This window comes from Gouania willdenowi, chromosome 4, assembly GCF_900634775.1.
Source record: "Gouania willdenowi chromosome 4, fGouWil2.1, whole genome shotgun sequence".
NCBI classification, from domain to species: Eukaryota; Metazoa; Chordata; class Actinopteri; order Blenniiformes; family Gobiesocidae; genus Gouania; species Gouania willdenowi.
The window spans coordinates 39,405,409-39,549,587 of NC_041047.1; the positions used below are offsets into that span (position 1 = coordinate 39,405,409).

Sequence of the window (144,179 nt, forward strand, 5' to 3'; positions counted from 1 at the left end):
TAGCACACAACAGGAAACACCACTGTTTATTTATATATGTATTTAACTCTTTATATCACATAGCCCGGCACAGTTAGCATTATTAGGCTAAGATGTTGACTTCTGGAAGAAAGCATGAAAATGTGTACATGGGGATGCTGAATCCGATTTTAATGTGATCCACGCGGTGAAACCAACGGTTCGCACTCAAAATCAAAAAATCCAAGATAGTTACATCTGTATTGCCAATTTTGATATTTTGTCATAACTTTGGTTCTTTTTTACATAAAAGCATGATATCAGTGACGAATTATAGGTTTTCAGGGTCAAGGAACTCAATAGTATATCTTAAAAATATCTTAAATTAACAGAGAATATGTTGAATTTTGTCAAACAGATGGAGGCCATATTGGTTCTTGCTCTTTATGCAAGATATATTATTTTAAGCCATTTCATCACATTCCTTGTCCCCAAAAATCTACATTTTGCCAGAAAAATCATGTTTCTACATCTAACGGAACCAAAGTTATGGTAAAATTTAAATTTAAAATACAGATGGCGGCCATCTTGGATCTTGCTATGAACACAATTTACTGTATGTTTGTCCGATGACAAAACCAGCTTTATTTAAATACTGGAGTGATTTATATTTCTGTATTCTTATCAAATGCATACAATTAGGAAGACACACTACCAGACGAGGCCAGGGAACAATATAAGGCCAAGTAAACGTTGCTAGGGATATCTGAGTGCCCATACAAAGTCCCAGCCAACACTTGGATGAACAATCCAAAACATTTTATGAAATATCATGCGGTAAAATACTTATACACCATTAATCACAGCATACTTCACAATAGAGCTACAATGGATATAAATACAACTTACAAAACAAAAACTAAAGCCACCAAGATGCCCCTAACATCCTCATTTCAGATCTTAACTGTTACAGGTTATGAAATGTAGAGTACACGTAAGAACAAGACGTTTTTGGAGACCAGTTTTTAACCTTGTACATCCAACCAGAACTCAGCATTTTCGAATGTCCTATTAAGAAAAGCCAGCGTTTTCAGCAATTCATCTCTTTTGGAATTATAAAAAATGGTGAAACCTCTTCTGTTACAACGGGAGTCAATACGTTGTTATAACCCAAACAAATATAGTGACTGGCGTTGCTAGGCAGAAATGTCACTACTTGCCCGGATGCTCGACTTCCTGAATAGTCCACACACACAGACAATCTGTTTTCACAGCTTCAGCTGTCGCTTTTTTTTTTTTTTGGCCGCAGTTAGCAGCAGTGTCTCCACTTGAGCTAACGAGGTGATTGCGGCCCTGGTCAGTGTTTCACAGCTTTGGCTGTCACTTATATTATTGTCCTACATGGGGTTAGTCCTCAGCTAGCAGCAGTGCTCTCACTCGAGCTAACAAGGCGATTATGGCTCTGGTTGTCGACCAAGCTGGGTCAGATGAGAGATCTTCTGAAGGCTCTCCAGCCTGGAGCCGCCGCACTGGCACCTCCAGGGATGGGGACGCAGTTCGCAGATTCTGTGGTGGACTCCCCGTCACATGCCTCTGAGTTGCTCTCCCATTCCTCAGGGCAAAGCCTGTTGCGGGGGGCTGAGGACACCCCTATGGAGTCTATAATCCGTGGGGGCTTGGCTCAACTGCAGCTCGATGCCCCACAGGAAAACCCGGTTGCCGTGAGCGTTTTTTTCAGACGACAACAGGCACCGAGCGTCTTTTCAGTCCCACCATCGGAGGACTATGTCAGGGAGCTTCCTGCCTGCTGGAGAGACACCAAGGTGTTCTCACACTCCAACTCGGACGCCAGGGCCCTAGCAGCTATGAAGGACGCCACCAAGTATGGTTTGGGCCAAATACCTGCTTAAGAGCCGGCTATCGCATCTCTGATAGTGTCCCTGGATGAGTCCTTAAGGCCCGACGCTAAGTGTCCTCGACCCCAGTGCAGGATAATAAACCGCTCTCAATGCCTTGGAGCACTCTGCCCAGGCAGGGGTAACCCGGCAGCAGCTGGTGGGCCTCCAGAGGTCCAGAGCAGCCCCTCACATATCCAGGGCCTCTACACCCGCTCCTCGTCAACATCGAGTAGCCATCAGCATTACAAATAGCTAGCAGAGCAGGTTGGATGGGGCGTCTGATGTTGACACTGGTGCAGGAGCGGCGCCAGGTGTGACTGGCGCAATCACTCCTGACAGACGCGTGCAAAAGAGTTCTCCGCTCTCTTTCAGCAGAGAGGGAGCTGTTTGGGTCAGCCGCTCTCCACGCCTTGGAGCACTCTGCCCAGGCAGGGGATGACCCGGCAGCAGCTGGTGGGCCTCCAGAGGCCCAGAGCAGCCCCTCACAGATCCAGGGCCTCTACAGCCGCCCCCCTCTACAGTCGCCCCCCTACACCCCCGCCTACACGGCAGCCTAGGAGTGCAGTACCAGGCCCCTGCCCCTCTCGGTCCGTGGCCACAGGCACTGACTGCACGGGGGCCGGTTGTTGGCTGTTTTTCCCGGCAGCAGCTCAGCTACTGGGCTGCATGCACGCCGGATGCCTGGGTGCCGTCGACTCTCACCCAGGGCTACACCTTGAAGTTTCGATGCCGGCCCTTATTAACCGGCCGGGTCAGGAAGACCATCATCCACCACCCGGCAAAAGCCCTGGCTCTGAGCCAGGATTTGTCCACATTCCTGGCCAAGGGTGCCATCGAGCCCGTAGACTCCCTGCTGCACTGAAATCATTTGCTGCTTCCAAAGAAGGATGGTAGCCTTCGACCAGTATTGGACCTGAGGAGACTCAGCAGGTTCCTAAAACTCCTGCCGTTTCACATGCTCACTGCAGAAGAGGTCCTGCGTGCAATCGGATGCGTATTTCCATGTGCCACACCACAGGCAGTGTCTGTGATTTGCCTTCTTGGGACACCACTATCAGTTCAGGGTACTGCCCTTGCTCTTCTGCAAGCAAACGGGCTAAAGGTTTTACCTTACCTTGATGATTGGCTTGTCTGTGCGTCCTCTCGTGCTCAGGCAGCACATAAATGTGCTGGAGCTGCGGGCAATTCACCTAGCTCTGGAACACTTTATGCCCTGCATGGATGGAGCACATGTCCCGGTCCGGTCAGACAACATGTCAGCAGTGGCGCAAATAAACCACCAGGGTGGCACCAGGTCACTGCAGTTACTACGAGTGACAGAGTGTCTCTTACGCTGGGTTGTTCCCCAGCTGGCCACCCTGAGAGCAATAGAATGGGACTCCCGCCTGGTGAATGGAAGCTTCACCCCGAGGTGGTAGAAAACCTCTGGGAACTTTTTGGGGAGGCAGAGATAGACCTCTTTGCTTCGGAGAAGGCAACCCACTGCCCCCTCTGGTTTTCTTGGACAGAGACCTCCAGCCCACTCAAGATGCCCTTGCACACGATTGGCCACGGGGGTTGCTCGACACTTTCCCACCTCTGCCCTTGATCCTGCCAACACTACACAGGTTCACCGAGCAGGGCCACCACCTGCTGTTGGTGGCTCTTTGATGGCCGAGGAGGACCTGGTTTTCTCTGCTGTGCAGACTCTGTTGCCGTCAGCGGTGGCGCCTGCCCAACAGCAGAGATCTCCTCTTGCAGTTGGGGGGGTCAGATTTGGCACCCAGACCTGGGGCGTCTCAAACTATGGGCCTAGCCATTGCTGGGGCCGACCCACTGCTGAATGACTGTAACAATGCTGTAAGAGCCACCATTCTGAACGTGCTGGCACCATCCACCCGAATGCAATATGAGAACAAGTTCAAGAGGTTCTCCATCTGGTGTGGAGACAAGCAGCTAGACCCAGTCTACTGCCCAATGACTGTTGTCCTGGATTTTATCCAGGACAACAGTCATTGGGCAGCACCTTTAACAGATTCTACAGGGTCAAAGTGGCCACGCCTCCTCCTCTGGGAGCATTTTGGCCATTAATTCCTCAGCATCCAGTGTGTGAGGTAGGTGTCTGGATTTCTCATATACACTGTTGACATTGCTCATCCAGCGCTAAAGCACCGCCTCTGGCGGTCAGTAGGGATGAAATAGAACAAAAGTTACGTACGTAGCTACGGTTCTATCAATCAGGGATGATTGTCAGTGCGTTCAGGCCCTAGGAATCACCATGGTTTCGCGAGAAGATTCCTGAGGAAAAGATCCACCGGTGACACCTATAGGTCACTCAGTTATACTTGTTATATGCCCAGTCCTCTTCTTCCATTTTAACTAATCAAGAAAAGTCGGCCCCCTTTCCGTTACACTGTGGTACACGGCAGGGCTGTCCACTCCGCCCCTTGTTGTTTGCAATTGCAATTGAACCTCTTGCCATCAGTATTAGACACCACACTCTTCTTAGACTCATTCACCTGCCATGGGAATATAGATCATCACCTTTCTTTGTACGTGGACGACGTTGTAATTTTCCTCTCACAGCCCCAACAGTCTATCCCTGTTTTACTTGACCTCATAAAATCTTTTGGCATGGTCTCAGGATACACGATTAATTGGCAAAACTCTGAATTCATGGCCATTGATGCAGAACTTGACCCTGAGTTTTTACATAATCTTCCATTTAAAGTTACGGATAAATTAAAGTATCTTGGAGTACTCCTTCCAAGAGATCCTATATTAATATTTAAATACAATTTCCTTGAGGCAGTAGAGAAATTAAAAATCAATATTGAAAAATGACGTAGCCTTCTTTCTATGGTGGGCCGCATAAACGCAGTCAAAATGGTCTCTCTTCGGAGGTTTTTATATCTTTTTCAAAATCTCCCAATTTTTTTGACAAATCATTAGATTCAATAATTATGCCTTTTATTTGGAACTCCAAAGCACATAGAATTTCCAAAATTCATGTTCAGAAGTCAAGAGTGAGAGGTGGGTTAGGACTACCATGTTTCCTCCACTATTACTGGGCTGCTATTCACAGGGCCATTGCTTACTGGCAGGAAGGTTATAAAAAAGAAGTCTCAGCAGATACTCCTGCATGGGTCGCCATTGAAAAGTTTAGTGTTGAAAACAGTTCTCTTCCAGCTCGTCTTTTCTCATCACCTGGCCCTCCTACAATATTGAAAGTGAATAATCGTATAGTCCTGTGGGAGCAAATAAGGAAGAGCAGCAAACTTCCAAACACCTCTGTGCATGCCCCGGTGTCTCGTAACCATGTGTTTCTTCCGTCCCTGTTGGATATGACATTTGAGACTTGGAGACTAAAGGGTTTAGTCATGTTGAAGGATTTGTACATTGGTGAACAATTAGCCTCATTTACTCAGCTCCGGGACTAATTCCCTCTTCCCTCTTCTCACTTTTTCCGATATTTACAAATAAGAAACTACATCCGCCAATCTATGCCTAATTTTCAGACTCTTGCTGAGGAAAATAAGATTTACAGTCTTCTGCGGCGCCCGCCTGCCTCAAAAAAATGTATTTCAGGCTTTGTAAAAGTGTTCTCTAAACAAGTGAATTTGAGGGGTCCTGGGAGGAGGATCTGGGCATCAGTTAATTTATTTTAAAGTACTACATAGACGTCATTATTCTAAATCTAAACTTCATAGGATTTCTCCTTTATGTGATTGTTGTAAGTCTGCTGAGGGCTCCTTGGCACACCTTTTTTGGGCGTGTCCATGGCTATATCATTTTTGGTGTGAGATATTCAACTGGTTTTCTGGAGTGTATGATTGTGTTTTCAAACCTAACCCAGAGACAGCATTGTTTGGGTATTCCTCATCTCTACAAAGTCACGGTCTCTCTGTACAGTGTACAATAATGTGTGGGATGATCATTGCCAAGAAAGCAATATTCAACCTTTGGAAATTGGACACTACCTCAGTTTAAAACCTGGCATGCCGACCTCATCAATGTACTGCACATGGAGAGGATCCAATATGGCATGATGGGCTGTCCTGATAAATTTTTCAACATCTGGCAACCTTTCTTGGACTATCTTGCCTGAGCTGATAACATTTCTGGACAGTGAGACACGTGTGCCGCTTACCTTTTTTCTTTTAAATGCTTGTTGGGACATAAAGTACTAGCGGTGCAGAGTTCTATCATCTTGACTGTTAGCCCTTGTGTTTTTTTTTTGTTTCTGTTTTATTGGCTTCTTGTCTGTTGTATGTACTAAAACATTTGGAAAAATTCAATAACGATACTGTATGTAACACAAAAAAGTTTTAGCTAACACATTTTCATTATTTATCTCACTTTACTCATATTTAGCACATTTTCCTACATTTAACACAACATTTAACCACATATATAGAGGTAAAAAAAATCATTAAATCTACATATTTAAATCTAAATTCAAATGGTATATGTTATATCTAAATTTTAAATCTATATCTAAATTTTAAATCTAAGTCTAAATGTTAAATCTTATATATAAATGTTAAATCTAAATGTTTAAATCTAAATTTAAATGTTATACATCATATCTAAATGCTTTATCTTATATCTAAATGTTAAATCTAAATCTAAATGTTATATATCATATCTAAATGCTTAATCATACATCTAAATGTTAAATCTAAATCTAAATGTTGAACTTAAATGTTTTGCACATATAGCTAATTGACCCCGCCCCTTGTAACCTCAACCAATACACAAGCAGAGACACACACAGCCGCTCCCACCCACCTCTTCACCGATGCCTGCCTGGGTGATATGTATGGCTGGTTCTCTCCGTGTGGCGGAGATTGAGCGCGCGGTCATGACAGGTGTATGAGCTGCACTTCACACTACACTCCCAACACAACAGCGCAACACAGTTAATAAAATGTATTTTTAATGCTGTAGTTTGTCGATGTGTGTTAATTTGATGCTGAGATCTCCTGGTTCACATGAGGTTACGGTAGCTGAATAGATAAGGAGGTGAGCCTGAAAGCCTAAGGTCCTTGGATCGAGCCCATCACGGACCACCTTTCTAATTTTGTCTTTTTGGGGATGTCTAGAAAGTTGTAAAAATGTTCATTCTGCACCCAGCAGAGACGTCGTCTCAACTTCAGGCCATCACGTCATTTAAACGTTGGTCTGCTCAGCAGACGTATTCCTGACATCCCAAAAAAGACGAAATAAAAAAGTTGACCGTGGTGGGCTCGAAATCTAGATCTTTCGCTTTCAAGCACAGTGCCTTATCTAACCGCATATAATATCCACCTGCCATGACTGCGCGCTCAATCTCCGCCACACAGAGAGAACCAGCCATACATATCACCCAGACAGGCATCGGTGAAGAGGTGGGTGGGAGCAGTTTTGTGTGTCTCTGTTTGTGTATTGGTTGAGGTTACAAGGGGCGGGGTCAATTATCATATGTGCGAAACATTTAAGTTCAACATTTAGATTTAACATTTAAATATGATATATAACATTTAGATTTAACATTTATATATAAGATTTAACATTTAGACTTTGATTTAACATTTAGATTTAAAATATATAACATATACCATTTAGATTTAGATTTAATGCTTTTTTTTTTTTTACCTCTATATATGTGGTTAAATGTTGTGTTAAATGTAGGAAAATGTGCTAAATATGAGAAAAGTGAGATAAACCATGAAAATGTGTTAGCTAAAACTTTCATACTAAATTTTTACACTTGGCACCCCATATAGATCTATGGACACAGGTCAGATAGTGGAGCCCAGAGCTCACAGTGAACATGGTGATGCTGTGTTTAGTTGTTATGCTGCAAAGAAGTGGAACAAACTGTAGCAGAGCTGAAGTCAATGTGAACATTTTGAACTCACAGTTAAAGGCACTTTTTCTCTACTGCGTATGATTGAGAGGGAGATCTTTGGTCTTATTGAGGATTGTTGATGATTTTAAATGTTTTTGCTACTGATTTTATTGTCCTTGTGGATTTGAAGCTGTTGAATGTTTTCTGTTGCACTTTTTGATCATGTAAAGCACATTGAGTTGCCTTGTGTATGAAATGTATGACTCCTAAAACACAGAAAATGACAGAAAATACCAAAAAAAAAAAAAAAACAACAGATACACAAAATAACTCAAAAAATGCAATAAATTCCTATAACAAATGATTGTGCTCTAGGTTTTAATGTTTTAATCATTACTTCTACTTTTCTTTCTTTTTTCGTATTAGGCTCAGACAGATTGATGTGAAAATCTCATGATCATCAGAACAAAGCAGGAATTAAATGATGGCACCAGTCTGCTTTCAGTCACACTCTGAACGAAGCTCGTGGGAAAATGTTTTCAGTATCAGTGATTCATTCTGACGGCAGAAAAAACCTAGAACTTTTCTTTAATTCATCTGCTCGTCCACTTTAGAACGACATTCAAGCGAGTCTGTTGTTCTTTTTATGTTAGATGTAGTTACATTTTCAGTAGAACCAGCTATTGTTTTTCCAAATCAATTATTAATCCTGGTGTAATCTTTAGATCCGAAGGATATCACTTTTGGAATGAATGATTTTTTTCTGCTCGTGCCCAAACGTCTCAGCCCAGCTTGATGTTTTCAGCTGCTTCCTGATTGGCTGTTAGTTTGTTTAAAGGTCTAGGAGGGGTTTGAGCAGATTTATTACTCAATAATAATAATTGCATTATCTGAAATCTTTTGTCATCAAAAAGTAGGAAGTCAACACTTTGAGTAATAAAGCTCAAGTATGAGTAAAGTCACTAGTCATTTGTTTCTAAGTCGAGTTGAAAATCATTTTGTAAAGTCTAAAGCCATTAAATAAGTGACTCGAGTACAAACCTGTGCTTTTTGTAACTCAAAGACTAATTCAAACTTTTTATTTTCCTCACTGATTGTTTTCTCTGTATTTTGTGTCTTGTACTATGTGTTCATCAGTATTTTGTCATTTTACAATAATCATCCCCGACCTGAGCCAAGCCTAATGTCCCATTTTTAATAATCAGAACCCTTTCTTTTGTATTGTTTGAGTATTTTTACTGTAATTATAGACAGAAGTGACGTACAGTGGATGTTTCAGGTGAACACGAAACACTTTCTGCAGTAAAAAATGTGAAAAGGTGACGCAGGCAGGTGGAGAGCAGAAAACACTGCGACAGTCGCTACCATGTGACCTTCATGTGGTTACATCCACATACTGTGACTTTGAGAACATCCTTTATTTTGAAATACGCAAGAAAACAATTACATCCTCACAAACCTTATTATTCCTCCAATTTTACGTCACCTTCTTCGCTGTGTCAGAATAAAGCAACGCAGCGCTCACAGAGGGTCGTTATTGGCCCGTCAGCTGCTAATAGTCACTCAGTGTTTGGCTTTGTTTCATGGATGCAGACACAATAAAGGCACAGACTGATGAAAATAGCGAGGGACGGCCGTTCCTGCAGGAAGTGTCTGTGATCACACCTCCACTGAACGTCATGATCGGAGTTCAACGGGCTTCTAAAAATGTAAAAAAGAAAAAGGATGAGATGGAATGTCCAGTCTGTCCATCTCTTCCTGCTCTGAGGATCCTTTCCTCCTCCAGTCGCTCCTCTCCATCCGCCCTGGGACAGACGAGGAGGGTGCGTGCGATTGTATGCAGCAGAAACGTAGCACCGTTAGCGTGAGCAACTCCTCCGTCACTTCCTCTAAGCTCGCTCTTTGCGCTTCATTTTGGAGGATTTCTTAACGGTGCCATTCTTATTGAGCAGCTTGAGAACTTTCTCCTTGTGGTCGAGCACTTTCATCATGGTGTCCCTCGCCTCGGTCACCTGGTCCATCACCAGCTTAGAGCGCTGCATGTTACCCTGGCAACAGACAACTAATGAGATCAGATGTGGAAAACAATGACAGTGTGTTCTACCAGTGAGCAGATCTCACACACACACCTGTATGAGCTCGTTGATCCGGTGAAGGTCGTCGTCGGCTCCCGCCCTCTTCTTAGGGATCAACCCCTCTTGGAGGGAGGAGAGGCGGCTGTACACGTCATGCTCTAAACCCGACTACAAGAGCAGTGACAAAGGAAACAAAATTACTACAAAAATACACAAAATGATTAGAAAAATATGTATTACTCAAAAAATACATACAATGACAAAAAATGTAATACAATTACAGAAAAATACACAAAATGACTCCAAAAAAAACACAAATTTAATCAAAAATTCACAAAATTCCTTCAGAAATGAAGAAAAGGACTCCAAATATACATAAAATGACTCCAAAAAAACACAATATGACAGAAAAACACAAAATTAATCCAGAAAGACAAACCTTCAAAAACATGTAAAATAAAAGAAAAAATATTCAAAATTCCTGTTTTAATGCTCATATTGTTCATCATTCTAAATGCTGAAATCAATACATTTAAGATTTTTTTTAAAAACCTTTCAAAAAAATATAAGACCTTGTCGCCACTTTAAGCTGTTGTTAGCAACACATCTTTAACAGTTGTAGTTCACAATTTAACTCATTCAGTGCCAGCCATTTTCAGAATTTCTCCCCCCTCAATGTCAGCTGTTTTTGAGCATTTTGACTGATTTTTAAAGACTCCTAGGAACTGCGTATGCTTATATATGCGGTTCCCTGGCCCCCTAATAATTCATCAATTGTATATAACGCTTTTGTATATATTATTATCCAGCGAAAACAATCTATACCTGGTGGATTAAAATAGAGCTGATATTCCTGCAGGAAATTAAAGAGACAAAGATAATATAATAAAGAGTTAAAGCAAACAAATCCATTTGTATTATTTCATTCTCTCACCCAGTGAGAATCGATAAGCAGTATCCATAATGAAATCGGAATCTCTAAATTCCGAAACGTCAAATGATGACGTTTCTTTGGCGCCCGCTGTGATCAAAGTTACTCTGTTTGAGCCTTAAATGACTTTAGGGTTTGTCGTCACCTGTAGCAGGAGGTCTTTTCTACAATTGTATCATTGCACTCACCAGTTGTCTGAGCTGAGCTGCACACAGGTGGAGTTTCCAGCCCTGGGCTCTGCAGGCCACGCCCCTCTGATTGGCCATTTCCTGTAGCGTGCCCTTCTTCTCCTCTGTGGGAGAGAACCATGTGAGGAACAAATATTCGTCTTCATTCAGAGGTAGATGGAGCTGACCTTTGACCCTGATGTCGCTGTATCTTTGGAAGTGATGGTACGCTGCCTTCCAGGGGTTACGGTAGTGTCTCAGCAGTGTGACAGGAGGACGAGGTTTAACTGGCACGTAGCGCACGCCTTCTTCATCTTCAACACAAAAACAACAATTGGCCATACACATCACATGATCACATGATCACTCTAAAGCTGAATAACGGTCTTTGGAGACATTTACATCAACTTTTATGCCTACATATGTGCCAATCAGCGTTCACATATGTTGTGGTCACATCAGGATTACTCCTGTGCATTTACGGTCCTACAATTTCTATGGTTAAATAACATTTCAATTTGACATTTTAGTGCTTTTTTTTTTTTTTTACACGTCATCACTTCCTTTAGCCAGGGTTGGGGTCAATTGTAATTGGTAATTAATTACAATTATGACATAATTATAATGGAAATCATATTTGAAAAAAATCTGTTGCTGTTGTAATCGTAATTGAGTGACTTTGTAATTCTAATTGGCATGGACATTCTATAAAAACTGTCATTATTAATTCATCCGACCATTTAGTGATTTGCAGAATTTTCAATTTGATTAAAACAAAATGACTGCCATCATGTGACATAAGCATGGGAAATGTGTACATTTGTATCTGTGTGTATTTAGAAAGACTGAGATTTCTACAACTGAATTATATTGTCATTTACACAATGATACACATTTTTACCTTCTAATGAATTCGATGCTCTAAAGCAGGAGTTCTCACACTTTTTTTGCTCACGTACCACATTCTCTTATTAGTGAATCCATGTCCCCCCTTTTGTCCGACTACAGCATTTTGCTCAGAACACTATGAAAAAACAACTATAGATCATAATAATGGAACGAATGATGCATTTTAAAAAATCTCATTTTATAAATAAGTGGTGTGTTGTGTGTCTTTCGCTCCAACTACTGAGTTAAATTCCTTGTACTGTTTTTAAAAATTCTGAAACAAAATTTAGTGGCTCCTGAATAGATTTATTTCTATAGTTTTATTTTCATCTTCCAATCAAGATCATTTCCCTCATCATTAGTATCATTAGTATTTTTTTTACAAACCCCCTTATTTTTAATGCTTAAGTTTGATTATTCCCCTGTAGCGCTAATGTGTACCTTCATTTGAGAAACACTGATCTAAAGGGCCGGATTTGGCCCCCGGGCCTTGAGTTGAACACGTGATCTAGTTCATTTATGCACTCACAAGCTTTCTCTGTGTGTTCCTTTAAGCATGTGGATGTGGATGTACAAAGCCTGAGCGTTGGTTGACGTACCCACGTACTCCCTGGGTGGCGACTCGCGCCTCTCGGCCCGGCCTGTGATTGGTCGTCCAGGGATCTTCTCCTCGTCGGTGCTGTTGGTCTCCACCATCTCGCTCTCCTCAGTAGAGATGATGTGCTGCTGCTTGCGGGGTTTCTTCCTCGGGGACGCTCCAGGGATCAGATCTCCAGGAGGAGCGCTCAGCGTGGAGGCCTGGGGAGCGAGGGCTGAAGGGAGGTTGACGTTGGGATCTAAACAACACACATTTCACTTTAGAGGAAAATTTCCACAACACTCACACTCACTATCATGTTGTTTTGACAATAAGACGCACTTCCTCTAGGTGACGTAATAATCCGACGGCGGTGAAGGTTAGTGACGTCTGCTGTAGTGAAAAAGACTAGAAATTTCCTAAAACATTTCTACCACTTTCCCCTGTGCCTCTCACTGCTCATATATTCTCAAATATCACAAGGTTGAAATGTAAATCAAAGGCAAACGAGAAACAAAAGTGAAACTAACAGAACGTCACATTGATAATGGCTGCTCACACTCATTTTTCACTCACTAATCAACATTAATCCAAAAAAATATAGATTTTTATTTATTTATGCAAAATATAGACCTACATAACATTGTAGGCAGAATGTACAACAGCACAAAGCATTCCTAGGTGAATTATGGCCATATGAAATCAGTTTTTTTTTTCTTCCAAATTCCGTTTTTTTCCCCCCAAATTCCGTGTTTTCCACTTGAATTTTTTAAATTCTGTTTTTTTTAAAGGAAATATTTATAATTTTTTAAAGGAAATATTAGTTTTTAACTCCTATGAGGAAACAAAATAAATACTAATAAATTTAAAAAAAAACTCAATTAAACAAAAATGTTTGTCAAAATACAATTAAAAGGTAGATATAAGTGGGTAGTGACATGGATTACACTGACTGCTCCTTCTTAATTATTTATATGTCATATAAAGATGTATGAGAACTGTATTGATTAATCTGAGCATGGTTTAATGATGAAGTTTTGATCAACTTAATTTAAATTAAACTAATTTGAATTATCATATCTTCTGTAGCAATGATGAGATGATGTTAGAATGTAACATTCAAATGATGTTGCTCCAACAAACTTTTATTTTATAAACTGGAAGTTCCCACTGAATCGGTTGTACTTGAGGTAGCTAGCTGACTGTGAATGTCTACCTACGAGGCACGAACATAAGGCTGAAATTTAAAAAAAACTAAAGAACAACACAAAGAGCTATTCTTAGTTAGCCAAGCACAACAGTTTGAACACTGAGCAGGTGAAGATGATTAAAGCTGATCACGTTCTCACGGAGCACCGCTGCGCTACACAAAAAACGGGCGGAGATTTACAGGCACAGCAAAGTTAAACGAGCACAGGCGGCTCTGCATTTAGGAGTCAGTGATGATTTGCCTTGTTTTTAGACAGTGTTATGGAGGTTTAGGCGGAGTTTAATGCAGCCAGGACAGGAGGAGGGAGGACCTAATAAGCGATCCTCGGAAACAATTCCCCATAAAAAAATGTTTCTTGCCCCACGGTGATGGCGTTTCATGCTGATTTTGACCATTTCTGCATTTAACTGTTTTCATTGGTCGATTCCGTGATTCTGTACGAAATTCCGTTAACACGGAGTTTATAGGGCCCTAGTGAATCAAATATGTTGAATAAAACTTTATGTGGCTAAAAATGTCTCTGATCCCTTCTTTGTGAGTTTCCATGAACACTAGGATGAGCGGGTCCCTTTGAATGTTGTTGCTGCAAGGGATCGTGGGTTAACATTATGTGGTCTCCTTAGGTAAAGGATGCATCACTGTTTCCTAGGCTAAAGGAGGTTATCAAGGAAGTATTGAGCGTCCTTTCCTTAGCTTAAAGAGAATTGGAGGGTGGGGTTAAGGAAAAGTGGATAGGAAAAGAGATAGGAGAGAATATTCGGACGCAGCCTCAAACGCCTCACCTGGCTGAGACGTGTCCATCGACTCCACTTCTTGTTTAATTTTCAGCTCTGGACAGGAAGCGTTGGCGGCGCAGGCAGCCGTGCTGCTGGCTGCAGGCTGAGTGGGCGAGGCCACGGTGTTAGCCATAGACGCAGGAACAGGAGGAGTGACAGCTATGGCGCCGGGCAGGGAGGTGAGAACAGTGGAGGCCTGGGAGGGAGGGACGGCGCCCGGCGTGGTGAGCATGGTGGGGATGGCCTGGGCGATGTGCTGGATGCTGGAGGACATGGCCTGCTGCTCTCCTCCCTGAGTGGGCAGAGCTTCTATGGTGGCGTGGACGGGAGGAGCCACGGCCATGTGCACCTCCGCCTTAGGCTTCACACTGAGAGAGAGAGAGAGGGTGTTGGTGGATGAACTGTGTGGACGTAAGGGCAGCGTTTTAAACTCACCCTGCAGGGCGTGGAGAGCCCGCCCCCCTCACACCAGACTCAAGGCGTCCCCCGCTGGGTTCACTGCTCTGAGCAGGAATCAAGTTTTTCCGAACGCACCTAAATCATAAAACAGGAGAGAAAAACATTCAATATTTCCAAGGAAGGAAATATTTAATAACTGTCAAAGTTAATGCATGAATTCATTATCTTATTAATGCCGATAATTATTTTAAAGAGCATTAATCGCAATTTACTTTTTTTTAATGGCGTCCATGGTTCATCAAAGGTTAGATTGTACTGTTACGGGCTTGGTACCACCTTAAATAATGATGCAATATGGGACGTTGAGGCTTTGAACGAATATCGAATCGGCCGATATTTAGCATTTTATGCAGTTACTGTGATCGGCTCTAATGTCTTAATTCGCCGATCAGATCAATGACGTCATTGTTGTGATGAAATTTCTGTAGATGCTCCCGTTGCATTGTTTTATCGTCTTATTTACTCAGAACATGTTCCACACCACCCACATGTTTGTTCTACGTGACACGGCTCTATAGTATTTCACTCTCATCTGTCGTTCAGAGCGGAGCTCTGGGCTCGGTCTGTATCTTGGCTCTGAAAGCAGAGTCAGTGACTGTGTGTGTGTGTGTGTGTGTGTGTGTGTGTGTGTGTGTGTGTGTGTGTCGAAGCTAGCCAGTGCAGCTGTGGGGTGAAGGGAGAATCTGATTAAAGAACAGACAGCAGAGCTCCCTCATACTTTTACTTTAATACTGGACATTTGTGTCTGTTCAGGGGGTTGGTGGACACAGGTGTATGCTATGCACCTGTGAAGAGGAAAATCACCTGCTCCTCCACACCCTCACAGTCACAAGGATGCGTCTATAGGTACCAAAACCATTTGATTGATAGAGTTTAATTTTTACGTTAAACAGTACCAGGTAGTACATAGGAATTTGGTTGGTACCTGATAAGGTAGCAAATTTGGTACCCATCCCTCCTCATGTGATCGGATCTGTAATCTTTTTTCTTTTTTTTTTTTTTTAACTCACTGATCATTGATCTGCCTACTTTTAAAGAATGGATGTGATGGACATGGTAGATGAGAAGAACAGGAATGGCAACATCAATTTTCAGCTGAAATGTGTTTGTATCAAAGTCATCGCAAAAAACACAAAACACTTTCACAGCCACGTTGGATTTCTTCAGACATTGTCCAAGTATTCAAGTGATCTTGTTGCACTTTGTCGCATTTTTTTACCTCACACTTTTGTCGGTTTCTCGTTCTAAAGACTGCTGATCTTTCCTTAAAAAAACTCACATTCATGGGGCATTGCCGCCTTGCCCCATGAATTTCAAATGCTATGAGCATTCTTATCGGTCAAAATCGTTTCATTATTATCATCGAGTTGATCTGTTGACAAACACGCTAAGATTCTTGTTGTTAGCAAAAAAGACATTGCAAGATTGATTTGACCCAAGTCAACAGATTTAGACGATTTACAAAAATGCTCAAAGGAACTCGACAGAAATCTACAGAAAATGTGCCATCTATGAAGGACAGAGTCTAGCAGTGGTCGACTCACCCTTCGGTTGTCGGCTTCTTGCGCAGGATGCTAGGTCTGGGGGAGGAGACCAGTGTGGGAGCTCCTCCCACTCCTCCCTGTGTGTGAGCCTGCACCATGGTGGCCACGGGCTGAGACGTGCTGAACGCGCTGCTGATTGGACTCGCTACAAAACCATCAGCCAAAACCACTCCTGAGTGAAAAACAGAGCAGAACAAAATCATTGACACGTCGTCTCAGCACTTGGTCTTTAGTGGTGACAGCATGTGTATGAATGTGTACCAGGTTTAGCCTCGGCCTGGGACTGCTGCTGCTGATTGGCTGATGGTGCCTGCTGCAGTCCCTGAGTGGCCATGGATGCAGGCGTGTGAAGACCCTGGACTCCCAGGGGTGCAGGTTGGATGCCCTGCGCAGTGATGGGCGCAGGCTGGATGTTCTGGGTGCTGATTTGGGCCGAGGGCAAACCAATGCGATCCACCGCCATCAGCTGCATGTGGTTTAAGTGGACAGTGGTGGCCACGCCCACTCCAGCCTGAGTAGGCAGCGCTGAGCTCGGAGCCTGAGGAGTAACTTTATAAAGGAAAAACAAAGTTAGACAAAGAGGGTCAAACTTATCACATATTCACAGGGATCACCCTCAACATATTCTGTCACATTCACTAGTTTTCATTTTCCATTCATGTCCTAAATATGACCTTTGCAGCAACAGCCTTAAAATAGCATCACACATACATTCACTCCTTTTAAAACCTAGCATCACATGCAGCTTTCAGACCTTCGTCAACATGATTTGTTTCAATACTTTAACAGCTATTGGGTAATTTCAACAAATGATCCATGCACTTCAATCTAAAAAAATTCTGAAAGTTTTTACAATTTGTTCCTTAATTATTCAATAGGCACAATGTCCATTTTGTGTTTGTTTGGATGAATACTTTGAGGTATGGACAATTTATTGATGGGGGTATGCGTTGATTTTGTTGTGTCCTTATTTTTCTTACATTTTCAGCTTCCAATATCTTAAACTACATCACATAAGAAAGGTAAATAGTAATACAGCTCCACCTACTCTTAGAATGTAGAAAAATATCTACTAAACATCCTATCTGGTGGACATACGAGCCCCTAAAAATTGGAAAAAAGGGAGTGTGTGTTTGGGTCTGGAACATGTTTGGGCCTTCGGTAAACTACTTTGCATATGTCTCAGCTCCCTGTAATTTGATCAGCTTAGAGCTATGAACATAGACTGTTCACATCACTAATGATAGGTTACATATATGCTTTGGTTCTTGGATGACACGCTCTGGAAATATAAAATTACTTTTACCATTTTCATTGGCCCATAACTACATAACTACCACTTGCAAATATTGAAAATCCTTTACATGAAGCCATTGTAGCTTGTCTCTGTGTCATGTAATCGTTTATTGTAGTTTTAACTAGTAACATAAAAATTATAATAACCATTAAACCATTATTATGAACAAATTTTTTTATGTTCTACATTTTGTCTTTTTGGGGTGTTTTTCCTTCAAAATACATTAACATACAGTGCCTTGCGAAAGCATTCGGCCCCCTTGAACTTTTCAACCTTTTGCCACATTTCAGGCTTCAAACATAAAGATATAAAACTGTAATTTTTGTGAAGAATCAACAACAAGTGGGACACAATCATGAAGTGAAATAAAATTTATTGGATATTTCAAACATTTTTAACAAATAAAAAACTGAAAAATTGAGCGTGCAAAATTATTCAGCCCCCTTAAGTTAATACTTTGTAGCGCCACCTTTTGCTGCGATAACTGCTGTAGGTCGCTTGGGGTTTGTCTCTATCAGTTTTGCACATTGAGAGACTGGAATATTAGCCCATTCCTCCTTGCAAAACAGCTCGAGCTCAGTGACGTTGGATGGACAGCGTTTGTGAACAGCAGTTTTCGGTTGTTTCCACAGATTCTCGATTGGATTCAGGTCTGGACTTTGACTTGGCCGTTCTAACACCTGGGTATGTTTATTTGTGAACCACTCCATTGTATATTTTGCTTAATGTTTTGGATCATTGTCTTGTTGGAAGACAAATCTCCGTCCCAGTCTCAGGTGTTTTGCAGACTCCATCAGGTTTTCTTCCAGAATGGTCCTGTATTTGGCTCCATCCATCTTCCCATCAATTTTAACCATCTTCGCTGTCCCTGCTGAAGAAAAGCAGGCCCAAACCATGATGCTGCCACCACCATGTTTGACAGTGGGGATGGTGTGTTCAGGGTAATGAGCTGTGTTGCATTTACACCAAACATAACGTTTCGCATTGTTGCCAAAACGTTCTATTTTGGTTTCGTCCGACCAGAGCACCTTCTTCCACATGTTTGGTGTGTCTCCCAGGTGGCTTGTGGCAAACTTTAAACGACACTTTTTATGGATATTTTTAAGAAATGGCTTTCTTCTTGCCACTCTTCCATAAAGGCCAGAGTTGTGCAGTATACGACTGATTGTTGTCCTGTGGACAGAGTCTCCCACTTCAGCTGTACATTTCTGCAGTTCATCCAGAGTGATCATGGGCCTCTTGGCAACATCTCTGATCAGTTTTCTCCTTGTATGAGCTGAAAGTTTAGAGGGACGGCCGGGTCTTTGTAGATTTGCAGTGGTCTGATACTCCTTCCATTTCAATATTATCGCTTGCACAGTGCTTCTTGGGATGTTTAAAGCTTGGGAAATCTTTTTGTATCCAAATCCGGCTTTAAACTTCTCCACAACAGTATCTCGGACCTGCCTGGTGTGTTCCTTGGTCTTCATGATGCTCTCTGCGCTTTAAACTGACCTCTGAGACTATCACAGAGCAGGTGCATTTATACGGAGACTTGATTACACACAGGTGGATTCTATTTATCATCATTAGTCATTTAGGTCAACATTGGATCATTCAGAGATCCTCACTGAACTTTTGGAGAGAGTTTGCTGCACTGAAAGTAAAGGGGCTGAATCATTTTGCACGCCCAAGTTTCGATTTTTTTTTTGTTAAAAATGTTTGAAATATCCAATAAATTTCGTTTTACTTCATGATTGTGTCCCACTTGTTGTTGATTCTTCACAAAAAATTACAGTTTTATCTTTATGTTTGAAGGCTGAAATGTGGCAAAAGGTTGAAAAGTTCAAGGGGGTCGAATACTTTCGCAAGGCACTGTATATCTTCCATCATTGTCATCAGTGTGTGGGATGTCCTAAAAAAATGATAAATGACATGGAATGACTCTATTCTTATGTACAGTCTGGCACTGAGTTTGACCTATGTAATCTAAGCGTTTGGACCAGGAGACCTGAATGATCAGAGCTTACCAGGATACTGACGGATGGTGGACACAGAGCTGCTGATGGGGGTATAGTTGTGTGTTAGTGGGTATGAAGTGGAGTACGTTGGCAGGAAATACTGGAACTGAACAGGAACAGAGGGCCTATAAAAGTGCAAGAAATACAAGATTAGCATCTGATCATACCATGGGCATCGCAGGAAAAATATCTCCTTTTTTAAGGTAGCCCCGCCTCTCTGAGAGAACACACCTCAGCCTCTGGCTGCTCCTTGTGGACTGCACTACCGGTACTTTAAACCATTGTAATAAAAGCAGAAAAACTCATAGCTGATCATACCCAGATGTCTCTCACTTTCCCAAAAATAAGCTTAGTTTAGAGACATATCATTGCATGCTGAATAAAGAATATTTCATTTGTGTCAAAGGAAGTTCAAAATCGTTCCATATTAATATTTGTCGTAAATTAACGAGTAAAAAAGAAATTAAAACCTGCCTCCCAATCCTTTGCATTTTGCATCATGGTTTTGTGTGAGTTTGTGCATTAGAAGTATCGGTACTCAGGATATATTCAGATCGAAGTATACGGTATTGTATCATGTGTTTGGAGTGTTATCAGTGCCTTCCTCCTGATGAAATAATTACAAACAAGTTAAGCAGTGTTAATAGAGTCGACTGCTGTCAACTGACTAATTTTATACGCTTCAGATGATTTACAGAAACATTGCAATTCTATAAATTAATAAAAAAATGCTTTAAAGAATAAATCAAATAAAAATGTGAAAATATCTGTTTAGCAGTGACATTCCAACAATGCACAATATAAAATTAAAATAAATAAAAAAATTTTTACTTGATCCCACTCATACATTAAATCATATTTTACAGGCATTTAACTGACTGAGATGCGAAAAGAGAGTCACATTAAATATGTTCTCTCAGTAAAACACAAAGTGCATTAAAGTTGTTGATGAAAAGCAGCCTCTCTGCTTTATTACAGTGAAATCTGTGTTAAACGCTGTGCACGTCTCCGCAGGTTCTCCACATTCAATGTGACGTGCATCATTTCTTATACACGCTGCTTTAATCCCAACCAAGTAATGATCTTTAGAACGCAGACCAAGTACAGTTGTGATGAAGTGCAGAGGATCTCTGTGAAACGTGCGCTGAAAGACTGAAGATGATTTCAATGTTTGGTGCTTCACTAAAAGAAAAAAGAACATGAAAATGCATGACAATGTCCTAAAACAAAGAAAAAACTACCTGACCACCACCAAGAGACTTATTGCATGTAGATGAACCCCCCCCCATATATTATCTGTGCAAAAATGGTTGCTGGATTTTATTGATATTGCAAACGTGGAATGTTGCACCATGCTCAACTTATTAATATATCATTTTGGTCTAACACCATAAGAACTCTTAAAGCCTAACTATGAACAGCTTTACTACTTCCTATTCTCTTCTTCCATTATTTGTTTATTTTTTTTAGTTTTGGGTCCATCCCAGTGGTCCTCAGGATGGGGTGGGTGGGTATGGGTTTGGGTTGGATTGAGTGTATTTTACTTCACTTTTCTTCCATGCATACTTGTGTTGTAATTACTGAGAACAGAGGGACAGACTTATCTTAATTTTGCATGCCTTATTTTGACCTGTCACCTATTTGTTCAATATTACTGTATGTATAAGCAAGTCATCTTCCCTCTCTGTATACAACCTTCTAAGATCACACAACGCTATGAACTATTCTGAAAGTATTAAAAAAAAAAACAAAAAAACAAAGAAACAAAAAACCAACCATGGTAAAAAAAAAAAAAAAGGCAGCTTCCCCATGTGTATGTCAGGGTTTGGGTTAATTATAATTGGAATTGTGTAATTGATCATTAATTACAATTATGGCAGAATTATAATTTAAAAATTCTGTTACTGTCATAATCTTAATAAAATTGTAATTGAGTTTCGATAATTAATTTTGATTGCCCTGAAAATTCCATAAACATTGTTTTATTTATATATATACATATATAGATACACTACTGGTCAAAAGTTTTAGAACACCAAACTTTTTCCAGTTTTTTACTGTATTGCACTCTGAAATGAAGGCATAAAACAAATAAGGAATTTGAGTTGAAAAAGAAATGATGGAATCCATGAACAATACTGTTCAGCTGATGCTCATGAGGGTCTGGTACCACAGTGTGTTCCATCACTGCTTTATGTAGATAGAGGGGATTGTACAGGAAGTAACTAAGAACAGTTGGGAAACCTGTAGGAATTAATAGCACCAGCTTTCAAGGCTGATTCAACCTTCGTTGCTGCAGAACAGTTTAAAATTGTGAACCCACCTTGTGTTCCCTGAAAAAGGCCTAGTTGTATAATTCTGAAAAGTACATAATTTTTCAGTTTTGGATAACCTAACTTTTTTTTTTTTTTTTTTACCTCTGGCTGTTCAGTACTTACCTTTGTACCATTTCAAGCTATTCATTGGACTTGCATGACTTGAATTGCAATAAATAACTGGAAAAATTGGGAGTGAGGTCGTTATTGTCGACTGAGTGGAGGTGGGGTGGGTTGGTGGTGTTGTTGAGAACGTAATTGACTTTCTGAGGATGAAAAATAATTGTAATTGAACATGGGAAATTAAAAAAGTAATTTTGACTGAAAAATGTAACCGACCCTAACCCTGGTGTGTGCGCGCACGCGTGTAAAATCATGACAGCCACGTTCAGTGCACCTGTTGTCGTTTCTGGTCTCCATGGTGACAGGGTTAGGGGATGAGCGGTGGCCTGGGATGGGGATGAGGTTGGTTCTGTCCCCAGTGTAATCAGGCTGGACACGTGATGAAGAGTGGGCGATGGGCTGAGGCACAACCTTAGCTGCAGGAGAACAACAACAGGCCACATGAGACACTGCAAAGTGCTCAGCGAGAAGGAAAAGGGGGTGGAGTCTTCTTACCAACAGGTATAGCAGAGGTGGTCACAGCTGTAGCATGAGAGGAGTGGGATGCCATCGTCATGGTGACAATTGTGTTACTGCTCATTTGTGTGTGTGGCACTGAGCCTAAAGACGAGCAGAAGAAGAGACACTTAGACTCCAACAGCACAGTGATCATGGCTGTTATCTTCACACTAACACGTACCTATGGTGCCTATGGCGGTGGTTGATGGCACCGTGTTGGTGGCTACGATCGGTGCCACAGTTGCAGCAGCTACAGGAGTCACAGTACTGAATATTGGCTTCTGTGGACAAAAAGCAGCCATTTCATATTTTATTAACACAATTCTGGACAACAATGCTTTAGGGCAGGGGTGTCAAACTCATTTTAGTTCAGGGGCCAAACACAGACAAGTTGGACCTGAAGTGGGCCACAGAGGTGGGGAATCAAACAATTTCAACATTTGTGCTACTTTGCATTTCCATATTTAAATTAAATAAAGGCACAGATTTAGAGCATAAGGCACAGACAATATCCAAGCAATAGGTGACAAGTAGTGAAAAATTAAATATTTATTAAATTAGAGAAATTTCTTTCAACAATTTATTCAAATTTTTTTCTACTTCCAAATAAATCTGTTGAAATGTTGTATTTTTTTTTTACAAGTGTATAATTTTGCATATGATATGATAGAGTGATTTCAAATTACTCCCAATTTTTGGTTAATTTCAATAAATTATTTCCATGCAGAGTTTCTAATTGTTTTGAACATTGCCAAAATTCCCAAACTTAAGTTCCCATGGAAATTTGCCACATATTTTACGCCCCTTTGCAACCATACTGAGATATCCACAACTAAAGTATTTGGTCATTTACACAATGATTCATTCATTTCTACTTTCCCCTGCGGGCCGATTTGGATGTTTTAAACGGTCGGCTTCGGTCCATGGGCCTTGAGTTTGACACGTGCTTTAGGGTGTATTATTTGAGAGTGCTGACCTGAGCCATAGTGTGAGGAGGCTGAGGCTTTTGCGCTCCGATGGCCGGGTGTGAAGGCAGGGTGATGCGTGTGGCCGTGTCCCGGGACACCTGAGGCCTCTGGATGCTGACGGTGGGCGGGGGGTGGATGGTCAGCGCTGGGCGGCTAAAACAATGAGCATCACAGTGAGTGCACCAAACCTGTCACACATTTCTGCTCCTGATTCTTTAAATCATGTTTGTTAAGTACACAACACCAGAAAAATCCAACTGGTGGGACTGGGTGCATTGGCCTAAAATAAAATCTGACTCTCTCACCAAAAATGTTCCTTACTTTTTAAAGAAAACAAAAAGTACAAATGACAGATGTCTTAAAACAAGTTTTGATTTGATTTTATCAAACTTGAGCCCTATTCACTTCTTGGAATTAAAGGGCCAGCTGTTCTTTTGTTAATAAATACATAATATTTTGCAGTTTGAATGGAGACCAAATTGTTCACATTCACATTAATAGCTGCACCATTTTCAAACACATTAACAAAGAATTATCTCAATACTTAATGTAAAAATAATGGCATTTTTTAAACAACGTCACAACTCACAGAGCAATATGGCATGAACGTGCAGTGCATCTTTTCATAGCAAAACTCAAAAACTTTATAGTTGTCTAATAGCTATATATTGCACTTTGTTTAAAATACATTTTCAAAAACATAAATGAAGAAAATATCCTCAGGGAGGCAAACACTTCTTTCTTGAATATAATACTTCTGTAAACCAAAAGGTAGCATAGCACATTGTAAGCAAATAAATAATAAATCAACTCCCAACACAGAGACTGATAAAGTGCAAACTTAAGACTTTTGTTAAACTGTGTTTTAAAAGACTGATGTGGTCTTTTATGTAAAAAGTTCTCCCTGGTTCCACGTCAGTGATCGCTCTCCATCGGTTCCTTTCTTATCATATCGTGGTAGTTTGGGCCAATTCCATACAACCAGGGTTGGGGTCAATTACATTTTTCCAATAAAATTACGTCTTCAATTATCTATGTTCAATTATAACTCAATTAGGATTATGGTGACGTACATTTTTTCTAATTACAATTAAAATTATTATTTTTCTCCTGGAAGTCAATCAGAATTATGTTCTTAATTACTAAAGTTCAATTACAATTAATCACAATTACTGAGCCTTTAATATATAAGCCCATGAAAGTTAACCTTCCTCTTGTGTTAGCTTTCTGTTAGCATCTCTTGTGATAACGGGTCAGTTATGTGTCTGACTCATGTCTAAACTCAGCTGTAAAACACACTAAAAAAAATATTATCAATCATCTAATTTGTTTTTCATCTTTTGGTTTCTAATCAATGAAATGTTTTTCATATTTGTGGTGTGGGCGTCTGAGCCTTTTTGGTCAGTATAACCCTACATTTATATTTCTTTTAAAATGGTTGCGGGAAAACTTGATATGAAACATAATTTTAGATTAATTGACTACATATGTGTAAGCCATAGACTATAACATGGTTCCCCAGTTTTTTGTTTAATTGAATTGTAATTGAAAGTTTTTAATTTTGAAATTTCCATGCCAATTACAATTACAAAGTCAGTTATGTGAACTAATTTACAATTTCATTATGATTAACGGTTTTTCAATTAAAATCATAAATATAATTGACCCCAACACTGATTACAACTGACGATACTTTTCCCTTTCTCGCTGTTCTCTGTCTGTCTCGTTCGCGACAGCCGTGTTGTTACTGTGTGTATTTGAGAGAAACAAGAGGGAGGGGGGAGCTACGGAAGCCCGTGGGGACAAAAAATGCTTATGAGCAAAAATAAAAAAATTTAAATTATCCACAACAAAAAAAAAACTTTAATGTAAAAAAAAAAAAAATGTAAACATCGCTTAGGTCTACGAACTGGTCATTACTGAGTCCTAGTGGAAACACTCACACAATGTAAACAACTGTAGATACATGACTGCTCTGTTTTTTTTACCAAATTATTTAGACTTTATCTAGCAGGAAGGATTTGACCAATGGACCTGGATTTTGACATTTTTGCCTCAAAGGGGACATATTGCATTTGCAGTTTTTTGAGGTATGAGGTAACTTGAATGTCCACCGGCACACAAAATATTAAATAAATCCATCCAGTCATTTGCATCCTCAATAGGGAGGCCCAGACTTCCCTCTCCCCGGCCACTTCCTCCAGCTCTTCCGGGGGGACCCCGAGACGTTCCCAGGCCAGCCGAGAGACATAGTCTCTCCAGCGTGTTTTGGGTCTTCCCCGGGGCCTCCTTCCGGAGGGACGTGCCCTGAACGCCTCACTAGGGAGGCGTTCAGGGGGCATCCTAATTAGGTGCCCGAGCCACCTCATCTGGCTCTTCTCGATGCGGAGGAGCAGCGACTCTACTTTGAGCCCCTCCCGAATGACTGAGCTTCTCACCCTATCTCTAAGGGAGAGCCCAGCCACCCTACGGAGGAAACTCATTTCGGCCGCTTGTACCCGTGATCTTGTTCTTTCGGTCATGACCCAAAGTTCATGGCCGGGGAGAGGGAAGTCTGGGCCTCCCTATTGAGGATGCTGCCCCCGCGACCCGGAAACGGCTAAGCGGGAGAAGATAGATGGATGGATGGATCCAGTCATTTGTTTGTGGTCTGTGTAAGTCTTACCACACAGAGAAAAGTGCTCCTTTTCAAATTAGCTACATTTGTGATGTCACAAGTCAAATCGGGAAAGAAAATTTGTGACAATGCGACGCAGCGGTTGGACAAAACAAATGATTATCACATTAAATGCACTAATTCCTGTAGTTAGAAGAGCAGAGGAGGATGAGAAAGTAACTTAGCAGCTTCACACTCTGGTGAGAATTTCAATGACTGCTGCTGAGATAAACACGGATCCTGAAGCGCTGATTCGGATTCACAATAACAATAGCCACTTAAATATCCATATGTTTTACTGCAATGTGCAGTTTCTTGGCTGAAAACAATAACAACAATGTGTGGACAGCAAAAATAAAATTGCTTTGGTGAACATTGATCACCCTGTAAAAGAGCGAGACATGAAGTGAGTGAGTGTCTACAGACACGCCCACTCATGAATATGCATAAGTAGGCCCCAAAACAGCCAGATTTCAGAACTGCTTAGAAAGTGACTTTTCAGAAGTTAAAACTCTGGAAAACAGGCGAGTTTGGGAAAATAAACCTCAAATACTGTGTTTCTGGAGTTCTTAGAACAAATGGAGATGGATGAAAAATTGCATAATATGTGCCCTTTAAATATTTAAATAAGAGCACTATTTACCCATGAGCCACTTCTGCTGAGTGTGTAACTGATGGACTGATGATTGGAGACTGGGTTCTGGTTGCTGAGATGGGAGCGACGACTGTGGGCAGCACGGCTGTGGAGGTGGTGACAGCAGGACGGGACTGCAGACGGAACAGCAGAGATAAGGTAAGACAACAGCCTACACCGTCAGACGCAACGCTCACACTGCATGATGGGAAGCACCTGAATGGTCTGGTGGATGATGTGCTGCACTGTGGGTTGGCCGGGCCCTGCGCTCGCTCCAGTGGCTGGTCGTAGGACCGTCTTAGAGCTGGACATCACAGCTGCAGCAGCAGCCCCTGCAGGACAAAACACAAAAGACGAAACACAGGCCCATGAAGCAGACGTAGACCCAGACCTCACTTTGATGTCATCCCAGGGACCTATAAAACCCTTTTTTTTTTTGTATTTATCATTTTTTTCAGAAAATATTAGTTTTCAACTTCTGTGAGGAAACAAAATAAATATACATTTTTGTTTATGCATGTTTTCTTTAAATTATTTATGTCAAATATAAAAGCTTAATTTAAAACCATGTTTAAACTACAATTAAAAGGCAGTTGTACTGTCATGGATTATTCTGATTATTTATAATATGTATCAGAGCAGCATTAATGTCACCCAATTCCCCCTTTTTGACCAATACCCTCGTAAACAATCTGTACCTTACCCTTTTGAAGCTGCTTGCGACAGACAGCCTAGTTCAACATTTATTGTTTTCATTTTGCGCGCCTCCTCCTTACCGCGTCGGACTGTCTTGCCGGCCCAAAGCCACTGGACAGGAGGGGGGGTACCAAATTTTTCCTGAGAAAACTGTCCCATTAGTTGCTACGAGTACATAGGCAATTACTTTTCAAACAAGAAGTCCTGGTTTAATCTACAGAAAAAAAGGATAAACCTTGCTAGGGGAAGCGCTCTTTGGGGGGGGTCTTTCTTTTCTGACAGACGGAACAATTCCTGGGGAATGCTTCACTCTCCTGGACACCATCTTTGACTCGCTGAACATGCGTCATACTGTCTTGCCAGGGTTAGCGGTCCACCTGATTTGATACATGCTTGGTAACCGAATATCATTCTGAACAAATTTCTGTCTGCGATATTAATATTGTACGTTCCCTTAGAGTGAGGGTTGTTAGAGGCTGGCTCCAATAACAATATAGTGCCCAGGGTCCTGGCAGTATGTTATTAACGAAGGTTCCCCTTTTGTTTAGACGATTGGGTAGAACATGGCTTATTTGAGCAGTGTGTATGGTTCCCCTTTTATTACGATTGGGTAGAACGTGGCTTATTTGAGCAGTGTGTGTGGTTCCCCTTTTTATTACGATTGGGTAGAACGTGGCTTATTTGAGCAGTGCGTGTAGTTCCACTTTTATTACGATTGGGTTGAACGTGGCTTATTTGAGCAGTGTTTATGGTTCCCCTTTTATTACGATTGGGTAGAACGTGGCTTATTTGAGCATGTGTCAAAGGGTGGTATGGTATCTGCTGTTCAGACAGTGTGGTACACAAAGGAATTTTCTTCCTTTGCAGCCGAGTTTCGTCAGAAATGTCTGATCTGTGCTAAAAACAACCCAGGCAGAAAGAAACCATTGACTAGCCAGACAGCCCATCCTCAGCCATCCATGCCTTTTCATCACCTGCAGATGGATTTTGTTGAGCTAACACCAAGTGAGGGAAAGAAGCACTGTTTGGTCATCATAGACATGTTCTCTAAATGGATTGAGGCCTTTCCAACCAAACACCAGACAGCCACGGCAGTAGCCAAAGCACTGCTAACAGACATCATTCCTAGGTGGGGCATTCCATACAAAATCTCTTCTGATAACGGCACACATTTTGTCAGCCAGGTGATAACAGAGTTAGGGCTCAGATTAGACATGGATCTTAGAAAACACTGCAGCTATCACCCTGAGTCCGCTGGGCCCGTAGAAAGAGCTAACGGTACTCTGAAAAACAGGGTTGAACTGAATCAAAGCTTTACCGCTTGTCCTCCTTCAGATGAGACAACAGGTCCATCCGAAATCTAAACTTTCACCCTTTGAAATCCTTTTTGGGCGGCCACCCAATGTGGGTCTACCCCCCTCTGTTTCGTCCTGGGCTGAGACAGCTCTCCGGGATGACAGTTTGATAAAATACTGTGCACAACTCTCCACGATTCTTACTCTCAACAGGTCCAGAGTACGAGCGGCCCTCCCACTGACTACCACCGAGAACCTCCATGACATTCTTCCAGGTGACTTTGTGATCGTGCACAACGCGAGATGGAAAAGGTCGCAGAGCGAGCCACGTGGATTCACGCATCACACTGCAGGAAGGTGCCAACACCAGCCGACCCTGATCTTGAGGCGACTGGCCCAACGGAGGAAGAACCGACATCACCACCGATCGAGGAACCGCAGTAAAGAGGTGCGCTTTCGAGAGCTGTTTCTTCTCTTCGGGAGCAGTGCCAGGGAGCATTTCCTTTCCTCCGGATCGGGAGCAGTGCTTTGAGGAGCCTTTTGTTTGCTTTGAAAGTTGTAATTGAAAGAAAAAGGAAAAGACCTCAGGGGGTCACAAAGCTGACCTTTCTTACGAGGCATATGGTCTGTTGAAACATTGAAATCCAACCTTGAGGACGTTGTGGGAGAAATACCGATTGCAAGCCTTTCCCGGTCACCATTGTTTGTCCAATGGACTACGAGGGGTTGAGCTAAAGTTACACTAACTTTGTTTAATTAAGTTTTATGAGTTTGGACTGTGCTTTGCTAAGGTTAAACATTTTACTAATTAATTTTGCTTCTTTTTTTTGTGTTGGACTTTGTCCAAAAAGGGTGGATTGTGGTGGCAAAATTGATTAATTATGTATACTCATATATTTGCTTTTTGATCTCATTCAACTTAATACCCCAATTAGTAACTTTCCACGCCTGTCTGATGTCTTTTCCTCTTCCTGCAAAGTCAGCGGGCCCATACTCCCATAATACAGCTTCTCTAAAGGAATGTCAGTTGGCCTCAGTTTAATCTCGAAGGCCAGAGCACGTCCAAACCCACCCCAGACATCACATACACACACACATCATATACACATACACACATACATACACACACACACACTCACTCACACACCCACACACATCTAACTTTCACCCCGACATCGGAAGTGTCACCTCCGGCAGACTGACCTTCCCCCCCTGGTCTCTTCTTTGCTGTCTGTGGAAGGGGGGAGGTGGGACAGTGGGGTACAAATGTGTGTGAAAGGAACATTTGGGCCTTCTTCGCGCCTCTCCTCTGGCCAGAGGAGACCACTTCTTTGTCTATCCCGCTTTGTACCTTTTTATTTAGTTTAGATTAAATCATTTTTTCATTACTTCATCATCTCTCCTGTCTGGTCTTCATCATTTATCACCAGAGTGTGTTTTCAAGTCAAAGACGAGGTAACCGTAAATTTCACCGTAACACACACAGAGGCATCAATTATTTCACCACTAGGGGCCAGAATATTGTATTGGAAGCTATTAAGTGATTATGAACCTACGATGTTTCAGACTCTACAATCCCTGGCATCAGTGTCTCGTCCAAAACAACAGAACAATTTTTCCCTACAGATCTTCTGTAGCACTGATGAGATGTTTGAGCAGGTGAAGCTGATGCAGGCTGCTCAGCCCCTCCCTCCCTGTTTGTAGCGCTTCATGAGAAACAGGTGAAGCTAAGTTCACAGACACATTAAAGTTATGCAGCAACTGGTGGGCTCTCCATTTATGAGTAAGTGATGAGTTGGGTAGTTTTTTGGCAGTTTAGATGGTGTTTCAGGTGGCAGCTTCCACGGGAGCAAGGGGTACACTACATGGTCACTGGAAACATTTCTCTAATGCTGGGCGGTAATGACGATACATATCGTGGGGACGATAGAAAAGTGTCATTCATGCTATTTCTCTTCTGTAGTTTCAAGCCTAATTTATCAATCATTAAAGCTAATATTTCATTAAATAGCCTACGACAAATGTGTGAGTGCTGTCTTTCACTAAGGGTGTAACAATACATGTATTTGTATTGAACAGTTTCGGTACAGGACTTTCGATTCGGGTACGGAACGAAAGTTGCGTGTGTTTACTCCGTACGTCATGGCTAACGCTAGCGAGAAACCAGAGCTGGCGGACCCTCCCCTGTCGCTAAAGTCTCCTGCTTGGGAACACTTCGGCTTCTGGATGAAATACTGCAACGGAGAAAAACCAGTGGATAAAACGAGGGCAGTGTGCAGATATTGTTCAGCTGAGATCGGGTATGTTTCCGGGAACATGACGAACATGCTAACTCACTTGAAACGACACCACCCGAGTGAGAAAATCACTGAGACAAGAAAAAAAACATCCTTAGCGCAAACGCAGCTGACTGACCAAAGCTATAACAACTGCCATCGAGTTTTTATAGCAGCGGATAAAAGCTGTTAAGCTGTGAGGAGCTTATTTCTTTTAAATAATATTGTATGTATTTTTGTTTGAGATTATTATTAATACCAGGCAGCACTTTACAACAGTATAGTATTTATTTATTTTTTTTAACTTTATTCTCATATTCTGTATATGTTAAATACATTGTTGGTTTACTAAAGATTTGAATGAACAAGCACATTTCTGTTTTGCATTTGTAACTGTCAGCAGATCTGCACTTACTGCAGACAATGTGTACAAGTACGTTTTCATGAAGGTCTAAACCAAGGTCTACATGCTGGAACTGTGCTGTACTTTTTGTTTGTTAAAAGCTGTTAACAAGCTGTGAGCTTATTTCTATAATATTTAATGTATTTTTTGTTTGATAATATTATTACCAGGCAGCACTTTACAAGTATTGTATTTTTTTTAACTTTATTTTCATATTCTGTATAATGTTAAATACATTGTTGGTTTACTAAAGTTTCGATTAAACAATAAGCAAATTTTATGTTTTGCATTTTGTTCCAGACTGTGCCGAAAATGAACTGAACCGTGACCTCAATACCGAGGTACGTATCGAACCGTGATGTTTGTGTATCGTTACACCCCTACTTGTCACTACGCAATGCATACTCTAAGTTTATTCATAAATAAATTAATCAAAAACAAAAAACAGATGTTACAAAAAGCATGCACATGATATGTGATTAAAGGAACCAGAGGTGGTGTAATGAATCTACTGCTGCTCCTCGTTTCTTGTGATCAACTTCTGTGTTGACGGCTGCCGTTAGTGGCTCACGGTATTAAAACATGCAAAATAAATATTTTCTACTGCACTCAAAAAAGCTGTGTAATTGTTTTTGCAAAAGTGTCAAATCGTAGAAAATCTAACATCTATTGTTCCTCACACCAGCCTCAGATTCACAATGACCGTGTTTCATTCACATTATGTAACTTTCCGCATTCAACAGTGGATTCCGTGATTCCGTTAACGTGTAAACCATAGTGTCCTATGATCCATACCTCGAGGTAAATGAGACGTGAATGTCTGTGAAGGGACTGCAGGAGTCCCAATCTGCAGCGCTGGAGCACTGCCCCTGATGATCTGGATGTTGGCAGACATTAGATGGTGTAAATTGCTGGAGTGACCCTGCAACAACATGAAAACCAAAAAAATCACTAATCCGACATCATTAACCAAACCTTAAACTTGGAGCGTCTGTGTCTCACCTGCTGACCACTGATAGTGGCCACAGGAATAGAAGAGGTGGGGGCGATGCTGCTTTCTATGGTGACAGTGATGTGACCCGGCACCTTGGGAGGGATGGGGATGTGGGCTTGGTTGGAGGCGGGAGCTGGAGCGATGAGCCGACTCGGCATGGGTGACTTCAATACAGCCTGGACACAAAATAACCGACAAATATAATCTGTGATAAAAGCCAAACTTATACTTCTGCATATGATTATAGTTTTAAAAAACTCAATGTTACGACAAAACAGAAAATTCTGAAAATAAAATACTACGAACAACATTTGGACTTATTTTTTATCTTCAGCTGATTTTAGACAACTGTTGTTTTAAAATCATGACCTTGTTGATAAAAATGGCCCTACTTTTCTTGGTCTGTAATCATATATTTCATTTGTGCTGCACCACTGAACATTTTAAAGTGACATTTAAAATTTACATTTTATATTTATTTAAAGTTTAAATAAATCTGAAATTGTTTACTATGAAACATATTGATTTATTGTTTGTGTTCATAGAAAAATACATGACAAGACGTCCATGAAAAAATAATTGCATATTAAATCACAATATTGAGAAAAAAAAATCGTTATCACATTTTCCAAAACCGTTCAGCCCTAGTTGAGTCAATTACATTGTTCAATTGCAATTCCATCTTTAGTTATCCATGTTTAATTACAAGTCAATTATGATTACTGTGATCGGCATGTTCTTCAATTACAACTAAAATTAAAATTTGTATTTTTCCCTGAATGTCAATTACAATTACTAAAGTTCAATTCAATTAATCACATCCTGAAATAAATAAGCCATAAAACATAACCTTCGTCTTGTGTTAGCTTTCTGTTAGCATCTCTAATGATAACGCGTCAGTTTGACCCATGTCTTAAATCAGCTGTAAAATACACTAATAATATTATCTTTCATCTAATTTGTTTTTCATCTCTTGTTTACATTGTTCGGCTTCTTAATCAATGAAATTATTGGTATTAATAATTTTTGTGTGGGCGTCTGAGCCTTTTTCCTGTCAGTGTAACCCTGGTTTTATATTTTCTTAAATGGTAAAATAATCCTAAAGAGAACTGAGACATAGTGGGAAAGCTTAATATGAAACTTATAGAATATTTGTGCAAATTACAATTACAAAGTAAATGATCTGAACTCAATTACAATTAAAACAGCAACAGAATTTTCATAATTGTAATTAATAATGACCAACTACACAATTACAATTATAATTGATCCCAACCCTGGTTGTCTGACGACAAACCTTCATCTGGCCCTCAGTGAGCACGGCAGGCTGCCCGTGGGGGAGGTGCACGGGCGGGGCCGTCACAGTCACAGGCGTGCCCGCTGGAAGGGGAAGTGCCTGAGGAGCGAGCTGCGTTTGGCCGTGTGCCTGTATCTGTGGGTACGGTCGGACCACCATAGTCTCCTGTTTGTCATCTCTGAAAGCTATGGTTCCACCAACAGCAGCAGGGGGAGGAGGAAGAGGAGGAGGATGAAGATGATCCTGCTGGATGTGCTCAGCATCTCTGCCACTGTCTGCGTCTCCACCACCACCTGCATCAATCAATTCAAGGGTTGATTACTTTACGCATCCTGTCATCAGCTGCTTGTGTACATGTCGTAAGCCAGGGATTCTCAACCTTGGGGTCAGGACCCCATTTGGGATTGCGAGACACTGGGAGGGGGTAACCAGATGCCTTCAAGAAACTAGGAATTTTTTTTAAACAATTTGAGCCCATTTTTGTTTATTTTTAACCTTTTTTTTTTGCAAACAAACATGCAATATTTTAACCTATTCTCATAACCGTTTCTTGCCATATATTTGCTCCTTTTAACACATTTTTGCTATATTACTCCCATTTCAGACTTTTTGCCATTAAATTTCAATGCTTTTTCTGCACATTTTTTCAACTTCCAAGACATTTTCAGCACTTATAAGAACTGAATCATAATAAAACCTAAACACTAGAGCGGACATGGGCTCGTCCGTGAACAGTCGCATTTAGAGACCTTGGAGTCGCTGTTAGCTTACCAATAAACGGGAAGGAATTGGTCACCTTTAGTGCTGACTAGTCCACTGGGAGTGAGGTCCAAGGCCAAGGCAGGCTGACTTGATAATAATGTATCATGTTTTTCTGCAGTCAGTGTCTTCTCCTCGTCCTTCTCTCTCTGCTCTATTTCAGGTGTCGTGAAGCTGATGATGGCAGTTCCTGATCTGTGGTTCACAACTCAACTAGTCTGGGACTCTGATGTTCTAGTTCTCTATCCTGTTCCGTTCTTCCTTCTGTCCACTAACTCCAACCAGTCGACGCAGATGGCTGCCACCTCTGAACCTGGTTCTAACGGAGATTTCTTCCTGTTAAAAGGGAGTTGTTTCTTCCCACTGTCGCTAAATGATTGTTCATGTGGATCTTATTGTTTTTTTTTATTATTAGTTTTATATTTGATAAGTGCATTGAGATGACAAATAACGTGGAATTTAATTGAATTATAAACCCTTTTCCACAACTTTTCGCACCTAATGTCGCATAAGTTGACCAATTATTGTCACTTTTAACCTCTTTTCACCATATTTCATGCTTATTTTTGCCAATTCAACCACATTCAGGATTTGTCATGCCCTTTATTTGCCAGTTTAATCTAATTGTTCCAATATTGACACTTTGAACCCACTTTCACCACTTTTTCTGTCCGTTTTTGGTCACTCTAATTTGCAACATTTAATCAATTTCTGTGGTTTTTAAAATCTTTTTTGGTCACTTTTAACCCATTTAGTTTCTGATTAAATCAAGGATTTCCATCTTTAAGATGTCTATATTAATAATAAACTTCCTGTATACCAGTGAATATTATTCAGATGAATAAATAAATGGGGTTATCACAGATTCATAGAACAATTGACCATCATTTTGCTGTGTCCAAGGGTTTGGAGGAAGACGGGTGAGGAACAGAACCCAAGCTGCTTGAGGACATTGCACCTCATTGGACCTCAAGCATCTTGGGTTCTGTTCCTCACCCGTCTTCCTCCAAACCCTTTGACCTTGATTCCAGAATGAAAGGCACACTTTACTTTCATCAGAAAAGAGGACCATGGACCACTGTCCAACAGTCCAGTCCTTCTTCTCCTCTTTTTTTTCTGCAAAAACTGAGTAGTGAATGGTGATTGCTTCACAGTATTCTTAATTTTTTGAAATCCTGCTTTCATGCATTTTATGAGCTGGAAGCCCAAGTTATGTAAAAATAAACAAATAAATACTTAAAATCATTTAAATTGTGGGCCCTGAATCTATGAAAGTTTAACTTTTTGAATGAATGAATGAAACAACTTTTCCATGATATTCTAATTTTTTGGAAAAAGTCAGTACATTTCACTTAATTTCAAAATAATTTGTATACTGTTCATAGTTTGTATTCTCAACTTTATTAATGGAAATTATGCTTCTAAACTTTTGTCTTTTTTTTGCCAAGTGGTATCAAACATAGTATCACGCATCAAGTTTTTTTTTTTCCTCGTGAGAATCGATATTGGGTTTGAAATTTTAGTATCGTGACAACCCTACCTAGAACTGTCTTTCTGATCAGACTTCATGAATATGAATTAAAATGATAGATATTAACATCGTATATCGCCATTTTGAGGAATAAATATCAAGATATGAGTTTCGCTCCATATCGCCCAGCCTTCAGGAACAGTGGGGGTCCCCCGGTGTCTGGCACCTGTATTTTGGGGGTCGCGGGGCTGTAAAGGTTGAGAACCACTGTGGTGTGTTACCTGGGGGTGCAGGGGGCTGAGTGACAGACACCAGAGTTCCAGCTGCAGTGATCTGAGCTGGTCCCCCACTGGAAACAGGCAGTCCGTGTCGGGGGAACTGCTGGGAGCTCATTGTTGAAGATTTAAAAGACCTGCTAAAAAAAAAAAAAAAAAAAAACACACACGAACGCAGTGAAAAAGAGCTGAACAAATGTACCATAAACCACCAATAAATGTAATATTCACCTGGGCTTTACTAGCGGATATGCCAGCACTACATTTATAAGTGGAATAAAATATCACCCAACGCTGTGTTTGACGTGTAATAGTAAAAATCAGCTCGCTATCTGCTGAATGATTAGCTAACAAACACTAAGTTAAACATGTACGTTTGTTCACAGTTTCAATCGTAGTTTATCGGTTGTGTCAAACAGTATTAATGCAGACACAGAAAGTCCCTGTGCGACGCACTTTGCAGCTATTTCTCTCACAATTACGGAAAAAAAACAACCATGTCAGCTAGCCGCCTCAGCTAGCAGGAGGCTAACCTTACTACGATGGCTAACTGCTGCTCCTGCAGCAGCTTTACACAATAAACTACTACGTTCCTCACTGCATTGCTGAAATAATCTACTGCTTGCTGTAAATCAATAGCCTTGATGTGTACAACTCTCACCTTATATATAAAGTATTAGACACCGGTCCTTTTGTGGATTACAATTTTTTCCATTCGTCTTTTCTTTCTTTTTTTTTTCCGGAATAACACTCAGAGAAGACAAGGACCGCCCACCTGCGTTCATCCAATCAGAAGAAGACTTTAACAAGGCTGGCCAATCAGAAGCCAGGACAGGTTTTAACCAACCACACAGCATCCACCCACAGAGGAGGGAAGAAAAGCGAACTACAACTCCCATCTATCTATCTATCTATCTATCTATCTATCTATCTATCTATCTATCTATCTATCTATCTATTTATCTATAGTAAAACCTGCTTTAAAGAGTTGAAAATGTCTCCCATAGAAGCACTAATAACCGTATGTTAATAACACCTTTGAATTAATGTGACAGTGTGTCTATGATTCTATGATTTCCTGTAAAATGTTGCCCTGTGGATATAAAAACGTGCCTTTAACTAAAAGCAGCTCGATTTAAAACTGATAAATTGAACCAATGATCAATTTAATGATCCCCTGGTAATGGAAATCAACCAATAACTCAAACTGTAAGTAACAGTACTTCTACTTGAGTAGGATATATCAGTATTCTCTACATCTCTCGTAATTTCTTAACTGGCGTTTGTTTGGTACTTGGAAATTTTCATAATGTTTGTTAACTCATCTTTTAAAGGACAAATATGAAATTTAAAAAAAATTAAAGGTGATTTACAACAACATCAATATAATCTTTATATTAATTAATTGTCACTACAGTGTCAGTGTTGTGGTTTTACAGTTTTAAAACTTCATTTTCTTCTTGTAGTTCTAAAATAAGTTATTAAATTGGAGACAAGTAGTTTAGTATGTTTAGTAGAAGCCATGTACCCCCTACCGCTGCACACTTAAACATAATAATGCAGTGTTTGTAAACCTTGAGGTCGTGACCCCATGTGCGGTCACCTGGAATTCAAATGGGGTCCCCTGAAATGTCTAATAATTTATTATAATAAAAAAACACTGATTAAAAATTAATTTTTTTAAAATGTTTGAATTATTGTTCTTTTTTAAATTAAAACACCACACACTAAAAACTATCTTAAACAATATTCTATACTTTCACTTTCTGAAATATAAATCTAGTTCAAATTAAATGCAGAAAAAAGTCTCTGGAGACGCCAAAAATGTGTGTTATTAAAATGGAGTCACAACCCAAAAAAGTTGGGAATTACTGATGTGATGTCACAAAAAAATAGATAATACAGTGAAATTTGTCTCTGAATCTTACCTATCCTGTTAAGGAACAATATAATTATAATATAGTGCTTTTTTGGACACTCAGTCGTTTTACAGAATTAAGGGATTATTCTTTCACTCCACACTTCATGGTGGTAAGCTACTGTTGTAGCCACAGCTGCCCTGGGGCAGACTGACTGAAGCGAGGCAGCCAAAGTGTGCCATCGGCCCCTCCGACCACCATCAACACTCACACACTACATTCATACTAGGAAATGTGGGTGAAGTGCCTTGCCCAAGGACACACACCCCACAGTGGTCCCCCATCCACCTACTAACCAGGCCCAGACCTGCTTAGCTTCCGAGATCTAACAGGATCAGGCAATGACAGGCTGGTGTGTATGTGTAATTTGTGGAAATGCATGGAGGCTCCTGACTGCTGGTCCATTTATATTCTAGTTTCCAATTTGTATTTTTTATTCATGTACCCCCAATGACAATCTACGTACCCGTACCCCACTTTGAGAATCCAGGATTCTCAAACTGTGGGACTTCATCTAGTGGTACGCCAAATTAATTTTATTTAATTCATCATTGAAGTACAGGGTTTTATTTTCTTATATTTAAACAGTGTTACTGTTCAAACTGTGTAATGTTACAGTGGCCAATAATATTAAATATACTTGTTAAATAAAACCTTGTTTTTAATGAATACTTAGGCCTACTACGTTACTGTATTTTAATGCTGGTCATTATGATGGTACTTGGAGAGACAAGCATTTTCTGAGGTGGTACTTGGTGGAAAAGTTGGAGAACCACTGATATAAAGAATATGTTATACATTTCTTGAGTTCTCTGTTTGTTGTTAATTATTTTGTATTTGTTTTCTGCTCATTTGGTTTTATATTTATAATGTCTAAATAAGGCATTTAAGTCTTTGTCTTCCATGGTTTACCTGGTAGATTATTTTTGGGGTTTTTTTGTACAATAATTTGGTAAAATTGTTATTTTAGTATTTTAGGCCTTCTTTACATAAGTTCTGTAGATCTTTTATACATTTCAGTGTTAAATGCAGTTGACATTATCGACTTACATACGTACTTATATTTACAACATACTTGTTAGTTAGAAGTACTAACTTTACAGCTGTAAGTTGACAAACTTATTTCATGTTAATTAATGCTTCATTTATTTTTATCTTAAACTTTAAAAATGTCTTAAATAGCTCCTTAGAATACAGATTTTATTATTTCTATTGTTAGTTTAACATTAAAATAACTTTGAAGGAAAACAAAATTGAACTCACAATATTGAGGGAAAAGAAACATTTAGACTTTACAAAATAGTTTAACTATCTTGCTCAACATAAGGATTTAAGTTTTATTTAAAACCTTAATTCATTTATTTAAAATAAACATGGTACTAAAGTGATATTAAATAAATACTGTTTGTTGGCTGAATTTCTTAATCCAGGATTAATAGGTTAAATGTAAGAATAACAAAATTCTGTTTTGTTTGCGGGGATATAAAAACATGCTGGGCTTGGAGCAAACATCAGCTTTTGCTGATTGCAGATAATGTCCAACACTTGTTTTTTTAAATTAAAAGACAGAGGTGGGGGTTTGAAGTATGAAATACAATGTATTAATTTTTTTACAATCAGAATGTTTTATTGCCATTGTTGATGAACAGAATTCACAACTAGGAATTTGCTTGGTTTACAAGTGCTTAAAAAAAGTCCAATAGCAAACAATAAAATAAATAATAAAAAATAAATAAAAATAAGGCATAGAAGTTGGTACGACGGGTTCCACTGCCAGGTTCCATCGTGGGAGAGTCACCAGACGGGTTCTTCTGCATCTGTAAATGTGCAGATTACAAATATTACGTTAGAGTAAGGCGTTGCACATCTTTAATCTACTTTGTTGAAGCGGTAAAGAACTCACCCTGAGCTTGGGTTTGACTCCTTAAACTGGAAGCCATCTTGCAGAGTCTAGGGTGAGTCGCCAGAAGCACTAGTAGAATTCAAACCAGCACTAAAATTGTCAGGACTTCCTCCTGAAGTAATATACGAAGTCACATGATTGTCGTCATGTAGGAAGGAATCAACCTTTGAGCATGTATCACCTTGGACTTCAGTGTCGCATCAAAATGGTGCAAAAATGGACTTAGCTAGACATCAGAAAGAAAGACCTGGGGGGTATTTCATCAAAGTGTTCTCAGTAGAGCCAGGCTTATGGTTTAAACCTGGTTTAGCCAAGCTGTCCATGACCATGCTGGCTTTTCCCATTCCATCAAACTCTTCTCAGCTTGGAGCTCCCTGGCTGAGCCAATCAGCTGACAGAGTTCCTCCTAAGTGCACGTCTTCATTAGACCAACGAGATCAATCACAGATTTAATGATTAGAGACGTGAGGGCGCATGCTCGCCAGCATTTACTGATTAAACAACCAATAGAAACCAATGCCGACACCAACGGGACGAGACATCATCTGTTACTGAGCAGTGAGAATAAAGTTGAAGTTTCTGAGCTTTGAACATCTTAAATGTAGTAAAGGGTTAAAGATGGTGTTGATTAGTCAATTTATCATAGAAAATTGAAGCATATGATCACACACTGATCATGTGAGTTTGATAAGTTTTTAACGCCTGTCAGTGTTTAATAAAAGACAATGCTGTAACTCACAATAAAATAATCTGTACTGTAATTTATGAGACTTGATTGTTTTGATCAATAATTTCTAGGAATTCAGCACTAAACATTACATTCAAATGAACAAAAAGAGCAGCTCAACTGTGTGCGCAGATGGCTGTCGCATCCAACACTGCTCCCGGTGCAGGTAGCAGCACACATGGGAGATGTGCACACTGATCATCTCCCGAAAAGCAATACTGTTCATGAAGTTTCTCAACGAGGAGCCTTATGTTCTGTCCTGTGACTGTCCCTGAACAGCCCCTCCCTCTCTGTGTATTTAGAGCTCTCTTGTTTTCAATCTCTGGATCCTCAATGAATATGGACATATACCGTGCAGTATATGCATGATGCACATATCCCTATAGGCCATATTATATTACTGATGGTTTAAACCAGGGGTGTCCAATTCCGGTCCTCGAGGGCCACTATCCAGCATGTTTTAGATGTTTCCCTCTTCATGATTCAGCTCTGCAGAAGCCCGATAACGATCCTAATCATTTGAATCAGGTGTGTTGGAAGAGGGAAGCATCTAAAACATGCTGGATAGTGGCCCTCGAGGACCGGAATTGGACACCCCTGGTTTAAACGCATGAAGACTGATTAAAATCAAACTCATTAAAAATACGGCATACGTTAAAACTATGATTCTATAGTCATTTGTATCAATTTAAAATCTCAATTAAGCATTTACCATGATATTCTGTTTCATTTCCTTTTAAAATACTGCATTAAAGTCTGACAAAAAGTCTTTTGTACTTGTTTTTCCTTTTGTAGAACTTTGTTGAGAGTTTTACAGCATCACTAAATGACTTCTTTAATAATGATAATGTGGTTTCATGAGTGCGTCTGCAGCTTTTTCACCTAAAGATTTGACCCAAAGTTATTTAAAATGATTCCTCAGGCCAATAAACAGCACTTGACAGCATCAATGCTTCAAGTGGGGCTTCCCTCTTGAAATATAGACTATGTAAATTTGAAGAGATCTTTAGCCTGGTCATGTGACCTGGAGAACATATCCCTTTACAGCAATCGCGTGACCACGGGCTTAGATATACATAGTTCCCACATGACGTCACAACATGCGGACATTTCCCGACCCGACACTGTTGCTGTGGGCAGCCTCTGTTCACAGCCAAAAGAGCACAATATGGTAGTTTGGTGTTGGGTTGATGGTGCACTAATCGCAGTGATAGAGTTAAATGTAGATTCTTTAGTCAGGGAAGTGGGCAAGTCAGATCTGTAACTTCGAGATAAGGATTGGCTCTCAGGGCTGGGTTGATTGGGCTAAAGTGCGAAGCAGGGCTGGGCTTGCGCCGCGGCTGAGGAGCCGCTGCTGCCGCTGCCCCCTACTCCCTGGCCTCGCCGCCATTGTCAACCCCCTTCGAGGTCGAGAGCAACCTCGTCGCTCAACGTTGAAAAATCTGAACTCTTTAAGTGACTTCAAGCGACAAATCCCTCATCCTTCACGTCTGTAGACAGCGCCGCCTTTGATGCACTGTCTCAAGTTCATACAAGACAAGAATTTTATACGATCAATGCATTATTATTGATTTGTTTAGACAGAAATGTACTGTCATATTTATTGTTGTACTAACATATCAGAGAACAATACTGGAGTTGTAGTTGTAGTAATAGTAGCTCCAGGAGGAGTGTGTTAAAGTTTGATCTGACAATTTTCAAGATTTGGCCAATTTCCTATTAACACAAAATGGACAGCATCTCGGTACAAAACATAAAAAATAAAGCATGCATATCATTGACTTTTGATCGAGAAGCTAAAACAGAAGTTTGTGAAAAATTCCAAACATTTGATTTTTTTTCCCCCCCATATTAAATTGTCTTCACTCTGTAGGGGGTGCGAACGTGCCAATACTGAAACCATATGGTTGAACTGAAACAGTGATTCTTGACTGATGTTGGTCAAGCTGTGATAGTCAAACATTAACAGATTGTGGTGGTTACACCACCAGTCAAAATAACTAAGTCAATAATTTTGTGCTGTTCCTGACTTGAGAGGAACTCCTCTTTTCTGGATGGTGTTTCCTAGACTTTACTCAAAGAACCAGACCTTCAATTACTTATTTTTATTTAAAGAATTGTCTGTAGGTTGATGCATCAGCTTAGGTGAAAAACCTCAAAAGGAAAATACATAGTACAAGCATTTTTAAACAATGTAAATAATTTTTTTAACTACTTATTGTTATTATTCTGTCTGACATCAAACAGCCTCAGGATACTGTAGATATGAACTATCTGAGAAGTTCTTCATACATCCATCATCTCCTGAGGCTGATACAGCAAAACATCATGATTGGATTGTAAACTTGTAAGATTGATTAATTTGAAAGACTGCACTGTGATTTGATTTAATGTTTAGGATGAGGATGTTTTAAAGTTAAATGGAAGATCATTTATTTATTATTACAGTAGCACTAGGCAATATAAATAATAGGCATATTATGTATGGCCTTTTAACAAAGATTAGGTTAACATTAAATAAATTATTACATAAATATTTTATATATAAATTCCCAAGATTAAAAATGTTTGTAGAGATTTCTGTATATTCTAGTAGTTCCCAAACTGGGGTACGTGTACCCCTAGTACAGGGGTCTGTAACCTGTGGCTCTGGAGCCTCATGTGGCTCTTTGACTCTTTATATATATATATATATATATATATATATATATATATATATATTACAAGCACACACTTTTTTCATCCATCAATCATAATTTGTTGCACAACTCTCCAAAATGGGAAGAAAAAAAAAATCAGAAATAAATGAATAAAAAGTCCTAAATTCAAGGACACAGGAAAGAGTTTAGACGAGCCTGCAGACACAATAAATAATATATAACATGAGCTCAGAGGTACATTGGGCAATAACGTTTGGTAAACACTGTTCTATGTCAAAAGGTTTCTATTTTGGAGGATTGTGTTCACGGTCACGTGGGTGTCCTTTATTTTATTTTCTCAAAGGTGGCAACCCTAGTGTCAATATTATGCACTAAAAAGACAAATGCATGTAAAAAAAAAAAAAAGTTTAAATAACGTTAAACACCTTCATGTGTCAATATTTAGCACTAAAAAAAGACAGGTAATTATTTTAGGTTGGATGTGCAGAGCTGACCGACCTGTAAAAGAAGAGCGAGGAGCATCATCTGTATGAGCTGTGAAAAAGAAAGAGAGAGTGACTGAGCATCCACAAATGAAATAAATGTCTAATCAATGGAATCATCTTTACCTGTGGCAGGTAAGCTGATGCTGCTGCACGAGCGCAATCTCCTCTGTCTTATGCTGTGTTCCATGACCCTCGGAACTCTGCCTTTCCAGTTCAAAACTTCAAATTCAAAGTGTTGCAGACGCAGCGCGTCAAAATATCTCACAAACATGGCAGACAGGGATAATATTTACAATAAACTCAATAATTTTTATGTGTTTAAAACTGTGATTATTCAGGATAGTCTTTTTTTCTCCCCAATTTGATCTATTTATTTATCTATCTAGAGGGTTTTCACGGCGCATCATCTACCGCGTCATCAACCCGGAAGTCGCCATTTTTGACGTAAGGAGCCGGTTTACATATAGCACACAAACAAGCAAATCGCAAATTTTGAGAAGAAATGATGAATAAATGCCGTGTTTTTGGCTGTACTATTTGGTCAGAACGTGAAAAACGTGGAGTTTTATATACTGTCAAAAGTTATAACAGATCAGGGAAGAACAATGTCTTTATTTTATAGTCAGTTGTTCTACATCAGGACAGCAGTGACATGAGACTAGCTCACCGTTGTTATTGGTGGATATGCAAACACCGCCGCCCTCATCTCCAGTGACGACCCGTGAGCACTAGGGTTGGGTGGGCAGGGTGTTGCAAATCGAGACCACCAATGTCAACCCCAATGACATTTCCATATGTTTCTGCTGGCAAGTGTTAATTCAATTCAATTCAACTTTATTTGTATAGCACAATTTACAACAAAGTCATCTCAATGCGCATATCAAAATTTAAAATTCATAATAAGAAAGACAAAAACCAAACACAATCCACATGAACAAGTATTTAGCCATCTATCAAAATCAACATCATAAACACCATTAAAAAAACATAAACAATTATTTAATATAGCCTCCATACTCTATCAACAAGATATATCTCATGACACGGCAGCACATCTGTTGTTTGTGTTGGAAACACAGAAACACAGAGAAAATGACAACAACAACAACTCAGAACAACCACAGTGAGGCATATCCACTAAGTCAATCCTACCATTCACTTTAGAAAATACAAACAATGTTCTGACCTTCCCTTTGCTGAAGGTCTGGTAACTCAGGTGTTGGTCTCCCATCTTTTAAAAGCTGTCATTTTTCCTCAAAAGAAAGTTTCTTTATCATCTCTTGTGCTGTCATCCTGCCTGCAGTGTTATCCTGCATCTAGCTAGAGAACGTAGCAGCTGTAGCAGCCATGCTGGATCAATTCACTAATGCACTGTGAACTTACGTATAGCATTTTGCATAGTGCGGTTACGTCCAAAGGCAGCATAGAGAGCTGCCTTTTTACGTAAATGGTTGTCATCTTGGGGAACTGACTGCGCATGCGCAAACACATAAAAACATGCTATGGGAACAGAGGCAGAGCAGCAATGTGCTTTTGGGAGGGGCTGTGGCCTCCTCCTGCCTTACAGCGGAGTGAGACTGTGCAGTGTCTCTGCCGGACCAGAAATAGCCATGTTTAGGCTATGAAAAGTAAAAAATGCTGACTATCAAACTTATTGGTACTGTAGGCTATCGGAAATTGAAAAATAAATCATTTATAATTATATTATAATTAAAAAAAATAATCAAAATATCAATTCACCCATGGGAAGGCACTGCCTACCTTGTCTACCCTGACTGCACGTCATTGCTGATCTCTCATCTTGTATTTAAATTCAGCTTCAGGATGTCCAGTTTGTTCTCCAGGAAGCGGACATTAGAACACAGGATGGAAGGAAGCGGCGTTCTGTGAGGATTAGCTTTTAGCTTAGTTGCTAGCCCCGCTCCTGCTTCTGATCACACCACTTACGTCTCCTCTTCTGGCGGACACCGCTGGTACGAGGCTCCGCTGCTTCCTAGGTCGCTGGATGTAGCCGGCGTAGTAATCCGAGGCTTGAGGTCCAGAGTAGTCGTATCTAACGGACTATAACTGTTTGATTTGCCTAAATCTAAGAATGCCTGGTGATCGTATATTATTTTAGAGTAACTACGCTGTAGGTTCACTGTGAAATTATTAGAACTGACTGAGTTATCTGCCGATTATATATTTGTTGCTAACGCGAGCATCTACAGCCGCAGCTGACCTCCACACTTCTATAAGATTTAAGGTCTACCGCTGTGTATGGGCTTGGTGAAATCCAGGTATAGTTGACGATATCAGGATACATAACAGACGAAAGACTCTACGGGTCGTCATTGATCCAAGACGAGGGAGCCGACTCGTATGGATCTGCACCAGCAATGAACCGTATTTTTTCCAAATATCGTGCCCTTTCCTGCAGACCAAGTCCCTCCTTGTATGCCTTTGCAGCTATAATACATTTTGAGGAGCTTTTCTGTGATTTATCCATCTCAGAGTTTACCTCTGTGAGCCTCCAACATGTAGTGTCAACAACCGCTTACTTCCAACATGGCCGCGCATCCGGGTTACTGTCCAGAAAGTGAAAACTCTCTATTATCTTATTGACCCACGTCACAAGTGACGTCACAACTGTAGCTGGAGGCAAAAACAGGCAATGCCACTGGCTAAAGACTGTGGAGGCTAGTTAGAATGTAGTCTTGATGTGTGGTTGGGTGCCAGAATAGGACGAATAACATTAGCGGACGTAAATTAAAGTTTTTTAGGATTCCAGCGGACACTCGTGCTTAGAAAAAACAAAGACAATTGTGGTTTTCCCTCCATGCTAAGCTCCACCCAACAAAATACGTCATAATGTTTACAAATAATCAAAGGGTCTATAACATTTGATAAAAAATAATAGTTTTTTATATCACATTATTTTGATTGTAAAAAAAAAAGGAGGCATTGTTTTAACAACAACAATAATGTTAATAAATACACTGATGCAGTCCCACCTGATTAAAAGAAGAACTTTAACGTTTGCTGTAGTGCATTAACTGAGACAGCAGAGAGCAGCAACTGGAAGCTCAACCATCACCCTGAATTGGTCCTGTGGGTTCTCAACCATTTCAAAACCCCAAAATAAAGGTTCCAGAGACATGAACATCAAAGAACAGTTATGTGGAAACAGGGCCATCTATAAAGCAAAATGATAGTCCTTTCTTCTTTGAATCTTTGATAACCACATGTATTTATCGACTGGAAGTAAAATATTATTTGTGCCATAGTGTATAGTCATCTTAAAGATGTAAATCCTTGTTTTAATCAGAAATAAAATCTGTTAAAAGTGACCCAAAAATGGTGGAAAAGGTGGTGAAATGGAATTTTAAAAACCACAAAAATTGGTTAAAAGTAGCAAATTAGAGTGGTCAAAAATGGACAGAAAAAGTAGTAAAAAGGGTTGAAATTGTCAATATTGGCTTAAAAGTGACTGTGATGTAATTTAAAACATAGGAGCTTAAACTGGCAAATAATGGGCATGACAAATCATGAATGTGGTTAAATTGGCAACGAACAGTCGACAATACACATTTACATGAAAGCTTGATAAACAAATCTAAAAGAACAAAATGACACAAAAAAAATTGGAAATTTAGCAGAAGTGATTTAAAAAATGTAATTTGTGGATAATTTTATGTGGATTTGATTGATTGCTTTCACAACTAATTTGTTCTTGTCATACAGCTTCAGCTCGTCAATCAGTACACACGCGTGGAACACATGTATGTTTTACTGATACATGCAAGGTTGTTCTAAGCCATTTTGGTGCCCTTGGCCAAATCAGATTTTGGACCTGCAACTACACAAAAGCCATTTTTTAACTTATTTTCATCACTTTTTCTTGCCATATTTTTATCCTTTTAATACATTTTGTTACATTACATTACTTCCATTTCTGATACTTCTCTATTAAATTTCAATGCCCTTTCTGCACATTCTTTCCACTTTTAAGACATTTTTGACACTGATACACTTTTTACAGCACTTTTCCACCTATTGTCACATGTTGACTCACTGTTGTCACTTTTAACCTCTTTTCACCATATGTCATGCTTATTTTGGCCAAATGAACCCCAATCACGATTAATATCGACACTTTGAACTGTTTTTTTTACCACTTTTTCCGTCTGTTTTTAGCCACTCGAATTTGCAACTTTTATCCAATTTCTGTGGATTTTAAAATTTCATTTCACCACCTTTTCCACCGTTTTTGGTCACTTTAACCCATTTTATTCTGATTAAAACAAGTATTTACATCTTTAAGATGACAATATATTAATAAACTTCCTGGATAACAGTGAATATTAGGGAACCACTGGTCTTAAGGGCTGGATTTAGCCCCTGGTCCTTGAGTTTGACACATGTGACCTATAGATGATTGTGTTGTGTCTCATGATAGAAAAGTTGAACAACATTCATAGTGTGACCATCAAAGTACAAAACCTCTATTGTCAAAGTCTCTTTTTAGGTCCCAAACCAACAGTGTTGAAGAGCTGAACATTTATGACATGTTGGATGTTAGTGCATGATGTCGGCCTCGGGGGGACATTCTTGGGTCTCATTAGAGAATAAAAGATTGTGTGATAACATCAGTGAGAGGTCACAAGCATCCTCCTCTCATCACTCCACAGTCCTTACGGAGCATGAGGCTCGTCATCGTTTCGTACACCTGGGTCATAAAGGGTTACACAAACCATTCCAGCAGGCTCAGGCATGCTCACTGAATTCCCCAGCTGTGCACGCTCACTCACTCTCATGCACCTGTCGGTATGAGCTGCTTCACTAGGCTTCATGTGAAACTATCGTGAATTGGATTCTTTGGATGTTCTTCATGAGCAGGGACTAGAACCAGATCCAGAAAAGCTGGACTTACAAGGTTTATTCTCATGTGAGCAGTAAATACAGTTTAAACATCTTAGTTATCATCACACTGTTTTCTTTTCTACGGCTCGTGTCTTTGTTTTCTTTAGAAAGTGTCTATTCGTACGGTTGCCGCACGGACAACCTAGGGTGCTAGTGGTACGGTTACCCAAGTACACGCACGTAGCATTTTAGGGTTAGGATTAGGTTTAGGCTAAGGTTATAACACAAGATCACAACAATTTTTAGGTTTAGTCTTAGTCACAAGACCTAAACTGACCAATGACTGACCTGTCACGTGACCTAAACTGGCCAAATAGGGGCGCTGCGTACGGGTAGAATGTTAGTATATTAATAATCGTACAGAAAGCCACTGCCTTTTTTTTCATAAATATATGATAAATACACTTTTTTCATCCCTCCATCTTAATGAATTATGTGGAGTCAGACTCTCATTCCTCTCACGGTGGTGAATCACGTTTTCTGAGGTGTCGAGCTCAGCTGATTCAGCAGAAACCCCCCACATACCCAGACTGTTGGAGTGCCGTGCATTTTTTTTCAAGAGTCATCAAAACCACACTCGTCTTCATGTGATTGACCTCTAACAGACACAGAAATACAGGCAAGGATGACGGATGCCTCCTTTTTTTAAACCAACCGTCACATGTTCCACATTTTTTACATAATATGATGATTGTGTGTCTTGAAATTCCATCTTTATCAAATGAAGTCAACTGTCAACCTGTTTTCATGACAATAAAGTTAACATCCATCCGTCTTCTCCATACGCTGAGTTTGTGGGGTCAAGGGGAGCTTTGCCCCCCTAATGGTCAAAATTTGAATATAATGTATATAAATAATAATAACATAAATTGATTATAACACATTACTGTTACTTTCATGTCGCAGATGTTAGTTCTACCTTAGGTGTGTCATATAACTTTTCAGTGAAATGGTCCCAAACTTTTGAGGCTTTAGGTTGGTTCTTCTTCTGTTGCACAATTATTCTTCCCAATGTAAGTGGTGAAGAAACACTGCACCCAGCAGCTCATGTATGGTACTGTAGCAAAAAATGAAGCAAAAAGTGGCCGCCGGCCTGATTTTATCATGAATTTACAACATTAAACACGTTTTTTGTCGTCAACATTATCAATTATGTTACTAATCATTTTTGCATTATTGTATACGCAGTGTGGTTGGCGTGAATTTCGAGACGGTCTATATACATTTTTAATTCTAATTTTTCTTTTTACTGCCACAAATGACCACAAAAACAAACTAAATTCTTGTTTTTTTTTCCTGTATTAAGACTCTGATTGATCATCTCTTTATTCATAAAAGCAAGGAATCTCTGTCTGTGTGTGTGTGTGTGTGTGTGTGTGTGTGTGTGTGTGTGTGTGTGTGTGTGTTTGTGTGTGTGTGTGTGTGTGTGTGTGTGTGTGTGTGTGTGTGTGTGTGTGTGTGTGTGTGTGTGTGTGTGTGTGTGTGTGTGTGTGTGTGTGTGTGTGTGTGTGTGTGTGTGTGTGTGTGTGTGTGTGTGTGTGTGTGTTTGTGTGTGTGTGTGTGTGTGTGTGTGTGTGTGTGTGTGTGTGTGTGTGTGTGTGTGTGTGTGTGTGTGTGTTTGTGTGTGTGTTTGTGTGTTCCTCAAATATATCTGCGGATCAGGATCAGACTGACCTGAGAGTTTCAACATAGCTGCTGTTTGGTTCAAAGGTCATATATATATATACAGTATATATATGTGTGTGTGTGTGTGTGTGTGTGTGTGTGTAAAAACATCACTCAGTGAGGACGTAGAGTTTAAGCAACATTTCTTTGTCTTTTTTTAACTTTGGTGTAAAAATCTAACAATAAGCCTAACAAATCAGGACCATGTGACCTTCTATACATAACAGTCCTGAAAATTAGAGGACGGGGCCTTGATTTATGTGGAAATGTTTGTGGGGCGGGGGCACATTCCATGGCTGATGTAGGCAGGAAGTTTTGGAATCTCCATGGAAATTAAGGGAAAGCACAGAGTCCTGCAGTTATTTTTTCCAAATATCTCACACCGGGTTATGTAGAACAAAATGTGTTTTGAAAGGAGGATCCATGGTGTGTTCCATCCCTGCTGGAGGGAACGCATCCCACAGGATGGGGAGAACATTGTTCAAATGTGGATCATTTGCAGGGAATGTGTTTTAATTTAAGCCTCAAACTTCACTGCTGGTGTTAAAACAAACACGAACATTCCCGACATCTGTTCCTAATCCTCTGTGACTGAGTGAAAACCACTTACAGTTGCTGGGAGCCAAACTGGTGAAATCATAGTCATAAATACAACAGCCCTGACATCATCATCATCATCATCATCATCATCATCATCATCATCATCATCATCATCGTCATGGTCATTGATACAACGCTCCAGATTTGTGTGGATTTGTCTGCAGGAGGATGAGTTGGGAATGCTGCTGTTGGCCTGGTACCAAGTCCTATAGCGCTAACCGCTGACCTTTCCCCTACAGCAGACATAGGAAACTGGCGGCCCGGGGGACACATGCGGCCCTTGGTCTAATTCTGTGGGGCCCCTAAGACAAATCCACCAAAAACTGTAATCCAAGAAATTGGAAATAATTCAAAGCTCAACATAATACACAAAATAACTCCAAAAACACACAAAATAACTCCAAAAACATACACAACAACAGCAAAAACATAAAACAGTTACACAGTTACACAGATTGAAAAAATTCAAAAGAAAATAAACCACAGACTGACAATAAACAAGCTGCAAATATAACACATAACAACTAACAAAAACACATATAAACACTCATGAAACACACAAATGCCAGTAGGAATTCCAAAAATGACATAAATACACAAAACGACTCAAAAAACCCACAAAAAAACAAAAGTGTGATGTTGTTAATATACATTTGATATATTTACAAAAAGCAAAATTTGTGCAATTACATTTTCAATATACTACTACTAATCATACCATTAGTACTACTTTGCATTTCTATGTATTAACGAAATAAAAGCATGTATGTAGACTATATAAGACATTGACAATATCCAAGCAATAGGTGACACGTAGCGACAATATTGATTAAATTTAGGGAAATTTTGTCAAATAACAATTTGAGAAGAATAAATGACTTCCATCATGTTGTACAAGCATGGGGAAACATTCCAGTACATTCCAAATTTTGATTAATTTTTGTTGATTTATTTGGTGAAAATCAGGGGTTAACGTTAGTTAGGCGGCTATATTCACACAATAATTGTTTCTTCTTGACAAAAGTTTTAATTTTCTGAGCTTGGGGAATGGAATGGGATGATTTTAAGACTTTAAACGATACTCTGCCGTGTATATTGACAATGTTATGGACAATTTTGTGCAAAATTACTCCCAAAGTCCAAATATTTTTGACTATTTTGTCACTTTTTGTCATCTGGCGGCCAAAATAGATTTAGAAGTGACTGAATTTGTTTTTTGAAGATGTGTTTCATCATTGTCATTATTTTGGTACCAAATATGAGATAAACAGGAAGGAGATTTTTTTTGTTTTTTCATGTTTTTGATAAATTGCAAAAATTTTCCTCAGGGTTTATCACTAAAATACGCTCAAAAACATTCCTGCCACCAATTCCAGAGACCACAAGAATACTTATCTCACTTCATATATATTATACTTTGAAAAAAATACAGTCGTGTTTTGTTCTACCATGGGGAGGGGTAAGTCCCCATATAAAGCCCTTTTGAGATATAGCAGTTAACCTATATCCTATTATTCAGTGTGTGTGTGTGTGTGTGTGTGTGTGTGTGTTACAGTATTGTAGACTGTATGTGTTAAAATGCATTAGGCGAGAATGGACATTGATTACTTTATGTTGAGTTTGTCACTGAACGATACATACATTACATATGTACAATTTGTGCTAAATCTATTTCTTGTTCTATAGTGATTAGAATGTGTGTATTCAATGTTTTGATGTTGATTCTGACATGAAGTTTGAGACAAAGAATAAAGAAAAAGAAAAGACGTTGTTTTCTGTGCTGAGAAAAGTGGCACACGGATACAACAAGTAAAGGCAGAGAGAGGAAAATGTACGGCATCTTCGGAATGTCATTCCAGGCTAACTGAGGGGAAGGAAAAGATGAAAATATTTACATTAAAAGTCAATGTTCGCAGATGGATTGTTCCGATATAAAGTCACCCTACACCTATGGACATGATTGCACACTTATCACACACACACGTACATCAGATAGATAAAATACATGCAATGACTGATGTTAACTATTACTATTCACCAGTCCAAACATGGCTGTGCTGGGGAATCAACAGACATCTGGCAGCAGCAGCACATGTGAACTTGTTAAACACCCACAAACACACAATTACCCAGAAAATCTATGGAATCTTGGAGGCATACCAGGAATATCTGATTTCCACTGCAGTCCCTAATAGGTAAAGAGTCAGGAAATGTTTGGAATTGTCTGTAACTCACGTGCAGCCTTCAGAGTGAAGAATAAACAACGATGAGAGCTTTGGGACACATGTACAGTAAATGCAGAGCATTCGTCCAATCAGATGAATGTTTGTTATGACGGCTGAGCCACTACGTATGGAAAAGACGTCCTTTGAACTTTGATCAAGGTCGAGAAGAAAGGATAACAATGTTCTAAACCCAACCCAACAAAGGGCATTAAACATTGAAATAATGTCATTAGGATACCAAATCATGCCTGGTGCAATATTTGTGTCACAAAAGGACTCGAAAAACAACAAAAATGACAGAAAAACACACAAAATGACTAATACAAAATAACAAAAACTGACAAAATCGTTTTAAAAATGAACAAAATGATTTTCAAAATACAAAAGAAACACACACAAGAACAACATCAAAACACAAGAAAAAAAAAACCACAAACTCGTTGTTTCCTGTGTCAATGCTCTGATTGGTCATTCTTCTAAATGCTGGCATAAATGTTGATCATGTGACCCACAAATCAGACAAATCACATGTTTGTGGCCCTGCTGTGATTAAAAACAAGGCCTGGCAAATTTATTTGTATAGCGCTTTTCATACACAAGGCAACTCAATGTGCTTTACATGATCAAAAAGTGCAACAGAAATTAAAATCATCAACAAACACATTACATCAATAACAACATAACCATAAATCTCTCTCTCAATCATACGCAGTAGAGAAAAAAAGTGCCTTTAACTTTGATTTAAAAATGTTCACATGTGATGCTGACTTCAGCTCTGCTGCAGTTTGTTCCACTTCTTTGCAGCATAACAACTAAAAGCAGCATCACCATGTTTACTGTGAGCTCTGGGCTCCACTATCTGACCTGTGTCCATAGATCTGAGAGACCTGCTGGGTTCATACCTGACTAACATGTCACTGATGTATTCTGGACCAAACCCATTCACAGATTTATACACCAGCAGCAGAACTTTAAAGTCTATTCTGAGGCTGACTGGGAGTCAGTGTAAAGACTTTAAAACTGGACTAATGCGTTCTGATCTCTTTGTTCTGGTTAAGACCCGAGCTGCAGCGTTCTGAACCAGCTGTAGATGTTTGATGCTGTTTTGGGGGATTCCTGTCAGAAGACTATTACAGACTCAAGATGCTCGCTGATAACAGTCCACTTTTTCTTGTTACCAAAGACATCATCCCCATTTTGTCATGATTTACTTGAAGGACGTTTTCACTCATCCAGAAGTTAACTTTTTCTAAGCAGTCACACAACACCTCAATGGAACCATAGTCATCTGGGTTCAGTGATAGATATAGTTGTGTGTCATCTGCGTAGCTCTGATAATCAACCTTACAGTTCTGTAAAATTTGTCCTAAAGGAAGCATATAAAGGCTAAACAGAAGAGGTCCAAGAACAGAGCCCTGAGGAACCCCACAGGACATTGGTAATTTGTCAGATTCAAAGTTCCCAATGCTTACAAAATAACTTTGCACCTTCAAGTAGGACTTAAACCATTGCCTGTCTCTGTGAGGTTTTGCTGCCTAAAAAGCAGTAACAGTCTGAACAAACTGCTAATACTCACAAAAAACTGAAGGTAAAAAAGACACAAAGACTTTTTTCAAACATATATTAAACATTTATTTCAATTTTTTCCATAAAAGTTCAGGCGTACATTAAAAATGTTTCCTTTACAAAATAAAAAATAAAAATCACAGCAACATCACATGGGGTCAACCATCATCCAGAACCTTTTGTGTTTGTCAGGACGAACATCTTTGGCACTGAGAAACAATGACACAGTACAAAAACCAAGAACACCCAACATATATTATCCTCGCTCACTTCAAAATAGCTTTTTGTGTAAACATAGTCCAACATGTGGGATGGGCAGCAGCACAGACCATTGACCAGCAACTGGAATGTGACAGCAAAGATAACTCAGGTAAACTTCAAAGACTTTTGTGTAATAATTCCTGTTAGAATCTTTTGGTCTTGTTTTTAAATAATACGTTAAGGTTTCATTTATTCAGACAACTGTTTCTCAGCAAATACACCTTGATCTCCTGACATGTTTTCGACTGACAACTGCCAGTCTTCGTCAGAGGCGTCTGCTGATCGCATTGACATTTCCGTGACTTCCACGTAATAATTCAAGCAAGACTCTTTTTGTCTTCTTTTTGAATAACATGAAACAAAAATAAATAATAACATTAATAAAAACCAAAAAAATCTTGCTGGAATTATTATGTAGAAGTCAAGAACATCAAAGGAAACATCAAAGTGATCAGCAGATGCCTCTGACGAAGACTGGCAGTTGACAGTTGAAAGATGTCAGGAGATCAAGGTGGATTTCCTGAGGAACATTTGTCTGAATAAATGAAACCGCATTATATTATTAAAAAAAAAAGACAAAAAGAATCTTGCTGGAATTATTAAGAGGGGAACCTTTCAACAGTATTTTGTGAACTTGTAAATTTGCAGGGTAACATTCAACAAGGTTGGGGTAAATTACATTTTTTAATTACATCTTCAATTATCCATGTTCAATTACAACTTTGTCATTATGGTGACTGGCATTTTCTCTAATTACAATTAAAATTACAATTATTATTTTTTCCCATGAAAGTCAATTACAATTACATTCTCATTTACTAAATTTCAAATTCAATTAATCACAATTATTGAGCCTGAAATAAATAAATAAATAAATAGCGTTTTATTAGCATCTCTTATGATAACGGGTCAGTTTTGACCCATGTCTTAAATTAGCTGTAAAATACACAAAAAAATATCATTTATCATCCAATTTATTTTTCATCTCTTGGTTAACTTAATCCTAATCAATTACAAATATTGGTTTTGATATTCTTGGTGTGGGCGTGTGAGCCTTTCTTCGGTCATTTTACCCTTTTGATTAAAAGTTGATAAGAAACATATTTTAATAATTGTTAACTATATATGTGTAAGCTATAGAACTGTAACATGGTTCACATGGTTTGCGTTTAATTAAATTGTAATTGATAGTTTTTATAGGATTTCCATGCCAATTACTATTACAAAGTCAATTATCTGAACTCAGTTACAACAGCAACAGGTTTTTCCAATTACGATTACAATTATAATGACATCATAATTGTAAATAGTTATCAATTACGCATTTAGAAATACAATTGACCCCAACCCTGACATTCAATCCATCAACAGTGAATTCTCCTTTGGAAAACGTGGAGCTTGATTTTTCAACCTTTGAAAAAATGGAGCCAAATAGTAATTGTGGAATATTCCGGTTCCATCCATTGCCCGTTCCTTCCACGTGCGTCTACATTCAGCAAAGAGATCCTACGTGATGCAGGCAGAAATAAATAGAAGAAAATTCCACGGTCTATGGTTCCATGCAAAGACATTATGCACATGAATGATGTCGCTGAATATAACACAGGGATGGGAACAACAAGTAGCAAATGCGGGCCAATTATAGTGGAGCATTTTTACGGCCCGTACAGTAGAACCAGCTACCAGGGCTCAGAGCAAACAAGCAGCCCCAGAAAGGGAATCATGTGGAGAATGTCTGCCATTTTAACAAGGGCGGGAGGTCAGACTTTAGATAGCCTTTTTCTTTAATGGGAACATTCCTTCAGCCAGGAATGTGAGAAGATTAGCTCTGGTGTCTCATCGGAGCGGTGCAAAACGTTTGGGGTGAGTCGCCCCTAACATTAACCCGGGATCTGGCAAAAATTAGACCTCAACGATACACACCGACAATCCTGGCAGGCTTTTTTAAGGAGAGAAACAGACGTGCTTTGCATTCAGAGGAAGTTTGTAAATCCTCTGCTGAGCTGTGAGCATGTCCTCCATGTATTTTAAAAAAGAGCAGCAACTGTTCAGTTAAATAGAATTATCTTCAAACAGAGGGGATTCCTAATTTAAGTTATTATAAATAGTATATGACCTTAAGGGGACATGAGAGTATAGATGCTACTGGAAAGTCCCAGACACCACACACACACACACACACACACATCACACACACGCACACACACAGCTAATCTACCTCACTTTTGTATAACTTAACAAATAACAAACAGCGCGAGAAAAAAGACGAGGAAGTCTCATCCATCACATCGTAGTATGAGCAGCTTTTACAAATATAAATACACATGCACAACATCCGTAGGCACAATCAGGGGCTGGGTGGGGGGCATGGGGGTGGTGGGGGTGGGGCGGCAGAAGGTTGTCCAGGTACCTCCAACGCTTCCCTCATCGTGGAGGAGGAAAGCTCAGCTCTCCACCACTAAATGCACTGGACTCAGTCACTAGATGAGGATTTCTACCACCTCGGCCTCGCACTCGTTCACGCTCTGGACCGTGTGGGGGCGGGACCTCGGCTCATCTGGGATGTCTACGAGTTGGGAAACAAAACGAGTGGATTAGAAAAGGTTAAATACTACAAAGAGCAGAAAAAGGTGATCCATCACCCCTGCTCACACTTATCCTTAGGTTACAATCATTTAGTTAGTCACAAATGATTTCTAGAAACTCTTGAAGCTGATGGAGACGATAGATTTTTTGTAAACCTTGTGGTTTAATACATCAAAGATCATTTACTAGAAAAAAGATATAAAAGGTTAAAATTGTCACTCATCCCCATCGTAAACAGTTTCTCATTGACATTTTTGGAAATGTTTCACGCATTGCATTGTGGGATGTGGAGTCCTGTAGACGGATGAAGTGTTTTAACTTCATTATTACTGTGATTTATTGTGTTGGCCTCAAAAACTCCGTAATGGAGAAATGAACACGGTGTTCTGGTGTTTTCACTGAAAGTTGCTTCAAATCAATGATGGATGATTAGTTTGGAGTTTACACAAAAAGATCCGAATCCAAACAAAAATGAATGTCCATTCAATTGTGGTGATGTCATAATGAACACTGGGACAAACTAGAAGAAAAATGAAGTCAAACAAATCACTGTCAACCTTGTCTGTAGCAGAAACACAAGAAATCATGGTAAGAATGAAGTAAAAACACTTCTATAGTTGTGGTGGTTAGACCAGCTTTAGGGTTGCTGGTCAGATGCAGAAACAAGGTTTTTTGTCAAAGGGTTTGGGAGGAACAGACCGTTCTCAGAGGTTAACATGCGTGCCTCAGTGAATCTGCTGCTGTTCAGTGCTCTGTGTTATGTATGTCGCTGATAGCGGTAGTCGTAACGTAGCCTCTTCAGGCAGAGGCCTCGGTGTGTGCTATCATTGTACGATGGTATCTGGCCTGCTTAGGCCAGTCTGAATAGGAGAGAGTTCTGTAATTACATATAATCAATGCATCCAGCAGTGGTTCTCAACCTTTTCACCCCACGACCCCTAAAATAAAGGTCCCAGAGAGCGGGGACCCCCACTGTAGCTGAAGGTGGTTGAACACAGACATGAACATTGAAGAACAGTCATGTGGAGACAGGACCATCTATAAGGGGGAATAAAGGGGAGACATTTTTGGGGTCCATCCATAAAGTCAGTAAAATGATGATCCATTGTTCTATGAATCTGTGATAATTACATTTATTTATTCATCTGAATAATATCCACTGTTATCCAGGAACGTTTGTTATTATTATTATTATAGTCATCTTAAAGATGGAAATCCTTGTTTTAAAGCAGAACTAAGTAACTTGTGCTTAGCGCTCCCCCTAAGGGTCCCCCCTGGTTATGTCTCTGTCGTAAACATTCCACACCCCCCGCCGCCTGCCCCACTACATGCGCACCTTTGCTCTCCCAAGACAGTAGCAACCGATCACTGAAAAATCCTAACACAACAAATATGTGCTTTCACACATATAGTCCCATGTGACCATGTGAACAGTATGAGGAAGAGAAACAAGTGAATGAATAAATGAATGATGTGGGAGTAATACAGAAGGGAGCGTGGAAATGTGTGTGATTCAATGATTCATTGGTCATATATATGTTGTTACACATACATTGAAATTTGTCCTCTGCATTTTAACCCATCCCTGGGGAGCAGTCAGCGCCTGGGGGGCAGTTCAGGGTTAAGGGACTCGCATCCCACAGTGACGGCCCACGTGAGGTTTGAACCCGCAACCCTCTGCTTACAAGCCCAGTGTCCTTAACCACTAGGCCACATGTGAGCGCTGGGTTGCAAGTGTGTATACAACCATGTGCAGCCACAGCGCTGGTCATAATCTAGCATTAGTTTGTATTGGGCTGCAGTAAAGCAGTACGTCTTACCATTGGGTCAGAAACAGGAAAGCTGCAAGTGCAATTTTCTGGCCAGAGACAGCAAGGGAGATGAAAGACCCCCAATCACCCCATAAAAACTTGTATTACCCTCACAGGGACTATGAGAAGGATTTATTAAGGTGAAAAAGTTACTTAGTTCTGCTTTAATCAGATATAAAATGGGTTAAAAGTGACCAAAAAGTGGTGGAAAATGGGATTTAAAAAATTACAGCAGTTGCAAATTAGAGTGGGCAAAACAGACAGAAAAAGTGGTAAAAAAAAGTGTCAATTCTGGAACATTTAGTTTAAACTGGCAAACAATAGGCATGACAAATTGTGAATGTGGTTAAATATGGTGAAAAGAGGTTAAAAGTGACAATAATCAACATATGCATTATTTGGTGGAAAAGTGGTGGAAAGGGTTTATAAGTGCCAAAAATGTCTTGAAAATGGGAAAAAAAAAATGCAGAAAAGGAACCAAAATTTCATGGAGAAGTGTCAGAAATGTATTAAAAGGAGCAAATATGGCAAGAAAAAGTGATGTAAATAGATTAAAATAAGGCAAGTTTGGTGTAGTTGTAATTAATGGGTAAAAATAAGCAAAAATTGACTCAAAATGTTTCTCCCAGTGTCTCGGGACTCCAAATGGGGTCGTGACCCCAAGGTTGAGAACCCCTGATATACAGGACTCCATATCCCACAATGCAATGCACCAAACTTTTCAGACATGTCAATCAGAGAGCGTTTACAATGGAGATCAAAACAAACGTTTAAATGACAATTTGAACCTTTTATATCTTTGTTGTTGAGTAAAGGATTTATTGATCTATGAGGCCTACACTATGTATCTGATTAAAAGAATGTATGGATCATTCTAGCCTGATACGTTGCCGTAGCTCAGTGTTTCACTAAGTCCACACTTTGGTAGGAGAACATCACAGTAGCTCATGGTTTTGTCAAACCCACCACAGTTCTCAGCAGGAGTCTCCTCAGACGTGTGGACCTGGCTCTGTGGGGCCGGGGGCGGGGCCTCCTCTGAGGTGTCGTCACTCTGGGTGCTGCAGTCCCTGCGTGAGGGCTTTGGGCGTGGCCCCGCAGCACCTGTCACTGTCAGGTCATCTGATAGGCTCTTTCCTACACATAGACAAAAAGAAAGAGAGCGCTTAATTACCCGCTTACGTCCACATTTACACAGCGCTGAACATCGGCCCCCGCTGAGCTCTTCCCATGACTATTCCGGACGGTTCTATTCTGGAGCGTGAGATGATATGCATTCTGGTTTAAAAACAAGTTGTCTATTTAAGTGGCGGCTCCATCCTTTTTTTTTTAGAATCCATGCATTCTGTCTGGCGACACCGAGCGGTCTAGCAGCTGTCAGTCCACCACATGTGACACACGGCTTCATCAGAGGGACCAGGCCAGGGTTGGGGTCAATTACAATTACATCTTCAATTACAACTCAATTATGATTACGCTGAACCCTCGGAACATTTTTGTGACCAAACGTGACATTTTGGGTTTTTATTTGTTTTCCTCTCAGAATTGTGGTCATTTTTAAGGCTCGTTGTGTGACATTTTGTTACTATTGTTTTTTAATTTTTAGTCCTGTGTATTGGAAGTGTTTAGAAAAGGAGATATTTTATCCATCATACTGACACTTTGTAACCTTGTGACCAAATTTGCCCCATTGACTCCTATTGTAACCACATATTTTTCATGACATTTCATAGATCAATAATAGATCAAAGCCTCTACCTTCAAAATAAAGGGAAAATATGTTTCAGGTGTAATGATCCCCTACCAACCAGAGACCATTGCATAAAGTTATTGGGAATTTTTTCTTTAAAACTGTTCTTGTGCCAAAAATAATAATGCATTCAAATGAATTCTGCTATAAATTAATGACACGGTCGAGGCTGTAATATTTGACTTTGGTCCTCATTTTTGGAAATACTGCACATTTAGTGTTTTTCCTGTTGAAAAAATTTGAAGTTCTCTTGATAAAAAGTCTATACAAACATAAAGTGAGTTTGAAAATTATAACACATTTTATATCTATGGATAGGTCTGAAGTAGTTTAAAATCTGATGCGGTAGAAGTATAAAATACAATTCATGGAGTACATTTTTATTTCAATTTTAAGAGATGGGCCGTTTGTGTACACAAGGTGTCCGAGTGTATGTAAATGTGCACAAGGGATACAATTACAATTACAATGATTATTTTCCCCCTGAAAGTCAATTACAACTAGAATATTTTCATTTCTTGAAGAAAATGCAAGTGAGGATGCAGGTGCTGGCCCGCATCGCACTGCATTAGCTTAGCATTAGCATTAAACGTTAGCATTGACGGACTCACCTTTACTCTCGGTGGTGCTGGTGTTCACGGTGTGGATGGAGGGAACGGACCGGGCTGGGCGGAGCTTGTTCTGCTCCCACTTTGATCTCTGCTGGAGGACTTTGATCACTGCGTCCTTCTCCAGGAGCTGAGCGTGAAGCGCACGCATCCTAAAGACGAAGGGACAACAAGACATGAGACGAGACCTCCAAACAGGAAGTGTGAGACCTCCAAACAGGAAGTGTGAGACCTCCGAACAGGAAGTGTGAGCAGCAGCCAGGGTTGGGGTCAATTAGAATAGTTTTGTTGATCCCACAGTGGAGAAATGTACATTACAGCTCAGATAAAAGACAACAGAAAGTAACACCTGAAAAATAGTGCAATGAAGGAGATAAAACAAACATTACAATTATAGAGGCTGTATAAAAATAGAAAGTATAATAGAAAAAGTATAAAGAATAAAGATATTTATATATTTACAGACATGCATTTTTCAATTACTATTCTGTCTTCAATTTTCCATGTTCAATTACAACTATGGTGACTATATTTTTTCAATTACAATTTTCCCCTGAAAATCAATTACAAATACATTTTTAATTACAAAATTTTAAATTAAATTACTCTGTAATGTAATGAATAACCCCACACATCTTGTGTTAGCTTTCTGTTAGCATCAGTTTGACCCTGACTTAAATGAACTGTAAAATGTAATAAAAAAATATTATCTATCATCTAATTTGTTTTTCATCTCTTGGTTTAGTTGTTAGGCTTTCTAATCAATGAAAATATTGGTATTAATATTTTTGTTGTGGGTGTCTGTCAGTATACCCATTTCAACTTTTTTATTAAATGGTAAAATTAGAAGTGACAGGTGAACATGATATGATTTTAATAATTGTTAACTACGTATGTGTAAGCCATAGAACTATAACACGAGTCCCTAGTTTTGCATTTAATAAAATTGTAATGAACAATAATCTGAAGTCAAATACATTGAAATGAATATAAAATTGATCCCAACCCTGGCAGTAGCCAATGGGAGGAGAGGATGGAGTGGGCGGTACCTGTTCTCCATCTCCTGGTGCCTGTGACCAGACAAAGGCAGGTCCTCATTGAAGCTGTGGTTTGGTGAATGTCTCGGTGAATGGTTGATGATGGTCGTATCCCTGAGAAATGAACAAATACTCGTTAAAATACGCCGTTAGCAGACAGTGGCTACGCTAACCACCTATGAATGGTTCCCAGGAGTACCTTACCTTTGGGCTGCGGCCGTGGCAGCAGCGTCCATTGCAAACTGCCTCATGGTGCTCTCCTCCAGGTACTTCTGCTCCCACTTAGTGATGTCAGCCTCCAGGGCCAGAACACGCTCCTCTCGCTCCCTCAGCTGCTGCTGTAGCGTGGACCAGCTCGGCTCTGAGGCTGGGGAGTCCCGCGTCTGGTTGTGTGACTGGGATTAAAACAAGGATGGTTAGCTACAGGAATAACAACAGTTAGAAGATGTTTGAATGGGAATTATTGTGGCAAACATAAAACACAGTTTGTTTTAGGGCGTGACCTTAAAGAAGCTCCTCCTCCAATGGAGAAACAGTGAACGATTCCCAAAGTTTATCATTTTCAAGACCTTTACAGCGGAAGTTGTCAACCTTGGGGTCAGGACCCCATTTGGGGACGCGAGACACTGGGAGAGCCCATTTTTAAACATTTTAACTTGTTTTCATCAATGTTTCTTGCCATATTTTTGCTGCTTTTAATGAATTTCTGCTACATTACTAATATTTCCACTTTCATAACCCCATTAGCATAAAGATCTGAGCATTTTGACCATAATTTTTGATGTTTTTAAACCATTTTTTAATATTTTTTCTTTCATTATATGTTTTTGTTATTATTTTATATGTTTTTAGAGTCATTTTGTGTATTATGCTTCTGCCATTTTGTAAAATTTTTTTTGTCAATTCATGTTTTTGGAGTCATTTTATGTAACTTTATATTTTGCTGTCATTTTGTTGTTGATATTTTGTAGATGTGTTGTTTTGTGTGTCATTTTGTGTATCTTTGAAATCTTTTTGTGCGCTTTTGTTGTTATTTTTTGACATTTTGTGCATTTTTCTGTTGTTTTGTGTGTTTTTGGAGTTATTTCCTGTCATCTGTAATCTTCTGCCAGTTGTCCATGTCTTCCATAAAGCAAAGCCACATCAGTGAGTGGTGTTCCTCACCTGCTGTGCCCTCAGGTTCTTTAACTCCTGTTCCAGCCTGGTGCGCAGTCGGAGCTCCAGAGCTTCCCTCTTCTCACAGGCCGCCTGCAGCTGGCCCAGGGCGCTCTGCAGCCGCTCCACTTTCTTCACGTACGCTCTCTTTCTCTGCAGCTCCTCCTCCAGCTGTCGGTTACGGGTCTGGGCTGAACCCAGAGCTTGCTCCAGCAGTTCCCGTCTCCGCCGGCTTTCCTCCCCAGACACGCGCAGATGCTGGATCTGCTTCTCCAGTCGATCGCGCTCACGCTGCTGCTCCTCATCTGAGACACAGGAGATTTAAACGTTAGACCAAATGTGTAAAAATCAAGGCCCAGGGGGCAAATCCAGCCCTTTAGACCATTGGTTCTCAACCTTTTCAGCCCCGACCCCCAAAATAAAGGTTCCAGAAAGCAGGGATATTAGGGATGTGATAACCACATTTATTTATTTATCTGAATAATATCCACTGTTATCCAGGAACGTTTATTATTATTATAGTCATCTTAAAGATAAAATCCTTGTTTTAATCAGAAATAAAATGGGTTCAAAGTGACCAAAAATGGTGGAAAAGGTGGTGAAATGGGATTTTAAAAACCGTAGAAATCAGTTAAAATTTGCAAATTAGAGTGGCCAAAAATAGACAGAAAAAGTGGTAAAAAGGGTTCAAATTGTCAATATTGGAATAAATAGTTTAAACTGGCAAATAATGGGCAGGACAAAGGTTAAATTGGCAAAAATAAGCATGAAATATGGTGAAAAGAGGTTAAAAGTGACAACAATAGGTCAAGATATGTGAGACTAGGTGGAAATGGTTTATAAGTGCTGAAAATGTCTTGAAAGTGGAAAAAATGTGCAGAAATGCATTTAAATTTGATGAAGAAGTGTCAGAAATGGGAGTAATGTAGCAAAAATGAATTAAAAGGAGCAAAATATGGCAAAAAAGTGGTGAAAATAGGTTAAAATGGGGTAGGTTTGGTGTAGTTGAGGAAAAAATCTAAAAATAAGCAAAGAAATTGGCTCAAATTGTTAAAAAAAATCTTAGTTTCTCAAAGGTATCTGGCAAAGAACACCAAATTCGGAGAAAGTAAAAAAAAAAAAAAAAAAACAGAAAAACAAAATGATTGTGTAAATTACCAAATCATTCAGTTGTAGATATCTCAGCCCTTCTAAATACACTATTTTAATGAAACTCTACAATATTTGGAGAATCACAATTTTCCCACACTTTTATCACATGACTGCACTCGTTTACAGTAAATCTCAAATTGTTCAAAGGACTCAATTTTCCTGAAATTACTTCTCATAATTTCCCAAAATTAAATACAAATTTGTCACAAAAATGACATTTAAATGACATTTAAAAGAGAAAACCCTGTATCATTTATACGTGGAAGTGTAAACGAGGGGAAATTATTGTTGAAATTGCTTGTTTTCCAACCTAAAATCTACGGCCCACTTAAGATCCATCCATCCATCTTCTCCCGCTTAGCCGTTTCCGGGTCGCGGGGGCAGCATCCTCAGTAGGGAGGCCCAGACTTCCCTCTCCCCGGCCACTTCCTCCAGCTCTTCCGGGGGGACCCCGAGACGTTCCCAGGCCAGCCGAGAGACATAGTCTCTCCAGCGTGTCCTGGGTCTTTCCCGGGGCCTCCTTCCGGAGGGACGTGCCCTGAACGCCTCACTAGGGAGACGTTCAGGGGGCATCCTAATTAGGTGCCCGAGCCACCTCATCTGGCTCTTCTCGATGCGGAGGAGCAGCGACTCTACTTTGAGCTCCACTTAAGATCAAAGTACTTTATATTTGTCCCCTGAACTAAAGTGAGTTTGAAAGCTCTGAGTTCGATGATGTTTGAATATCAGGAAACTATAAACAAAAAAAGGAAAAACAAACAGAATTCCATAAGAAGGACGAAGGAGGGAAAACAACATTTTTCAGGCTAATTCCCCAAATGATGTATTATAATCACAATAAATCCCATCATGATGGTTTGAAATCAAACTTTGAGCACAGTTGTGAAGGGACGGCCAGTTTTTCTTGTGTGTGCCACTTTGAAAGTGCGACTGATTACACAACACGAGTGCATGCCTGTGCAGGGAACGCAGACTTCCTCTTTATCCACTTACGTACACAAGTGTAGCTTTGTACTGGGAAAGGCTCTGGAATGCTTCTAAAGAAGTGAGGCAAACAAGCAGCTCAAAATATGTTTCAATCAAACAAAACAAAAAAAGGACAAACACATTGTTGAGTTGTGTGTTTGAACCTCAGGTTTTGTTACATCGAAGGGAAAAAACAAAAGTCACGGGTGAAAACAACAGCTTCATTAAGAACTGGGAACATTTGTTTAATTATCATGAAGTGGCAAAAAAAAGAGTAGAAAGAGCCTCTGGGGGGTCAGAATGCCCCGAAGTCCCAGACGCATTAGTTCCTCTTAAGGAGGAGAACAAATGCTAAAGTGGGCAGAAAAAAAAGATGGGGGGAATGGGGGGGGGGCATTCCTAATAGCAGAACGGCCTGAAATACCTAAAAAAATATTCCTGGAATCCAGGCCACATTTACTGCAGCAGTGAAAAGCGTCTGGTGTCAAAGAGCCGAGTGTTCTCCATCACAGACTGAGTCAGAAAAAGGAAACCAAACTATTTTATTTCTGTTGACTGTTGTTGTTTTGCGTTATTATTTTGTAGTTGTGCTGTCTTTTTTGTGTTTTATGAGTCCTTTTATGTATTTGTGAAATCTTTTTCAGCGCTTTTGTTGTTATATTTCACTATCTTTTGACATTTTGTGCATTTTTCTGTTATTTTGTAGATGTGCTGCCGTTTTGTGTGTTTTAGTTTAGTCATTTTATGTATTTTTAACATCTTTTTGTGTGCTTTTGTTGTTATTTTTTTAGCATTTTTTGACATTTTAAATTTTCTTTTTTGTTATTTTGTGTAGTTATTTTGTGTGTCTTTAGAGCAATTTCGTATAAGCGTCGTTGTTTCTTGTGTTTTATGAGTCATTTTGTGCGTCTTTGAAATCTTTTTGTGAGCTTTAGTTTTTTTTTTTTTTACATTTTGTGCATTTTTCTGTTATTCTGTGTGTTCCTGTAGTTATTCTGTGTCTTTGGAGTTATTTCGTGGATGCACTGTCATTTTGTTTATTTTATGAGTCATTTTGTGTGTCTTTGAAATCTTTTTGTGTGCTTTTATTGTTCTTTTTTTTACACTTTCTGCATTTTTCTATTGTATTGTGTGTATGTGTAGTTGTTTTGTGTGTCTTTGCACCAATTTTGTACAGGTGTTGTTGTTTTTGTGTTTTGAGTCATTTTGTGTATTTTTGAAATCTTTTTGTGTGCTTTTATTGTTGTCGGGAAATTTTGCCAAATAATTTGAGGATTGATCAGGATTTTGGAAAAAACTAGGTTTTGTTCCAATAATTCAAGAATACAATGTGTTATACAAGCACGGGAAAACTTCCAACTCCTGCAAATATTGTTGAGTTTCATTGAATTTGTGACAAATTCAATGAAACTCCATGTGAATAATTGTAAAGTTCTACTTCCAAATAAATCTGTTAAAATGTTATGGTTTTTTGTAAGTGTATTATTTTGCATGGATGCCAATATTAATGTTTTGATATGATACAGTGATGTAAAATGACTCCCAATTTCTGGTTAATTTCAATAAATAATTCCCGTGGACTAAATGATTTGGTCATTTACACAATGATTCATGTCTTCACTTTACCCAGCGGGCCGGATTAGATGTTTAAAAGGGCTGGATTTGGCCCCTGAGCCTTGAGTTTGAAAAATGTGGTTTAAAGTGATGAATTGTAGCTGCTGCACTCACTTTGTTCAATGAGTTTAACGAAGACGTGCTGCTTGTGGTCCAAACACTCGGCGTCCTTGGCGGCTCTGTGTCTCACAGCAGTGTCGAGTTGGTCTGCAGAGAATAATGAACACGTTGAACATTACACGCAACAGTCGTTCACTGTGGCTTTGTGAAGACGTTACCTCGCAGGTCTCTGTTAAAGTCATGCAAACGCTTTATCTCAGCCTCCAGTTTGTTCCTCATTGTTTTCTCCAGATCTTCCCGCTTGGCAGAGCCTTTCATCAACGTATCATAAGCCTCTGATATCCTTTGAATCTCCAACTCCAGCTGAGGGGGAAAGATGAGAAAGTTCACTCTGAGGGAAGGTGTCGCCACCTCTTCCTGTCATGCAGATGCTTAATTAGGCTGATAATGAGTCCGCTGAATAACAAAGTGCCTTTGAGCATGCATTAAAGCACTGTGCTGATCAGCTGTCTCCAGTGTTCACAGACATTTTTAACACCTCACTGGAGACATGCACCGTACCAGCCTGTTTTAAGGCCTCCACCATCGTTCCTGTCCCTAAAAAGCTGAGGATCACAGGACTTAATGACTACAGACCCATCGCTCTGACATCTGTGGTCATGAAGTCCTTTGAACGCCTCATGCTCTCCCACATCAAGGACATCACCGACCCCCACCTGGACCCCCTGCAGTTTGCCTATAGATCCAACAGGTCTGTAGACGATGCTGTAAACCTGGCTCTCCACTTCATCCTCCAGCACCTGGACTCCCCAGGCTCCTACGCCAGGATCCTGTTTGTGGACTTCAGCTCTGCTTTCAACACTATAATCCCAGCTCTCCTTCAGGACAAGCTTTCCCAGCTGAACGTGCCAGACTCCACCTGCAAGTGGATCACAGACTTCCTGTCTGACAGGAAGCAGCACGTGAAACTGGGAAAAACCATCTCTGCTCCAGGACCATCAGCACTGGATCTCCTCAGGGCTGTGTTCTTTCTCCTCTGCTCTTCTCCCTGTACACCAACAGCTGCACCTCCTCTCACCAGTCGGTCAAACTCCTGAAGTTTGCAGACGACACGACCATCATCGGTCTCATCGCTGATGGAGATGAGTCTGACTACAGGTGGGAGACAGACCGGCTGGTGTCCTGGTGCAGCCAGAACAACCTGGAGCTCAACGCTTTAAAGACAGTGGAGATGATAGCAGACTTCAGGAAGAACCCAGCCCCCCTCACCCCCCTCACCCTGGGAGACTCTACAGTGAGCTCTGTGGAGTACTTCTGCTTCCTGGGGACCATCATCACTCAGGACCTCAAGTGGGAGCTGAACATCAGCTCCCTTATCAAAAAAGCTCAGCAGAGGATGTACTTCCTGCGGCAGCTGAAGAAGTTCAGTCTGCCAACAAAGATGATGGTGAACTTCTACAGCTCCATCATCCAGTCCATCCTCTGCTCCTCCATCACCATCTGGTACGCTGCAGCTACAGCCAAGGACAAGGCCAGACTGCAGCGTATCATCCACTCTGCAGAGAAGGTCATCGGCTGCAATCTGCCCTCCCTCCAGGACCTGTACACCTCCAGGATTTTGAGGCGTGCAGGAAAGATTGTGGCCGACCCCTCCCACCCCGGTCATAAACTGTTTCAATCTCTCCCTTCTGGAAGGAGGTTTCGGTCCATCAGGACCAGAACCTCCAGACACAAAAACAGCTTCTTTCCCTCTGCCACCATCCACATGAACACACACCAAGTCACCCACTGAACCCCCCCCCCCCCACCCGATCACCACCTCCATGATGACATTATCTGCTGCACTGTATATATATATATATATATATATATATATATATATATATATTGTATATATCCTTTATTCTCTATCTATCCTTTATTTATCCCTCATCCTTTATATTTATCATTATTATTATTATTATTATTGTGGCTGGGTTCTTTGTTTTTTTTCTTATTTATTTATCTTTTTGTTGTTTGTTTTGTGCACCAACTACCAAGACAAATTCCTTGTACTGTCCTTAAAACTGTACATGGCCATTAAAAACATTTCTGATTCTGATTCTGATTAATGCAGTGGTTCTCAACCTTTTCAGCCTCGCAACCCCCAGAATAAAGGTACCAGAGACTGGGGACCCCCACTGTACTTGATCTGAATAATATGCACTGCTATCCAGGAACTTTATTGTTATTCACAGGATAGTATATAGTCATCTATAGATGTAAATCCTTGTTTTAATCAGAAATAAAATGGGTTAAAAGTGTGCAAAACCGGACAGAAAAAGAGATTAAAAAAAGGTTCAAAAAGTCAGGATTGGAACAATTAAATTTAAACTTGCAAATAATGTGCATGACAAATGGTGAATGGGGTTAAATTGGCAAAAATAAGCATGAAAAATGATTAAAAGATGTTAAAAGTTACATTATTGGGTCAATAAATGTGTGGAGAAATGGTGTAACGGGTTTACAAGTGCTGAAAATGTCTGGAAAGTGAAAAAAAATGTGCAGAAAATTGATGGAGAAGTGTCAGAAAGGGGAGCTAAGTAACAAAAAGGCATAAAAACAACCAAAAATATGCCCCACCCCCATCCCCAGTGTATCGCGACCCCAAGGTTGAGAACCCCTGCATTAATACATGGTGCTCAGGGCTCACCTTCTGTAGTCTAGCAACCTTCTCCACGTACGCCTCCAGCTCTGTCCTCAGACGCTGGTTCTCCTGCAGCAGCATGTTGTTCACCAGGCTGTGATGAGCCTCAGCCTCAGTCTGAGGTGGAGAACACTCATACCTACAGACAGGACATCATGTGAGTCACTGTGTGTGTGTCTGTGTGTCTGTGTGCTACCTGTGATGCTGTGTCTGTGTGTGTGTGTTAACTGTGATGCTGTGTGTGTGTGGCAACTGTGATGCTGTGTGTGTTAACTGTGATGCTGTGTGTGTGTGTGTGTTAACTGTGATGCTGTGTGTGTGTGTGGTAACTGTGATGCTGTGTCTCTGTGTGTGTTAACTGTGATGCTGTGTGTGTGTGTGTGGTAACTGTGATGCTGTGTGTGTGTGTGTTAACTGTGATGCTGTGTGTGTGTGTGTGTTAACTGTGATGCTGTGTGTGTGTGTGTGTGTGTGTGTGGTAACTGATGCTGTGTGTGTGTGTGTGTGTTAACTGTGATGCTGTGTGTGTGTGTGTGTTAACTGTGATGCTGTGTGTGTGTGTGTTAACTGTGATGCTGTGTGTGTGTGTGTTAACTGTGATGCTGTGTCTGTGTTAACTGTGATGCTGTGTGTGTGTGTGTGTTAACTGTGATGCTGTGTGTGTGTGTGTGTTAACTGTGATGCTGTGTGTGTGTTACCTGTGACGCTGTGTGTGTGTGTTACCTGTGACGCTGTGTGTGTGTTAACTGTGATGCTGTGTGTGTGTGTGTGTTAACTGTGATGCTGTGTGTGTGTGTGTTAACTGTGATGCTGTGTGTGTGTTACCTGTGACGCTGTGTGTGTGTGTTAACTGTGATGCTGTGTGTGTGTTACCTGTGACGCTGTGTGTGTGTTAACTGTGATGCTGTGTGTGTGTGTTACCTGTGATGCTGTGTGTGTGTTACCTGTGACGCTGTGTGTGTGTGTGTTAACTGTGATGCTGTGTGTGTGTGTGTGTTAACTGTGATGCTGTGTGTGTGTGTGTTAACTGTGATGCTGTGTGTGTGTGTGTTAACTGTGATGCTGTGTGTGTGTTAACTGTGAGGCTGTGTGTGTGTCTGTGTTAACTGTGATGCTGTGTGTGTGTTAACTGTGATGCTGTGTGTGTGTGTGTTAACTGTGATGCTGTGTGTGTGTTACCTGTGACGCTGTGTGTGTGTGTGTTAACTGTGATGCTGTGTGTGTGTTACCTGTGACGCTGTGTGTGTGTTAACTGTGATGCTGTGTGTGTGTGTTACCTGTGATGCTGTGTGTGTGTTACCTGTGACGCTGTGTGTGTGTGTGTTAACTGTGATGCTGTGTGTGTGTGTGTGTTAACTGTGATGCTGTGTGTGTGTGTGTTAACTGTGATGCTGTGTGTGTGTGTGTGTTAACTGTGATGCTGTGTGTGTGTGTGTTAACTGTGATGCTGTGTGTGTGTTACCTGTGACGCTGTGTGTGTGTGTGTTAACTGTGATGCTGTGTGTGTGTTACCTGTGACGCTGTGTGTGTGTTAACTGTGATGCTGTGTGTGTGTGTTACCTGTGATGCTGTGTGTGTGTTACCTGTGACGCTGTGTGTGTGTGTTACCTGTGATGCTGTGTGTGTGTGTGTGTTACCTGTGACGCTCTGTGTGTGTGTGTGTGTGTGTGTGTTAACTGTGATGCTGTGTGTGTGTGTGTGTTAACTGTGATGCTGTGTGTTGTGTGTGTGTGTGTGTGTTAACTGTGATGCTGTGTGTGTTACCTGTGATGCTGTGTGTGTGTGTGTTACCTGTGATGCTGTGTGTAGGAGGCATTCAGGTGTGTGTAGTAGTGTCCGTGCTGCTGTGAGTGCGTGTGCTCAGGCTGATGGTAGGCAGGGGGCGGTGTGCGGCCCTGTGCAGGGTCAGCCATGTGGTTTCCGTGGATCAGAGGGAAGCTGTAGCTGTGTGAGGAGCTGATGGACACGGCGTTCCTCTCCAGGGAGAGCTGCATCAGTCTGTCACTGAGAGAGCGAGCGTGCTCACGTTTCACCTCCCACTGTCCCAGGCTCTCCATCACGTCCCGTTCAGCCTGCGTCCTCTGAGAGCTCAGATACTGAGAGTGGGCCTTGGCCTCCTCGTATGTGGGGAGCTCCTCCCCGTGGAGTTCGTACAGGGGACACCCCGAGTCCTCAGACGCCAGGCGGTCCCCTTGGTGCTCCTGGCCCTGGGGCTCCTGGCGCGCTGACATCTGCACGTAGTGGCCCTCGTCCTGGGTGAGGCTCTCCAGAGAGGAGCGAGGGCTGGCCGTCCCCCCTCCCACGCTGCTGGAGCTGCCCCCGCTGCCCCCCCTCAGGGCCTGCTGCTGGATGGCCAGCAGCGTGCGGGTGTCACTCAGGTTGCCGTAGCGCAGCTGCTCCTGGATCAGTCGGTGCAGAACCGTTCCACATGCGTCCTCTGCTGTTCTCATCTCAGAGTGGATCACAGTAGACCTGATGGAGAAACCAGGATCTGGATCAGAACTAGGGCTGGACGATATAGACCACAACTCATATCTCAATATTTCTCCTGAAAATGACGATATACGAAATCAATCTCGATTATTTTAATTCAAATAAAGTCTAACTAGAAAAACAATTCTGGGTTAAATTTGCTGATCTATCACATTACACTCCCACCTTAAAACAGTCAACTCTTCCTCACCCCTTCTATTGTCCCACCCTGACTCCCTCTTCCCTGTTCTCTTCCCCCTCACCGAGGTGTAACATTGCCCTGTCTTTTCAAATTCTCCTTTTATAAATGTTTCTTATCCTTCTTTACTGAGGGCTGGTGATGGTCACAATTGTGCAATAAAATACATTCGTTTATTTAATTGCAATAATAAAACATGCATTGCTGTCGCAAAAAGATTATATATCGTGTCGACCTTTGTCAGCATGTGCAGACAAGGAAGAAAAAAATAAGAATAATTTGCTGATGGAAAATGCCACACAATGCCATTATATATATATATATATATATATATATATATAAAAAACAGCTGCACAAGATGTGCCACTTTTGGCTTTTTCTTCCATAAGGGACAGCATGTGTGAGTGAGTAGTAGTGAGCAGTGAGTAGTGAGCAGTAGTGTGGCTTGAAGGTCTGGGTTTGGAGGACGCACTCAGTGAGCATCTAACTGAGCTTTTCACAGTTCTGAGAAGTTCTCCTAAATCTACACATGATTCTTTTATCTTTTTATCCTTAGAGTCCAATCTATTCCAGTTTTGATGCTCGTCGAGTCATTTTATGCATCTTTGAAATCTTTTTTGAGTGCTTTTATTTTTTGCCTTTTAAAAAACATTTTGTGCATTTTTGTCGTTCTGTGCATTCGTGTTACTTGTTTTGTGTGTTTTTGTAGTTCTTTGTAGCTGCGTTGTCATTTTGCGTGTTTTATGAGTTACTTTATGCATTCTGAAATTATTTTGTATGCTTTTGTTGTTATTTGCATTTTTGAAATTATTTTGTGCTTTTTTTTAGTGTTTTAGTTTGTTTTGCCCATTTTTTTTAACATTTTGTGCATTTGTCTGTTGTTTTGTGTGTTTTTAGAGTAATTTTGTGTGTCCTTGAAATCTCTATGTGTGCTTTTGTTGTTATTTTATGCATTTTGTACATTTTTTTAGTTGTTCTGTGTGTTTTTGGAGTTATTTTCTATCATCCGTAATCTTCTGCCAGTTAGAGTTTTGATGCTAACATTCTTCAAAGTACAACTTTTAGTGTCAAGTAGTCAAACACAAAAAAACAAATCACCTCAGACTGAACATGAGTGTCAGATTAATAATCCTGTCTGAGATCAGGATGATTAGTCTGTTCGTGGATTAGTCAGATTATTCAGTATTACACCAACAACAAAGTCTGTCTAATAACACATTATCATGGTGCTCTCATAATGTACATATAGAGTTTTAAAGCAGTATTCACTGTCCACACAACACTTTCTATTCTGATAAATAGTTTTATTAAATGCAGTGTAAAATACTCACCTCTTTGATCTGATCTCATCCCAGGTAGTGCTACTATTCCTCTGTTAACAATCCTCAGATCTGCTCCTCCATGTATCCGTGGAGCGTGTGTGTGTGAGGCGGACTGAAACAGACTGAGCTCAGAGCACTGAGCACAGCTCATAAATGACTGAGAGCCAATTGTTCACAGCGGATGGAATGAGAGGAATGTAAAGGGTCCGATTCCCCGGGGATCAAAAGCAGTGCAGGGGGCGGGCTGAGCAGGAGGAGCTTTAAACCGCCTTAAAGGCATAGGCGTAGGGCATAGAACATTTATTATAATAAAACATAAAACATATTACAACAAAAACATATATAACATAACAAAACATATTGTAACACAAAACATATTGTAACAAAAAACATATTATAACATAACATAACACAACACAACAAAACATATAACAAAAAACATACAACACAAAATAACATAATAAACAACAAAACATATTATAACATAAAAAAAACATATAATACAACACAACAACAAAACAAAAGATATTATAACACAACACAACTTTATTCTTTTCTCCATCAAAGTTCACAATGATCCGCTTCCGTAAAAACACAATGTTCCATTCAAATAATTGAAAGAGAAAATGTACAGGCAACATATAACTGAGTGTTACTTGTTTTTACTTAAATATTATGCAGAACGAGTGGCTATTAAATAAAGCTGAGTTATTAAAGAAACTCACCTACGTGTGTGTGTGTCATACACAGATGTGAATAGTGTAGCAGCAATGGGTTCAGGATGAAAGATCAGCTTTATTTTGCATTTTCACAAGGAAACTTTTTTGTATAAACTTATAAACTGATTCAGTGATGACAGCCCTGAGGAATCTGTGTGCCTGTCATTCTTTGATTATTCTGTTTTAAAACCAAATCAAAATAACAAATAAACAGTGATTAATTTGTTTTACTGACTTAAAACCAAAACAGAAATACAGCAAATCTAAAAACCAAACAAGCAGCGTTTTTCCTTTTTTAAAATTAAATCTTGTTCTGTTTGTGAGATATTTGGATATTTACGGGGAAACTAGGACGAGAGCTTCATGTTTTAATCTCACCACACAGAGAGGACACAGACAGACTTTTACTGTGCTGCGTTTAATAAAAAATGATCTTGTATCATGTTGTCCACCTCACACTGATGGCAGAGGTGTCATTTGTGTGTCGATGATGTTTCATTTAAAGGGTAATTGATGCTGGAAGTCTGAATCTGTCCGAACAGTGTTACACTCCTAATAGTATCCAATTAAACTGGTGAGTGGGCGGAGTTTTGCTCCATGACAGAAAAGGAGCAACACATGAGACACATCACTGATGAATTGAAACGTTATTAATACATAAATAAATCAAAACCAAAAAAGGATGTTATGTAAAACATTCACATAATACGTGATTAAAGGAACCAGAGGTGGTGTAATGAATCTACTGGTGCTCCTCGTTTCTTGTGATCAACTTCCGTGTGTGTTGACGCTGCTGTTAGTGGCTAGCTGTATTATCACTCAAAAAATAAATATATTTACTGTCCTCAAAAAAGCTGGAATTGTTTTTGCAAAAGTGTCAAATGGTAGAAGTTCTAACATCTACTGTTCCTCAGACCAGCCTCACAGTAGATAGTCTGTCACCTGTTTATTTGGATACTATTTAGACCGTAACACTGTTGAACGCCTACACCATAAAACAATTCACTTTAAACGTGAGCAGCTTTATACTAAAACATCCACAGACTGCATGAAAACAGGAGCAGGACCAGAAAACTGCTGAAATAAATCCTAAATAGTCCTTTTGTGTGAGGAGACCTGGTCCAGGACCTGTGGAGGGAAACCAGGTGCAGTGGACTTCAGTTCTCACACTAATTTTCACATAAATATACAAATGTCTCACAAACAGAACAAGATTTTTTTTAATTTTTTTAAACAGAAAAACGCTGCTTATTTGTTTTTTCTGTATTTCTGTTTTGGTTTTAAAATAACCACAGCATTTATTGTTATGATTTGGTTTTAAAACAGAAAAACCAAAGAACGAAGGGTACACGGATTCTGAGGAATGGCTAAGTTCATGGATTCATCGTGATTTTTTGATCAACCAGTGGTTTGCATGTGCCTGCTGAATATTTGAGCCGTGGCCCGTGCCAGATGATTGCAGAGTGTGTGGACATTGGGGCGGGGGGGCATGCTGCCCACCAGCTGTCCATGGACCAAAATCCCCCTCTCTGCCTTTAATAAGAGCTCTGTGAGATGCATTGTTCTCCCCCAAAAAGCAGACATGACGGGGGCAGCCCTGCCATCTGCCACCCCCCTCCCCCCCACCCGGAGCACGGCCGTAGCTTCATTCACTCACTCACATGTATGTGCATCAGCTGTCTTTGGGGGAGGGCTAGGGAAATGTTTTTGAATGCAGGATTCTTCCTTTTTTTTGGCATGAAAAGCATCATCCCTAATGTGGTGGTTTGAGGTTGAGGGGGTGGGGGTGGGAACAAGCCCCCTCTTGTTAAAGAGCTGCAGACAGTAGACACACTGCAGGTTACCTTATCTCAGCCATTCACAGGCAAATAGTTGGATTTGCATGGCAGTTGAATTCTCGCAGCTGCCGAGGAATTCAAACAACAGATAACAATCAACAGGTTTTGGCATGTACTGGTATAACTGGACCCTGGACGCCTCAGCGTGCACATGGTCTATACCAACAGTCTGAATACACAAAGCACAAATTAGGTCTGGTTAAGCAGACCTGCACCAAAAATTAAAAAACATCCAACAAAGTTACAACTTTTATACAACCTGATAAAAAAATGGCTATATTCTATGTTTATATATTCTCACTTTACAACATTTGTGATTATATCGGATCCATGAAGTAATGCCAATGGATAAAATCACACCTTTGTGATTATTTAAATATTATACATGAGATTTTTGTCCCCCAAATAGATGAAAAAAGTAAAAAAAAAAAGTAGCACAATATCATATTGGTAATAATGGTAATATTGGTAATAATGGTAATAACAAAACAGTTTAGGGCCAATTTTGATGACAACAATAATTTTGGTCAAATAAAGAAAAAAGTAAAAATGTCGAAAATAAAGTCGAATTTCTGAGAACAAAGTTAAAATCTAATGTCGAGAGAGAGACTAAAGTCTAAAATCTATGGAAGCTGACGAGGGCCAATTCACCATGACAACAATCTCCATCAAAACTGGCCCTCATCATGTTTGTCCCATTTCACATCAGGACCATTGGAACTGGCCCTGAATGGCCTGGCTGAGTTCACACAATGCAGACTGTTCCGTGCACGCTCTCTGTGCACGGCTCTGCTTTTGTTTTCTCGCTAAGGAGGAAAGAGTCGCATTCCTCACATTTCCATTCGCACACGGTCTGATTGAACCTTTAGTTAGTCTGATGTTGTACTGGGGCAACAGGAGGGCAACCAGTAACTGACACTGTGAAACTAAATATTTAACTAAGATGCAAACTCACCAGAAGTAAATGGACTTGATTTATATAACGCTTTATCCCTAAACTGAAGTAGTCTCAAATATCAGCTCATTCACACTCTGAGCTGCCAGTCAGCGTTAGTCAACCACTGGGAGCAACTTAGGGTTCAGTGTCTTGCCCAAGGACACTTCAACAGGTATAGAAGGGATAGAACCCTCAACCTCTCGATCAGAAGAAGGCCCCTCTACCACCTGAGCCACGGTCGCCCAAAGTATTAGCGCAATATTTAGTTTCACACGTGACATTTAGATTTAACGTTTAGCATTTCAATAAGGCATCAATATTTAACATTTACATTTAAAAATTATTTTTAGATTTAAAAATTATATTGCGATTGAACATTTAGATTAAGATTTAACATTTTGCACTTAACATTGAAATTTAACATCGACAATATATTTTATATTTTTACAAGAAAAAAAAATCACATATTTCACGTATTGCTGTAAAATCTGGTCTCAAGTAACATAAAAAAAATTCACCTACATTTTTTAAACGTGGTTTGTTGCCAAATGTTGATGTTTATTTTAGCATGTGCAAGTTTATAATCGACACCCCATATTCCTGACACATGAATAACATTCATCAATTAATGCAGTTTGAACAGTGAAGTTTTGGCCTATGGTTAAATGAGGAAGGAGCAGGCGGTGTTTGGTTCCTACAAAGAAAACAAAAAGCCAACAAACATCCACATGTGGTATTTGTGAAACAACTGGAGGTGAGTTCACTGACACCTGATGACACAAGAAATTCCTCACTTTGCTATAAAAGTAAATAAGTGACAGTTAAGCAGTGACTGTAACCAAACAGAGTTACACCTGTGGGTGATCCTGTTTACAGATAAGACAAGGCACGTATTTCCATGACGGTCCCACAGAGCTCCACATTCAACTCAACTTTATTTATATAGTGCAAATTACAACAGTCATCTCAGTGTGCTTAACAAAATATAAAGTCACTGCAGCTTTACACGAAAACTCCTGAGTACGGCACCAAATGTTTGGTTAAGTGAAGCTAACGGAGAGATATCAGGATATACTTATTCAGCTTCCACCATCCAGGTCCTAAAATCATAGAAAATGATGGAAAAATACACAAAATGACTAAAGAATTAAACAAATGACACAAAACACACAAAATGACTGATAATGTGGCCCTTGGATCAGATAAACCCTGTCACATTTTTGTGGCCCCTGCTGTGATAAAAGTTGCTCATTATTAAACCCAAAGTAAATACACAGAATTACAGATAAATGCAAAAAAAAAACAGCAAAAAGAAACAAAACGACTTAAAAAACACAAAATGAATGGCGATCTGGCATACCAGGTATCATCCAGGTGGGCGGTATTTATTGGGAAGAAAGTTATTATTACTTATTTGGATTAAAAGTGGTATTTAAAGAAAGAATAAAAATTGGAAAAAAAGTGTCAAAATTAATTTGCAGAAATGAACAGAAAATAGGAAAAAAGCGATAATTATTGGAAAAAAAAAAGTTACAGCCTGAAAAAAGTGTCAGAACTTTTTGAAAAAGGGGCAATAATGAGACAAAGGAATTTGGAAAATGGCCAAAAAAAAAAAGGGAAAAAGGTTTTAAGGTTTTCTGGGGGAATAATAATCCAAATTTATACATAAAGAGACACATGTTGAGCATCATGACTTAATAACGGCTTCTACGTGGTGACAATTATGGTCCCAGTGATAACGATCTGTGCAGCGACACCAACATCCCTGCGTCTCATTAGCTGGAGGAACCACGTTATCATCTCAGTTTCTCAGGTTAACGCTCACAGCGAGCAGGTGTTGAGCACGGACTGTTTGTTTACAGTCAAACCGCAGTGTGTGCAAACATCAGGACGCCAAAGAATCTATTCAAAGACAAGTTGGAACAGCTTCCATTTTTGCCAAAGTGAGCACAAAGAAACCTTTCATCTATGCCAGGACTGGAACCCCATAGTACACACACAAAATGACTCCAAAATACATACATACATACATAGAACTACAACAAAAATAAACAAAATGACTATAAAAATATACAAAACAACAACAAAAATACAGAAAATGAATAAAAACACACATAATTAACAGAAAATACACAAAACAACAGAAATAAAAAAAATACTTAAACACACAGACATTTCTAAACATAACAAAAAAAAAAAAAACACTAAATGACAACAAAAAAACACACACAAAGCCTTTATTCTTGTGTTATGTTATGTTAATGCTTAGATTGGTCATTAATATAAATATTCACATGAAATTGGATCATGTGACCCTCAGATCAGACGACCACATTTCTGTGGCCGTGCTGTAAATAAATAAATAAATATTCCTACAGATATACGTATATCACTTAATACCTAAATATATGCCATTAATGTTATTTTTTTACAAATAAAACTGACGGAAAAATACACAAAACATTAACAAAAATACATAGAACAACAATGACTATAAAAATACACAAAATGAGCAGAAAAGATACAAAGCAACAGATAAAATACACGACAACAAAAAAAAAAACGACAACAAAAATAACAAAAAAAAACTCTAAAATGACAAAAAAAAAAATAAATGAAATACTCAAAGACACAAGACACCAACAAACAACAGAGTACACACAAAATGTACTAAATAACCATATATAAACAGAATGACTCCAGTAGCACACAAAACCACAACTAAAACACACACAAAGCCTTTGTTCTTGTGTTATGTTAATACTTAAATTGATCATTAATCTAAATATTAACATGAATGTTGATCATGTGACCCTCAGATCAGACAATCACATTTTTGTGGCCGTGCTGTAAAAAATTACATTAATAAATTAATACATTTAAAAAAAAAAATCCTACAGATAAAAACTTAATACCTAAATATATGCCATTAATGCTCATTTTCTATAACACATATTTGTTGTCTTTCCCTGTCTGCAGGAAGTGTTTGACCAAAATAAAGTTGAATAAATCCTGGTTTACTTTGTGGGAAAAACTAAATCACAAATGGTGTAAAGTTTGATTGCCTTAACGCAGCAGATAAATGTGTCAGAATAAAGATAATAAATAATCTGGACATTTGAGCTCCACGTGTAAATAAAGACGCAAACATTCCTTGTCACTGTGAACAGATAACGTCAACATTCTGCCATTTGTCTAATGACGCGACACGTTAATGAGGGAATCTGAACGTCAACACAGAACTTTTTATATTCATTGCTTTGGATTTTCAGGTTAAAAGTCATAAACGTTGCTTAAGACAAATCAATTTTTCTATCAGATAAAGACACAGTGGAGGCGTCACAGATCAATAAATCAATAGATCATTTGCCAGATGTAATAAGTTTAAATTGCAGCTCAGTTTACTGACATTGTTGGAAAAGTTGAACGCACTGCATTGTGGGATGTAAAAGATGTGGTCAGGACCCCATTTATGAAACTAAGAAGATTTTGTCAACAATTTGAGCCCATTTTTTAAAATCATTTTTCTGCAACTAAACGTGTCATATTTTAACCTGTTTTCATCACATTTCCTCCTGCATATTTTTGCTCCTTTTAATGCGTTTTTGCTACTTTACTCTCATTTCTGACACTTCTCCAGTCATTATTAGCACTTATAAACCATTTCCACCACTTTTCCACCTAATGTCACATACTGTATGTTGACCCATTATTGTCACTTTTAACCTCATTTCACCATATTTCATGCTTATTTTTGCCAATTTAACCACATTCACAATTTGTCATGCCCATAATTTGCCAGTTTAAACTAAATGTTGCAATATTGACACTTTGAACCCTTTTTTATCACTTTTACTGTCTCTAATTTGCAACTTTTAACCAATTTCTGTGGTTTTTAAAATCCCATTTCACCATTTTTGGTCACTTTGAACCCATTTCATTTCTGATTAAAACAAGGATTTCAATCTTTAAGATGACTATAATAATAATAAACGTTCCTGGATAACAGTGGATATTATTCAGATGAATAAATAAATGTGGTTATCACAGATTCATAGAACAATGGACCATCATTTTACTGACTTTATGGATGGACCCCAAAAATCTCTCCCCCTTATAGATGGCCCTGTCTCCACATGACTGTTCTTCAATGTTCATGTCTGTGTTCAACCACCTTCAGCTACAGTGGGGGTCCCTGATTCCTTTATTCTGGGGGTTGGGGGCTGAAAAGGTTAAGAACTATTGCCGTAGACGGATGCGTTGGAGACGTGTTTTTACTTCATTGTAAACGTGATTTTAGATAAACTAACGTTAGCTGCAAATCTAAAAGCTTCTCTGATATTTGACGCCAAAGGTTGGGTCCAATGTGGCGTCCCAGTGCTGCAGGCTGAGAGCAGATGTTTTAGGGGAAACAAAGACCATCCCCTGCCCTCCAGCTCAGCAGCAGGTGCACCTATCAGCCCCCCCACACACACACCATATGGACTCTGAGATGTGTACAAAACAGAAGGAAGCCAGAACATACAGTCAGCAATTTAGACCCAGAAAAATCTCTTAAGCCACTTGTGTCAAACTTAAGGTCCAGGGGCCAAATCCGGCCCTTTAGACCAGGGGTTTTCAACTGGTCTCACCCTGGGACCCACATTTTTTAGGAATTAACCAACCAAATTAAGTTTTTCAACAATAGCTGTTGAAAACACAATCTTTTAAAAAAAATAAATCTATGTATTTTTTACTGCAACATGCCTTTCACAGCATGCCTGTCAAAAGAAAAGTTTCTTTCAAAATAAAAGATAAGTCCGACATATATGACCAGCTGTCTGCGGCCCACCCAGTACAGGTCTGTGACCCACACGTTTAGAATTGCTGCTTTGCTATAGAGCATCCAATTCGGCCCACAGGAGAAAGTAAAAACATGAATTATTGTGTAAATTATCAAAGAATCCACTTGTAAATAACTCAAATTCATCAACTCCACGGTATTTTTAGGGGATTGCATTTTTCCTTTGTTTATATCACATGAATGCTGTCATCTTTATTTCAAATTGTGGACAGAACTCTCAATTGTTTTCACAAATCTTGCAATTTCTCACAAACTATTCTACAAAATCTATCTATAAAAGCAAGGAACGTCTGTGTGCGTGTGTGTTTGTGGAGCAAATATTCCAAAACTAATTTAAAACCAATTTGAAATGACCAACTCCTGTCATACATTGTTTTAGAACACTGATGATGTCATCAAGAGTAATGTCATCAGAGTTCCAGAATGTTCTAATTGATGATGTCATCAACAATGACTTCATCATCAGTGTTCTATTCTATGCTAATGCTAGGCTAATGCAGTGCGACGCTGTCTGTCTGTACAAGATAACTTGAAAAGTTATGAACGGATTTTGATGAAATTTTCAGGAAATGTTGATAATGGGTCAGGGAACAGCTGATTACATGTCATGATCTGGCTACCAAAAGAATATATATATATATATATATATATATGTGCCATTATCTTCCCATCCACACTGTGGAACTCCTGTTAATGTCAATATGAATACATACCTCTGACGGGCACTGTACTAGTTCCTTTAATTTACACAAAAATTAGTAAAAATTTTTTGAAGTGATTTGAACTAATATTAAAATTAGAGCACAATAAAGTTAAAGTTGTTCTTTTTAGGGACAATTACAATTTCCGGCTCTTTGACCACATGTTTATTAGGACAAATTGTGTGTCATGAATGTGTGATTAAATTCTACACACCTGCATGTGAGGATATAGTCAGTGTCAGATTGCCTTTTCCGCTTGGTTTTGTTTCAAAAGAACAATATTAATAACAATAGTACCAACAATAATGCCTTTTCTGTTTCAGGAGCTGAATTTCTTATTTACAATGAATTCTACTTTTACTTTAGTCATTCTTCAGTGAAATATTTTTACGTTTACTTAAGTTTGACTTTTCTGTGCTTTACACAGGACTGACCACTGCTATTGTTGTCACAACACTCACCAACGCTGTGAGAATCCCACTGGGAGCAGATGGCTGCTAAAGCCAGAGCATCGTCCACAGATAAAGAACATCTGCACCAAGCCTGAGAGCTAAAATAAAAGCCTCTAAACACTAGATCTACTCACACATCAGGTGCTTTGCTGCACAATCAACAATTGCCCTCAATCGTGCTGAGAGAATAAGTATTACAATGGTTTGGATCCTTACTTTTTATTTTGAGATTATTATTGTGTAACGCAGCGGTTCTCAACCTTTTTCAGGTCGTGTTATAAATTGTTGGCGACCCCCAGAGACATTTTATTATTATCAAGAATCAATATTTTGATCATGTTTTGTTATATTCTTTTGATAATTGCATTACTTTAACTCAATTTTTATTTCAGAAAGTGAAGTGTTTTATTTTAAAAAGAATAATCATTACATTTTATTTTAAAATAATATAGTTTTGATCAGAAATTCACTTTAATCACATTTCAGGCGACCTCATTTGAATTCCACCCCACATGGGGTCATGACCCCAAGGTTGCAAAACAATGGTGTAAAGCAAGAGTGTCAAACTCATTTTAATTCAGGGGCCATATTTAATAATAATTCAATAATTTGAGGAAAATTGTAAGATTTTGGAAGAATTGAGAGTACCTAATCTGGTGTCATGTACTGAGTGCGCATCATACTGAGATTGTATATGCGCATGCACGCTACCGGAAAATGAATTTTTTGCTAAAAATTAATAAATAAATAATTTTTGTTTTCAAAGTGAACGGACGTGTTTTATTTGTTTATTGGATTATGTTATGGTTATAATCTCAGTGCGGAGGTAAACTCAGACCGTGACACCATCCTGTGAAAGTGCGGGAAAACTGTTAGACCTGTGTAAAAAATGTACAGTTGAACTAGTGTATTAACGAGATATTTACAACTGTATTAGTTGGTGATTTATACAATGAGTCATGTTAATGTTGTCATTTTTACGTTCCGCTGCAGGCTGAACTGGCAACTTAAAGGGCCGGATTTGGCCCCCGGGCCTCAAGTTTGACACGTTGTGTAAAGTGTAAGTGTGTGAATGTTGTACGTGTGTGCGTGTGTGTGTGTGCTGGCTGGGTTGTGTGATTAGTTAGAAAATAATTTATCTTTGTTAAATTTTCTATAATCTTGAAGTTTTTCATACATTTTCGTTTGTGTATTTTCATTCCACTTGCACTGTTCACATTCCAACTCCCCAACAACTTTTACTTGGTAGGAGTTCCCAATGATATTTTTGTGTTTGTTTATTGTTGTAAAAGATGCACAAAAGAACAATAACATTGTGTTTCTGTAAGTGTTGGTGGCGTCCAGAAGTCTGTTTGGGTCGATGGTGGATAAAGTTTGGCGTATACAACCTTCTGTTGTGTGTGTGTGTGTGTGTGTTGGTGCAGTTGTGCACGTGTGTGTCGCTCAAAAAACACTTTCTCCACGACACCGAGGAGAAAACGTCAGAAATTGGCCTCAGAAATACAAAGAAACATCCGTAATTTCAGCGAGGAATGTGACATTCCTTTGCAGCTGACTGAGCCCAGTCTTCACTGTGCCTCCGACCAGGAAGTGCTGCACAATGGGAGCAAAGTGCCAGAAACACAAAGTCAGACGTGTGGGGTGGGGTGGGTGGGGCCACCTCAGGAAATTGTGTCAACTCTGATACAAAAGCTTTAGTGGCCACACTTTGAATCAATATCTAATATATTAACGCCTCCATCAAAAGCTTTTCCTTTGGTTTGAATGTGATTTTAACACAAAAAAACTCATCATTAACAGGGTGGAAAAAACAATATACATTTCTGTAGATTACAGGACAGACATTCTGCAGAAACCTCCACCTTTTTCCTGGGGCTGCTACTTCCTGATAATGGGTGCAACTTCCTGTAATAAGTTAAAAGACTCTCCCTGTGCATGCAGCTATAGCAGGGCACACAAATCAGGATTTTTTACATGTTAAGCAGGGTACACACACAGAAAGATAACCAGGACATTTCATAAGCATGAAATATGGTGAAAAGAGATTCAAAGCAACAATAATGGGTCAACATATGTGACATTAAGTGGGAAAAGTGGTGGAAAGGGTTTATAAGTGCTGAAAATGTCTCCAAAGTGGAAAAATTGTGCAGAAAAGGCATTGAAATTTGAAGGAAAAGTGGCACACGCCCACTGTACTTGATCTGAATAATATTCACTGCTATCCAGGAAGTTTAATATTTACTCCATAGTATTAAAGATGTAAATCCTTGTTTTAATCAGAAATAAAATGAGTTAAAAGTGACCAACAATTGTGGGGAAAAAAACACAGAAATTGGTTAAAAGTTGCAAAAATGCATTAAAAGGAGCAAAAATATGGCAAGAAAAAGTGATAAAAATAAATTAAAATTTAGTAAGTTTGGTGTAGTTGCAGAAAAAATGTAAAAATAAAAAAAAAACGGGCTCAATTTGTTAAAAATCATTAATCATTATTATAAACAGCACTCGTCAGTAATAAGGAATTCATAAATATTCAGATGAATGAGTTCAAACACACGTTTAAATGTTGACATCAGGATTGACCAGTTACTCCACTGTGTTGATATTTAAGTGACATGTAGACATGTTACACAGCACATACTGTTGGCACATACACAGTATATGCTGAGTCAGCAGCTTTGGGAAACACAAGCCTTGCTAAACCAACATGTGGAGGCCACAGGCTGGAGCTGATAACCTCTGACGCCTGCTCACAGCAGATAGACCAGAGAACAGGAAGCAGAGCCATTAGCATTAGCATTAGCATACAAACTCACCCTCACCATGAAATAATAGTGTGGGAGGAGACCTGCTGCTCACTGATAGGGTCACGTCAGGTGATCAATACTAATCACATCCACAGACGTAACAGGTGGTCATTGATAAACAGAGACAATTAGACCAGGTTGACCTTTTCACCATCAGCTGATGGATGAACGGATGGATGGATGGATGGATGAAATTAAACAGAAATTAACTATAATCTCACATGATCAGGTAATTTATAAACAAAAAAAAAAGCTATAGAAAGACTCAATTCAAAATATTGCAATGAAAGTCAAGATGAATCTAATGTTTTTTAAGATAAGGCTTCGTTGGATACCCCATCTGTAAGGCATGGCGGTGGTCCCATCATTCTGTAGAGCTGCAGTAATGTAAAGATGAGTAACTTTCATCAAAGCAAGGTTTACAAAAATGTGATCATTTGATTCATTTTGTGTATTTTTCTTGTCCTATTGTGTAATTTTTTCAGTCATTACCTTTGTAAAGGAGGTCATATTTTCTCCTGCGTTTATTTCTTTACGTTTTAGTCTTTCAGGATTACGTCAAAAGTACAAAATCTACCCAAAGATAGACCATACGCCATTAGAAGATTCCATTACATTTGTTTTGTTGTGTTTTTGGAGTTGTTTTGTGTAATTTGTCATTTTGTGCTTTTAGATTATTTTTTGTGTATTTTGTATATTATCCCCTAATTTTGTGTGTTTCTGTCATTTTGTGTATTTTTAAAATACTTTTTTGCATTATGTCATTTAAAAATTTTTTCCCATTTTGTGTATTCCTCTGTCATTTTGTGTGTTGAATTTGGGGGCCTCACAAAATCAGACCGAGGGCCACAAATGGCCCCTGGCCAGTTGTTTCCCATGTCAGCTTTAGACTATTACTACATGCATGGACGGCTTTGTAGAACTTCTAATTAAATATGTGAACCCATGATGCAACGGTAACAAAAAGCAAACTCAAAGGTTGCTGGTAAACAGTAATAGTTGTTTTTTAGTTCAATTTCAGCTGACTCAGCAGTGAAGAAGCACCACAGACTGATCACCACAGGTGACGACAACGCTGACAACTTTACGACGTGTCATTAAAAGCTTAAATACACACAGGAGCTAAAGCTGAGTCAGCTATGAAAGTAAGAGGAGCTGGTGTTTAAATCAGCTTTAAGGATTCTCAATAAGGCACAAATATGAGTTTTTAACTCTCGGCCATGACGCAAACATTCTGAAGGAAACAGACGTGCACAACGTAGACAATATTGTGAAATAAAAGAAGCTGAGATAAGACGAGCCCAGTGGTTCTCTTCAGTCCACGACCCCCAAAATAAAGGTCCCAGAGATGGGGACCCCCACTGTAGCTGACGGTGGTTGAACACAGACATGAACATTGAAGAACAGTCATGTGGAGACAGGACCATCTATAAGGGGGAATAAAGGGGAGACATTTTTGGGGTCCATCCATAAAGTCAGTAAAATGATGATCCATTGTTCTATGAATCTGTGATAACCACATTTATTTATTCATCTGAATAATATCCACTGTTATCCAGGAACGTTTATTATTATTATAGTCATCTTAAAGATGGAAATCCTGGCTTTAATCAGAAATAAAAACGGTTTTAAGTGACCAAAAATGGTGGAAAAAGGTGGTGAAATGGGATTTTAAAAACCACAGAAATTGTTTAAAAGTTGCAAATTAGAATGGACAAAAACAGACAGAAAAAGTGGTAAAAAAAAGTTCAAAGTGTCAATATTGGCTTAAAAGTGTCTGAAAAAAGTAGGAAAAATCAGTTTAAACTGGCAAATAATGGGCATGAGAAATCATGAATGTGGTTACGTTGCCCAAAAAAAAATCATGAAATATGGTGAAAAAAGGTTAAAAGTGACAATACTGGGTCACCATATGTGACGTTAGGTGGAAAAGTGGTGGAAAGTGTTTATAATGTGGTGACAATGTATTGAAAGTGGAAAAAATGAGCAGAAAAGACATTGAATTGTGTAGCAAATATACATTAAAACGAGCAAAAATATGGCAAGAAAAATATGGAACGTTTGGTGTAGCTGCAGAAAAATAGTACTAAGCAAAAATGGGTTCAAATTATTCAAAAAAATATTCTTAGTTTCTTGAAGGCATCTGGCGACCCCCTCCCAGTGTCCCGTGACACCAAGGTTGAGAACCCCTGATCTAAACACTCCTTACAATGAAAACACAAACACACGTTGGGCTTGAACACAGAACGTTTTCTTGATGGGAGAAGAAGACCAGGATGAAAGAAAGAAGCTTCTTCTCTTTGGTTTCTCTGGCACAGATCCAGAAATAACAAAGGCAAAATAACCAACATGCACCAAAATAACCAACATGCACCAAAATAACCAACATGCACCAAAATAACCAACATGCACCAAAATAACCCACATGCACCAAAATATCCAACATGCACCAAAATATCCAACATGCACCAAAATAACCAACATGCACCAAAATAACCAACATGCACCAAAATAACCAACATGCACCAAAATATCCAACATGCACCAAAATAACAAACATGCACCAAAATAACAAACATGCACCAAAATAACCAACATGCACCAAAATAACCAACATGCACCAAAATATCCAACATGCACCAAAATATCCAACATGCACCAAAATAACAAACATGCACCAAAATAACCAACATGCACCAAAATAACCAACATGCACCAAAATATCCAACATGCATCAAAATAACAAACATGCACCAAAATAACCAACATGCACCAAAATAACCAACATGCACCAAAATATCCAACATGCACCAAAATAACCAACATGCACCAAAATAACCAACATGCACCAAAATAACCAACATGCACCAGATCAAATATTCAAACCAGAGCAGTCTGTCCATCTATTATTTAATAAGTCATTATTACAGCATTCAAATGACGGTTAAAACCATATAAATAATAAATACTTCCTTCACCCAGGGCGACCCTATAGGCGAACTAGTCAAAGGTCTAGAGCTGCACTCTCTCAAAGGTGGCAAAACGGGACATTGGACAAGTGATGTGAGCACTTTCTTTGAGAAACACAGACCAGGAGGCTCACAATGAGCACATTGATAGGTTGAGGAATGTGTCACAAGCTGCATTTTAATTGGGAATGCGCAAAATCTAAACTGGTAATGGAAACATCTGAATTTAAAAAAAACACTCAAATAGCGCAAAGATATTTTTTACACTTTCAAAAGGTTTTTTTTTTTCCACAAAATAAAAGCAATATTTCTAAATGTGGACAATCTGTAAAGCAAACCCAGCTACTCACCCCCCCCCCCCCCCACCCCACCTTCCCACCCTTTCCTCTCAACAGCCAATGGCAGCCTGGCTTACAGACATGAAGTTTGTGTGCCTGAAAAACTAATAAATACACTTTTCAAAGATGATAAAGAAAAATAAGGAGAAGCAAAAATTTGCACGATAATGGACACATCCCCCCCACCCTCACTAAATTGGCCATATCTCAATAAGTATTTATCTGATCAAACTAAAAATGTACATTGTCTATTGAATAATTAAAGACCAATTGGTAGAGTGAAGTACATGAGCCATTTGTTGTAATGACATGGAATGACTCGTTAGTCTCCAGCAGCTTTAATTAACAGAACACTTTGGGGCACAGTAAATTTAAATTAATAAAACAAACACTTAACTACAGTTTACCACACTGTTTACCCTAAACATTACAATTATAAATGTTCAAGAAACAAAACGTGCAAAAAATTTAATGCAATAATCTGTGTGTGGATCAAAAACCAGCTGCTAATTGTAACAATGTATTTACCAAATAAATGTTTTCCTAAAAGAACAAAAACACAATGCCTTACACATGCTTTAAGTTCAAATATGTAAAACTACTGCCATGACAACAGCTAGAAACGAGAAAAAATAGGAAAGTGGCCTAATCTGGTTTGAAAACATGTGAGTTGCATCACTTAAAAAAATACCACAAAAACATCAGATACGAGTCTCAAAGAAGCAAAATATTGGATTGAGTGACTTTAGCCTGTAATGTATTGCAGTGTTCCATTTTAAAATGAAGTGAATATATGTGTGATGTCACAGAATGAATGACCTTTATTAAAATGCAGTAAATGGGCCGGAGCGTCACGTCTGCACTCATTCATCCTGTAAAACATACAAACACGGGCAGATGTTTATGTCACTACAGCTGAAGGAATGCAAACACACGCTTCCCTTCTACATGTCATCAGTGGATCCCCAGAGGTTTGATTGTTACAGTGTCCGCCAACCCAAAACAAAACCACTTAGAGAAGTAAACATGCTTAGCGTTAGCGTTAACGTGTAGTTACAGCTAAAATATATGTACACTAATAACACAAAGCACTTATTAAGTGTACTAATCAAATCAAACAGGAAGGACATAAAAAGGCTTTTACATGAGAAAATTTCATCTAATTCACACCTGTGTCACACTCAAGACACGGGGGCCAAATCCGGCCCTTTGGAACATCCAATTCGGCCCGCAGCAGAAAGCAAAAAAAAGTCAGAAACCATGAATCCTTGTGTAAATTACAAACTATATTTAAATTAATACACAAATTCAATGAAACTCCACAATATTAGCAGGGCTGACTTTATGGATGGACACCAAAAATCTCTCCCCTTTATTCCCCCTTATAGATGGCCCTGTCTCCACATGACTGTTCTTCAATGTTCATGGCTGTGTTCAACCACCTTCAGCTACAGTGGGGGTCCCCGCTCTCTGGGACCTTAATTTTGGGGTGTCACAGGCTGAAAAGGTTGATTCCACAAACAGAGTGTATAGTGGAAGCACAGGAGTGAAGCTACTCACACACACTAAACATTCCCGCTTGTTTTCCTCTCGGCCTCCAGCGTCCGTTCCTTTAGTTCAGAACGGTCCGATGAGAACACGCCTCTCTGTATCTGCAGCATTCCAAGCATCCTGCAGCAGAACGTTAACTCACGCCAGCGTGCAACCAGCGTGACGATCCCAACGTACAAGGGATGGAGCTGGAGGAGGGACGCAGATGGAGAAAGAGCAGCAGAACATTCTCTGAAACGCAGCCAGGGAATGTCCAACAAAGAGCAGCCAACTCTGAGAAAAGACGACTTCTCTAGCTCAACACAACGAAGGAAGGAAAGCTGTCAGTGACGCTTGGAATCAAACAATCCATTTTTCCAAGATCATTTGCTTGAGAAAAAAAACCCCTAAAATAACATGTGAAATTCTGCTCAAAAGTTTGATTTCATCTCCACTGTAAACACTCTTTTATTGACATTGTCAGAGAAGTTTGATGCATTGTGGGACGTGGAGTCGTGTAGAAATCACAAAACAGCCAAAATGACTTAGTCCTTACTCATTTTTTCAGTCAGTCAGCATTAAGGATTTTTTCCTTAACCTCTTTTCCAGTGTGAGCCTCCAGTGGTTCTGCTAAGGTGATTTCATCTGCTACCAGCTCACATAATAAACCAAAAACACTCTTTATTCCCAGGACACATTATGACGGTCCAGAAAAGTGGAATTCCATAAGCAGATAGCTCAGATACTCCAGATGGGCCGATAAGGAGAAACAATATTCCCTCTGGACAGGAACATTTCTCAGTCCGTGGAGGCGTCGACCTGCTCACACACATTCCTGCTTCATGACAGCAAACATGAAAACCCAAAGGTGAGCCAATGAATACCAGCCTCTGACTGGGAACGCAGTGTGGGCTCTTCCAATGGGCCTAAACGTGCTCCCCCTGCAGCTCATAAGCAGTAGTGCATGACAGAGAAGGAACGCGCCATGGCTGCGTCTGAATATTCCCTCCTATCTCCTTTCCTATCCACTTTTCATTCACCCCCAGAAGTGTTAAAGTAGCGGTCATGATAAGGAGCGTTCCAATTCTCTAAAAGCTAAGGAAACGAGCATCAATGCTTTCTTTACAACCTCCTTTAGCCTAGGAAACACTGATACATCCTTTACCAAAGGAGTCCACATAATACTGACCCACAATTCCTTGCGGCGACAACATTTAAAAGGACGCGCTCATCAGAGGAAACTCACGAAGACTGAAAAGGGCACAGATTATGTAAATTACCAATGCAATAATATGCCTAGAACAACTTTATATAATCTAAAACATATATTCGAACTATGAATGTTATGCAGATGTTGTAAGACAAACAAAAAAGCAAACTTTGTGCAGTTAATTCTGTTTGTATTTATTTATTTATTCGCATCTACAATGTTATGTAAGTCTATATGTTGCATAAATGTAACAATTTCATAAAATCATACTTGTTTTTGTATTCATGTTGATTAGTGAGTAGAAGGAGTGTGAGTAACCATTCTCAATGTGACGTTCTTTAAGTTTCACTGTTGTTCCTTGTAACCTGGTAACCTCTTTTCTTTTGATATACATTCAAACTTTGTGATATTAGAGATTCTATCAGTGGTTAAAAGCCCATGAGAAAGTGTTGTTTTATGACTTTTTGTGGTTGTTTTCTTTGTTTTATTGGAGAAATCGGTATTTTTCATGTATTTTGTTTTGTTGCATATTGTACATGTGTTTTGCTGTGTTTTTCTGTATTTGTTAAGTGTGCATTTTGAAGTAATCTTTCGTATTTATGATGTTCGTTTTGTATATTATTTGTCATTTTGTGTATCTTTGTAGTTTTGTATATTCCCGACCACAAGTTTGAGAACTCCTGGTGTAGAGTGTTAAACTGTCTGTTTGTTCACGTTCATCAATAAAACAGAGTTGAACGTTCTTGTTTCATTAAGCTAATGGCTTTTGCAGTGTGTTGTCTTTTCTTCTGTGATTCTTTGGGTAAATAAAGTGATTCAAACTCTCCCTGGACCTGCTTCATTCCTCCATCCTTTCACGAGGCCCCTTCAAGGAATCTCCACATAAAAAAAACCTTTTCACCTCCTCCAGAGAGTCAGAGGAATGCCTGCCTCGCCAAATTCCTCAGAGCTGTTTGTTGGGACTTACAGTGCTAGCAACGAATGCTAACACAGGCTAACACAGGAAGTCAGAGACGTGTTTGTTGTTGTTCACTTCTAAACGCCACACATTTCTACAGCTTTGTTGTGTTCCTTTTTTTCTGAGATTATCCTTTATTATTAAAATTATGGAGGCAGTAAAATATAGCTCCGCCCCCTGCTGGGACCTTTAGTCCTCCACATGGTTGATATTAACATTCCATCAGCTTTCTAATGATGGAGGACAAAGGTTCATGACAGCATTGGCATGGCGGACGCATTCCTCGGGTTGGGTGGGCGGTGAGGGTGAGGGGAAAGAGCTGCAGCAAGTCACTTCCTTCTTTTCACCACCAGATGCACCGCGCACACACACACATACACACACACTGTGTGTTTACCCAGGTGTGACAAACAGCTGAGGCCAAAATCAATAGCCCCCATTATCACAGGTGAAAGTAAAAAAGTGAGTTACTTTAATGGGTACTAGTTTTGAGAACATTTCTGAATCAGTCACTTTACTTGTACTTAAGTACATTTTAAAAGAAGTAATTAGTTACATTTCTACACCCAACAGTTACTGAGTAAATTATAATTTTCTGTTTTAAAATGATCAACAGAGTGAAACTACAAATGAAATGACCAGACAACAATCAAATCACATCATAGTCGACCAATCAGATTAAAAATAATGCACGGCACTAATTGAATGAGGTTATTTTATCTGTTTTAGGGTGCTTCCACACATGCCTCTTTGCTTCGCGTCCTCAGATACTCCAGTCTTTTTACAATATGTGAAAGGTCACAAACTCTGGTGCGGAGCAAACAAACAGACTCTGGTCCTCTGAAAAATGTAGGTCTCGGCTCAAGCGAAGCACGGTGCGATCTTTAACCATGTGAGAAAGCAACCAGGACCAAACATAGGACTTTGTAACAGAGCAACTCCATCAGTGACAGCTCAGCACCGCTGCTGCTACTGCTGCGTGCCTGCCGTCATGGTAACAGGCACAAGCACACATTCACAACCCAGTGCTCCACAAATATCCATTTTCAGAGTCGCTTCGTCAGCACACAAACAGACACGTCACATTTCCTCACTCCTTTATGTATTTCTCCCATTCATTTATTTCACTCATCTCTGTTTCCCCAAACTGTTCACATAATCAGCGATGGCTGCTCTGCTTTATCTGTGTATATATTCTCATATCTTCACATATTACACATCCTTACTGGTAAGTTACCAGTGACATGACATCTCTGAGCACTGACAGATGGAGTCATCTCTGTGTTTATGTAGAGCATTAGTGCAGGTTGTGGCATTGTGTGATTATGGGTTATTTTAATTATTATAATTACTTTTCTGCTGTTATTGTTTTAGGATTTCCTTTGGAAAACATAGGAAGAGAGACCAGACATAGGACGTGACGGCGCGACTGTCAGTAGTGACAGGGCAGCACCACATCGTCACGGCATTGGAGGTTGCAATATTTTTGTTTTTTTAATTCTGTCCAATCAGCGACCGACCGTTTCACCTGTGTGACGTTGTTCAGAAAGTTTGGTGTGCTTGGCAAATAGAATGTGTGAAAGCGGAACGGAACAAATTAAAATGCAACAATGTTGCAGATTCACCTCCTGAACCGCACCATATGTGTGAAAGCACCTTTAGAGTTCATAAATGTAGCTATACTTAAAGCCTGATATTTTAAATTCATTTCCTTGGTGTTTTTTTTTTAATGTACATTTTGTCAAACCTTTTATTTTATACAGATTGTGGAAAACAAATTAAGTTCCAACTGTGCAAGAATTTGGTCTCTTGCTTTTGAAGTTTCTACATGAGATGTTTACTGTATGAAAGATTTATTACCCAAAATAAACGTGGGGGGTGAAAATAACTAATAACTTTTACTTTGAGTGCTTTGAGCTACTTTTTAGTTATACGTGAGTATTTTATGTATGACTTACTTCAATCAAGTAACAGTACTTCTACTTGAGTAGAATATATCAGTACTCTTAACACCTCTGATTCTTATGAAATAAGACAAATCTCATGATTTCTCCATGGAAATGACCATTAACAACAAGTGTTTGTAGTGCATTGTTTTCAGAATAACAAAGACAAAATGTTCACTATAGTTTGATGAGAATATTTTATTGATATATTGAGTTGAAACAAAAAAGGGCAAAAATGAGACATCCAAAATGATCAGTCTCCTGACTAATAACAGTCAGACATATAGTGTAGACTTTCTGAGCCTCATACAGTCATTTGTTACTAGGTTGGCAAATGTCTGCTGAGGGATTTTGACCCATTCTTCCAGTGCGAAATGTTCCAGCTGCGTGGTTTCCGAGCATCCGCCATAAATTCTCAATAAAATTGAGGTGTGGGCTCTGTGTGGGCCACTCCAGGACCTTGGTCTTGGTATCCTTCAGAAACTGCTTTAGGTCATTGTGTTGTTGGAAGACCCAGCGATGAACTAAGGCTAGACAAGTGGTTCCAAAACGGTGTGTGCCGCGACACACTGGTGTGCCGCGACACACTGGTGTGTCGTGAGGCAAGTCCGGGTGTGCTGTGGGATTTTGTGACAACCACACATATTTAGGGCCCTATAATCGCTAGAGCGGACATTTGCTCGTCTGTTAACGGTCGCATTTACTGGTTCAATAAACGGGAAGAGATTCAAACTCTGATGTAACTGGTTATGATATACAGTTTGCATAAACAGGGCTGAATCATAACATAATCTAACCACTAGAGCGGACATGGGCTCGTCTGTGATCGGTCGCATTAACAGACCTTGGAGTCACTGTTAGCTTACCAATAAACGGGAAGGAATTGGTCACCTTTAGTGCTGACTAGTCCACTGGGAGTGAGGCCCAAGGCCAAGGCAGGCTGACTTGATAATAATGTATCATGTTTTTCTGCAGTCAGTGTCTTCTCCTCTTCCTTCTCTCTCTGCTCTGTTTCAGGAGTCGTGAAGCTGATGATGGCAGTTCCTGATGTGTGGTTCACGGCTCAACTAGTCTGAGACACTCTGACGTTCTAGTTCTCTATCCTGTTCTGTTGGTCCTTCTGTCCACTAATCCCAACCAGTCGACGCAGATGGCTGCCACCTCTGAACCTGGTTCTGCTGGAGATTTCTTCCTGTGAAAGGAAGTTGTTTCTTCCCACTGTCGCTAAATGCTTGTTCATGTTGATCTTGTTGGGTTTTTCCGTTTCGATTATGAATTTCATTCTTTGATAAGAGCATTGAAATGACTTTGTTGCAAATTGCACTATACAAATAAGGTTGAATTTAATTAAAATCCCTTAACAAAATCGCAGACGGAATTACGGACAGAATCACAGAATCTACCAATAAAAAAAAAATCTACTGTTGAACGCAGATATGAACAGATTCGACATAAAACGCTGTCATCGTGAGGCAAGGAATGATTTTTATAGGGAAATGTTTCTGGGGAACGATCATTAGGTGCACTGCCTCCCCTCCCATCCTGGCCGCTTCAAACACGGTCTTTGTTAATTGCATAAAATGCCAAATATCAGCCGATCAGATCAGTGTAAAGCCTAGCTAATACCCTGATTTTCTCTATATCATAAAAACAAAGAAAGACTAAAATTGTATTTTATATTCCAAAATGTACCAAAAGTGACTAAACAGCACTGGTGAATGTTTGATTGTATAAAGTTTATTTTAATGCTGCAAACATTGGAAAAAAATCTTGGAAAAATGTTCCATAATTTCTTGGAACATTTTCCAATTTCTTGCTCGATGAGCATCAGTGTTATTGACCACAGGAGGAATTTTTGTTGGACAGGACAAAAGCATGTAAACGTGAATTGTCATTTGTTAAAACTAGTACTTTGTAATTTGACATCAGCCTCATTATCCTGTTCAAAGCTATCCACAGGTTTCCTTTATTGGGATGCAGTTCATGTACATCATCAACCACCAACATAAACGTGCACAAACTGACAGTAAGAGTCGATCCAAACGTGTGACGTGTTTATCAGTGTTTATAAAAACGAGCACATACACCATGTGATCACTGACCGACGGTGTGCGCTGGTCCCGGTGCACACGGCAGGTACTTGGACATCGTCCTGTAGTTGCTCTCTCTCATGCCCTGGATGTGCATGTCCAGTTTGTGCTGCAGCTCGTTGCAGCGTAAGCTTTCCTCCTCCAGGAAGCGTCCGACGGTGATCTGAGCAGAAGACGCTTCATTTACATCCTGGAAATACAAAACAATTCATAAATATGAAAAAGACGCGACAAGAAAAGCTCAAGGTGGCGATAAACAAAAATCAATTACAATTATGTTCTCAATTACTAAAATTCAATTACAATTACTGAGCCTTTAATACATAAGCCAAATAAACGTAACCTTCCTCTTGTGTTAGCGTTCTGTTAGCATCTCTTATGATAACAGATCAGTTTTGATCCATGTCCTAAATCAACTGTAAAATACACTAAAAAATATTATCTATCATCCAATTTGTTTCTCATCTTTTAATTAATTTGTTAGTCTTCCTAATTAATGGAAATATTAGTGTTAATATTTTTGGTGTTGACGTCTGAGCCTTTTTAAACGGTAAAGAGAAGTGACAGGTAGTGGCAAAACATGTCTTTATAATAATAAACTATGTATGTGTATGCCATAGAACTGTAACATGGCTCCACAGGTTTGCATTTAATAAAATTGTAATTGACATGCTAAATACAATTACAAAGTCAATTATCTGAACTCAAATACAATTCAATTTTGATTACAACAGCAACAGATTTTTAAAAATTGCAATAGCCATTAAAATAACATGCTAATTGTAATTAATTATCAATTGTGCAATTATGATTATAATTGAGCCCAAAATAAAGTGAATGGCTGCCAAACTGCCTTCAAGCTGAGCCTCACCACTGGGGACGGGGGCGGAGTTATTTGTTCTTGGAGGGTTGGAGGTGGAGACTTTGATGCTGGGACTGGGCTGGTGTGGGACCGTGCTGTTCTGCTGCTGGAGGAGGAGGACGAGGAGGAAGAGGAGGACTGAGGCCTGCTGTCTTCACACACCAGCTGCTCCGAGGGCGACAAAGTGCGCAGCTCCTCACACAGTCTCCTGATCTCCACTTCATAACCAGTGCTGCTCTGCTGAGACGCAGCACGTGGAGGGTTAACCTCGTCCTGCAGCCTGTGACAACAGAACAAATGACATCACATAATCTCCTCTCACAGCTGTAGGATTACTCAATGAAATAACAGAATTATGTAATCCCTTTAACGTGTGCAGGGTTGTTCTTTCAACATTTCTGTGCAGAAAGGTCGGTAACACTATACCTGAAGTTTTACACATAAGGCTGACATTATTGACATGACACCTGTCATTAACATGAATAAGGTGTCAAGAAAGTTATCATTAACTGTCATTCGTTAACCCAACTTTAACCCTACCTACCCCCACTAGATCCCTCCACCTAACCCTAAAAAATGCCAATGCTAATGACAGATAATGACAGTGTAATGTATGAAAAACTGTTACCAAAAGGTCAAGTAAAGAACAGGATCTTAGCTAAGATACCGTCAAAAGGTGCTCAACAAGAGCAGAGCTGGGAAAGCTACAAGTTATTCTACATCAACAGAAGCTGCACCATACCATGTTTTAATATTAAGTATCAATTCATTATTATTAGGTGGCTAAAGAAGCCCGTTTATTTCCTTTCTGATTAAAAACAGGGTTCTCGCCAGCGCTGTTGAACGTAGGGCCCCCCCACGCAGTGATGTCGAGCCCTACGCTGTGCACAGGGTACTTTTCTGTTGTGTTTTCCTTTTATAATCCGTACCGTCGTAATAACTGTTGCACATTTGGACAAAAAAGGGACTTCCAGGTGTGCACAGGTTGTTTAAACTGTTTTTAATCTTAATAACCCAGAAACACATACATCAGTCACACCGTATGTTTAACACAGGTAATTTGCTCGGATGCCCGTCTTACCCCGAGGACCCCTGAGTAAGTTAGCTGCCCCGATGTTGCCTGTGTGCATCCTCCGCTTGATAACCAATAATCGCAGTCCAACATAGACAGTGTGCTTCAACCAGACGTAGCATGTAGCATCATGTTTATAACTCACAACAGGTCATTCTACATACATGCACACGAAGGTGAATAGTGTCAGGTTGAAACGGGTTCAAGGCTTCATTCGGGCTGGGGTCAAGTTGTCTTTTTTTGGTCTGATTAAAGCTTTACTGTGTCCATGCACCTCTTTGTAACCCATAATCACCATCAACATAAACAGTGTGCTTCCTAATCTAAACAAAAACAATCAACTAAATAAAACAATAGAGAAATATCAAATTAATGAGTTGTAACTAGGGATGTAATGATTCACTCAACTCCCGATACGATTCGATTCACAATACTGGGTTCCCGATACGATTATCTCACGATTTTTTCATTTACAAAATGGGACTGTAGACAATTTTTTTTTTGGGAAAAAAACTAGAAAATACTGTATTATTTTCCTTTTATTTTTCATTGTCAAAAGAATTCCTTGATAAACTATTCAAAACAATGCAATTTAACTAAAAATAAATCTTGAATTAAATAAATAAAGGAATAATACAAATGAAAATGAAGCGTATTAATTTAAATTCTGGTTCTATAATAAACAATGCAAAACTGCATAATAGTTCTTTTTCTTTTAAAAGTGCAAATGAAAATGTATTTTGTGCCTTAACAATTGGACTTTAAAAAAAAAAAAAAAAACGTCATTACACTGATTTACGTCATATTTGTTTGGACCAGCAGAGGGCGCTGGTAACCCAGTGGTCGGTTGGCATGCAGCTAATCAAGCAGTGAAGAAGAGATGCTATGCTAGCAGACAGAGCTAATAGAAAAGCGTGACTTTTACAGATATTCAAGTAATATTACAGATATTCTTTCGGTGCTAAAGGGGTAATAAAACATTCATTAACATATTTAAGAGTAGAAGGCAGCCAGAAAGAAAGTATTAGCAGACTCCGCCCGCGCCAACACTTCCGGATAGCGCCCTCTGCTGGTTAAAAAAAGTACTGCGATTCAATTGTCAGAAAATCGATATCAACCGTGATACCTATGAATCGATTTTTAACTGCCTAACGATTATTCGTTACATCCCTAGTTGTAACAGTCCCCATATTACTGCAGTTCCAACACAATATCTCTTTAAAATTTAAAAAAATATAGTTCTTCCTTCCTGTTTTGCTATATTTGCTCTGTGCTAAGTTGATGCGTCATTCTCCAACATCAGAGTCCTCTCTGCCGGGGGGCTACGGACTGTTGGAGCTGGGACAGAGCAGATACGCAGCACACCGGACCCGCTGGAAATGAACACAGACTAAAGTGAAACCTATCAGCTCTGCTGGTGTGGTGGAGACGTAACGCATCGGACCCGTATCTAGTGGAAACTGGGGGTAACTCTCCAACGCCATTCATCATCACCTTCACCAATTCAACAAATAGCTTTTGGCTTTAAAGTAAGACTGTGACAAAGATTTAAATAAAAACAACCTTTAGCTTTACTTTACACATTTCCTCTTGCTCTTTGTCAATGAATTTGAACAGGAAATGTGTAAATTTTTCGATTTTGACCATGAAAATGTTATAATTGTTAGCATTTTACAAGCCTAGCTTCTATTCTCTGTGATGGAGAGGAGGGACTAACTGATCTGACACACGTTTGTTTAGTGTTGTGATGTTTTTCCTCTTGTAGAAATGAATGAGTGTGTATGTGTGTCAGGGTTGAGGTCAGTTACATTTTTCAATTCCAATTATGTTTTTAATTATTTATGTTTAATTACAATTAAATTATCTTTACAATAACCAGCATTTTTTCTAATTACAAGTAAATTACAATTATTATTTTTCACCTGAAAGTGCAAATGCATTTTAAATTCATGCACCTAATATTTTTTAGTGTTTCATGTAGACGCGCACCTGATCGCTATAGCTTCACTCACGCCACATCTGCGTCTACGCGTGACTGATATATTTATGTTTGTTAGGTGCACAACCAGGTGTGGCGTATGTGTGCATACACTTTAATGTGTATGCACATTAAAGCATCTGCAAACGTGTTAACACGTCTACAAGCACACATGCGGACATGACTTGTGCATTGTGCCCGTGTACCCATTCTAAGTCTATGGAAAATGTAGATCACATGTGCAGACGCAGGGTACGCGTTAGTTGGACTGGTGCGCATGAATTTAGAATGGATCCACCCCCCATAGTGTGTGTGTGTGTGTGTGTGTAAATCTACCCATCCGCAGCAGGCTGAAGGTGGTCAGTCACGGCACCGCTGAGTACAGCCTGTTCATATTTGTCCAGGGACGTGAGCTCAGAGATGTGACTCGTCTTCCTCAGTGAAGAGTCGGACGTCTGCGTTGAGCAAATCAAAGATAAATTACTTTAAGTCATAAAAAATCTGTCTTTAAAAGCGACACAAGCAGACCAACCTTTGGTGAGTGCAGCAGACTCCTCAGGTGCTGGTTTTCACTCTGTAGAGTTTCCAGTTGTTTCTGAGTCGTCTGCAAAAGTCAGAGAAATCATCATCACCAGATGAAGATAATAATAATAATAATACATTTTATTTAAAAGCGCTTTTCGAGACACTCAAAGACACTTTACAGCATAAAAACAACAAGAAAATATGACAGAGAAAAGAAGAGAGAGAGTGGGTGGGTGGTTTAAATATTGAAGGCTGAGTGAAACAGGTGAGTTTTGAGAGATGATTTGAAGGATGGAAGGTCGGTGCAGTTGCGGATATGGCTTGGAAGGGAATTCCATAGGGTGGGGGCAGCTACAGAGAAAGCTCTGTCACCCCAGGTTCTGTTGAGATAAGATGTAACTGATAGAGAAAACAACCACTGAATCATTGTTAGGCATTTTGGTGATAAAGTGTCTCATACATGAAGTAGGGCGACACCTGCTGGTAACTTTTTACAAAGTTTAAATTAAACAGTGAAAGACAAAGAAGCCTGTAAAGCAGGGATGGGCAGTGTTGTGTTCAAGACCACACTATCCGAGACCAAGACTTGCCCGAGACCAGAATGCACCGAGACCAAGACAAGACCAAGACTTTCGGGAGCCGAGACCGAGACAAGCCGAGACCGAGTCAAGACCAAGACCATAAACATGATTTTGTTCAATTTAAAAAAATATATAAATAAATAAAATTATGGCAAGGTTCAACAGTTAAATAACATTCTCTCTTTAATTTTAGTTTATTTTAAATACATTTGACGGACAAAAAAGGTGCCTGCAAAAGATTAACTAAAATATTAAAACTACTACTGCTACTGATAAATTCACAATTATTCTACATATTTGAAAACAATATTTTTATGTCAGCTGAATGTACAGCAAGTGTTTAAAAGTATTTCTGCCAAGAAATAATGATTCTTGATTCTGATTCTTTGAGCTGTGCAGGTCAACAGGTCACAGATTTCACAAGATAATTTTTTAGTTTGAAAAAGCCTTTCCACAGGCCATTTTTATTAATTCACTTAGTTGATATAGTTTAATTTGGTTGCTGTAATGTAACTAGGATATTCAATTAACAAAGGTTTCCAACTGTAACTGTAAAAGTGAAACTTTCTGAAATAAAACTACAAACAAGTTGTCATCAGTGTAAAAAACATAGAGCTACAGGTAGATGTGAAACTAAATAAAACACACTAACCCTGGAACAGTCATGTGACAAATCAATCAATAGTTCTTGTTGAGAATTATTATTATTCTGGATACAGTGGAAACAGAAACTAGAAAAAATAATTATATTGTGAACCTGTTTATATTGTGGGGAACATATTATATACATAAATGTAATTGGAGTCTAAAGCCACAAAAAAACAGAACTTTAAAAAGAAAATAGACTAATATAAGACCTCTTTACAGTTATTTGACTCAATCTGTGCTAGAGCAACTCTGCGGCGATGACGCGCTGGTGACGACATAATCCAAGATGGCGGCGGCCCGGACTACAGCCGACATTATGTAATAAAGCCTTAAAAGACATGGATATAATGAAAAGAGTGGATGGACAGAGGCATAAACATGCAGACTTTCACACGGACTTATTAAACACACACAGACCTCGGTAAACGGAGCAGGCTTCACCGCCCGGCAGGCACTAGGACCCAGAGGCGGAGTAAATGTGTCTTCATACTGCATTCACAGGCTGTAATATCACCAGTTTATCATTTTACCAGTTGTTAGAGCTACTGTCTTTACCAGGGAGATAATATTTATTCCTGGTGATTGTTTTCTGGAGTTTTACTGGGATTTTTACCGGTGATTAGTTCATATCTCTCTTGCGCTCCGTGGTCCAAACTGACACAGTAGCCAGACACACACACGAGTGTCACACACGTCATTCAGTCACATTAAGGAAGGTTGCGGTCATTATACGGGGTGGAATAAAAAATGAATAAAAGATTGTTTTATCCCGTTCTTATCACATTATAAAAAGATTTAAAAATATTAGGAATTAGTGCTGGTCTCGAACGGTCTTGAGAAAAAATCCCGAGTCCGGGCAGCCCGAGTCCGAGACAAGACCGAGTCAAAATGCTTCAGAGTCCGAGACGAGACCTTTAAAATTTGGTCTCGAGACCAGGACCGGTCTCGACTACCACAACACTAGGGATGGGCAACTGTTATCACAGCAGGGCCACAAAAATGTGATTGTCTGATTCAAGAGCCACATTATCAACATTCATGCCAGCATTAAGAATAACGACAAATTTGAGCATTACCACAGAAAAGAAAAAACATTGTCGTCTTTTTGTGTATTTGTGCATTTTGGGAATTTCTGCTGACATTTTGTGTATGAGACATTATATGTGTTTTTGTTATTTATTGTGTGTTATATTTGCATTTTGTTTATTGTCAGTCAGTCCGTGTTTTTTTTTTTCAGTATTTTTGTCATTTGGTGAGTTTGGGTGGTTGTTTTGTGTGTATTACGTGTGTTTTTGTTGTGGTTGGTTTGTGCTGTTTTGTTGACAATTTCTGCATTTTGCCGTTTTGTGTTTTTGGAGTTATCTTGTGTATTATGTTGGGCTTCATTATACTTCCAAATTCTTGCATTACAATTATGAGTGGATTTGTCTTGGGGGCCGCACAGAATTAGACTGAGCTGCTGTAAAGGTTCAGTAAGTTTAATTTCTAAGGTGTTGTATTTGACTTCTTTAACGGGTTTAATTGTCAAATACATTTTTATATACGTTTAAGTGTTCTATATAATCTGATTGTGCTGCTGTGGTCTAGGGTATAGATCTCATGTTATAGATTAGCAGTGTTTTTTACGTAAAGGTTAAGATAATGACTTACATGGAGCAGTGACCAGTCTGTACACTGATTTTCAGCAGAATATCCAGGGGGTAAAATGTGAATCACTTTGTGTTAAAAACAAAGACGATTGATTTGTTATTTTTGCTGAAGCCTGTTTACATTGGATTCCTGAAAAGTTTACATATTTTCAAAAGTGACCTATGTGTGAATTATAGTCGTGAAAATTTGCTGGATAATAAATCATATAAGATATTTTACTAGGGATGCACCAAGACCACTTTTCCCTAAACCAATACTTGGGTATGTGTACTTGTCGACGCTGAGAACCGATGCCGATACTTATTTCACAAATAATATTAAGCAAAATGCAATGACTTGGAAAACAGATTTTATTAACTTCTCTAAACAAATGTTTAAATATCAGATCAAAATAACAAGAAATTGCTATAAAACTGACATCTTAAAGGAACAAAATGTAGGGCAGGATATGAGAAAAAATAAACATTTTAATTTTTTTATGTTAGGGATGTAACGATTCACTCAACTCCCGATACGATTCGATTCACGATACTGGGTTCACGATACGATTCTCTCACGATTAATTTCACAAAATGGGACTGTACTTAAATGACTGAAAAATATTCCTTTATTTTTTTGGGGGGAAAAAAAAACTAGAAAATACTGTACTATTTTCCTTTTATTTTTCATTGTCAAAAGAATCCCTTGATGAACTATTCAAACAATGCAATTTAACTAAAAATAAATCTTAATACAAATGAAGAAGCCTATTCATTTAAATTCTGGTTCCATAGTAAACAATACAAAACTGCATAATAGTTATTTTTCTTTTTAAAAGTGCAACTGAAAATGTATTTTGTGACTTAATAATTGGACCTTAAAAAAAAAAAAAAAAAACAGTCTGCACTGTATTTGCGTCAGATATTTGTTTGGACCAGCAGAGGGCGCTGGTAACCCAGTGGTCGGTTGGCATGCAGCTAAGTGTAGTGAAGAAGAGATGCTATGCTAGCAGACAGAGCTAATAGAAAAACGTTACTTTTACAGATATTCACTTAATATTACAGATATTCTTTTGGTGCTAAAGGGGCAATGAATCATTTATGAATATGTTTAAGAGTAGAAGGCGGACAGAAAGAAAGTATTAGCAGATTTCGCCCGCCGCCATGACTTCTGGATAAAAAAAAAAGTACTGCGATTCAATTTTCACAGCATCGATGTGAACCTTGATACCTATGAATCGATTTTTAACTGCCTTACGATTAATCGTTACATCGCTATTAATGGATGATGAAGTGCTCTAAACCAAAAAGAATGAGTCCACACTTATTTGATCAGCAAATTTATTCCTGAATGATCTTTCTGGTCAGACTTTGTTTGAATTAAAATTATCAAGATTTATATCGCAAATTGCCATTTTGAGATAAAATATAGAATTGTAATTTTGGTCCATATTGCCCAGCCCTAGATCAAATTCCAGCTCAATGGTGTGAAGGTCTGACCCACAGCTACAGTAGGGCTGTAAAATCCACATTAACAGAATCACAAAATCGACCAAAGAAAACAGAATCTACTGTTGAACGCGGAAATGGACAGAATCTGGACGAAACACCATCACTGTGACAAAAAGAAAGTTATTTTTTTTTTTTTTTGAATGGGGGTAATGTTTCTGGGGAGCATTCATAAGATGCACCGCTCGCCCCCCTCTCCTCCTGGCCACTTCAAACACGATCTAAACCACACGAAACACCGTCTAAACTGTCAAAAAACTACGCAAATCATCAAAGACTGAAATACTTTACTGTGTCTGTAAAACTTCGTCCATTTCTCATGTAGCGCTGCATCGCTCTGTGAAAACATGATTCAGCTTTTATCAGTTTCATCTGCTCAAAGCGTTTGAACAACATCTCATCAGAGCTACAGAAGATCTGTTGAAAAAGTTGTTCTGTTGTTGTGGATGAGACCATTGATACCAGGGATTGAAGAGTCTGAAACATCGTAGGTTAATGATAACTTCTGATACTGTCAAATATTCCTTGTGTCCATTTGTTTTTGTGTAATCATTGTGATCTGAAATGATGTCATCAGGATCATTTAAATTAGGTTAGTTTAAATTAAAGGGACCATGTTAAGCTAAATCAACTTTTCTGTGCTTTAAACATCATAAAGTGCTATATGGGCTTCATACACATGATCAAAGTGGGTTTTTTTTTCATTCATTCCCTCAATCGTTAGCTAGAGGGTGATTTGCTCCTTTCTTACTGCAGGGCGACATGTAAACAGACACGCCCACAAAGGTGAACATTTCAGCGTCCTTCACACATTGCTATGTATGTATTTTCTACAGTCTATGTATGTACCAGCGCACGCCCCGCCCCCATGCTCTGTCTCGTGTTTATAAAGCAGCATGAGTTCAGCTACAGAGTGGGTGGGAGGAGGGCGGGCCGTCCTCTGGCCCTACCTCACCGTGCGGGGAGGAGGAAGTCAGTGTCCCATCTATAGACACGCCCACTCATGAATATGCATAAGTATGACGCAAATCAGCCTGTTTGTGTAGAGTTGGTCAGAAAGTGACTTTTCAGAGGCTAAAACTCTGAAAAATAAACCTCAAATACTATGTTTTTGTGGTTCTTAGAACAAATAGAGATAAGTGAAAAATAACATGACATGGGACCTTTAAGTTGATCAAAATGTAATCCACAAATCTGCTCAGATTCAGTAAACCATTGATCCCTGAGGGGGAACTGGGTGACATTAATGCTGCTCTCTTACATCTTTATGACATCTAAATAATTAGAAAGGAGCAGTCAGAATAATCCATGTCACTACAACTTATATCTACTTTTTAACTGTATCTTACTCATTGTTTTAAATCAAATTTAAAATCTTGATATACATTTTAGTTTAATTATGATTTTCAATTTTATTTTGATTCCTCACAGGAGTTAAAAACTAATATTTTCAGAAAAAATTTATTAATATTTCTAAAAAAACAAAAAAATTAATGCGGAAAACACGAAATTTGGAAAAAAATAAAAATGGATTTTAAAAGGCCCTTCTACAGGAAGCACCTGATTACTATAGTTGCTAAGGAGGAGCTGACTAATCAATAAATCTCACTCAGATTTGATACAGATGTTGATAGATTGCAAGTTTTGTTGTTACTTGAAGCAGACTATATTTGTCAATAACCTTTGATTTAAATGAAAATCACATCCTTGAACCAACCTTTAGTTGAGCAGCCATCTCTTCCGCTCGCTCTGAGGGGGAGGAGCCACTGAGCTCAGCGATGGTGAGGTCGCGCTGGTGCAGCTCATTGGTCAGCTTTGACACTTCCTTCCTCATCCCTCTGACCTCTGCACTGTGCGTCTGCTTAGCGCTCTGAAGCTCCTCACTGAGCTGCACCACAGCAGAGGATGACACACACACACACACACACACACACACACACACACACACACACACACACACACACACACACACACACACACACACACACACACACACACACACACACACACACACACACACACACACACACACACACACACACACACACACACACACACACACACACACACACACACACACACACACACACGGGTTGGGGTCAATTACATTTTCTTAGTTACAATAACATCTTCAATTATCCCTGCTCAATTGCAATTCAATTATGATTACGTTGACAAGCATTTTTTTTAATACAATTAAATTACAATTATGCTTTCAATTCTTTCAATGTCTTAACCATGTCTTCAGCATCTGATGTAAAACACACTAAAACAATTATCTGTCATCTAATTTGTTTCTCATCTCTCGTTTACCTTGTTAGGCTTAAATCAAGGCTATACCCCTTGATTTATTTATTTTTTTAAATGGTAAAATTATCTTATAATCTAGCTCATAACAGCCAATCCATGATAAAAAAAAAAACAAATAAAAAAACCCTGCCCTTTATGAGGTACAGCAGGCCATGATTCAGGCTGAACAACTGTACCTCTGTGGGTGTGAAGATTCACAAGGTCTTATACATCATGGCATCTGAGGAATGCACACCTATTAATGCAACAACCAACCCTGATTAACATGTTGGGATGAACCCACCTTTAGGAGGTAGAGCAGACAAGGATTCCAAGAAATTCAATAGGTCAGTGACTTAAGGGTGCACTCACAATGTCAGCCCAGGCCGGGCCAGGTTGTGAATGTGTGAAACCATTGGGGGCCCATAGGGGGCCCGATGTGAGGCTTGTGTAAGTGTTAACTTCCAACCAGTCTTTCGTGGCCTGGTTGGAACAGACCTTGTTGGTCGCTCATGTATTTTGTATACAGGGACAAGGCTGGCCTAGAGCAGTGAGTGATATGTGTAAGGTTTTTATTGAATTTTCATGCCATATACAATTTCAAAGTCAATCATCTTAACTCAATTACAATTACAACAGCAAATACAAGTACAATTCCAATTATAATTATGCCATAACTGTAATTACTTATCAATTACGCAATTACAATTATAATTGACCCCAACCCTGGATCACACAGACAGATTTCCTACCTTTTGGATTTGCGTCACAGAAGAGTCGCACTGTGATCTGAGACTCTTCAGTTCCAGCTCCATCTTAGAGTTCTCACTGTGTTTGCTCACTGCTTCTAGCCTGCACTCAAACACAAACTTTACATTTAAATACAACAAACAGGAAGCGGGAAACCAACAGGAAACATTCATTTGGTCTGAGTGTTTGTCTTTGGCGGACACTAAATATGTGTAAAGGGGAAGATTCACTAAGGGTTCTATTCTCCCCTCTGGACATAAGCGCTTTTTTGAGCGCCTGCAGTTACGCGCTTCTCTCCTACGCATAATCACTGGTCCAGGCTGCTGACACGCCCACCGCGCATAAGGTAGACCAAAAGCGCATATGTGTGAAGGCGGCCTGAAGGAAAGGAGGCGGTGATGTCATTTTTTTTGGGCCGTCTAGAAATCACGGAACATAGAGTTTTCCCAACGCTTGTAAATGTCATTGAAATCCGTGAAAATGATAAAGTTCACTTTTAATTTGAAACGCCTTTGTTGATAAACAATATAACAGGTTGATTTGATCACATCATTGATCAGATTATTGCAGTGTGACTGAGTCACAGTTAAAATATCTTTCCTTTATCATCATCATCATCATCACTGTAAAGCGTGACTGAGTTACTGTAGATGCTGGAGATATGAGTAAAAAACGTGGCCACAGAGCATCCTGCTTTAATACAGAGGGATGTTTGCAGCACTATTGGCTTCCATAATACGCAGTTTTAAATATAAATAGTTTCAAGTGACCTGAGCCTCATTACAATATGTGTGGGAACAGTTTCTCTGTCCATCCTCATATGACAGCTTTTCACTCTGTAGTGGATCAAACTGTGACTTTACGTTGGACATAGTATGAAAATAGTTGAATCACTGTGACCAACGTGGACAGAAGTCTGCATCTGTCAGAGTTATAATTAATCACACAGCAACAGCTGAGTGATCACAGCTGCTGCTGCGCGACACACGAGTCCGTGTGGCTTCGAATGTAACCAAGTCCATATTTCTAGTGCAATATAATGTTTCACCTTATGGGGGAGCTGCACTTATTCCTGGGTTAGAAGCGCGTAAGAGGAAAAAGACTTATGCACACCGGAGAATGCGCGTAAAGCCATATTTGAATGGGAACAACCATATTTAAGGGCTGCTACACACAGAGTGCGTAACTGGGAAGGCGGCGCGCAGCGGCTGACTTAAGTACAGGGGGAGAACAACACACAGCGGTGCAGAGCCAGAGGATGATGTGCGCGGACCTCCATGGATGTCACTTCAGACGCACAGCTCCAGTGAGCTTCTTTGTCTTTCTCTCCATGTTTTGATCGTCAAACTCTCGTGTCGTGCTGTTGTCAGGCCAGAATCAGCTAATCAAATGCATCATTTACGCAGTTGAGACCAGGTTATGAAGTGGATCAGATCTGAGCTAGTATTAAAGTCCCGCCTCCTGACCAATCAGTTCTCTTGTAAAATGAGCTGTCCATTGTTAGAAAATTCTGGTTGGTGCAGATCTGACTAGAATTGTCACGATACCAAAATGAATAACCACGATACTATACCAGACAAAGTATCACGGTTCCAGGTAATATCGTCATACTGAAGCCTGTTTTTATTATTATTATTTTTATGAACTGCAATATATTTGTACAAGTTAGAAATACTTATTCATTACTTATAGTGCTGTTTGATGCACGATAAGAGTACATGAACAAAAGCATATAAGCAATAAAAAAACAAAAAAATTAAGTTAGAATTTCTAGGGTTAAATTTAAAAAAATAATAATTCAGTTTTATTTGCACATCAATTTATTTAACTAATATAAATAACTTATATTAGTTATACTTAGGATAACAAATCCACTGTCTTTTTTTTTTTTAAAAACTACTTGACAATAATGCTTCTTCTCCAACATAAAAAACCATAAAGGAAAATATAATATAATATATAATTAACAGGAACTGATTCCCTGTAAAAAAAAACAAAACTATATTTGTATGCATTTTCTGGGTGACACCACTGGTGCTTTGAGATTGGATGTGATCCCTCCTTTGTATGTATATAATTAAATATAAATTTAAAAAAAAAAAATAACAAAAGATTGCTCTGAGTCCGTGCAGAAAAACAAAAAAAAATAGTGTTCTGTCCTTAGGCTCCTATAGCTGGTGACAGCGCCGGCACAGTGGATCTCCTATTGCTTTACCGTTTCTGCCTCATTTAAAGACAACATAGTTCCAAATGGGACTTTTGGAGTTTTGTTTTTGAGCAAAAATAGTGATGCCACTTACGCCGACGCCGCCGTGGCAGACTCGCCGCTCGGGCCCGGCTGAAGCGAGTTTCTGTCGAAGCAGAGCTGTCTTCAGTTCCTTCATGCCAGTGTAGTAAACACAAATAGCCAATCAGTTACAGAAGGGCGGACCCAACCAATCATATATCCGGACGTCATCAGTAACAGGCAAACAGCCAATCATTCAGCAGCTGTGGAGTTCGGTTGCTATGTTGGTACGTTTTCAAGTGAGGAGCGTGCAGTGAGCTTAGACTGCAGTGAGAAGCTGGGGGAGAGTTGAAGCAGCCGCTATGTAGTGGAAACTGGTACCGGTAGTATCGTTATCCACGGTAGTACCGTTGTGTAGAACTTCTAGTATAGTAGGAACCGTTACAATTTGGCGCCGCGGGGTACCGTAGGTATTGTTCAACTATAGATCTGACAGCTGAGTTTAAGAAAGAAAAATGATTTATAGATAAATGCAATCCTTTCATCTAGTGATGACATCTTATGATATACTGATCCAGCTTCACAGTACAGGCCCTTAAAAAAAAAAAAAGACAATGAAAACTATTACAAATACTCTCAGGACTCAGACTTTTCATGATTGCGGTAAACAGACTGGAAACACGGGATTCACGTTCTGAAATGGAAAAATAAGCCCGACTCATTTAAAAACGCACACACACACACACCTCTCTTTGAGATGTGCCAGCTGAGCTCTAAGACGCTCCTCACAGGTTCGGGAGCACTGAAGCTTGGACGCAGTCGTCTCCAGTTCCTGTCGGAGCGTCTCCACCCCAGCACAGCCCTGAGCTGACAGGCAATCCTCCAGAGAGCTGCACACACACACATGCTCTGATCAATACAAACACAAACACACACACACACTGGACTGCTGCCAACCATGAACAGTCACTGTGATGTTCTGCAGGAAACCAACACTAATGTTATTGAAATATCTTTCACTTTACGTAGTAGACTGAGGATTTCAGGACCAGGTTGAATCTGGTGTAGGTCGCCCTCTTGTGGTTTTACAGCATCATTGTATCACTACTGGGGGAAAAAGTGGAAAAGCACCCACCGGATAACTTGATCTTTAGCTTGCAGCAGCTGGGTCATTGTAGCAGCTTCATGGAGAAGCCTCTGGTGGTCCAGAGAAGTCCTCAGCACTGAGGTGTTCTGTTCACAGGCAGCAGGAAGGAGCTGTGAACAAAAGGCCACTTGTCAATATAAAATCAAATAAACAAATTGCATTGGATGGGTTCTAGGAATGTAAGGATATATCCTGAATCGGCTCAACCGTTGGGACTGTTTTAGTGCTGCTTGTTTAGACGTCACGGTCTCCAAGAGCAACAGCAGGAGAAGAACTTTAATCGGACCAAAAAATGAAGACCCGACCCAAATGAAGCCAATGCCTGTGTTGTAAATGTCACACTAACGTACTGCACAGTACAAACTCAATGAGTATATACCGTCTACTATATACTATGAGTATGATTAGGATGAGGAGCATTCCCAACTTCCCACTGAAGTATACTTCCAAGTTTCCCAAGATGCATTTGGAACCTACGGCGCTAAAATCCTTTACTCACACTGAGGCTAAATATCTGTTGATTCTCCACCTTTACTTTGAAAGTTCTGAAAACATTTGAAGTGAGAAAGTGACCAAGTAAAAAATCAACGTGTGCTCATTTGATCCATAAAACTCACGTGGACACATTTCAGAGATTTTCGAAGACCCTCCATTGTGCTATGGACAAAACTTCCTGTTAACTTAAGAACAAGAGCCCTATTTACAAAAGACTTAAAAAACACTAATGGAAGACAAGAAGAAATGCTTTTATTTTGAAAAGGGGATGCTTGATTTTTAGCTTGAAGTTGGTCCCAGGACCATTTTTACATTCTGCTCACAATCATCATGGGGCGGTTGAGCAGTGTTCGGGTCAATTATAATTGTAATCGCATAATTGATAATTAATTACAATTATGGCGTAATTATAATTGAAACTGTACTTGAAAATTGTTTTTGTTGTCATAATTGAACTGTAATTGAGTTTAGATAATTGACTTTATAATTATAATTGGCATGACAATTAAATAAAAACTTTATGGCTTACACATATCAGATAGCACCAGCCTTGTCCCTGCTTACCAAATACATGTGTGACCAACAAGGTTTGTTTAACAAAGAATTTAACACTTACTCAAGCATCACAATGGCCCCCTATGGTTTCACACATGCACCACCTGGCCTGTCCTGGCCTGGGCTACAATTGTTCAACTAGAATCCTTGTCTGCTCTACCTTTTAAAGGTGGGTTAATCCCAACATGTTAATCAGGGTTGGTTGTTGGATTCTATAGGTGTGCATACCTCAGATGCCATGGTGAGTAATACCTTGTGAATCTTCACACCCACACAGGTAGTAGGTATTACAGTTATTCAGCATGAATCATGGTCTGCGGTACCTCGCAGGGCAGTTTTTTTTTATTATCCTGGATTGGCTGTTATGAGCTATGTAATGAAGATATTTAAAAAAAAAAAAATAAATCAAGGGGTATAACCTTGATTCTTGTTGATTATTTCACTTGTATGTCTATTTTTTAAATCAGGCCAAGTCTTGGCTAAATCGTGTGTCATGTATCGTGTAGTATACATGGGGTCACTAGAAGCGATTAACACCTCACGACCAGCTCCCGATCAGCAATCGTATGGTCGTAAGAAAATCAAACACGTTTGAACTCCTGGTTGCTCCTCGTGAGGGTATCACTGTTGAAGCAGTGCCACGGACCGGCTTACCTCAAACGCTCACACTGCGCATGCACAAACATTGTGGGACTGCTGTAGAAATGACAGACTGTACTGCCCACGTCTGTCCAGTCAGTTCCTGGTCCATCACATCGCCACCTTTTCTTTCTTAAAGCTCTTTTTGCTAAGATTTGAGAGTGTCTCTCCACTTCCGGGTTCTTCTTGTTCTTTTTTAATAGTGGCGCTTCAGAGTTTTTCTTCTTCTTCTATTTTTTTACATTGTATTTCCAAAACAAGACCCGACGTGTCGTGTATGAACGTACAGTGTCAAAACATGAATCGTGAGCTGCGCACATTCGGACTCTGCGATCGAGTCGCACAATTTGAGCTGGAGCTGAGTACAACGATTGAAAATAAAATCACACAGTGTCTGCCCGCCTTTAAAAAAATGTCTACTATATAGTATACTTTAGAGGTGGGAGAAAAAAATCGATTCTTAGATACATCGAGATTCGGAAGTGCACGATTCTGAATCGATTCTTTAATTTCCAGTAATCGAAAATTTTAAATTTTAGAGGCCGTTTAAAAGTCTGAACAAAAAGGGCTCGGAAATGTGGCGTGCAGCGCGTTTCCAGAGGGACAATTTAAAGAGAGCGCCACAACAATGAATCATGAACGTGCAGGAGTTAAGACCAGCCCCATGTAGCTTAAAATCTTCTTTAATGTCCACGGTGGAAATGAAATGGACAAGAGCAACGCTGTATGTAAGCTCTGTTACACTAAAATTCAGTTCTTTGGGAACACAACAAACATGAGAAGCCATATAGCACGTTTTCACCAGGAGGAGGAGTCAAAGTCGGCTGCTGCTGTGGCTAAAAGTTCCTCTGCTAACCAGAGAACAATTGAACAAGTCACAAAAAAGCTTCCACAATGTTCGGAAAAGGTAAAGTGGATTAACAAGTCGATTGCAACATTTATTGCTAAGGATTTACGTCCTTACTCAGTCGTAAAAAACCAGGACTTTGGTTCGCTGCTGCATACTTAGAGCCTAGATATACCATCTCTACTTTACGGTACTTTACTGATACGGCCATCCTGAAGCTTTACAACCAACCAAAACAGAGGTCATAGCATCGCTGCATTAATGAAGCGTGTAGGATAGCAGTGATGTGATGTGTGGACATCTTATAGCCGCACACTTTATCTCTAATGACTGGAAGCTAATGTCATACATCATTTTTTTTTTTTCAACTGAAGTTATGTTACAAGGAAGGCTGCTACTCCCTTTGTTTCAATAACTTGTACATTTTCAGTTCACATACTTCTTCCATTAGTGTAATAAAGGATAATTAATGGTAATGTATCTTGTTTTTTTCTAACTACAAATAATATATATTTTGATACAGTGCGTGGACACAGTGACTACAACAAATATTTTGTGAATAAAACATGCATCAAAATACATTAATAATCGATTCAGAATCGAAGCGAAGCCCCTTGAATCGTAATCGAATCAAACCGTGAGGTGCCTAAAGATTCCCACCCCTAGTATACATCTAGATATTTCTCATGTACTCAATCTTTTATATTTTCTAATGTGAACACACTACATACTCATGTTGATGTCAGACTTTGTATAAGTAGTACGTTAGTATGACATTTGCAACATGGCTAATGTCTCTTTAAAACTGAACCCATTTCAACAAGACACTATTCACATCCGTGCACATGTAAAATCCCTTTGTGTGTCTTTCACGTGCTAATCTAAACACATCACCTGACCCTTCATTTACCGTGCAGTGTCAGAATCCGACCCGAGGTCATGGTACACGTTTGAAATTAAGTCCAAACATGACCCAGCCCAGATCAGGCAAAGAACTAAAGCTCTAGTTTGAAGTCAGAGCAGGTGAGGCAGCATTTTTACTTTCTGAAGTCGGAAAATGAAAAAGGTGAAGATAACAGTAAAGACAAAAACTGTATGCAAGTATTGCAAGAAAATACAGAACTCTTCACACACGCATATATAATAAATATATAAAGAAATAAAGAAATTTGCTGTTTATTTTGGTTAACTTAAAATGATTTGTAAGAAGTTTATAAGAAGAACAAATATTAATTAAAAAAAATTCCTGACAATTTAAATAAAAGAATAACAATCTGTATTTTGACTTAGGCTGGGCGATATACTGAGATTTAAGATATATCAAGTTTTCCATTTTAGCGATATAGAGAATTACAATATCTCCTATGTTGATATTTTTATTTTGTAGCTCACTTTAAACTTCTTCTTTTAGGAGTCGCTGTTTTCACTACTTCTCAAAACAGTATGAAAAACTCAGTTTGATGGATTTCTGAGTGCGATCACCGATCAGTGACTTTTAAATCACGTAATATTACAGATATTCTTTCGGTGCTAAATTGGTAAGGAATCATTTATGAACATGTTTAAGAGTAGAAGGCGGCCAGAAAGAAAAGAGAAAAAAGAAAAAAAAGATGTATATATAGAGCCATCTGCTGTTTAAAAAAAGTACTGCGATTCAATTTTCACAGTATCGATGTGAACCGTGATAATCGATTTTTAACTGCCTTACGATTAATTATTACATCCCTAGAGCTGAGTGTATCATCACACCTCTAGTCCGCTATGAAAGCGAAAGTAAACGGGAGTGCATTGCTCTGCTCAACGACTCTCCTATTTAACATGCTCGGGCTCAATAAACTAAACAAACACACACACAGACACGAACAGCAGACGCTGCCCACGCTTTCAGAGCCAGTAGACTGTTGAAGAAGTCCAGTGCTTAGCTGCTCTGCTCCAACCCAGAGACATTTTCACCGTTTGCTCATAGGTTTTCACCTTTGTGCACAATTAGAAGTGAAATAAAGCTGTGTCACGTAAAACAAACAACTCTTTGGTGTAAATGAGACAATAAAACAATGCAATGGGAGCATCTACAAAGTTTTACAGCTGATCACATTAATTACATAAAATGCAAAATATCGACCAATCCAATATAGCTGATCAGATTGGTGTAAAGCCCAATCCTAACCCAGACCTTCATCTAAAAAAGCCACACTACAAAACTCACTGTCCGTTAGAGGAGGAAAAAGACAAAAGTGGCGCATACTGTGCAACTGTTAGTAAATAAATGAGCCTGCGCAGAATTCTACCTCAGAAAATTTAACCCAGAATTGTCTTTCTAGTCAGACTTCATTTGAATTAAAAAATTTGAAATTCATATCGTACATCATCCTTTTTGATTTGATCTTTGATTTGAGTTTTTTTCTTATTTTTTTTTTTTTTTAAATCGAGATTGGAATTGAATGGTTGGTGGAGTGTATCCTTACAGCCCTAATGGGGTGGGTTAACCTGGTCTGTTCTGTGTTTTTCTCTAAGCTCTGAGTTTCTGCAGAGCATCATGATCCCACAAACCTGCAGCTCAGTCTCCGTATGTGGACAAAGTCGCTCCAGTTCCATCTGAGTGGATCGCAGTTTCTCCTGAGACGTGTCACACAGAGACCGCAGACGCTGCACCTCTGAACAGCACTCTCTGTGCACCGACGTCATCTGAGACTGGAGAACCATTGGACACACTTTAAAACTGTGTTTAAATCAGCCTGAGTAAAAATGTTTCTGTTCAGTTGAAGTTTGTACTTTAGCAAAAGAAAGTTCATCAGTCAGACGTTTGTTCTGAGCCTCCAGAGACGTCAGCTGGTTCTGGTTCTGGACATGGAGGAGAGAGGAGGAGAGAGGAAAACATCCACATTAGACAATTAGATTCTCCTTTCAATAACACAACCTATTGATCCTAAACTACCATCTGCAGTCACTGCCATTCTGACAAAACGAGTAAATCTATAACCCTTCTTTGTAAATAATCTTATAAAATGATCGTTAAATTAGCATGCTTGCTAAACAAAATACAATAAAGTGATGAAAAACTGAGTTAAAGGGTCAGAATGGTGCTTTGAATATTTTGTTTTTAATCATCAAGTCTCTGAAATGGAACCAAATCTAAAGATCATCTCTCCAAATAAATAAAGTTGAATCTGAAATTATTCTGCTTTAGTGTGAAACAGTAACTATGAAAAAAAATTTCAAATGAACACATCCCTCATGTTGTACATTTTCTCTATTTTTGGGGATGTTTTTTCTATATATCCATTATCATTATCATAACGTTTAAATTAAATGTTGTATCAGAAACAAGAAGATATCACTAAAAAGTTTTTAAGCTTTCAAGACAATTTTTTTATGGTCACATGACCACTTCTCTCTGAGAAAACACGGTGCGGTACGTGTAAACAGAAGAGGACGTTTCTTAGCATTAGACTTTAAAATGATTAGTGCCACTTTAGACGTGAAACAACAAAGGAATACAGAGTGTTATAAGGAGGTTTGGAGCGTCCGTCTTCCTGCAGCAAAGTCTCGTGGGATGAGATTTCACGGGAGTTACGAGGCAGATGGAAACACGTTGAAAGCACAATTATACTTCGTTGACATTTAGAAATATCACTTTTATTTTGCGAAACTGTAAAGGAAGCCCAGCTAGAGAGGTGATAAAAACAGTTTTATTAAGTTCTCACCTTAATAAAGTCACTGTCCACTCCGCTCGTGTCCTTCAGTGTTTTGCGCTGGAGCTTGTGGTAACTTCTCTTTAATTTGTCCAACTGGGAAATGAAAATGTCCATACACAGATCACAAAAGTTGATTACAGACCTTAACAATGCAGAGTACTGGTGGCATGGCAGTGTCTGACCTCTCCTCTGAGTCTCTGCAGCTGTTGTTCATACGTGGAAACCATCTCCTGACAATCCATCTGAGAACCATCCAGCTGCTTACGAAGCAACTCTATCTACAGAAACGAGATGAATGAATGTAAAGAAATTCCCAAGTTTCAACATGTTTGGCAAAATAAATAAATAAATGATGAATGATCTCACACCAGTTCTACTGTTTACATTAGAGAGAAGTTTGGTACTAATACATTTTTAATAATTATGATGTGACAAGTGGCCACAAGATAGATGTGTTTTATTATTGGGGTGAAAATGTGAAACGGCAAAGGAAGGATGGGGATTTAGTTGATGTATTTCAGAGTGGAAGGTCATTGGTTCCTGATGAAGGTGATGAAGTGTTGCATGTGTGCAGCTCTCAATCCGAGCTGTTAACGCATTCCAAACTTTTTCATTTTAACTAATTACAAGTTTACTGCACATGTAGAAGAGGAGAGATTCTGCCTTGTGTAGTTCAGCTCTGTGTGTGAGTACGGCTCATGCTAAGAAAGGCTAACATTAGCCTTAATGCTGACATCTAGAGTTTCTGAGACGACTAGAGGTGTCCCGATCCGATATTGATAGGGATGTAACGATTAATCATAAGGCAGTTAAAAATCGATTCATAGGTATCATGGTTGATATCAATTTTCTGAAAATTGAGTCGCAGTACTTTTTTTAAACAGCAGAGGGCGCAATCCAGAAATGTTGGCGGTGGGCGGAATCTGCTACTACTTTCTTTCTGGCCGCCTGATACTCTTAAACATACTGTTGGGGCGGAATTATTAGTTATGCTTAATAATATATTTACTCATATATTTTAATCCTTAAGCCTTAGGGTGTAACTTTTCATTGTGTGATTTTTCATGTCTTCAACTTTGCCTTGTCTTCACTCCAGGTCAGAACGCCTTGTCCAAAGTTCCCAAAACAACCCCAAGGACAGCTACACACACTCACATAGTCACATGCACTCCCCATACACATCCATTCACACACACGAACACATAAAACGCACACACCTCCGTCTCCATGGCAATCAGATACCGGGGAACAGACTGTTTCGACTGTAAGGAGAAACTGTTTCTTTCTTTTCCACCCTCTGCCCTCCCTCCTCCATCTGTCTCTATCCCTATCTCTCAGGGGGGGGAGGAGGGGGGGGGACTAAGGGGAGATATACGTGGTTTTAGTATTGTGTCTGGCACTCTGTCTTTGAATCGCCTGGCCAGGCTGTCACCATTTTTGTTTCCACTTTGTATTCTTTTATTTAGTTTAGAATAAAATCATTTTTTATTAATTCACCAACTCTTCAGTCTGGTCGTCATCACTTGCCAACGCAGAGGGTGTCATTACAGCCAAAACGAGGTAACCTTCCTTTTTTCCACCGTAACAATACTCATAAATGATTCCTTACCCCTTTAGCACCGATAGAATATCTGTAATATTACGTGAATATCTGTAAAAGTCATGTTTTTCTATTAGCTCTGTCTGCTAGCATAGCATCTCTTCTTCACTGCACAGAATAGCTGCATCCCAACCGACCACTGGGTTACCAGTGCCCTCTGCTGGTCCAAACAAATATCTGACGTAAATACAATACAGACAGTTTTTTTTTTTTTTTTAAGTCCAATTGTTAAGGCACAAAATATATTTTCAGTTGCACTTTTAAAAAGAACTAATATGCAGTTTTGCATTGTTTGCTACAGGACCAGAATTTAAATTAATAGGCTTCTTCTTCATTTGCATTATTCCTTTATTTATTTCATTCAAGATTTATTTTTAGTTGAATTGGATTGTTTTGAGTAGTTTATCAAGGGATTCTTTTGTCAATGAAAATAAAACGAAAATAGTACAGTATTTTCCCCCCAAAAAATAAAGGAAAATTTTTGAGTGAATCGTTACATCCCTAGATATCGATATCGGATATCGGCCCGATATCAGCCAGAAAACGAATATCGGATTTTATCGGACTGCATCTAAAATCACCGATATAAGTTCTCTGATAAAATTTTCCACTCCAGCACTTCTATCCATGGGTGACTGTGGTTCACACTCTAACAAAGTAACCTACTGTAGCTGACTATTGTTCTCTGTTTGAGTAACATCACATGATCAAGTCTTTTCTAACATTCCACACTACAAAATAAGTAATAAAAGCGTGTATGATTTGTGCCGATATCGTATCGGATCAATATCGGTATCGGCCAATACGCAAAGCTGCAATATCGGTATCATACCGGAAGTGAAAAAGTTGTATCGGGACATCTCAATGTCCCGCCCTCAACAGCTCCACTTCCTCCCACTGCCTCCCCAATCTACCAGAAGCCACGCCTCTACTTTTTTGCATGCGCATCGCGGTACATAACAAGGTCACATTGATATAAGTCTATGGGTCAGGTAAGAGCCAAAATAGACCATAGTATAAGACTAGTTATTTTTATGAATTTCAAAAGAATCATAGATAAACCTAGATTTCTCAGAAAGTCCGGATATCAGCTTTAATGTAGCTCAAGGTTAATAAGACAATTAGGATTTACACGATCAGTATTTTTGGGCAGATCACCGATCATATGAATTCAGATTTATTTTTTTATTTTTTTAGGTAACGACGAAATTCACCAGATTCACAGAAATTCAAACTCTACCATGTTTTCGGGACCTAAATGCATCCTTGTGACTGTGAGGGAAAGAAGAGTTGATTATTTCCATGCAGGACCTGAACATAACATTGCACACACAAGAACATCATGGCTCCACTTTAAAAAAAAGTGATGCAGTCCGAGCACTTGCAGGTTTAATGTGAGTTAATCCATTTATTTTGGTCCCTGAACAGCAGTTGTGTCGACTAATTGTTTAATTGATTATACTTTATTAATCCCCGAGGGGAAATTCAGTTTCAGTTACATCCCGACCAAGAAACATGAAGGACAATAACATATCACATATATCGTGAAATCTATTTTTTTTCACACCTCGTCCATCATCACCCAGAAACTGACATAAGTGTTCGCTATGAGAGTGAAAGTAAACTTAAACAGAAGTTACATAAACGTAATTACATAAAATGCTAAACATCAGCTCAGATGGGTGTAAAGCCCAGTGTTTATGTAGACGTATAAACAGTCACCTCTCGGTCTCTCCGTTTGATGATGCTCCCCAGTGTTACGATCTCCTGCTGTGCAGATTTCAGCTGGACGTCCCATTGGCTCCTCTCAGCCTCCCACTCCTCCCTCTGATGATTGATCATGATATCGATCTGCCTCATCAGCTCCTGGAGCTCTGGTTCACATGATGTGAGGACAAAGCTGAAACACACACACTAATTAAATTAATCAACACATCATCACTTACACCAGTGGTTCTCAAACACGTTTGGCTCTTGTACCCTCTTTCTGTTATTTCTCAATCCAATCCAATGTAAATAAGTGAAATGAAACAGTATTTGTATTTTGTGTGTTGGTATTTAAATTATTCTCAGTGTGTGCTTCTGGTGTCATTTTGAATGTTTATTATTTTTGTGTATTTCATAGTGATCTTGTGCGTTTTTCTCTCATTTAGTGCATCTTCATTGTCATTTTTGTGTGTTGCTGGTAATGGTAAGTATTTTTCTCTCGTCGTGTTTTTTGGTGTCATTTTGTACATTTTGTTGTTGTCTGTCAGTTTTTTTTTTATTATTCAGTATATTTTTTATCTCATTTTGTGTGCCAAACATATCATATTTGATACATGGGTTTTGGAAGTCTCTACATGATCAGTGTTATGTGTTTCTTTTTTTCTTCTAAAAACCTAATGTATAGGATTACAGTATATACATGCAATACAAGGATAATCCACCACAGGGTAGTAACTAGTTCAGCATTAGCTTTTCCACCAACTCTACAACATTGTTATTCATGAAAAAATATGCACAGATGGTTACTGGGATGATGCAGTGTGACATTAGGTTATATTTCATAATCTCTGTTTTAGTAAAACCATGTTGAAAATTTTATCAGATTTGATACAGTAGGTATATGACGTCATGTGACTAAATCAGTTAATTGTCATTTTATTGCATTTCAAGCAACATTAAGTGTTTTTATTTCTTCAAGTAAACTTGAGTATTTTGACAGGATATATCAAATGTGATACAAATTAAAACTCATTTTTTAATTATTATTTTAATTATTTGTTTTTGTTATTTTGTTGCCACTAAAGGCTTCAGTTTCAAAACATTTGAATTTTCTGTCAATTATTTATTGATTCAGGCTTTACAGGGTAATTTCAGACGTTAAGAACTAAAACACAGAACACCAGAACTTGCCCGTTATGTTTTATGGCCATGTGTATTTTACCTGAGGTCAGAATTGTCACTTGAGCCGAAAAGAGCCTCCATTTGTGTGGTCGAAGCCTGTTGAATCCTTTAGCAGCTAGCCAAACAAACCGCTCAAATTAATCAGCTGCAGCAGCATTAACGAGCCCGTGGCCTGAGTAATAATACGTAATAATACACATAGCGGTAAATAAATAACATACACACAACAGTATGACTTTTCAGAACTGCCGTTCTTCCACACAAATTAGTTTAGAAGCTGTTAGCGAACAAGTTTCACCCGTCTCTAGCACAGCTGCAGCATGGCGCGAACCCCGCCTCCAAATCTGTGACGTCCTCACGTAATACATTATTCTTGAAGACCGGAAATAGGTTTAGCCCATTGCGATAGAACAAAATCCTTTGGTTTCGCATTCGTACCATACAGAAGCTTCTTTCATGAAAACCATATATAGAACATTATATAGCAAAACACCGTTAAACTGGTGCACATGGCTCGTTGGTCTAGGGGTATGATTCTCGCTTCGGGTGCGAGAGGTCCCGGGTTCAAATCCCGGACGAGCCCAAATATTTTACTTTCCCGTTGGTGCTTATCTCAAAATCGTTGTTGTCGAACTCTTTTTAATTCAGGGGCCAAATACAGACCAGTTTAATCTCAAATGGGCCGTAGATTATAAACTGTAAAACGAGCATTTTTTTATAATTAATGTGCCCTGGTTTTTGCACTGTATAATAGTATTTAAACAGTGATGTGCCGTGAGCACTTGGGTTGGGTAAAGAATCTGTGACTCATTCGTTCATCATTATGTAACAAAAACATGATGGGCTATAAGCAGTTACTTCAACGCATTCCATTTCGTATACTTTAAAAACATCTCTGTATACTTTCATATACATGTGGCTCGTTGGTCTAGGGGTATGATTCTCGCTTTGGGTGCGAGAGGTCCCGGGTTCAAATCCCGGACGAGCCCTCCCTTTTTGAAGTCCATTTATAGGGAACACGCTGCTTTTTAGTTGCTGTTTTTTTCACCAATGCTTTTCTCTCCCGGCCCCCCATCTCTATGGTAGTGCTAGACCACTATGGATGTAATACGCCTTCTGGCCACTAACGCTCTGTGGCGCTGTAACAGCTTCATTCAGACTGTCTAACAAAGGTAAGTGACTTTTTGACACATCATGGTTGGATTGTAAACTTGTGAAATTGGATTGATAGTGGGATTTGATTTAATGTTTAAGATGTGGAAGTTTTAAAGTCGAATGAAAGATAATTTATTGATTATTACAGTAGTATTAGGCAATATAAATAGGCATATTGTATATGGCCTTTAACAAAAATCATACTGGTAGGTTAACATTAAATAAATAAATACATTAATATTTTATTTTATATTGTATGTATTCCCTAGGTTGAAAATGTTTGTAGAGATTTCTGTATATTCTAGGGGTTCCCAAACTGGGGTACGTGTACCCCTAGGACAGGGGTCTTATTTCTTACAGAGGGTGTTAATGATAAATGACTGACACTAAATAAAATCGTGATAAAACAATTTGTCAACCTAAAAATAATAATAACTTTCATCAACCATAAACTTGCCTTGCACCTGTGGTTAACCTTACATTTTAAATCCCTGGTAAGATAACTAAACCAACAAAAAGACTTTTCTGGAAGAAAATAGTGATTAATATGCATGCTTGGTATGTTGCAAGAATCGAGCAATTTGTATGTGTTGACCGACATGATCATGTTGTTATGAAATTCAAATGATTTTTTGTCGTACTACAAATACATCAACCATTTAAAAAAATATTATTAATAATATTATTCAATATAATTGTTCAAAAATGTGTAAATAAAGTTTAGTACCATTATATTACTATTAAATCATAATCAGATGAAGTACCCCTTGAATTCATAAGACTTAGCAGGTGAAGTAAGTTTTCAGTGGTTTGTGCCTTTACCAAGACCAATAGTTTCATGTTTAACATAATAATGTCTGTTTAAGTGCCTCCTACTTTGCTATCCAGACCACGTGCTGACACCCAAAGGAAACTGCACGAGCCACTTGTAGATGGTAATTGCAGTATAATTTGTTTCTCCATTTGCAGTACATTCATGTTAATCCATTAAATAAATTGGCATACACCATGGTAACATGAGTTACTGTATACTTCAATCATTTACTGATGAATGCTTTTTGTTATCTGGTTTTCTTTCCGTCCTTGTCGCCCCCTTCGTGCCTACAGTGAAGCGACCTGTGCCCCTTCCTCCTGAGCTGCAGTTTCTGGTGAAAGAGCTTGATAGTCACCAGCTAACGGAGAGGACTAGCTCAGCACCAGGTGTGTATCACAGGCTGATTTTCATATTCAGTTTTATTTTCTCCTTAACAATGTCGACATTGTGGCCCATATGAGTGCTACAAGTTTCTGTACATTAGTGGGAACAAATATAGTAATAAAGTGAATAAATAAATGATGCAATGTAAAGTAAATAGAGTTTATTAGTTTTAATTGAACATACATACATTGATCTTTTCAGGAACCCTCCCACCTTCTGAGACCTCCTCTGCCCTTCGTACACATGAGCCAACCAACACACAGTAAGATGTCTTCAGAACTCTTTGTTACTGTGCCTCAAATGTGCCGTTTACTATACTGTCTATAATACCCAAATTTGTCCTTGACTGTGCCTAAAATAAGAAGAATAAAGTGTGTAAATATTATGACATTTTATTTTTCATCCTTGTTCTCTCAGCTGGTCCATCTGTTGTCCATAAGTTATTATATAATCTGTGATGATAATAAAAGATGTGAAAATGACGACATGTCACTAATTATGTTTTTGTTTTTCATCCTTGTTCCGTCAGCTGGACCTTCTGCTGTTGTTCCTCCACCGACATGCAGACCAGCAGCAACAGCAGCAGCAACAACAACCCAGACAGACTGTGGGCAGCCAAAAATCCCGCTACCAAAGTGAGGTAGCATCAGTTCATCACTTTTATCAACAAGGGCCCATTAGATACTACTACTGCCCCACAAAGGTGTTTAAAGCCTATTCTGCAGAGGGCCTGACAAATCCTAGAATGGCCTTTAAAGAGTTTGCACAGACTGATTTCTTTCAGCGTGAACTTCAGCTAACAAAGCGAAGAGTTAGTCGTTTTTTTCCTTGTGTATACTGTATATATCAAATTGATATTGTTGTTTTTTGAGGATTCAATTCAATTGAACTGTATTTATATTCTTGTTTTGCTCAGTATTCTTCTTGTTGCACCAGGTTACTGCAACTTCTGCCCAGTCCCAGTGCTTTGCAGCAGCTATAATTTCCATAGTTATCCTGTTCTTGTTTTTTTTTTTTACCTGTTTAAACTTGTTTTAGCTTTTAATACTGAAGACTCATATTTGAGTATTTTTTAATGAAACTGATTTTAAGTAAATAACTTTTTCACTTGATTTCATCTTCAAAGCACTGGACAGCTTATTTTCAATATGAATAATAGGTCAAATAGGTTGTTTTTAATTCATTTCTGAATGCAACAGAAAATAAATCTTGATTACAGATACGATTTTTGTAGTGTAATATTACATATTATAACTCAACTATGGAAATTATAGCTGCTGCAAAGCACTGGGACTGGGCAGAAGTTGCAGTTACCTGGTGCAACAAGAAGAATACTCAGCAAAACAAGAGGGACTGAAAACAAGCAAGTATAAAAATGAGTTTATAATGAGTAGTAACAATCAGTTTTAATATACAAATGCTTGTTCATGTGGATCTTGTTGGGTTCTTTCTTTCTTACTATGAACTCTATTTTTTCTTCTTTTTTTGTAAAGCGCTTTGAGATGACTTTGTTGTAATTTGCGCTATATAAATACAGTTCAATTGAACTGAATCCTCAAAAAACAACAATATCAATTTGATATATATACACAAGGAAAAAAACGACAAACTCTTCACTTTGTTAGCTGAAGTTCAAAGAAATCAGTCTGTGCAAACTCTTGCTCCATTCTTGCAACATACCAAGCATGCATATTAATCACTATTTTCTTCCAGAAAAGTCTTTTTGTTGGTTTAGTTATCTTACCAGGGATTTACAATGTAAGGTTAACCACAGGTGCAAGGCAAGTTTATGGTTGATGAAAGTTATTATTATTTTTAGGGTGACAAATTGTTTTATCACGATTTTATTTAGTGTCAGTCATTTATCATTAACACCCTCTGTAAGAAATAACAATTCATTATTTTAATATGTTCTTATAGCTATAGGCAGCCATTGCAAAAGAGTCAAAGAGCCACAGGTAGCAGACCCCTGTCCTAGGGGTACACGTACCCCAGTTTGGGAACCACTAGAATATACAGAAATCTCTACAAACTTTTTTAACCAAGGGAATATATATAATGTAAAATAAAATATTAATGTATTTATTTATTTAATGTTAACCTACCAGTATGATTTTTGTTAAAAGGCCATATACAATATGCCTATTTATATTGCCTAATACTACTGTAATAATAAATAAATTATCTTTCATTCGACTTTAAAACTTCCACATCTTAAACATTAAATCAAATCCCACTATCAATCCAATTTTACAAGTTTACAATCCAACCATGATGTGTCAAAAAGTCACTTACCTTTGTTAGACAGTCTGAATGAAGCTGTTACAGCGCCACAGAGCGTTAGTGGCCAGAAGGCGCATTACATCCGTAGTGGTTTAGCACTACCATAGAGAATGAATGGGAAACGGTTTCGCTACACAATCCTCCACCTGTCCTCTGTCACACAGCGAACAAAGAGAGGCTCCTCCCTGCCTGCTTCCCCAGCTGTTGGACTGGGAGCCTGAGGGCGTGACCGGGTTCGCCCCGCCCACCCCCGGATAAACGGAGCAGAGTAACTGCAGACAGTAGAAGAGCCAGAGCAACAGCAGAAACACCCCAACTCATCTGTAAGTTCACTGTCTTATTGTTTCAGCTCAGTATCAATGTTTCTAGAGGATTTAATGTCCACAACAGAGATGGGCAACTTTTATCACAGCTAGGGCCACAAAAATGCTATTGTTTAATGATCCAAGGGCCACATTATTATATAATTTCAGCATTTAGAATAAAAACCAATCTGAACATTAATATAGGAAACTACAAAGGATAGGCTCAGCTTCATTTTGGAGTCATTTGGTATATATTTTTCTCTTGAGGTGTATTGACTGCTTAATATAATATTCATTATATGCAATATTCCTTTTCACTTAAAGCTGAGCCAGTCACCCTTTGTTTGCATGTGATATTGTTTTGTGACCCTTGAAATCACCCTGTTCATATGCCTGCTCTTTCTCCAATTCCAGCTTAATGCCATAAACTAATCAAACTCTGGCCTTTGTTCATTGACATGTGGGAGTCACCACCATAACAAATATTTGTTGCTTCTTTTCTTTGTGTTCCAGTGAAGGGTAATTTAGTTATCACGTGACGTCTTAAAACTTTGTGAGATATAAGCACCTCTTTCCTGTTTTTGCCTCAGAGCATGATTTGACCTCCTTGCTCTCACAGGTCTCTGTCCTGTTTTTTGATCCTGATTGTTTTAATAAACTTTGTATTATTTTGCAAGTCAGCTTCAATGAAGACCTTTTTTCCACATTACACCTTTTTTTACCATCCACATCATCACCTGGGGAGACACGACAAACTCATGCTGTGTATTTATGTTGGTCCTTAATGTATTTTTCTGTCCTTTTGGGTGTTCTTTGAGTTATTTTGAGCATTTTTGTTGTTTTGTGTATTTTTGCGGTTATTTTGTTTTATATTCGTCTATCGTTTTGTGTGTTTTTGTTGTTATTTTTGTATTTTTATTGTCATTTTGGAAATTTGAGGTTATTTTTGTGCAATGCTGTTGTCCTTTTATGTATTTTTTCAGTCATGTGTGATTTTGTTGTCATTCATTGTGGGTTTGTAGTCGTTTGTGTATTTTAGTGGTCATTTTGGATATTTGGGGTCATTTTTGTGTAATATTGTCGTGCTTTTATGTATTTTTTCTGTAATTTTGTTTGTTTTTGTTGTTTTGTACATATTCTCTAATTTTGTTGTCATTCAATGAGTTTCTGTAGTCAATTGTACATTTTTGTTATCCTTTAATGTATTTTTCTGTCATTTTGTCTGTTTCTGGAGTCATTTTTGGCATTTACTTTGGGCAGCTGTTTTGTGTATTTTTTGCTCTCACTTTGTATATATCTGTCTTTCATTTGTGTGTTTTTGTTCATTTAATGTGATTGTTGTAGTAATTTGTGTATTTTTAGAGGTTATTTTGTGTGTTTTTGTAGTCATTTGTGTATTTCTATTGTTGTTTTGTATAATTGGGGTAATTTTTGTGTAATATTGCTTTTGTATTTTTTCTGTCATTTTGTGTGTTTTGGAGTGTTTGTCGATGTAAACAGGAGTTCCACGAATCAGTGATTGATTGCTCAACCTTGTGAAAGTTACTAATTCAGTTTCAAAACAGTAAATTTAATTTAAAGTTGCTACTTTCAAATTCAATACCAACTATTCAAATTCAGTTTCTAGTGGCACAAATCTCAGCCCATACAATTCAGGCTCCACCCGAAAACCAAGCACATATTTGGAATTTTCTGTTGATACCATTTTTGGCACGATCCGAGTGCTTTTAAAATTGTGTTACACATATAAATATAGCGCTTATCCATGATTGACGATAACGTCAATTGGCGGGATTTTCTGAGTTCTTGATACAACAGATACGCAGCCAAACCAGAGGCTTTGGTGATTCCGCTGCAGTTACACAGCGGAGCAGTTTCGGAGCAGATACGCTACCAGTGGAAATCCAGAGTTACACTCTACGCTTTAGTGGCTTAAGTTAGTGAATAAATCATGGACGGAAGGACTCACCCAAACGGACTTCTATTCTCAGGGTTCGTGTGACTTCAACAGTCCGTGATTTACTCGCTAACTTCATCCACCAGAGCATCAGCCGTGCACTGTTTAAAACTGGAGAGTTGGAACTGTCGCCCCATGTGGTCACGGACTATTTTTATCCTCTTTCAGTAAACAAAAGAGGTTTACATCAACATCTGTAACTCTTCTTCTTCATTTTTAAAAGATATTAAAACAAATGTGGCGCAAAATAATGTGTTTTGTTAGATGTAGATCTTCTAATGAATACATTTCAATGGTTTTAGGCCACATTTGTAAAAACAGTGGAGGATCACTTTAAATAAATTATGAGGTGATGTTTTCAGATGACAGCTATCTGTAGTCAGAGGTTAAAGGTCCAGTATCATGATATTTTTCAACCATCTCCATTTGTTCTAAGAATGCCCAACAACATAGTATTTAAGTTTATTTTCCCAAACTCGCCAGAGCATTCCTAAAAACCGACTGTTTTTTGGCCCTTCATGCATATGCATGAGCTGGCGTATACACACACGCTGCCCAGATATTAGTCATGTCAGATCACATCAAAGGCATCAGATCATGTCAAAGGCAGTGTAACAGCTACTAAAAATGGTACTGATTGCAACCACTCGCACTGGGAAGTAAACTCTCAATTATCAGCTGAGTCAGCTGTTTCAAACAATCACACGAGCTGCCACGTCACTTTCTTTTTATCCGCACCTCTTCTGATCACAGCAGTAGTTCATTGTTTTGTCTGACTGCTGCGTTGCATTGGGTCACATCGTCATGTCAAAGGTGATACAAGGCGATGTAACGGCTACTAAAAGTGGAACTGATGTGAGCGTTCTTCAGTTTACCTATATACTGGATTAGCTATACTGAATGTAAAAAATAATAACTGTCATATTAACTGTAATATCAACCTGCCTTCGTTATGTTTGTTTTACCTGTGAGGTAGCTTGAGAATACATTCTCATGTAGAGTAGGAGGAGCGAGAATTGTCAGGAGGAGTTTCTGCGTTATGATGTTGAAATGCGAGAAAAATCCAACTCGCCCATTTGGAGCTGACTTTTTACTAAATGTGAAATAACAAAGAAGGCAGGAAACAAAACTTTTTCAACGTTGGCCCTCTGAATGAGGCTAAAGGAATGTATATCATTGCAGCAAAACCATTATAAAGTGCATTTTTCATAATACTGCCCCTTTAAAGGGAACCTAAAGGAATGAAAGTTGACAGTAATAGAGGAATAATGTGTGACTGATGAACTGTTGCCTAATGTGTACCAGTCTCAGATCTTCCACTTCCTATCCACCATGGTCCTGTGTGAGGAGCACGAGTGCGGTGTGTGCCTGCTGCCCTACACGCGGAACGATCGGATCCCACGGGTGCTGCACTGCAGGCACACGTTCTGCATCCTGTGCCTGGAGTCCATGTCCAAGTGCAGGGGCAGCCTGCTCACTGTGGGCTGCCCTCTGTGTCGCCGGGTCACCTGCGTGGGGCGAGGCCTCAGCCTGCAGGAGGCGCTGTGGGTCAACAGTAAGCTGTGGGAGCACATACCTGATGAGCTCCCAGAGGAGGAGGAGGAAGAGGAGGATGGACAACAGCAAAGCACTGAGGGGGGGAGGATGAAGCCTAGAGATGATCCCTCACAGAGGTGAAAGTAATGGATTACAAGTACTCACATTACTGTAATTGAGTTGATTATCTGGGTATTTGTACTTTTTGAGTAAAACAGTAATTTTACTTAATATGTTAAGGTTCTATTCATTTTTACTTTCTGACACAGTTTAATATCCTAAACATGATGACAGCAATGATAGATACAGTAATCACTTTGTTCTTTTGTCAATCCACCTTTTATTTAAAAACCCAAATTTCACAAGTGCTATGAGCGCTGATATTGTAGGTTTTATATGTATTTAAAGCTGTTTTGATTGTGCACAGCATTTATGGAGCGCTTGGAATAAGTATTTATTTTTACTGAATAAGATGGGCTCAGATTGAATTAGCTGTATAAGCTAATGTTTTATTTTTTTTATATTGATATATTATTTATTTGTAATATGATTACTGTTGGATTTGACATAAATAAAGATAATGGTGACACATCTGTTTGGTTACTTTAAGTAATGGATACTGACACATATACCTTATTTAAAAGTATGAAACAGCCACAAAGGGAGGAAAAAAGAAACCCTGATTTTGGGAGGGGGAGGGGGGTGCATCAACAATCATGATAATCGTTAATATTGTATTAATCAAAATTTAGCACCCTGAATCGTAAACGAATGTAATCGTGGGGTTCCTTAGATGGAACACCCCTAACATCAAAGCAATCAGCAGATGCCTCTGAAGAAGGCTGCCTTGTTATTCTTGTTTAATTCATTTTAATAATGTGTTTTGATTTGTTCTAAATGTGCGTCTGCTTATTCTCCACTAATCCACTCAGATTATCATACACAAGTTCAGACCTGATGTGAGATCTGATCGTCACAATTGATAAATACTGAAGTTTGCGTGAATTTAGTCGTACGCTCGGATCTGAACGTAGCAACGGTTGATAAATGACAGCCAGCATGTTTACTGAAAAAAAAGGCTTCTTCTCACTTTTTACTAGTGCTTCGTCACGATCAAGAACGAAGCTCAGGTTGCCTGCACTCTTTAAGAGACTGAGTCTGACAAAGCAGCAGCAGGAGAAAATCATCCCAGGCAGCAACGTGTAAGTTCACCTAGAACTCACAGAGAGCGATGTCAACATGTGGACTGATGTTTTCTATCTCTCTGTCCTCTTCTATAGAGAAATGAAATCCTGGCGCAGACTTTCAGCTGAAGATGTGAACCCCAGAGGTCAGCTCCAGGATAAGATCTGAGGACGTATAGCCATTGTGGACGTAGAATCCTTTAATGCCCCCAAAGGTTCATTCACTCATCCCCATTATTTATTCCCAGATTAATTCACCCAGCTGGTGCTGTGGGATTCAGTTCAGCTGTTCCACTGAAGCCAAGCCCCCCCCCCCCCCATCACAGATGGTGTCCTGTGTTTTAATGGGCGGAACACACCCAGCCTAACTTATTATTTTCATCCTTAAAGTATTTAATACAACTGTTTTTGTGGGGCCACATTGTGTGATTCACATTATCATGTCAGCATTTAGAATAAAGACCAATCTGAACATTATTTATTTATTTTTATTTATTTATTCAGTTTATTTCCGAGATGGTTACATTCACTTTTTTTTTTTTACATTTTTTTTTTTTTTTTTGTACATGCCGAAAAAGGAGACGAGAGAAGCAGTTTGCTTATCTGGGTCCCGTCCCCTGTTTTACCATCGCAAATTTACATGGGTTTACATGTCTCTCTGGTCAAACATTCTTGAGTTGTTCTGAACAGTCCTTTTTTGTGTATTCTCATCTGTAGTCAGTGTTGTCTTGTTTTTATTCCTCCTCCTCTCTATCGTTGTTTGTGTTGGCCTTGTTCCCTGCCAGATGTTGTTAGCATTCCTCCAGTTCAAGAATAGTTCCTCTTTTGTAGGTGTTTGGAAGGTTTTTCCCTTTTCATCCATAATGTCACCACTCGGGAATGTCTCTTTTGGACACACAAGTTTGCAGCTTGTTTTGTCTCTACATCAAGGTTAATCCAGCTGTTGTTAGTTCTATTGGCAGTGTTGTATTTTCCACTGTTAGATTTAACTTGTATAAACACATTATTATATCTTAGTTCATAAGCAAGGTAGTAATTTCATTGTATTATATCTTAGTTCTTAAGCAAGGTAGTAATTTCATTGTATTATATCTTAGTTCATAAGCAAGGTAGTAATTTCATTGTACAGGAAAACGTGTTTTCCTGTACAATGATTAGTGTCATTTTGTACAATTTTTTTTTTGGTTTTTGGAGTCGTTTTTGTGTATTTTTGTTGCCCTTTAATGTGTTTTTGTTGTTTTGTGTACTTGTTTTTGTTATTTTGTGTATATTTGTCTTTCATTTAGTGTGTTTTGTTGTCATTTAATATGGTTTTTGTTGTCATTTGTGTATTTTTATTGTTTTTTTTGTATAATTGGGGTAATTTTTATGTATATTGTTTGCCTTTTATGTATTTCTTCTGTCATTTTGTTTTGTGTATATTTGTTGTTATTTTGTACATATTTGCTAATTGTGTGTTTTTTGTTGTCATTTAATGAGTTTTTGTAGTCAGTTGTACATTTTTGTTGTCCTTTAATGTATTGAACACACCCAGCCAAACTTATTCATTTTGCCCTTAACAAAGTATTTAATACAACTATTTTAGCTGATTTTTCCTTGTGTGTTATTCACAGATTACTGTTAGAAATGTCCACCCATGTAAAGGCAGATGAAGGTTTCTGAGAGGGATAATGTGAATATTAAACCTGTGGGGTTCAAACCACAATGACAACTAGTGACAAAAGACTTGTTGAACCATGTAAGAGGATTATAAACTGCATTCATGGAGCAGCTGGCAAAGATTCCAACATTTAAAGATATTAGCAAAAGTAGATCATCACTTTCATTGTTCAAAAATACACAAACACCAGCTATTAGTTGAGTTTGAAACGTATTCACACACGTGCTAGTGTGAACATGTAAAGAAACGTCAGAGTCCGTTAGTTGTCACACTGGTTTGAGCAACAGGCTTTCACAACTGTGCACACACACACACACACACACACACACACACACACACACACACACACACACACACACACACACACACACACAGAGGCTTGGGCGGAACTGTTTCATAATTTACTGCTGGACATTTCTGATTACAGTGGGAAACAACTCCCAGTGTTTACATCACTTTTAAAATATAAGCCCGATCTTTAGAAATTACCAAAATAAAAGCATGGTCAGTATAAAATATTCTGCACCGTTATTGCAAAGTGCAAAGCTGGTGCAGTAAACTTAAAAAAAATAAAAACAATAATAATAAATGACAGTAAGCCGCCAAATGACATAAAAACAGACAGGCGGAGTCAAGGAGACATGACTACATATTGTTAAGTGATGAATTTAGCAACAAAAAGATTGTGTAACATTGTTTGTTTCCTGCTGTTGATCACATGTAGCAATGATCCATTCCTGTCTGTGGATGTGCCTCCAACAGGATGACCTGTACCTGTTTACACATTTCACCTGAAGCAGGGGTGGACTAGCCATCTGGCACACTGGGCGTCGTCCCAGTGGGCCGTGACCCAAAGTTGGCCGGTGCGGGTCACTAGGTTTTTTTTGATGAGCCACTGGATCAGGCAGACACGGTAACAGCCATGTGGCCAAAAATGGTCCAAAAGTGGCAAAAACGTGGCAAGAAAAGAGTGAGAAGTGAATACAATTTGCCAAAAGCAGTCAAGAGTGGCCAAAAAATGGGCAAATAAAGAGGAACCAGGTGGTATGTAATCACAAAAAGTAGCTTAAATGGGCAAAATGTGGCAAACAATAATGAAAAAGGGCAAAATCGTGGAGCAAAGAGACAAAATGGAGGGAAAAAAGGAAACCCTTTTTCCTTGAGTCTTGAGGTACAAGACTCATCTAAAGCCTCATATGTTAATTCACTCAAGAGAGAAACCCTATGGTGGTGATGTGTGTGGGAGACAATTTAGCATAGGATGTGATCTGAAGAAACACACAGGAATTCACACAGGAGAGAGACCCTTTGTTTGTGACGTGTGTAGTAAAGGATTTTATCACAAGTCTCACCTGAAGCGACACATGGAAATCCACACTGGAGAGAAACCTTTTGGTTGTGATTTTTGTCAGAGATCATTTTCTTGCAGGTCGCATCTGAAGATGCACTTGTTAATTCACACGGGGGAGAAACCCTATGTTTGTGATGTTTGTCAGAAAAAATTTGTTCAAAAGACTAACCTGAATCGACACATGAAAATTCACACTAGAGCAACGGTCACCAAATATGCAGACCCAGACCCACAAAATAAAAAGGAGTAATTAATTAAAAGTTAATGTGGTGCTTCTATATCTAGCCTGTCCAGCTATTGCAGTCTTTACAGTAGCGTTCTAGCCAACAAGGAAACGCTCAAACCAGTCGCGTACAAGTTCTCCATCTTATGTGAGACAGCTAAACCTATCAGGTTTGTGTAATACTAGGCCTGGGCGATAAAACAATAGTGATATATATTTAGATAGAGATGTAATCAATATCAATAGAAAATGTGTGATAGAATGTTAAATGATTTCACTGAACTCTGTTAGAAGTGAAAAGAAGAGATGACCTGGAATTCTCAGTGGTCTCCCATCCAACTGCTAACCAGGCCTAGCCCTGCTTAGCTTCACACATCTGATGAGATTGGGCATCGACAGGCAGGTTTGGCCACATATAACGTGTACTGCCATATTACTGTTTGTCAGTGTCAGAAATTAGCTAGGGCCATGGCTTGGCCTTTTAATTTATTCAAGAACGCCCCCCAAAAATCTTGTTTCATCGGCCAAAATTTCCTTCAATGTTTTGGTCATCAACTTACAGTATTAGTATCCCCTTTTTAGTATCCGCTCCTGCATTTGCCCCTCTCTCACTCACTCACACACACACACACACACACACACACACACACACACAAAACAATTTCATTTTTGGGGTGTAATGAGGGATTAAATGCCAAAAATACCCCACAATAATTTCTTAATTTCATACCCTGCTGTTCATTTCATGTCGGAGATGTTAGTTCTACCTCAGATGTGCACTGATTTATTATTTACAAAATGCGTAAATAAATTTTGTTTGTTTAAGCATTTATTCAATGTCTATATTTGTACATTGAACACTACAAATATAGCAAACCTTCATTTTATTGAGGTTTTTTTTAGTTTTTCTCCATAATTGTGTTGACCTTTTTAAATGTTAAAGATTATGTTTAAAATATTTTTTTTTTACATTTGGCCTTTTTTCTTCTGGTCCTTATTTTCAATAATTTTAAAAAACCGAATCAATAATTATCGATATCGACTGATATCAAACACTTATGTCGTGATACATTTTTCAGGAATAAATTCAGAGCAGAGAGGGGCAGGAGGGTAGGACACGAGAAAGTGGAGAAAAGAAAAGAAAGATTGCATTAATGAGAAACAGTAAAAGAAACAGGCGACGGAGCTGAAGGGAGGGAAAGACTCAGACAATGGTGTCCTGAATACCCCTGCACTAGAGAGAAACCCTTTGGATGTAATGTTTGTAGTAAAACTTGTAGTTTTAAAAACTTGTGGCCAACTCTTAAGAAACATGTAAACATCCACACTGGAGTGTAATTTTTACAATGTGATGTTTGATGTCTGTAGAAATGTTGCAAAATGTGGAACTTCTTTTATTAAATATATGCTAAAGGATCAAAATAAAGAAACCAAATTTAAAAACGTTGTTTCAGAAACATGAATCTCCTGAGGCGATTATACATTTATGAAGCTAAAGCAGCTTCATTCTTTTACCTCCACTATTTTAATCCTGGTTTATCAGCGTCTTGACGAAAATGGCCTGATTGTTAACCTGGCTAAGTGCCAGTTTGGCCTACCAGTGATCGTTTTTTTAGGCCACCGTATTTCATCTCAGGGCGCTGTTCCTTTGTCGTCCAAAGTGCAGGCGGTGGCAGATTTTCCCCATCCTGTTTCGGTTAAGTCTCTGCAGGAGTTTCTGGGAATGGTGAATTTTTACAATCATTTCCTGCCCCATGCGGCCCACCTCCTGCAACCACTCTATGGGGCCCTCAAAATGGGGAAATTCAGGGACCTGGTCGATTGGACCCCTGAGCGAGTCCTAGCTTTTGACCGAGCTAAAGCTGCTCTGGCGGATGCAGCACTTCTGGCGCACCCCTCGCCCGCCGCACCTGTTGCCCTGACAGCAGATGCTTCGGATATTGCTGTGGGGGCGGTGAGCTGCTAGCATTGTATTTACACCCTCCGATCCCTCTCGTTAAGAAGGGGGATCGGAGGGTGTGCTCCAGTTACAATCACACTCCTCAGCCTCCCCAGCAAGGTCTACTCCAGGGTGCTGGAGAGGAGGATCCGGTCGATAGTCGAACCTTGGATTCAGGAGGAACAATGCGGTTTTCGTCTCGGTCGCAGCACACTGGACCAGCTCTATACCCTTCATCGGGTGCTCGAGGGTTCGTGGGAGTTCGCTCAACCAGTCCACATGTGCTTTGTGGTTCTGGAGAAGGCGTTCGACCGTGTCCCTCATGGTGCCCTGTGGGGGGTGCTGTGGGAGTATGGGGTCCAGGGACCTTTGCTAAGGGCTGTCCGTTCCCTGTTTGACCGCAGCATGAGCCTGGTTCGCATTGCCGGCAGTAAGTCAGACCTGTTTCCAGTGCATGTTGGTCTCCGCCAGGGCTGCCCTTTGTCACCGGTTCTGTTCAGTACTTTTATGGACCGAATTTCTAGGTGCAGCCAGGGACCGGAGGGAGTCCGATTTGGGAACCTCAGGATTTCATCTCTGCTATTTGCAGATGATGTTGTTTTGTTGGCTTCATCAAATCATGACCTTCAGCGTGCACTGGGGCTTCCCCTCTCTGGGTCAGTGGAGAGTCCTTACCTCAAGTGGAGGAGTTCAAGTATCTCAGGGTCTTGTTCACGAGTGAGGGTAGGATGGAGCGTGAGATCGATTGACGGATCGGTGCGGCGTCAGCAGTGATGCGGTTGCTGTATCGGGCTGTTGTGGTGAAGAGACAGCTGAGTCGGGGGGCAAAGCTCTCAATTTACCGATCGATCTACGTTCCTACCCTCACCTATGGTCATGAGATTTGGGTAATGACCGAAAGGACAAGATCTCGGATACAGGCGGCCGAAATGAGTTTCCTTCGCAGAGTGGCTGGGCGCACCCTTCGTGACAGGGTGAGAAGCTCAGTCACTCCGGAGGAGCTCAGAGTAGAGCCGCTGCTCCTTCACGTTGAAAGGAGCCAGCTGAGGTGGCTCGGGCATTTGTTTCGGATGCCCCGGTCGCCTCCCTCGGGCGGTGTTTCAGGCATGTCCTATTGGGAAGAGGCCTCGTGGTAGGCCCAGGACACGCTGGAGGGACTATGTCTCTGAGCTGGCCTGGTGTCGCCTCGGGGTCCCCCCAGAACAGCTGGAGGAGGTGTGCGGGGATCGGGAGGTCTGGGCATCTCTGCTGAGACTGCTGCCTCCGCGACCCATCCATCCAGAAAATGGATGGATGGATGGATGGATGTTTATTGATTTATGTGATCCTTCATTTGTGTATCGATTTTAATTTGATTTATTTTGTATTTCTCTTGTATTTGAGATTTAATCATTATTGTTTATTGATTCATTGAGTTTGATCTATTTCATAGTTTGATTTTGGTTATATTGTTTTTTGTTATTTCTATATTGTTTATTGTTTAGTGTGAGTGTGCTGTGTGGCCATTTTATGGTTCCCCTTTTTCCTGTGGACAGATGTTGTGGACTCCAATCGGCGACCCAATCCCTGGTGGTGGTTTTATCACATTTCAGTTTGTGTGTGCGCAGTGTCACGGTTGATCTTATTGAGGTGTATTGACTGCTTCACATGATATTCATTTAATGCAATATACATTTTTACCTAGATTTGAACGTTGGTCTTTTGCATGCTTGAACACATGATTTCACAATTAAACCTAGCCAGCACAGTTGCCAGAGTGTTATATTGAGACGGAAACCAAGGAGGTTCCTTGGTCCCAGACTAGCCACAGCTGTATGTCATATAAATGTCGGACTCCGGCTCCAGTTTTTTGATATATAGGAGGTTTACCACCTTTAGGGTCCACAATAAACATTTGTTGCTTCCTCTCTTTGTTCCTTAGCTAAAGCCTTTGACACCAAGTGTTGGTTTCAGGTTTCTCATCAGATCATAAATGTGTTTGCTTGGCTTTTTTTCCGTTCGAGTTGCATTTGGCTTTGCTGCTCTCAGACCTTGTCATGGAGGGTCTAATTCGGACACTCATCTTCACTATCAAGATGGCGTCCGCCTAGAATTCTTCACATCATCACATCAACATTTAGATAAAAGGGAACTCACCACAAATTGGCGTTGTCGGTGCAATCTGATGTGATGTTTCTGCAGTCATAGATGCCTCTCCGGCACCATCAGACTGGGTGAGTGGTTTTCACGAATTTGGAATGGTGTGTGTTGGGGAGATGGCTGTGTGCTGTGGAGATGTTACACTGACAAGAACAGTGTGCGGGAAGGAAAATATATGTGTTGATGATGTGTGAAGGAGTTCTGTTTAAATTGTTAAAATAAATGAAAGGAAAGGAAAAAGTGTAATGATAAGTTTAGGTAAAAGAAAGAGTGAAATAAAGAAATAAAAGAGAAATGTGTTGAAGTGAAAATAAGAATAAAGTCAATATGGCAGAACTCGGCTTAGTGAACTAATCCACCATGCAAGCCTTGAAGAAGATGAGAATAACCTTGAGCGATGATGAATGAGGTAATTAAATGATTATTCATTGGAAGTTTGGCCAAACTGGTGTTACAGTGGAGAGGTGTTACAGTGGAGATTAAGTGTTTGTTTCTACGGGGACAGAGAGAGGTAAGTCACGCGAGATGTTCTGAGAGTCACGTGACAAGCTGAGAAAATTCAACATGGCGGCTCGCTGCCGTGACTAGTTTACCGATCCTGTTTACTTGCACATATTAACGATTTTTACCGTTAAATCAACGCCACCAACGAGAGCCGACCACGCGCCCTCTCACCAGCCAGAGTGGAGGACCTCGAGGACTTCATCGATAGATATTACGCTGAGTACGTGATGGAGTCCGGACCAAAAGCCAGTACATCAGGTAAGTCGGCGAAGCGCCGGAAAAACGATTCGGCTACCGATACGTCAGACCTCGAGGTAGAATCCCACACGGAACTCCTACAAACCATAATTAAGAGGCTGGATGTGCTCGATTTATTGCACCGAGACGTTCAGGAAATGAAAGTCAGCCTGGAATTTGCCTATCAACAAATCCAGGACCTACAAAAAGATAACCATGATATCCATTCGGCTTTATCTGCGGTGAGCTCCGAGGTAAAAGAGCTGAAAAAAGAAAACAAGTTTCTTAAAGAATCAGTCCTGGATATCCAATCTCGCAGTATGAGAGACAACGTAATATTCTCAGGTATTCCAGAGACCCCCAACGATGACCCAGATGCTCTGCTGAAAGACTTCATGTCGTCGGCGCTTAAAATCCCGGCAGAAACCGTGAAAAACATCACATTTCACCGTGTCCATCGCCTTGGACCACGTAGAGGAAACCGGCCACGTCCCATCATTGCCAAATTTGAGCACTTTCAACAGAAGATCCAGGTTAAAAGTAAAGGTCGGGAACTTAAAGGTACGCAATTCGGCATGAACGATCAATTCCCTCGGGAAATAAACGAACGTCGAAAAACCCTGTATCCTATCTTTAAGGAAAACCGACAGAAAGGCAAAAATTCCAAACTGGTCGTAGACAAGCTTTACATAGATGGTCAACTGTTTAGGGACTTAAACATCACCCCCTGGCTCTACTGAGAAAGACAAATCTAAAAATAATAATAATAATGAAGTAAAAAAAACAAAAAAAAAAAAAAAAAAAAAAAACACAGGTGTTATGTGAGTTAACATTGAAAGGATAATTCTCCACTTATGGTGAAGCTAAGGTAGCATCATTTAAAAAAAAAAAAAAAGTTAAAATAAATATATATGTTGTATGTGTGTGTATGTATATATATATCCGTACATTAAAAAAAAAAAAAAAAAAAAAGAAAGCAAATAAAACACTAAATACATTTAAAAAAAAAAAAAAAAAAAAAAAAAAAAGTGTGTTGTCTGAGATGTGTGTGTATGTGTATGTATATGTATATATATATATATATATATATATATATATATATATATATATATATATATATATGTGTGTGTTTATATGTGTATGTAGATGTGTGTAGTGTATGTATTGTATATGTATGCATATGTGTATGTATGTAGTGTTTATGTATGTATGGTGTATATGTATGTATTATGTGTATATGTATGCATATATCTATATATATATATAAAATAGAGGAAAAAATATAAAAAATGAAAACTCCAAAAATAAAAAATAAATAAATAAAAAAAAAAAAATATATATATATAACAATAATAAAGAATGAAAATCAAATAAATACCATAAAGATAATAATAACCACTAAAATAAAAACTTGGATAGGTATATATTAGACACGTGTGTGTATGTGTGATGTTGTATGTATGCTACCTATTGGCTTAGATTTTGGTAAACACTTTTTGGCACGTACTCTCTCACAGGACACTCTCTACCCTCATGTCAACTCACTCGTCTCGAACCCCTCACTCTTTTTTTTGTTTCATACTCACTCAACACCCACAACACCCCCCACCTCCTATACCTCCTATAATTACCCCTTGCTCCTTTTACTCTTTTGATATTGGATGTTGTCGTTGTATGTTTGTGCTTTTCACTAACCTATTTGATCCAGTCCTTTACCCCGTGGTGCTATCGCATGATAAATGTGTCTCCTCTTCTTTTTTTTCTTGCATCCAAGCTTTTTACAACACAGTTGTGCACAAATGCTCACAGATTCTCACTTATGCTCACACCTGTATGGACTAACATTCACCTTATACTATGTATCAGTTTACAGTAACTTCTTGGAATGTGCGTGGCATTCGCTCGCAGGCTAAAAAGATTAAGATATTTGACTATGTATCAAGATTAAATGCAGACATTGTCTTCTTTCAAGAAACTCACTTACTTAAATCAGAAGAAAAATCCCTGACAGATTCAAATTTTAACAAGATATATAATTCATGTTTCAATTCCAGACAAACAGGAGTCTCGGTTCTTCTCAACAAAAGGTTACCCGTTAACATAATCAACTCCGTCATAGACCCAGAGGGTAGATATATTATTATCAAAGTAGTAATCTATAACAAATGTTTCACAATGCTAAATATATATGCCCCCAATAATGATGACCCTGATTTTTTCCATAGAATTTTCTCAGAGCTTTCAGACCTTTCTGCAGACTCATCTTTAATCATCGGAGGTGACTTCAATCTGGTGCTCAACACATCATTGGACAGATCTAGTAAGTGCTCAAATACAAAACCATCTCGATCCGCTAAAGTATTAATGGATTACATGGAAGATCTTGGAATAGGAGATGTATGGAGACTGAATAACCCAACTAAAAAAGAATATACCTTTTTCTCCCCCGTGCATAAATCCTTCTCCCGAATTGACTTTTTTCTTTCAAATAATTCTATCATACATAAGATGTCCTCTAAAATACATCCTATAATTATTAGCGATCATGCCCCAATATCCCTATCCCTGCAATGTGACTCTAATCAGAAAGTATCCTCTCTATGGCGCTTTAACACCTCATTACTTAATGACAGTAAATTTGAAAAAATTATAAGAAA

General features: G+C 39.2%; 4 protein-coding genes and 2 non-coding genes across 11 annotated transcripts; 3 read left to right on the forward strand and 3 right to left on the reverse strand.

Moving 5' to 3' along the window:
* Positions 1–9,067: 9,067 nt before the first annotated feature.
* sap130a (Sin3A-associated protein a) lies at positions 9,068–37,012 on the reverse strand. Of its 4 annotated transcripts, none has more exons than XM_028445129.1 (21): positions 36,914–37,012; positions 36,259–36,392; positions 33,748–34,040; positions 32,459–32,626; positions 32,252–32,378; positions 27,003–27,118; positions 26,796–26,920; positions 23,505–23,649; positions 22,710–22,809; positions 22,526–22,630; positions 22,305–22,446; positions 19,602–19,717; positions 16,557–16,844; positions 16,296–16,467; positions 14,728–14,826; positions 14,299–14,660; positions 12,329–12,565; positions 11,030–11,155; positions 10,863–10,966; positions 9,798–9,911; positions 9,068–9,716 (listed from the first exon to the last, which is right to left on the reverse strand). In XM_028445129.1, exons 2-21 carry the CDS (start codon positions 36,368–36,370, stop codon positions 9,558–9,560), a joined length of 3,210 nt encoding a protein of 1,069 aa, XP_028300930.1. In that variant the 5' UTR covers positions 36,371–36,392; positions 36,914–37,012; the 3' UTR covers positions 9,068–9,557. The 4 variants fall into 4 exon arrangements, with proteins under 4 accessions (XP_028300930.1, XP_028300931.1, XP_028300933.1 ...); XM_028445130.1 differs by having other exon boundaries at positions 36,259–36,389; positions 36,914–36,995; XM_028445132.1 differs by lacking the exon at positions 36,914–37,012 and adding an exon at positions 36,484–36,880 and having other exon boundaries at positions 36,259–36,389.
* Positions 37,013–56,049: 19,037 nt separating this feature from the next.
* On the reverse strand, positions 56,050–74,836 carry amotl2a (angiomotin like 2a). Its single transcript, XM_028445133.1, has 11 exons — positions 74,590–74,836; positions 72,379–73,059; positions 70,594–70,726; positions 68,120–68,264; positions 67,956–68,048; positions 64,119–64,414; positions 63,159–63,349; positions 62,967–63,068; positions 61,921–62,069; positions 60,529–60,696; positions 56,050–57,731 (listed from the first exon to the last, which is right to left on the reverse strand). Exons 2-11 carry the CDS (start codon positions 73,035–73,037, stop codon positions 57,646–57,648), a joined length of 2,022 nt encoding a protein of 673 aa, XP_028300934.1. The 5' UTR covers positions 73,038–73,059; positions 74,590–74,836; the 3' UTR covers positions 56,050–57,645.
* Positions 74,837–96,972: 22,136 nt separating this feature from the next.
* Positions 96,973–124,228, reverse strand: cep63 (centrosomal protein 63). Of its 3 annotated transcripts, none has more exons than XM_028445136.1 (15): positions 124,150–124,228; positions 123,892–123,966; positions 122,685–122,862; positions 119,545–119,640; positions 119,372–119,455; positions 118,440–118,508; positions 118,218–118,358; positions 113,120–113,241; positions 112,731–112,874; positions 109,760–109,859; positions 108,436–108,606; positions 102,360–102,431; positions 102,164–102,282; positions 98,787–99,057; positions 96,973–98,105 (listed from the first exon to the last, which is right to left on the reverse strand). In XM_028445136.1, the coding sequence occupies exons 2-15, from the start codon at positions 123,930–123,932 to the stop codon at positions 97,920–97,922; spliced, it is 1,794 nt and encodes a 597-aa protein (XP_028300937.1). In that variant the 5' UTR covers positions 123,933–123,966; positions 124,150–124,228; the 3' UTR covers positions 96,973–97,919. The 3 variants fall into 3 exon arrangements, with proteins under 3 accessions (XP_028300937.1, XP_028300936.1, XP_028300935.1); XM_028445135.1 differs by having other exon boundaries at positions 124,073–124,227; XM_028445134.1 differs by having other exon boundaries at positions 123,892–124,211.
* Positions 124,229–124,362: 134 nt separating this feature from the next.
* Positions 124,363–124,434, forward strand: trnap-cgg (transfer RNA proline (anticodon CGG)). The gene has a single exon. It is a non-coding gene; the product is annotated as a tRNA-Pro (tRNA).
* Positions 124,435–124,768: 334 nt separating this feature from the next.
* On the forward strand, positions 124,769–124,840 carry trnap-ugg (transfer RNA proline (anticodon UGG)). The gene has a single exon. It is a non-coding gene; the product is annotated as a tRNA-Pro (tRNA).
* Positions 124,841–124,978: 138 nt separating this feature from the next.
* Positions 124,979–133,946, forward strand: LOC114462374 (E3 ubiquitin-protein ligase rnf168). The gene is made up of 9 exons (XM_028445177.1): positions 124,979–125,023; positions 125,873–125,941; positions 126,114–126,206; positions 126,406–126,466; positions 126,734–126,844; positions 128,652–128,810; positions 132,055–132,422; positions 133,386–133,487; positions 133,566–133,946. Exons 7-9 carry the CDS (start codon positions 132,082–132,084, stop codon positions 133,636–133,638), a joined length of 516 nt encoding a protein of 171 aa, XP_028300978.1. The 5' UTR covers positions 124,979–125,023; positions 125,873–125,941; positions 126,114–126,206; positions 126,406–126,466; positions 126,734–126,844; positions 128,652–128,810; positions 132,055–132,081; the 3' UTR covers positions 133,639–133,946.
* Positions 133,947–144,179: the final 10,233 nt, after the last annotated feature.

Coding starts and splice junctions, on each gene's coding strand:
- LOC114462374 (XM_028445177.1), top strand. CDS start 132,082: ATGGTCCTGTGTGAGGAGCACGAGTGCGGTGTGTGCCTGCTGCCCTAC. Junction 132,423..133,385: donor AGAGATGATCCCTCACAGAG/GTGAAAGTAATG, acceptor ACTTTTTACTAG/TGCTTCGTCACGATCAAGAA. Junction 133,488..133,565: donor ATCATCCCAGGCAGCAACGT/GTAAGTTCACCT, acceptor CCTCTTCTATAG/AGAAATGAAATCCTGGCGCA.
- cep63 (XM_028445136.1), bottom strand. CDS start 123,932: ATGGAGGCTCTTTTCGGCTCAAGTGACAATTCTGACCTCAG. Junction 102,432..108,435: donor AGATGGCTGCTCAACTAAAG/GTTGGTTCAAGG, acceptor TGACTTTTGCAG/ACGACTCAGAAACAACTGGA. Junction 98,106..98,786: donor CTCCGCCCCCGTCCCCAGTG/GTGAGGCTCAGC, acceptor TTGTATTTCCAG/GATGTAAATGAAGCGTCTTC.
- amotl2a (XM_028445133.1), bottom strand. CDS start 73,037: ATGAGAACAGCAGAGGACGCATGTGGAACGGTTCTGCACCGACTGATC. Junction 70,727..72,378: donor TCCTACACACAGCATCACAG/GTAACACACACA, acceptor TCCTGTCTGTAG/GTATGAGTGTTCTCCACCTC. Junction 57,732..60,528: donor GACTCCTGCTGAGAACTGTG/GTGGGTTTGACA, acceptor CCCAACTCGTAG/ACATCCCAGATGAGCCGAGG.
- sap130a (XM_028445129.1), bottom strand. CDS start 36,370: ATGAGCTCCCAGCAGTTCCCCCGACACGGACTGCCTGTTTCCAGTGGG. Junction 12,566..14,298: donor GATGGACACGTCTCAGCCAG/GTGAGGCGTTTG, acceptor TGTGTTGTTTAG/ATCCCAACGTCAACCTCCCT. Junction 10,967..11,029: donor CAGCGACATCAGGGTCAAAG/GTCAGCTCCATC, acceptor TCTCTCCCACAG/AGGAGAAGAAGGGCACGCTA.